This window comes from Salvelinus fontinalis, chromosome 40, assembly GCF_029448725.1.
Source record: "Salvelinus fontinalis isolate EN_2023a chromosome 40, ASM2944872v1, whole genome shotgun sequence".
Classification (NCBI taxonomy): Eukaryota; Metazoa; Chordata; class Actinopteri; order Salmoniformes; family Salmonidae; genus Salvelinus; species Salvelinus fontinalis.
This window is the reverse complement of record NC_074704.1, coordinates 23,221,711-23,365,889: the sequence shown is the minus strand read 5'-3', so window position 1 is coordinate 23,365,889 and position 144,179 is coordinate 23,221,711. Positions and strand designations below refer to the sequence as shown.

Sequence of the window (144,179 nt, the reverse complement as noted above, 5' to 3'; positions counted from 1 at the left end):
AAAAAAATACTGTTTCAATCCTGATGATAACCCCTGGTGATTAAGTGCACAAAAACAGGGTCATAATTGGGGTGTAATAGGGGCTGTCTGGCCTAGGGAATGATTTTTTTACCGAGCCGTTCCCATGCTTTGAAGTCCATCTGGGAACATAGCTGGAGGGAACAGATGCAGGCGGGCAGGAAACGGGAGCTCGCTCGCATCTCGGCTACCATCACAGCGGGACAACATTCCTTATGGAGAGGAATAGGGATAAGGGGTTGGGGTGGAGGACGAGGTGGGAATTTATCCTAGTTCCTTCCTGTGTGACAGAGAGAGCGAGAGAGTTCCAGCCCCCAAGCCAGAGAGAGAGGAATTGATGGGACTTGTGGTCATCTGTAGTCCATTTGGTGTCCATGCAAAGCTCTGGATTCAGTTAGGGGTTTGGAGTGGAGTGGAGTGGGAGTGTGAAGAAGGGAGAGAGGGAGGGGTGTGTGTGTCTTTGGTGAGAGGGGAAGGTTAAAGGAAAACTACACCCAAACTATCTTTTGGTATTTCTTTCATTAATCCATTGTTGATATAGTCCCAAAATGTTTTGCATGGCAGCAGTCAAGTTTTCAAGCTATGTAACTTTGAAAATACAGAAATCTGGCCCATATGATGCATTTTGCAACATATGATGAAAAATGCATCATACAGGACTATATCAACAATGAACGAATGAAACAAATACCCCCCCCCCCCCAAAAAAAAATGTTTTGGGGTGGAGTTTTTCTTTAATGACAGAGGCGACTTTGTATAGGGGAAATACAATGTGTGTGTGTGGGGGGCATAAGTGCTGCCCTCAGAGGCATCATCCCCTGCTCTTGTCTGGGTAGAAGTTGCCTCTAGGCACAGATCTAGGATCAGCTAATCCTCCCCGAATGTCTTATCTTTTGTGGAACCCAGGAAGAGTACCTGCTGTTTTCACAGCGGCTAATGGGGATCCTACTAAATACCAAAATACCTGAAACATTACATGCAGGGAAGCTGCCTGTAGATCAGTGTCTGAGGCAACTTAATCCAACTCCACCGTGGAAAGGAATGAAAAAAGGTACAAACTACTTAATATTCATTATATTACACATTCCGGACAAAACTCCTGGCCCTTAAACACAAATTAATAACAACATAAGCACGTAAAAACAAAGATGACAGCACATTGGACAATTGATGTCAAAAACATGACTTTATTATCTTGGATGAAATGTCCTATCAAGTACAAAAAAGGATCTCGTAAGAGTTGCCACAATCTGTTAAAAACATATAGTATTTTTCCCCAGTTATGTTTCCCCTTACATTTACTAAAAAAAATGAAATATTTTCAGCGATATGAATAAATAACAGATATTGTGATGAAGTTATTAAGAGATGTGTAGAACTGGTTGGTTCTTTAAAAAAAAGGAAAACTCTTCAAAGAGTCAACATTCCCCACCCGGTTTTAAATCAATATGCACACAATATGCAGCACTTTTAATATAAAGGGCAATTTGACCTAAATGTAGAGTCCACTATGACAAAAGACAGAGAATATCTATTGAATCTACAGGTTGGCTTAGTTGCTGGTTAAGATGGTCAAAAACAAAAGTACTAATGCTATAAAAATCTCTAAAATCTCTTTGTTTATTGACAGCCATATTATACAACATGAAATACAAAATGGTGGACGATGCATGTAAGAATATAAACTGGAGTGCATGGTTTGAAATGCAAACAGGTCAGTGAATAGGACTGACAGACAGACTTCGGTCACCTCATCTCTCAACTCAGTCCACCTCCGAAAAAGTTGTTGGCACTTCAAACCAGGGTTTCGGTTATTTCCATTTCAATTTAGGAAGTAAACTAAAATTCCAATGGAAATTTCAGTTCACTTCCAAAAGTGAAATGAAATTTACCCCAAACCCTCTTCAAACCTAAACCCCCACGCTCTTAAATCAATCTTTAAGAGATTAACTAAAAGCACCAATGACAACTCCAACCACCCCCCCCCCCCCAACAAACAGTACTGCCTCAACAGTTATTACAGAAGAGTTCCAAATATGATCAAAATGGCCAAGAGTTCCTAAAGAAATCTTCATACAAACCCCAATTTAGTATGAAGATTCTTCAACGAAGGTTGACTTCCTGATTTACTGTTCTAGATCACAACATGTTGACTTGATGCAGTGGAGAACTCAAAAGCATTTGACTTAATCCTTTATAGGGGGCCTATGAGTTAAGAGATGCATGTGATCCAACCTTCTTGACAAAACATTGGGGGAGAGAGAGGGGGGGGGGGGGGGATTGCGGTGTGGATGGTCAGTACACTTAAGTTAAATATGCCCTTTAACGGTTTTCACATTCTCCAAGTCTATCCTCAGTTATTCTCCTGTGGACGGACTTGGCGAGCTTTTCTTGTTTTCATCGGATGAATGTCTTCAATTAAAAATGTTCGAGAAGCCTCTACATGGCGAGAAATAGAGCTTGTTTTCTCAATGTCGGCTGTTGTTTCATATACACCAATATTCCCGTTTTAGGTGGTGACATAAAGAAAAAGGAAAACAGAGGTTCAACATCTGAAAAAAAAACAAGGTTTTACAAACAGGATAGCATTTCCACATTGAGACATTACATAGAAATGGTAACTTGGGACTCTCTATGGCCTGTTTGGAGGTCAGGGCACATACATCTTCAAGGTGGCACCAAGTGGGTTCACGATGATCTAGGATCAGCTCGTTCCAAACACAAGCAGCCAGACAGGTGTGTGTGTGCTATTTAGACCCATTTTGAATGAGGGATCATGAGATGAGGAAGCATAGACAGCTGGAAAATGTCAGTGGTTGTCATCCCAAATGGCACCCTATTCCCTTTATAGAGCACTACTTTTGAACCAAGACCCATATGGCTCTGGTCAAAAGTAGTGCACTATATAGGGAATAGGGTGACATTTGAGACATACAGTCTGAAATGGGAGTTGACCCCAGGGAAGGAAGAATAGCTGATACAAAAGAGATGTGAGATTAGTTAAGGAATTAACAACTTGAAGAGTCTACTGCTGCCTTGTTTCGTACTACCCTTGAACAGCCCATTAGCTTGAGTTCAGGGGGGTTTTCTCCCGCCATCCCTCCATTTCATCCACCAGATCGGAAGTGGTTTGAAGGGAAGGAACCAGGCTGTGAACTGAAAGTCTGAGCTTCCCTCCCCCTGTTTATTGTGGATGTGGTATCACCCATCATGAACACTAAGGGCTTGGATAATGGCGCCTTCCACTGCCAGTCTCTTCTCTTTCCACGGCCATAGAGGTGGTTGAGGAGCGGCGAGGGCTCATCCGGTTTGGTACCAACGCCGTTCGGCCTGAAGCACGCGTCGGCTACGATCTTCGAGGAGTGTGTGCTGGTTTTAAACAGGGGGTGTGAGTCCCACTCCCAAGTCCGACAGGTGTGGTGTGTGTGGGGACAGGTAAGAAGTAGCCTGGCTTCCCCATTGGAGTATGAGTGTTCAGGGGGGAACCACATTGGCAGCCATTTTGACAGTAAGCTTTAGAAGGAGTGCCGACTGTGTATTCTAAGAGGCTGTAGACTGCAGTTTGTTGTTATGAGACCTACAGAATGCAGAGAGAAGGGAAAACAGTTGATGTGATCGCTTGACGTGTTTTTTTTGTTGTTTTTTAATTAAAAGCTTGACAAATCACAAAATATGCATGAGGGAATACAAAAACTCTTATTGGATGCCAGTGGGGTCAGACGTTTGAGCAGAGAGCGCAGCCATGTTGGTGTAACATTAGTTTAATGTTCTAGAAGGCTGGTAAATACAGTGAGAACATACCATGTAAAACGTGGGACAGTCGAGTTCACCAGAAATGAACTGCAAAGCTACACAAAATACTATGACCTATATATCTTAGCATTTTTCTTTTGAACATATAATTCTCCTTCACAAAAGGATAAAATATGCACATAAAACAATAACATTATACATGAATAAATCAGATAAAAGACTAACTGGTAAATGTTGTTAATCTTTTTAAAATGGCCAGCTAAGAGGAGGTACAATCTTTGCACTTCATCAATACAATAAAAGTACTCCGTTAAATGAAATGATAGGTCATCTGCACACGTGGAACTGACTTGAAGGCAACATTACACGTGTGAGAAATAGGTTTCGACATTTGAGCAAAATCTAATCACAACGATGAGGTTGTCAACTAACCTTTTCGATACTTGATATTGTGCCTCACAAGTCACCAGATTGAGACATAAAACAGAAATGAACTCAACTTCCATCGAACATCTGTTGTCTGTGAAATGAATGTAAAAAAAAAAGCCCTAACAGATGTTTCCCTTGATTGCTGTTTGCGACCAACATGGCTGCCATTGTCAAATGGAGAAATGTTTTTAAAGTGTCTTTCCTTCTAAAAATACTGTAAATATACTTTCTTACAAATAGTTTGACGTTGTTTTAAAGAATTAAAAACAGCAAGGTCCAGGATAGCCTAATGTTTTTTTTTTTAGAGTGACCCCGGCACCCAGCTCAGATTCCAACTACAAGGCCAGACTTATGACATCACAATCTGTAAGAGAGGGAGAGAGAATGGATGACATAAACACATGCAGGTGGAAGCACATGACCATAAGCACACAAACACACAACGCAGGGGAGTAGGTATAGATGCAAAACGACGTGCTAAAGACAGGAGATGGGATGCTAAGGACATTGAGCATGGATTGGACATTGCTACTACACAGCTCTAAAGTGAATGCCAATAGAAAGCTGGCGCCACACGCATACACAAACAGGCTCCACACAACAGACCACAGACAGATCTGTGTGGAAGGGCTGGCGGTCTGGTGGTTCGGTGGCAGCTAAGGCCCTTCAGGTTGGACCACAACGGCAGATGAGACAGAGACTAAAGCACCACAAAACGCAAAAAAACACCTCAAAACACCAAACTTCCCAGAATCATCCTAAAGTTGGGCTTATGTCTAAAAGAAGGGGTGGGCGAGAGAGGGAGGGATAAGAGAACAGCACAAAGAAGAGGCGAGGACGGAGGAGGAGCGCAGGCGGATATGACGAAGACGGGGGGGAAAGAAGGGCGAAAAAGGGTGCGATGAGCTCAGAGTTTAAAATGTCAGAGTTGACTGACGAGGCCAAGGGAGAGGTCAGAGGTCTTACCTGCTGGCTTTGAACCCTTTGAGCTTCTGGACGAAGAAGTTCTCGAGGACCTCGGCGCACTGGTAGAACGGCGAGTCGCTGGGGTTGTAGTATCGGCAGTTGTCGAAGACTTTGGTCATGTCCGCCACGAACTCCGTCAGCCTGATGTAGTGGCGCTTCTGCAACCGCTCCTCCATCGTAGAAAGGTCTAGAAAGAAGGGAGGAAGACAAGAACACGAATCACCTCCGGAATCATCAAGTTGACTCTTCCCCGACATCCTCGCAGAGTCGCTTCAAAAGGAAATTGCAGTTTATGTGGTGTAAATGTTTGATAGATAATCAAGTATGCGTCTAAAAGCACAATACATCACTTGTACGTCAACTTGACCGTCAGAAATACTAGCTCAACGCTAGTTTCGATCCTCGATCTCCGGCTCGGGCCCTTTCAAAGTGAATTACAGGGGATGTGACCGAGCGGCCGACCCGTCGATTCTGGCAACATGATGTCACTGTTATGAAATTTGCCTTTGAAAGAAGCTGAAAGTTGACACTCAATTATCACGATAGTTAGCTAGGTAAGCTAGCAACAAGCTTGGTCCTTCATAATTCCCCACAGGGCAGCAGTGGTTTTCTCCCGTGTCGTGCCCCGGCACTCCATTTTAAACAAACATATCCGATTCTTAACCTTCCCTCACCCCCCACCCTGTCAGCAGGCCGACCCCATGCCCATATCAAAGAGGGCCTTCTTCTCAGTCATCAGACTTCATCTACAAACCCCAAACTTATGCCGACCGGACAGCCGTGGCCAGACTTGGCTTTTTCTTCTGCAGGGTGAAAAGGTTTCTTTTTTTGCGGGCGGTGGACTAGAGTTTCCAGGCCCAGGTCAAATGCACTGTAGTGTAGAAGGGGGCTACTGTAGTGTCCAAGTGTAGAAGTCTCTGGGGTTTTTCCGGCAGCTCATTAACGGTTTGTTTGTGTGGAAGTTCAAAAAGGCCCTGTTGACGCAACTCTGCCTTTTACATGGGCAGTTTGATCTGAGTTGGAGGCCTTTCCTCTCGAGCAGGGCGATGGGGTGTGTTTGTGTGTGTAACAACTTAGGAGTCCCTTGTGATGACTATTCCATTTATGACAACAGCACCTCTTTTTTTACAATGTTGAATCAATGCAAATAGGCAGAACTATCCCCCCACTCACCCATTGGTTCCTTAATGACTCCGTAGTAGTCTGGGGCGTCGTTCGGGTCCACCGGCTCCAGGAACGGCCACGCCATTTTGTGAGCCTGAGAGAGGTGGGGAGAAAGAGAGAGGAGATATTTGAGAGAAGAGAAGGAAAACAAACAAGAGGTTGAAAATGGCATTGGAAGCAGCTGGTTCAACACAGATGTGCTCCGGCTACATCCATGCCATGCGGACAGAGAGGAGGGGAAGAAGAGAGGGAAAAAAAAGGAGGAGAGAAGGAAGAGGAGGGTGGAAAAACCCCTGTAGCCAGCCAGGGCAGTTGTCCAAGTGCCGCCCAGGGGACCAGCGTACAGATCAGATAAGAGAACAGAGGAGGGCTTTGTTTCGTACCGTCCCGACGCTAGGTAGAGGGGGAACGAGGGCGAAGGGAGGAGCAAAGGAAGGGGTGACATACCTGTAAGGAACGCAGGATTCTCCTTAACCCCTCGTTATCCTTGTCGGTGAGCGGCGTGAGCACAGTCATGGCGTCCTCTGTGGACTGGCACTGCGGACACACGTACTGGTCGATGTGGTTGGCCTCGCTCTGCAGGATGCCCACGCAACGGCCGTGGTACCAGTTCTGGCAGCGGTCGCAGCCGATGTAGAACCTGAGCGGGGGCGAGGAGGAGGGTGGCAGGGGTGGGTCACGGTCATTGTGCTTGATGAACACGACCCTGGTTTCTGTTCCAAGTCCGATTGAAGAAATAGACTCTGGCGTGTCTGAATACCCATAGTTGCATTCTAAATATTAGGCATTTTGGGTACGTAAAATGAATACATTTTATAGTAAGGAACATTTCAGAAAAGCCAGGGTGATATAGACATAGTAATTTCTGGTTTCCATCGAGTAGAATTCTCTGCACACTATTGAGGGAGAGCATAGTCTTGGGAGTCCCATGTGTATAGAGGAATAGGGGATGTACTCTACCAAAATGAACGAATGGCGGGAATCAACGCAAATGTGCATTAGCTGACGCATTCTCAGTATGGATGAGCCTAGTATGCTGATACGTGTAGGAAGATTGTTTTTAGTAAACAGAACGTCTAAATAGCATGTAGTACGATTAGTACACGGTATGTCGTTTTAGTAAGTAGATGGCAACACAGATTTCAGATCGGGCCAATGTCTTTCCATAAGGAATTCAACCTCTGTTACACAGAACGACCTTCAACCTTAGACGTCAAAGGAAATATGAAACAATACAAAGTATAACAGAAACGAAACCTCAAAAGGTCAACAGATATCACCATCGAATAGGTAATATTGTACGTTTTTGCCACTGAGAACCCCATACACCACACACACTCCTGTGCACTTACTGTGCTTCGTCGTAGGGCGTTCGGCAGATGCAGTAGAGCTCCTCGGTCTTTCCCTCCTGGGCCCGCTTGCACTCGCTGCAGATGTAGTCGTCCATCTTCTTGGCCTCCTTCTCGGTGACGCCCACACACTCGCCGTGGTACCAGCTGGTGCACAGGTCACAGCCAATGTAGAACCTGGGAGAACACAGGACGTGAACGAATGCCAAATCACTACGGGGTCAAATGAGGTCATGGTTTCCAGGTACGTTTGTTAGGAATGTATCGAATGCCATCTGTGTGTTGACATAGTGTTTCAACTTCCTGGTTGAGGGCATTTCAGGAAGTTGAATAACGGAGAGTCATCAGTTAAAGTCCAAACACGCCGCAATAATTTCAGGTGAAATTGATCTTCACTTCTGTTAATGTTTGAGCTTCCTCGTAAATGGTTAATGGTATACATTTTGACTGTCTCTTCAGAGGCATTGGCGGTAGCTTACTATACATTTAACGTGCTTGAACTATATTGGCGCTCCTCAGAACGGCTTTAGACGAGGGTCACGTTTGCGGTACATAAAACGTTGGGTACTGCCCAAATGGCGCCATATTCCCTAGCGCACTACTTTTGACTGGAGCCCAATGGACACCCTAATTCGTGTATAGTGTACTGCTTTTGACCAGGGCCCTGCATAGGGAATCGGGTGCCATGCAGAGCACAGCCGGTCTCTTACTTGGACTCGTCGTAGGGCGTTCTGCAGACACAGTAGAGCTTGGTCTCCTTCTTGCTGTCTGAGGTAGTGGTGGTGATCATCTTCTTCTTCTTGGCGTTCGCCGCCGCCGCCGCGTCCCTCTCCTCCTCCCGCTTCCGCTTGTGGGCGAAGGCCGCCGGGTTGAGTTGGGACGTGTGTGTGAGGGCGTGATGCGTGTGTGCGGCGGCAGCGGCCTGGGCCCTTTCCTTGTCCCGTCGCAGCTTGGTGAGGTCCCTCCTCAGCTCATCCTGTGGAAGGAGATAAGGGTAGAGAGTGTGTGTGTAGGACATCTGTGTGCAGCTCTGCTACCATGTGTACATCGTATGTTCATGGGAGAATGCCGTGTGTGTGTGTGTGTGTGTGTGTGTCTGACCTGCGTCTCCAGCTGCAGCTCCTTGTCCAGCAGGGCTCTCTTCTTGAGGATCTCGGCCTTGAGCGTCTCCTTGTGCCGGCAGAGCAGCGACGACAGCTTGGTGGCGTTGGCCTTGGTCCTCTTCTGCTCGCCTGCTTCCTCCTTCCTCCTCTTCTTGACCGCCTGCTTCTCGTCCTTGTCGATCTTGTCCAGGATGAACTTCATCACCTGGTTGCACACAATCATCCTGGGTGGAAGGGGAGAGAGACAACATGTTAGAGGCCTTATAAGACATTATAAAGGCTCGTACATGCTTATAGCCATTTATAAAGATGAAAACCACCAGGAACACAATCATCCCGAGGGGAGCGGTGGATGGGATTTAAAAAAAATGTTGTATTTAGGTGACAATGGATTGTCTTCATTTCAGTGTTCCCATCAATGTAACAGGAGAGTTAGCTATGAAGCTCATTTTCATCCATAGTCCAGTGAAGGAATTTTAAGGACATTTGTAGTGTATATATATTTTTTTTGGGGGGGTAATTCAAATGATCAAATCTAAATGGACTTGGAAGGAAATGTAAAGTATAATGTTTCCATACATCATGAACCTTTCCATCACCCGTTGCCTCACACTACGAGACAAAACATTGCAAGCCAATCGGTAGCCATGTCACAAGGTCACATGTGACAGATGTCAAGGGTGTTTTTGTTCCCTGTGTTTACTTAGAGGTGGGGCCGGAGGGCGATGGAAAGAGAGACTAGCAATAGGAAGCCACTGCTCTCTCGCACTATTTCTCTCTCTCTCTCACACACACACACACACACACACACACACACACACACACACACACACACACACACACACACACACACACACACACACACACACACACACACACACACACACACACACGCTGGGGAGGTCAAGGTCAATCATGGTTCCCAGACTGTGTACACTGACGTGACTGACCACAAAAGAGAGAGGTGGAGGGAGACAAGACCCAAAAAATTGGCCTGCGTCCCAAATGAGCCCTGGTCAAAAGTGGTGCACTACATAGGGAACAGGGTGCCCCCTGGTCAAAAGTGGTGCACTACACAGGGAACAGGGTGCCATTTGGGATACAACCACAGTGCCCTGGCTTGCCCTGCTTCAGGACTGTAGGTCTGGTTTAAACCCAGTGAGGAGGACACAACACATGGTCTGTCTGTGGTAACCTTTCCCATGACCCAGACACGTTAAATATAACCCCTGGCTTTCTCCACAGGGAGGGAGAGGATGACACCTCCACACACACGGCGGGTCAACACAAGGTCTGATCGTCATGGCAACAGCACTAGCTAGCTCCTAGTCCCTCACCTCTGGTTCTCCTCTCTCTCGGCGGGGGATATGGGCTTCTTCTGCTTGAGGTGCTCGATCACTGCGTTCTGCTTCATCACCACCTGTCACAGAGGAGACAGAGGGGTCAGAGGTCAACTCAGGCCTCACGCGGTTGCGTCCCAAACGGCGCCCCGATTCCCTATGTAGTGCACTACTTTGGACCAGGTTCCATAGGGCTCTAGTCAAATGTAGTGCACTATATAGGGAAAAGGGTGCCATTTCAGAGGTACCCATAGTGTGTATGCACTAGACTAGGGGTGCACGCAAGCCACAAGCCACAAACGTGCTCACACACACGCACGCACGCACGCCACGCACGCACACACACTGGCGGTGGAGAACTTGGAAAATAAACAGTCGTGGGAGCAGGCTGTTTGAGAGGACTGTTTATGTGCTGATGTCAGAGATAGACCGGGCCTACTATACTGTTACACCACCTGTGTCTGGCTGGCTGCCTGAATACACACACCTCCCCATCATCCAAACACACAGACATGCGAGCAAACACACTTTTCTGATAATGACAACCCACCCTCACCTGTTTCTGGATGATGTCGCTCTGGCTGGCCGTCGCCAGCGCCTGCTCCCGCTTGGCCTCGGCCGCCAGCCTCTTCTTCTGCTGTTGCTGCTCCCTCAGCTGCTGGATCCTCTGGAGTTGCTCCTGCACGCTGGCCGTCTGGATGGCCACCACGTTCTGGATCGAACCTCCAGGCTGGGCTCCACCGACCCCGGGTTGATGGATCTGGATGGGAAGCTGGAGCTTGATCTGCTGGGGGAGAGAGCCTCCAGAGGTCCCCTGTTGGGTCTGGAGCTGAGCCAGGACCTGGACCTGTTGCTGGAGGCCCGGGACAGTGATGAGCTGGTGGGGGGATCCCTGAAGCTGAAGGGTCTGCTGGGGCCGGCCCGTGGGGGTGCCGGGGGGGTGTTTGAGGGACTTGACTTGGAGGGGGGTGGGGGATTGGATGGGCATGTGGGCCTGGGTCTGGGAGGGGAGTTGGCCCTGGGGGGTGGCAGATGGGGGGGTGCTGGTGGCCAGGGCGGCGCCGGCCTGGATGGGAGCTGCAGCCTGCTGGGCGGGCTGGGCAGGGGTCTTGGTGGTCTGGCCCGGGGCGGTGGGGGCTGAAGGGAGGAGAGGAGAAAAAGGGGATGGGCAGACCTTTAGAAGACACACAGGCTATGAATATTTTATACAGGTGAATATTTGAATGGTAAAACAATGATCTGCGAGTGTATGTGTGGCTGCTGGTAGGCTACATAACATTTGGGTACTGGGTCCTGTTCAGTTGGCACAAAACAGAATAAAACACTTTTGACATACTACCGTAACCTCTCACTGTCTGCTAGAAAACATTTCCCCCTTTTGTGTCTACTGAACACAGCCCTGCAGTGGATGATGGAGACTGTGTGTCTGTATCCGTGTCAATAGTACACACTATTATTCGCTCTTTAGACTACCTGTGGAGGTTGGGGTAGCGGCAGGGGCCATGGGGGTGAAGAGGAAGCGTTGGACATGGCCGTTGGGCATGGCCGCCTGCATGAGCTGCTGACCGGGCCCGGGGATGACCGTGACCCCCTGGGGGATGACCTGCAGCTGGCCCGTGGCCTGGCCTTGGCCCTGGATCATCACCGTCAGGCCCTGGGCCCCGCCGCCTGGCCGCTCTACTGCCTGGCTCTGCTGCTTCTGATGGAGAGGGGGGGGGGGGGGGACAGGGAGATGAGGGAGGGGTCATGCTTTTGGAGGTAATGTAGAGGTGCTACGGCAGCCTGGTCCCAGATCGGTTTGTCATGCAATATATAGCAACGACCATAGGAGTTGGCAAACTGATCTATGACCAGGCAAGGGAGCACTACTCTTTAAAAAAACAAACAGACCATGTTGAAACTAGCACATATAGATATACTAACAGGGACATGAAAATGAGTTACTCCGATATTTCCCGTTGAATAGGACTAAAATCAAAACATACTCGTTTTGAAAAGTGCAGATTTACAATACACTAGGTGGGCAGAGCAGAAACCTATTGTCCCACTGTTGCCTGACGTCAGTAGAAGGGTTATTATGGGGTAGCTGATGTTAACCTGGGTGAGCTGGGTGAGTTGTGCCAGGGTGAGTTTGACCTGGCCCTGGCCCTGTTGTACCCGCTGCTGTGGCGTCTGGGCCGTGTTGGGCTGGCCCAGGGTTTTGGGGGTGCTGCCCATCCTCTGCCCGGCCACGGTGGTGACGGGGCTGGCACCTGAGATGGCCGTGGACACGGCCTGCCCACGGATGATCTGGGTCACCACCTGCTGGCCCGCCTGACCTGGAGGAGGAAAACACACACAAATACACACATAAGTGGACACACACACAATTCCAGACACACAAACAGACCGAAAGGCAGACAGAGTCAGAACTTGCATGAACACAAGTTAGTGAAAGAGACTATTCTAACTGGCCTATCAAGCTAAAATGGAGTAGGTAAATACAAACAGCCTACCTTGCTGCACCATGAGGGGGGTTCGGAGGATGGTTTTACCCATGGCGCCTGTCTGATGGATGGGGGTGCGGATCACGGTCATCCCCGGACGGATCTGGCCTCCACCGGTGAGCACCTAGAAACACAGCCAAGATCAGAAACACTGGGACCCTTATACCATAGGGACGACACTGACTCCAGTGAGGGGTTGCTGTTAATAGTTCATGGGGAATTTTTTCAATAACGTGTCAATCACGTGTTACTGCAAATGACCTGTTTTAGAGGGATGGGGGGGGGAGTGACAAGGGGGCAGAGTGAATGTTGGTAAGGGGGAATTTGAAGATCTAGGCAGGGTTACCGTAAAGCCCTTTGTGACAACTGATGAGGGAAATAGGGCTTTATAAATAGATGTGATTGATTGACTGACAGGTGGGGAAAGATGGTCTATGGGGTGTTACCTGCTGTGGTGAGCCTGGCATGCCCGGCCTGATGTTTATGGTTGTGGTGCGAGGCTGGAACGGGGCAAAGGTCTGGGCGCCGCCAGCTTGGCTTGAAGGAATGATGCCCAGCACCTGCTTCTGAATCATACCTGGGGAGAGGAGAGGACATTATTATTACTGCGGACCCACACATACAGGATTGGTATTTATCTAATACTTGTTAAAAAAGGACCTGTAAGTAAGCATTTCACTGTTAGTCTACACTTGTTGCTTACAAAGCATGTGACAAATAAAATGTGATTTGATTTATTTCACCATAACATGAGCATTATGGACATAATCAATACTCACAATATTCAATATTCAAAATAAACTTGTGTGTTATTCTGACTTTTGATGATCAAATGCTTCACATTTAAAAGACAGAAATGAATCCACTCCAAAATTCACCAACATCTGTTAAAAACGATCATCCCTACTCTAGCTTTTCACGTTTGTCTTTTGGAAATGAAGAAAACTGAAACGTCCCCTCAAGGCTATAGCGGTTTCACTTTATCAGGTATAGAAACAAACTATCCATTCTGCACAGTTCATGATGTATCAAAACGTCACTCAATAAATGACTTGTGGACTTTGTTCCTTTCATGTTGCAACCCTCTCGGATCTGGACCACAGTAAATATTAACCCAGCAAGTAAACAACATCAAAACAATCTTCAAACGGTGTATGTTGGTTTGAATCCATCACGTATGACCCACTCATAAATGAGGTATGGATTTTCCTTGAATTCATACGTTTTTATTTTCCTCCGACAAAGCCAGTGTTTCATATTCGTTACTTTGGCCGCGCTTCAATATTTTCGAACTCACGTGGACACAGGACGGCAACCGAAAGGAAAATGCGTTTCCTCAAAAGATCTGAAATTGTTTGTCTTTTTTCCTCTCTCTTCACAATCTCCTCTCTCTGTTTTTTCTGTTGCCTTTTTTCTCTGACCACAAAACCAATCAGGTAAAGCTATACATCAATGGTTTCCCCTCTTCAAATAGTAGAGGTTAAACCAGCTACAGTAGAAGACCGGGGAGTTTCTGTTCTGGCACCGACATCAAACGCCCACTTCATAAGAGTAGCTGTTTGGAGAGTCGGTGAGCTAGCGAGCAGGCGACACAGAAAGAAAGAGGGGGGTAGAAATCCTTCCATCCTCCATCTCTCTATAGCGGGTTACCTGTCTGACGAACCAGACCTCAAGGTAAACTTGTTTTCCTGCTCCGCTTCCTTAGCACGCTCCAAAACAAACAGGCATTGAAACAGTCACGCTGGAAAAATATACTACTGCTCTTTATTACCAGCTCTCTCTCCCTTCCTGGTCGACAGGATGAAACATGGGTGTCACTAGACAGGAGCGCTGTTTGTTTGCGGAGTAATTTAGCCTATCCTCTTGAAACATGGATGTGTCTTGTGTGTGTGAGAGAGCATGTGTGTCTGTGTATATATATATATATATATCTATATATATTCAAGGAGTGTAGGCATGAGCCTGACCACCCTTTTATATAGATAATTGGAAATAGGAAAGATTTTGTGAAATATGGGAGGCAAAACCGGGTTCAGAACAAGGTCATGTTTTTGCATTGTATGAGTTTTAGTATTTTATTTAACTAGGCAAGTCAGTTAAGAACAAATTCTTATTTACAATGATGGCCTACCGGGGAACAAACTGCCTTGTTCAGGGGCAGAAGGACAGATTTTTACCTTGTCAGCTCGGCGATTCGTATTGGCCAGTAATAACGACGAAAAGGCTAAGCAGCCTTATTGAAGTAAGACAACGGTTCGGCGCAGATAAGTCTACAAGCATAAGTTCGGCATCTCCCCCTTTTAGCCACTAGAAGACTGCCTCACCTACAATCACTCACACACTAACAAACCAAGTACTAATCCAAGTCAGTCATCGTGAAGCATTAATACTTACAGATATTCAAAGGGAATTTCAATAAATTGCCATTTGGCTGAATAAACAAATGAAGGTTTGCGTCTTTAAACAGTGTTGTACACTCGTCATCAACCCACGATTAAAGGTGAAATCAAACTGGACAGTGGCTCTAAAAATATAAACCATCACCTCATCCGATGAGTCAATATTGACTTCTAAATTAGCTAGTGTGCTACTTCAAAAGACGGTCTTGGCTATGTTCTTAGACTACACAGTCTACCGTTCTGTCCCACCTAAAATAACAACGTACTATTCCATTACCATGCCGACAGGGCACAAATAGACATGATGTGCATGTGCCACTCCAGACTGAGCCACTGACTAACGGGTTGGCGCGTGGCGGGGCACCACAATGGGGCTGGCATCGAGTGGGCACCGCACCACTAGCCTGGTCAAGAGGACAGACCTTACCACAGTCTTGTGCCACATCAGGTGTTTGAGACAGTGCTTCCGTCAATAGTGGTAAGTTAGGCTAGTGGTCGGAGAAGACGGCGGTTGGTAGAGAAACATTTTGCGTTCAGTCATCCATCCTTGTCATCATGGAAAAAAAGGGAGGAATGAACGATGCATTTGAACAGCATTTAAAACAGCACCTCTCTCTCTGTTGTTCAATTTAACATTATTGTACCAGGTTGTCCCATTGAAGTCAAAATATCTGTTTTTCAAGTGAAACCTCTCTCTCGCTGTGTCTCTGGTGTGGGCACAGGGGAGTTACTGTACCTCCTTGAGTGGTTGGCACGTTGACAGTGACAATCTTGCTGTTAGCGGGCAGCGGCAGCTTGGCTGTGAGCACCTTGCCCCCCATGGACGTGCCCGTGATCTGGAAAGTCTGTCCGGCCGTCGTGGCCACCGTGCCCGGCGAGGCTACAGGGAAATATGCAAATGAGGCTCCGCTCGAGAGTCTAACAACAACCACTGCTAAACAAGCACAGCTGCCAACGCTGACTAAAACAGATTTAGGTTGTTAGGGGTCGATTCATACACCAACCACTACTACTTTCTATTTGCAAGGATTCCCTACTAAGTAAAAAATATCACGAGTATAAATAAAATCGGAACACATTTGAATGAGATTCAATGAAGTAATTCTCTTTACCAATCTACTGGCTTGTGAACAAAGAAAAGGACCTATGACCTTTGACATACCTCCACTGGGCTGCCCCTGCTTGACCCAGGAAGCAAACGACTGCTGGAAGTTCTTGTTCTGCTGGAAGGTGACGGGGGTGCCCATCTTGGTAGCCAGTACCACTTTGGTTCCGGGGGTGGCCTGGCCCGACAGGTTCACTACCTTGGGGGTGGAAGCGGGGGTGGCTGGGCTCCCCGTGGTGGTGACAGTGGTAGAGCCAGTGCCCGTTTTCTGGTCCAGACGCTTCTAGAACAAGAGAAACCGTGAAGTAATCCGGAAAACACAACAAAACATCCCTATTTTCCACACGGCTAGTGGTGCTACTCACCTTGGCCTGTTCCACCGCCTGGGCTTTCTCCTTCTCAACCCTGTGAAGACAAAAATAAATGTATCATACACAAACCACAGACAGAGCTGGAACATAACTCTTTCCCCCCAGCTATACAAAAACTATAGTAAATCAAATTTAGGGAAATTAAGCAACATTTCTTTCTTTTTTTTATTCGTCTAAGAGAGTCGAAGTGAGTTCAAAACAGAAGATAATGACCGTTGAATTTACAGTTCACTCAAGAGAATAGCATGGAGTAGGCAGTTACTATGCCCCCTAGATCTAATGCCCCCATGCCCTCTGACCTCTCGGAGAAGGCCCTGATCTCCCAGAGGTCCAGCTCCTCCTCGGCCACCCAGGACTCAATCACCACCGGCCCAGTTTCCTTTTTGGGCTCCGGCTTCTTGGGCCGCAGGTTGCTGGAGCGCAGGCCTTTCCTCTGTGGTGTGTGGGTCTCTGTATGTGTGTGGAATGGATGCAAGAGAAAGTGGGGCGGTAAGGGTGGTGCAAGAAAACAAAAGTAGAGGGGAAAGGAGAGAGAGAGAGAGAGAGAGAGAGAGAGAGAGAGAGAGAGAGAGAGAGACACAAGAATGACATAACATGGAGCAACCTTAATGAGTAAAAAACATCACCACTCTCCTCTCTTTTACATTCCATGTGGAGTTTTATTCTAGCAGGCTGCTTCTCCCTCACCTTTCGGGGTCTCGGGAGTGCCGAGGGGGCAGATGATCTTGCGGATGCAGTATTCAGAGCGGATGCCGTAGGGCCCCACGTCGCGGCGCTTGATAATCTCTGTGGTGGTGATCTCCGTCTCGGAGGTCTCTGTGGCAATGAGTGGGGATAGGGCTGGGTTGGTGTAGGATGAAGGAGGAGGAAGATGCAGAGAACAACTCCCAAGACATGACACAGTAACGACTTAATATGCTGCCATTCAATACAGTACACAGGAATGACATTCCATGGGAAAAGCCTCGGACATTTGAGTAAAAAGTCAAAAGGAGTAGCAGAGGAATAGGCTTCATAGTGGATATTTTAGGATATATACCCCACTACGTATTTATTTGGACAGTAAAACTAAAACCTTTAATTTGGCTCTATACTCCAGCATTTTGGATTTTAGTTCAAAATGATCATACGAGGCGACAGCACAGAATGTCACCTTTTGATTTGAGGGTATTTTCATACATACAGTGCCTTGAGAAAGTATTCATACCCCTTGACTTATTCCACATTTTGTTGTTACAGCCTGAATTCAAAATGGAATAAATATATATTCACATCCTTGAGCCAATACCTTGTAGAAGCACCTTTGGCAGCGATTACAGCTGTGAGTGCTTCTGGGTAAGTCTCTAAGAGCTTCCACACCTGGATTGTGAAACATTTGCCCATTACTCTTTTCAAATTACTCATGCTCTGTCAAATTGGTCGTTGTTTATTGCTAGACAACACCTTTAATGTCTTGCAATAGATTCTCAAGTAGATTTAATTCAAAACCATAACTCGGCCACTCAGGAACATTCCTCTCTAGGTTTCTTCCTAGGTTCCTGCCTTTCTAGGAAGTTTTTCTTAGCCACCGTGCTTCTACAGTCGTTGCCAAAAGTTTTGAGAATGACACAAATATAAATTTTCACAAAGTCTGCTGCCTCAGTTTGTATGATGGCAATTTGCATATACTCCAGAATGTTATGAAGAGTGATCAGATGAATTGCAATTAATTGCACAGTCCCTCTTTGCCATGCAAATGACCTGAATCCCCCAAAAAACATTTCCACTGCATTTCACCCCTGCCACAAAAGGACCAGCTGATGTCAGTGATTCTCATCCGGAAAAAAGCTTGTCCGGAGAAGACAAGGTGAGCGCTACCATCAGTCCTGTGTCATGCCAACAGTAAAGCATCCTGAGACCATTCTTGTGTGGGGTTGCTTCTCAGCCAAGGGAGTGGGCTCACTCACAATTTTGCCTAAGAATACAGCCATGAATAAAGAATGGAACCAACACATCCTCCGAGAGCAACTTCTCCCAACCATCCAGGAACAGTTTGGTGACGAACAATGCCTTTTCCAGCATGATGGAGCACCTTGCCATAAGGCAAAAGTGATAACTAAGTGGCTCGAGGAACAAAAGATCGATATTTTGGGTCCATGGCCAGGAAACTCCCCAGAACTTAATCCCATTGAGAACTTGTGGTCAATCCTCAAGAGGCGGGTGGACAAACAAAAACGCACAAATTCTGACAAACTCCAAGCATTGATTATGCAAGAATGGGCTGCCATCAGTCAGGATGTGGCCCAGAAGTTAATTGACAGCATGCCAGGGCGGATTGCAGAGGTCTTGAAAAAGAAGGGTCAACACTGCAAATATTGACTCTTTGCATCAACTTCCTGTAATTGTCAATAAAAGCCTTTGCCACTTATGAAATGCTTGTAATTATACTTCAGTATTCCATAGTAACATCTGACAATCTAAAGACACTGAGGCAGCAGTCTTTATGAAAATTAATATTTGTGTCATTCTCAAAATGTTTGGCCACGACTGTACATCTGCACTGCTTGCTGTTTGGGGTTTTAGGCTGGGTTTCTGTATAGCACTTTGTGACATTGGCTGATGTAAAAAGGGCTTTATAATTACATTTGATTGATTGATTTATTCACAGTCTTCTTGGTAAGCCAACTCCAGCGTAGATTTGGCCTTGTGTTTTAGGTTATTGTCTTGCTGAAAGGTTAATTCATCGCCCAGTGTCTGGTGGAAAGCAGACTGAACCAGATTTTGCCTGTGCTTACCTCCATTCCATAATTTTTTATCCTGAAAAAATCCCCAATACTTAACGATTATAAGCATACCCATAACATGATGCAGCTACCACTACGCTTGAAAATATGGAGTGGTACTCAGTAATGTTAACACTTTGTATTCAGGACAAAAAGTTCCTTGCTTTGCCTCATGTTTTGCAGTTTTTCTTTAGTGCCTATTTACCAAACAGGATTTACATAAAAAAAGAAACCTTTATTTAACTTGGCAAGTCATTTAAGAACAAATTCTTACTTACAATGACAGCCTACAGGGGAACGTTGGGTTAATTGCCTTGTTCAGTGGCAGAATGACAGATTTCTACCTTGTCAGCTTGGGGATTTGATCCAGCAACCTTTCGGTTACTGGCCCAATGCTCTAAACCCTAGGCTACCTGCATGTTTTGGAATACTTTTATTCTGTACAGGCTTCCTTCTTTCCACTCTGTCATTTAGGTTAGTATTTGAGTAACTACAATGTTGTTGATCCATCCTCAGTTTTCTCCTATCACAGCCATTAAACTCAGTAACTGTTTTAAAGTCCCTGTTGGCCTCATGGTGAAATCCCTTAGCAGTTCCCTTCCTCTCTGGGAACTGAGTTAGGAAGTACTCCTGTATATTTGTAGTGACTGGGTGTATTGATACACCATCCAAAGTATAATTAATAACTTCACCATGCTCAAAGGGATATTCAATGTCTTTTTTTTTTTTTACCCATCTACCAATGGGCACCGAAGACGTGGATGTCGATTAAGGCAGCCCCCAGGCACCTCTCTGATTCGGAGGGGTTGGGTTAAATGCGAAAGACACATTTCAGTTGAAGGCATTCAGTTGTACCAACTGACTAGGTATCTCCCTTTCCTTTTCCAATAGGTGCCCTTTTTTTTGCGAGACATTGGAAAATCTCCCTGGTCTTTGTGGTTGAATCTGTGTTTGAAATTCACTGCTTGACTGAGGGACCTTACAGATAATTGTATGGGGCAGAGTTGCGGTCATCTTTCAGAAATCATGTTAAACCCTATTATTGCACACAGAGAGTCCATGCAACTTATCCATGCAACTTATATTGTTAACCCCCTAGAGTCGATTGACGCGCCGGTGCGTTTATCTAAGTTACATAACAAAATAATCACTATGAAAATCCGTCAGTTTAACCCTCCTGTCGTGCTCGTTTCATGTTAATTAGTTGTGTTCCCGGTCCAAAATGACCGCCCCCATTATAGCTGATTATTAATCCATAATGATACATGTATTATCACCTAACGTTGTGTTAGATCTTTTTATCAACTTATGTTCTTGTGAACATTACAAGTTTTTGAACTTCTATTTGCTATTTATGGCCTGTAGACCTCATTGACCTGAGCTCATACAGCTCGTTTTTGAGTAAAAAAAGCATAATGTATGGATTATTTTGACTATAACAAATACTCAGATGAAATGTATTGTGCTATTTATAAAACTCATTTGAGTCAAAGTATAACAAGGACTCTCTCCTCCTCACCAGTGTCATGATCAAAGATATGATCAAGAGCCTCACATACAGTATATCGTTTGGTCATTGTGCTGCCACAGAATGAATTGTGAGCAAGGCCTCAAAAAAGCCTTATATACCAGAGCTGCGAGAAAAGTTCTATATATTATTGAAACAATGTTGCGATTGTTTGTGAGAATGCTGACAGGTGTGGTTCCAGTGGGGGAAAGATTCTATTGGGGACGGTTCCCGTGGGGGTTGCCATGGAAGCCAAGAAGGGGAGTAAGGTGTGTGTGTGTGTGCTCAAACACACATGCATGTGGGGGTCTGGGAGAGGAAGTGTGTCCATCTGAATGGGCATGTGCCTGAACTCAATTTTATACACTAATTGTAGTCGCACCCATTTATGTCTAATGACTGGTCATTTTTGACCGGGAACACCACAGGTGTACAAAAGTTAAATATAACACCCAAAATGTAATGAAAATCATCAAAATGTATTTTGTGTGTTCAGATGCCCTGTGTGGACAAAGTCATGGAACCTTATGACAATCAGATTCAATTAACTACATTTTTCAGAGAGAAAACTTGTCAATCGGTTCAATTTGACCGGGAACTCAGCAGAAAGGCAAAGCTAGAAATATCTGTTTAATTGAACTGGATGCGTCTCAATCCAGCACATCCGCCATTGTTGTACCTCCACATCGCAGGTGAAAGGTGCCAGAACTAGAGCGCTGTTTGTCAGACCATGAGACATCCAGAAAATCATTCTTCTCACGTAAACGTCTGTAGAGTCCGAACGATGTGGCCTACAATCTACTATGACCACTCTATGGAAAAGGGAGATACAGTTTTGCTATACGACCCCTACAAGTGTCAGGAGACTAGCCTGAAATCGGTACCGTAGATGTAATTTGTTTGGTAGCAAACGAACCGTTTGAGCTACAAACGAATGGGCAGCACATTTTTACTCCTGAACTTATTTAGGCTTGCAATAACAAAGGGGGTGAATACTTATTGACTCAAGACATTTCAACAATTTTTTTTGTTCAATTTGTAAAAATGTTGAAAAACATAATTTCACTTTGACATTATGGGCCAGTGACAAAAAAATCTAAAAGTAATCCATTTTAAATCCAGGCTGTAACACAACAAAATGTGGAAAAAGTCAAGGGGTGTGAATACTTTCTGAAAACACTGTATCAGTTTCACGGTTTATAAACTAAAGCACTTTATGTATATAGTCCCCCAATTAAAAGGTGTCATAAGTATTTGGACAAATGCACTCATATGTGTAGTAAAAAGTTTGGTAATTGGTCCCATATTCTTAGCACGCAATGACTATATCAAGCTTGTACACTTCCCCTGCAATGTACACTACCGTTCAAAAGTTTGGGGTCACTTAGAAATATCCTTGTTTTTGAAAGAAAAGCACATATTTTTTGTCCATAAAATTGCTCAGAAATGCAGTGTAGACATTGTTAATGTTGTTAATGACTATTGTAGCCGGAAACGGCAGATTTTTTATGGAATATCTACATAGGCGTACAGAGGCCCCTTATCAGCAACCATCACTCCTGTGTTCCAATGGCACATTGTGTTAGCTAATCCAAGTTTATCATTTTAAAAGGCTAATTGATCATTAGAAAACCCTTTTGCAATTATGTTAGCACAGCTAAAAACTGTTGTTCTGAATAAAGAAGCTGGAGCATCAGCACTTGCGGGTTTGATTACAGGCTCAAAATGGCCAGAAACAAAGAATAACAAAGAATGGAATAGCCTTCATTTCTAAGAACAAGAATAGACTGACGAGTTTCAGAAGAAAGTTCTTTGTTTCTGGCCATTTTGGCCCACAGTAGCCTCAGCATCAGACTGACCCCTGCCAGGGACTTTACTGTCCACAAATGCTGATGCTCCAGATACTCACCTAGTCTAAAGAAGGTCAGTTTTATTGCTTCTTTAAATCAGAACAACAGTTTTCAGCTGTGCTAACATAATTTCAAAAGGGTTTTCTTATGATCAGTTAGCTTTTTAATATGATAAAAACTTGGATTAGCTAACACAATGTGCCATTGGAACACAGGAGTGATGGTTGCTGATAATGGACCTCTGTAAGCCTATGTAGATATTCCATAAAAAATCTGCCGTTTCCAGCTACAATAGTCATTTACAACATTAACAATGTCTACACTGTATTTCTGATCAATTTTATGTTATTTTAATCGACAAAAAATGTGCTTTTCTTTCAAAAACAAGGACATTTCTAAGTGACACCAAACTTTTGAACGGTAGTGTATATTGGGTGGGTGGGTGTTGAGATACATGCAGAGAAAGGATGGTCTACCTGTGCGCGTCGTGCCTACAGCGGCGGAGGGCTTGACGGCCATGTCGTCCCACCTCAGACAGGCCCACAGTAGCCTCAGCATCAGACTGACCCCTGCCAGGGACTTCACTGTCTGGAGACGGTACCTGCAGAGACAGACAAATAGGTTACCACACACACAGGAGCACAAGCGCGTGCACGTACACACATGCACATATACGCACGCGCAAAGACAACTGTCTGGGGTCACCAACACACACAGCCTATGTCTGCTACCGTAAAGGTACACGGAAAAGAGCCCGTGCACACACGCACCACACTCACACAGAGCTCATAAAAATTCATAAGTCAACCCTGGCAGCTAGGTAAAATGACCGTGTTAGTTCCTTGTTGCCGAGGTTGGCTATGAACCTGACTCTTTGGTATGCTTCCACAATTGGCCATTTAAAGGTTGAACAAATGTATAAAAAAAAACACTAAAAAAAGAATTAAAAAAACACATATTGGGACAGTAAAGGAATGCGTCCCAAAAGGCACTCTAATCCCTATAGAGTGCACTACTATACCATAGGGCCCCGGTCAAAAGTAGTGCACTATATAGGGAATAGGGTGCCATTTGGGATGCACACGGGGAAAGACATTCCTCCTTGTCCAGTGTGACTGACTGACCACAGGCAGGGAAAACATCCTCGGAGTGGTTAATGCGCAACGTGAATATCCTGACACTTGCAGACCGCCAATATGATTCACGTCTAGCAGTAAAAAGGCAGTAAAAGGCGCTGGTCAAAATAGCCCGAGGTCTCTCTCTGAGAGCCACAACAGAGTCACAGGGGCCAAACCCCCTAACGGCAAACAGAAGGCATAACCAACAAATCAACAGGACAAGACGTGAATATCGTTCGCCGGAGCATTAATGCTCGAGAGGTTCCAGTTATTGTGGCGCAGTGACTGTATCGTAGCTCAGAGTTGGAGCGCAAGGCTGAAACTAACGGCAATCATAAATCAGATGGAGCACTAGAAAACTCATATATTTAAAGCTCTGAGTTTTCTCTAGCCAGGTAGTCTGGCAAAACTCAGGGCCTTAATCATATCAAATAATGCAGTTAGTTAAAGCGCTAAACCGTTGAAAACAGGGGCGCCAATGAGAAATCTTAAAAACTGTGTTCTCACCTCCATGTGATACCATAGGTGGGTCTGGGCGAGGGATAGGGCCAGATGTCCTGGGCCGGCTTGGCGTTGTAGCTGAAGATGGACACCTCACGGATGCCACCCTGCCGTGCCAGCTTCTTCAGGTCGTTGTTGGGCAGGACAAAGATGCTCTTACGCTGGCTCTTGGTAACAAACTTGCGGTAGGATGGCAAGGCGGTTCCCGAGCGCGTCTTCTTGGTGCGCGAGAACTTGAGGAGGCGAACGCGGCCCTTGGTGGAGGTCGACGAGGTCGCGATCCCCGAAACAGAGGAGGTTAAACGAGAGGACTCCTTGTGGGTGGCAAAGAGCGTTGTCTTGTACTCGGTCACCGTTTCGCTCTGGCTCTCGTCCGATTGGCTGTCGGGCGTGGGTGAGCGCATTTTGGTCACGGTGGTTTTGGTCATGGTGGCGAGCGTGGACACCGCGCTGCTCTCGGTGGTTGAGACAATGGGCGTGGGCGTTGCCCCCGAAGAGCTTGAGACCCCCACCGTTAGCCGAGACTCTGTGGATACCGTGGTGGTGGTGGTTGTTGTGGTGGTTACCTGGGTGAGTATGGTCTTACAGAGGGATCCCACCCCACTGTTGCTGCTCTCCTCCGCAGAGCGCACCGACGAGGGGGACATTTTGTTGGGCGTGGCAGCATCAGGCTTAACTTCCATGGGCTGGTTGTTGTTGAGCTGCTGGGTGGTTGTAGATCCGAGCACCTCCATGTTGTTTTCCAGCCTGGCCACCTTCACCGGGGGCTGGCAGTCCTGCACCGACACTATGACCTTGCTCTCCACCTCTACCCTTAGAGCCGGCCTTGGTTCCGTGCTGTCAGGCCCAGTCCTCTCGGCTACAGGGGCCACATTGCCGTTGAGCAAGGGCTTCAGGGGCGAGACTACTTGACCCTCTCCCTCCGCCTTGCCTAGACTGTTCACTTTGACCTCAGAGCTGTTAATGAGAGCATTGGAGGCCTCGTTTGGAGTTGGTAAAGAGTTGGTCAAGGCTTTAGCCTCCACACTGTCATTTCCATTGATCTGAGGTAGAGAGGAGGGCTGGGACCCAGTGGTGATGACCTCAGTGCTGCTCTGTCCGTTGCCCTGCCTCTCCTCGGGCCCCTTCCCGTTCTTCTCTGTGCTTTGCTGGGTGGGTTTAGGAACGGTAGCTGCACTATGGCTGCCCTCCTGGGTTATAGTGCTTGGAGGAATTGTTGTGGAGTGGGGTTTAAAAATGGCCACTTCAGGTCCTGCACCCTCGGTGGAAGCGGGCTTGTCGCTGGTAGACTCTGATGGTCTGCCAGTGTAGTGGATCCCACCTGAACTCTGAGTTTCCATTGGTTCCGCTGTGCTGCTGGGCCTTTTAAGGCCTTCCTGCCCTGAACCGGCCCCTGTGGGCCCTATAGTCCTCTCAGGGAGGTCTCCCTCCTGTTTCTGGGGGGCTATTTGGTTTTGTGTCCTAGGGAATGCTTCAGCTGCAGGCTCTTTGGCTGGGGTCGCTGTGGCTGGGTGAGGGAACCCCTCAGCGGTCTTTGAAGGGTCCGCCTGCACCTCCCCTTTGACTGACAATGGAGCAAGCGCAGGTGGCACCGAAGGGGTGCTGAACTCCAATTTCACTGTGGGACTCTGGGCCTGGGTCGGAGTTTGGGGCTGGAGTGGGGTCTGCGGCAGGGCCAGGGTGATCTTCACTGGGGTAGGTTTGGTCAGGGAGACCTGAACCCTTTGCTTCTCCTCTAGTGCGTGCTGTTTGACGCGCCGCTCCAGCAGACCGTCCAGCTTGGAGGCCTTGACCTTCTTCTTGTAGGCCACGCGCATCAGGAAGCCCTGGGCCACGTCCACCACGTCGTAGTTGAAGGGCCTTGTATTCCCCTCACCGAGCTCCTGCCTCACGCACGTCGTCTCCGTCTCGGTCCCTGGGCTGCCGCAGGTCCCTGAGAGAAAAACAAAATGGACACATAAGTTACTGGATCATTTTTCTTATCCTCTCTTGTCAGAACAATGGTGAAGAAGCTTAGTGCCCAAGTATGAAAGTATATGAGCCTCCCTTCACATTGGCATGTAGAGCAGTATATGAACTGATTGATTCAATAATACGTGTGACTGATATTGCATGTGTTTGTTAGCTTTAACTCCGCTAACTATCAACAAGGGAGTCAATGCCAGTCTATAAAAGCGCTAACCTTTTTCATCATCTTGTCCTGAGTCTGAGAGGCTAGGGTCCACCTCCATCTTGTCAGCAGCCTCCTCTGCAGCGGAGTCCTGTATCTTCACCTTCGCTGGCCCGTCACTCTCTTCTTTCTTTCCCTCCTCTGACTTTTCCTTCGTCTTCTCTCCCGACAGGCGGTCTGCTGAGGGCTCTGGGGTGGTAGTGGTGGTAGCACCCCCATCTTTCTCTACGGGTCTTCTGCTTCCCTGGGGGTCTGAAACTACAGTTGTTTTGAACAACCTTGGCCTTGGACCCAGGTCCAGCAAGTTGCATTTCTCGCCACGTCTGGCAGCTGCAGAGGAAGAAAACATACATGTTTTAGTTATCATGGCCACATTTATATTAGTAGTCAATTTCACAGGGGACGTTATCCCATGTGACTTAACAATTGAATTGCACATTTCTCACAACTTTTGGCAATTAAGAAATAAGAGGAGGTGTTTGACAGCGACGGGTACATTTGTCCACTGAATTCCTTGATTTCTTTCTAACCAAATCATAGAGATGGATAAAGATCTCTATTTGGATATATTTTGTTTTCGCATTGACATTGCCAGTGCTGTCCCAGATGCCATAAAGCCACAGATACAAAGATGAGAGCTCTATCTATCTCTATGAAGAGGACACAAACTAGAACGCTCCTGCTGACCTTCCAGCTCGGCGCGGTAGTTGGCGTTGGTGTTGCCAGGCAGCTTGGTCAGGAAGCGGTGCACATGCGTCTTGCTGATCCAACTCCAGCCGCCCCAGCCCGTCACGCGATACTCCTCTCCCTTCTGCTTCCACACCTTCACACGGGAGAGAGAGAGAGAGAGAGAGAGAGAGAGAGAGAGAGAGAGAGAGAGAGACAGAAAGAAGAAAGCGGGCAGCGGAGAGAGAAGGGTACAAAGGGAAGAAGAAAGCGGGCAGCGGAGAGAGAGGAGGAAGGGAAGAGAGAGAGAAATGAGAGGGCCAGAGGGTATTCACACCCACCATTAAGTAAACACATCTAGTAGGGCCACTATGTGAAAGTTGACACCCCCCCCCCCCCCGGAGCTCGGACACTCACACCTCATCAAAGGGCTTTTTAGCACCGTTCGCCATTCTGGGGAGGCAGGAAGTTGCAATTAAACACGTCCTGGCGATTAGGGGTGATGGTGAACGGCCCGGTCATAAATAGAGTGGTAGCGCTTCGACTTAAAAGGGCCCGGGCTCGGTCGGTAAACAAGGGCCAAATGAAAAGGGTGTATGTGTCTGTGCATGTGTAGCAGCCCTTAACTGTGTGTGTGTGGGTGTGGGTGTCTGAGTGAGTGTGTCTGTATGCGGGTGTTTGTGATTGTGTGTAATACCTGGTGCTTGATGGGGAAGGTGTACTTGACCCATGTGGCCTGCTGCATGGTCTCCTCGTCCTCCAGCTTCTTCTCCCTCTTCTTCACCTTCTCCTTCTCCTCCCGCTCCATGGACGTCATACGGTGTAGCCTGCATGGTGGCACAGAAAGGGGGACGAGAGAGAAAGGCAAACACAGTCAGTTCAAAAGCGGCTTCCTTCAATGCACTCTGGTGTGAGTGAAAGGTCTGGGCCAGCCCGGATCAAAAAGTAGAGGAGGGTAACTCCCTCGTTGCTCTTGGCAAGGCCCCATGCAACACACACACACAAATGATGCGAGCCCCTTGACTGACTCTGCACACCCGCCCTTACTATAACATAATCAAGTCTTAAGAGGAGGAGGGTTGGGGTCTTTACCCATCAGTAGAACAGGTAGCAGTGTTTCCCCTAGTGTATAAATATTGTACTACACGCCGGGGGTGGGCCATTTTATCTACTGCTGATCACCTCTGGGTAAACTGGTCTTAGTGTGAGGGACGGGAGGGGACAGAGGAGCTGCTAGAGTAGGGCGACACTATTCCAAATGGCACACTACTTTTGAATAGGATTCCATTTGGTAGAATGGACGATTATCCCATCTCCAAATTGGAAAGATCGGTTGCTTAGTGTGTCAATCATAGTTTTACTTATTTCATATTTAGTTCACTGACATAGCTATCAAGCCATTTTGCACCACACACTGTGCGTGTACACGCAGTATCAATCACAGCAGATCCTAAGGATTCAACTACGAAGAAGATTCATTTGAAAACAGCGTAATGTTACACTGCTCTATCTCTGTGTTTACATTTTCCTCTGTTAGTTTAACTTGTTCATCTTTATGAGGACAGTCTTTAACCAAACGGTAAGTGCTTTGACAAATAGCACATTTTGATCTCCTTCCATATCTGTCCAGTGGATTTGTGCCGGGCAATGGCGCCCTCGTCTGGTTGTCTTGAGAACGTGACTTTTTGGGGCCTTTTCTCTGCTGCTCAGTGTAATATGCTGCGTCACTCACTTGCATTCCATCTGTTATTGGCACGGCAGACATCTTTTCACCCCAATTTCTTTTTAATGCCGACTTCATTGGACACAAAAGTCAGCACTGTACAAGCAGTCAAAGCCAACTGTCCAAACAGGCAACTTGAAAGCTAACACTGCATCCGGGAGAACCATGTCGTACTCCCGCATCCTATTGTACCTCTGTTCGAAGTCAACGATGTAGTCCGTCATTGCAACCGAAATGTCTCTAGTAACACTGTCAAAGTTTGAATATGCCTCGTAGACACGGCCTTTCTCTTCTTTAAGAAACACAGAATCCAGTGCTCTAATCAAAGTTCCCATACCATCATCCTTATTCAAATCCTCAACAGATATTTCCAGTGCTGTATCTCTCGCTCATCCCCCGAGCGAGAATACCACCTCAAGTGCTTGCTTTGTCTTGTCCAGATTAGTAACCCGTGTCCAGATTCAAAGTTCATTTTCCAACTTTCATACGACCTGTTATCGTCGTAGCAAGGTGGCAAATTGTAGTTATTAACCATCCTCTGCTGCCAATGTTAATTCAAAATGACAACGACAAGGTGACAGTTTAACAACGTTTACTCAACCGTTTTAGCACAATACATGGCTGCCATTGCACTCAGGCCAGGTTCATCAACAAGACTCCTGCGCAGGCGCACAAATAACAGAGTGATAGCACCGTAATAACAGAAATACAGGAATACTTAAAACATTAACTTAACAGTGGTCATTTTGTTGTTTTTTTACATGCAAAAGTGAAATAGGTGTATTTATGCTGTTGCACAGATCGCTTTATATACAGTATATATTCAAAGAAACTACAGATAGTTAGAGAACTTGGCATTATATTTATGTCAGGCTACTTTGTTCACATCTCCAACCACCCATTCAGCAGCTGCCACTGGTATTCAGCACCTGCCACTGGTCTAGGGTTTGCACTTGTTCTAAGAAGTTCGACTTTGAAGAGGCTGCAGACTTGTATGATTGAATGGTATAAAGGAATTATTTGAAGTGGTAATGTAAGGATGGCATAACACGGTAAACGAGGTTCCCTTGATGACTTGATGCCAGTTTAAAGTGAAAGACGTGACTGTGTGTGTGTGTGTGCTCTGAGTCTACTCGCCTGGTGTGTCCCAGAGAGTCCTTCCAGACAGGGAGCAGGGCCACAGGTTTGATGGCACACTCCAAGATGGCCATGGCCAGGGCAAACTCCCTGGCCTTACTGCACATCTGCACCGCCTTAATCCAGTTGTTCCTGACGAAAAACAAAACAAAGCCAAAGGGAGTCAGACAATGGTGTTATCCATCATATGGGAGCATGGTGACATCAAATCATGACAGTGTGACTTTCTGTCACCTGGGACTGCTGGGGTCAGAACTGAACAAGAGCAGAGCACGCTAACTTCAATGAACATGTAAAAACAAACACGTTATCACCAAATTATGTCACAAATTAGTATCTGAATAATAGCCTGTGCCCCCTCCCCCAACGAGGAAGAGCATACAATGGTTAAACGAACACTTAACCCCGTAAGGTTGATGTCCACGCACCCTGCATAAATCCAATTAGCATAATACAACAACAGAAAAAATGAAAAACTCAGTTTACGGTAGAGTGTTTTTTTTTGTTGCATTGGATCAGTCTCAATTCACCTAATCACCTAATCGCCGCATCAGCGGCGAAAGAGCTAGAGCGGTGTTTGTCAGACCACGAGACTTCGCGAAAATCGGTCTTCTCACAAAATCGTCTGTAGCATCCAAACGGTTTGACCTACAAAACTATAGAAAGATGATTCCATTTTGCTCTACGACCCCCACAAGCATCTTTGGACCCGTCTGAAGTCGGTACAGCCGATCTACCAACTGTCCGAACAGTTTGGGCAACAACACTAATATGAGTCCTCTGTGGAAAGGTGAGACTCTCACGAACATATACATCTTTGTTGTTTTGTTCTAGGACACCCACAGGCCTCACAAGATTCGTCAGACGGTCCCCCGGTATCAGTTGAAAACATTTATGGAAGTTTAAATGGAGACTGTTTAATGCCAAAAATAAGGGGTTAAATACATGTCCCAAAAAATGTATGTTTCCTGATCTTCTATCTCTCAGATATAGGACAGACACTTGAAAACAAACTTCCATTTGATTTTTTGGGGGGACTGTCGTTCAATGTAGTGAATCTGCTATTCAACGCGTTTGTATGGGCTAATAGCAGTAAGGGAAAAATATATAATCATTCCACTTTTTTTTTTGATACTTCAAGTGGTCTTAAATAGAGGTCGACCGATTATGATTTTTCAACGCCGATACCGATTATTGAAGGACCAAAAAAGCCGATACCGATTAAATCGGCCAATTTTTATTTATTTATTTGTAATAATGACAATTACAACAATACTGAATGAACAGTTATTTTAACTTAATATAATACATCAATAAAATCAATTTAGCCTCAAATAAATAATGAAACATGTTCAATTTGGTTTAAATAATGCAAAAACAAAGTGTTGGAGAAGAAAGTAAAAGTGCAATATGTGCAATGTAAAAAAGCTAATGTTTAAGTTCCTTGCTCAGAACATGAGAACATATGAAAGCTGGTGGTTCCTTTTAACATGAGTCTTCAATATTCCCAGGTAAGAAGTTTTAGCTTGTAGTTATTATAGGACTATTTCTCTCTATACCATTTGTATTTCATATACCTTTGACTATTAGATGTCCTTGTAGGCACTTTAAGTATTGCCAGTGTATAGCTTCCGTCCCTCTCCTCGCCTCTACCTGGGCTCGAACCAGGAACACATCGACAACAGCCACCCTCGAAGCATCGTTACCCATCGCTCCACAAAAGCTGCGGCCCTTGCAGAGCAACAACTACTTCAAGGTCGCAGACCGAGTGATGTCACCGATTGAAACGCTATTAGCGCACACCCCACTAACTAGCTAGCCATTTCATATCGGTTACAAAAAAATATACTTCTGTGTATTGATTTTAAGAAAGGCATTGATGTTTATGGTTAGGTACATTTGTGCAACCATTGTGCTTTTTTCCGCAAATGCGCTTTTGTTAAATCATCCCCGTTTGGCGAAGTTGGCTGTCTTTGTTAGGAAGAAATAGTCTTCACAGTTAGCAACGAGCCAGGCGGCCCAAACTGCTGCATATACCCTGACTCTGTTGCACAGAACGCAAGAGAAGTGACACAATTTCCCTAGTTAAAAGAAATTCATGTTAGCAGGCAATAGTAACTAAATATGCAGGTTTAAAAATATATACTTGTGTATTGATTTTAAGAAAGGTGTTGATGTTTATGGTTAGGTACACATTGGTGCAACGACAGTGCTTTTCCGTGAATGCGCTTGTTAAATCACCCGTTTGGCGAAGTAGGCTGTGATTCAATGATAAATTAACAGGCACCGCATCGATTATATGCAAAGCAGGACAAGCTAGATAAACTAGTAATATCATCAACCAGGTGTAGTTAACTAGTGATTATGTTAAGATTGATTGTTTTTTATAAGATACGTTTAATGCTAGCTAGCACTTTACCTTGGCTCCCTTGCTGCACTCGTATAACAGGTAGTCAGCCTGCCACGCAGTCTCCTCGTGGAGTGCAATGTAATCGGCCACGATCGGTCTCCAAAAATGCCGATTACCGATTGATATGAAAACTTGAAATCGGCCCAAATTAATCGGCCATTCAGATTAATCGGTCAACCTCATGTCTTAAAATTCTAAACCAAATAGCTTAGTAGAACCCCCCCACCCCTGGCTTAGACTCTTATGGGTTAAAAACATTTTGATCGTATTCTTTCACAACATAAAAAAAAATCAACCAACTAGGATCTCAAAAACACACAGAGCTCACATTCCATCTGTACCTGTGTGAGGCCCAGTTGGGGTGCATGAAGGGTGCGGGCACATTGGTCTCCAGCTGGATGATGGTGAGGCGCAGCGTGGAGATGGTCAGCACTTTGGAGCCGTGGATGGAGCCGTTCCACTTGAAGTCGCCTGCCGGCGTCATGCAAAACTGGACAATAAAATACGTTTTATATGTAGAGAGCTTTTCATTACATGGGGAAATCACAAAGCACTGTACATCTAAAACAAACTTAAAAATGCTTTAAGGATCAACAATTAGAAAGATAGAAGAAAACAGCTAAAATCAGAAAAGAACAGTACTGTACAAGATACAAAGAAGACTGAAAGGTAGCATCAAAGGCTTAAAGGGATACTTCCGAGTTTTGGGCAATGAAGCACGTTATCTACATCCCTCACAGTCAGACAAACTCATGAATACCATTCTTATGTCTCTGCGTGCGGTTTGAAGAAAGTTGCTAACTAGCGCTAGCGCAATTGCTATCCTCTAGACTTCCAGTCATTGCGCTAACATTAGTTAGCATTGGCTCGGCAAACTCCCTCAAACTTCCTTTATACTGGACGCGGAGGCATAAAAGCTATCCACAAGTTAATCGGACTCTAGGGAAGTAGATAAGGGGCTTCATTGCCAAAATCTCAAAGTATCCCTTTAAACAGTTGAACTTAAAACTTATCGCAAGTGTTTATCTGTTCAAGTTTCTGTTGACTCCTTCAGGTGTGTGCAAGCTAAAGTTACCTTAAAATACGTTTTGTCTTAAAGTTTACCTTGTGCGAGAGGTGTCGCCGCTTGTCCAGGTCCTCACGGTGCTGGGGCTTGTTGAGGGCCAGCGTATTTCCGCTGTATTGGTTGTGGTAGACGCGGTACTTGCCCTCCTGGCCTAGCTTGAAGAAGTGGCTGAGTGTGCCCTTCATCACCACTTCCTTACTTGTTAGGCTGCGGGTGCTGAGACGCGACACGTCGCCTGCCGGGGTCACCACCAGCACCTGGAGTGAGGAGAGGGGGGTCAAATCAAAGGTAAATCAAATACATTATATTTTGATAACAGACGAGCGACACTTGAATTGAAATAAATGCATGATATTTTTAGAACAAAACATTTGGCCCACGATTCCGAAAAAAGTTTGGTACACCGGGCAACAACCTAAGGATAGCTAGGAATCCAACGGCTAATCAGTATTTTTTGTAGATTAATAGTGATCACCTCTTTGCCCTCCTTGTAGCCCTTGTTGGCCTCGTGAACGGCTTCTTCCACCTTCTTGCTCTTCAGCTGGCTCAGCTTACTCTCCGGGTTACGCAGGCGGGTCACCATGCGGCCGCCCGGCGTGACTGCCGACCGCTTTCCACCGGCCTCGCCGTTCACCCCCTGGTCGTCCTGGCTGTTGATAGAGGACTGAGAGGACCTGTCGGCCAGGTCGGGCTCCTCCGGGACCCTGGGGGCCTCCCTGGCAATGGTGCTGCTGTTACTGTTCTCCTCACCACTGGGATGAGGGGGCTGGCTCAGGCTGGGGACCCCCTCTCCCCTGGGAGAGCTAGACTCAGAACCTGCCTTCTCTAAAACCACAAATACATTTCAAATCATGCTTTAAAGGGATGTTATACAGCAAAATCAAAGTTTGACTGTTATTTTCAGACGTCGAAGTTAGTCATGTCGATCCAGCTACATGCCTCGACCCAAATGAGCGATAAGCACCAGGGAATCCGGAAATGATACGGTGCCTATCGTTTTCACTCATTTTGGATTGTGGCATGTAATCAAATCTATATATATTTTTTTGCCTGGGATGTGGACATCTCAAGAGAAGACCCAACCGACAGTCCCTTCAAAAGTTTAAATGACATGCAATAGTGCCCTCTAGTGTCATGAAGCAGCATGCGTGTCATTCCTGTAGTGCCCACACACAGCCTTTTACACAGCCAATAGGGGTATGATGATTCATAGTAAAAGTGATCTGGACCCATGCATTAAAGGCATGTTTTACACGCAAGGTTCAGAATCAAATGCTTTGTCTTAAAGTCATTGTGATTCACGCCAAGCTATTTGGTCTGATTGCATATCAAAGCGATTCGCTTTCAGCGTTCTTTTGGAATGAAAGAAAAGCATGTATTCAGCAGAGTTGCGACAAGCGTTCAATACCGAAGCTGAAATTCAGGTGTTCGCAAGGGATGAAAAATCCTGCCGCAAGATAAATTATTGAGGTGCTTGACAGCCAATGAAATGAGGGATGCAAGAGGGACAGCGATCAATGGTAGAGCGGTCCGACATGGGGGAGGCGGGATGTGTGGGGAGGAACAACCCAGGCACAGGAATTGAATGGAGGGGGATCATGAATGTGGTTCAAAGTTCACAGAGACACCACCCTCTTCGTACCTTCAGCCTCCTGCACGCCCTCCATGTTGGTTTTGGCCTCATCCCCAGGCTCTCGGGCCCCGGGAGGGATGTCTTGCCCCCCCATGGCAGGGCTGGGGGCCTCTGTTGCGGGGAGAGTGGGTTGTGGAGGCGGGAGATCAGGTTTACTCCCCTCAGGGATGGAGCCCTCACCAGTAGAAGGAGCCAGCTCGGCTTCAATCAGAGAGGCAGATATTCAGAGTTACGCAAACTATGCTACATGTTGAAAACATTTGAACTGCATTCTCGCTAGAACGGATTATCTTGGAACTTGTGGTGCCAAGATGGCGGCCAATAAAATCACACATTTCAGAGTTGGTCGAAGTGTATGTATCAGACTTTGTGTGGAATATGCACAACAAGCACCTCCAGCGTGTGTATATAGAAGATGCTGTATTGTAATGACACTAGTAGCCATTTTTAAAACTTGGTGTGAGGACGCTTATTACAGAGGGGTTATCAGCAGTATGGCGGAAGGCATTGTTTTAAGTTGACAAAGTGGTCTCCGATGTGTTGACAGCGCAACACAAGGGATTTCTAATTGGCTCAGAAAGAGAAGAGAGCAGTGGGAAACGGATCAATAATTAATTAGGCCTACCTACATCGCTCTATTTCAAGACACAGCAATATCAAACAGCCCGTAGAGCCTGTCGGACCACGATGTAGCAGTAGCTGTAGTTAGATGGTGTGTGTGTGTGTGTGTGTGTGTGTGTGTGTGTGGGAGTGTCTCTTACCTGTAATGGTGGTTCCCTCTTTGGTCGCCTTGTCCTTGTCCTTCTCAGCCTTACCCTCCCCTGCTCCCTCCTCCTCTCCCTTCTTCTCTAGATCATCAGTCTTCTCCTTTGTCTCTCCCCCCTCCGTCTCCTCCTCCTTCCGGAGAGTTTCCTGCGCCTCCGCCTTCTCCCTCTCCTCTGCCGCCCGGCGCTTCACCTCCTCCAGCTCCTGCTCCTGCTTGGCCCTCAGCCGGTTCAGGATCTCCTCTGGAGAAGGGCGAGGACACCGATTAATTGATTCATTTAATTGATTAGATCATTAAAATACATATTATGCATGTCAGAATGTTTAATTGTGGGAAAACTAAAAATCTTTAAAAGCGTTCAGCCAGAAATATCAAATAACTAGCAGTATATAGACTAAACACGATCAAGGACAACACAATCAAATCTGAGTCATGGTGATTAGTCAGGTTGAAATTGAAACCAGCAGGACTGCAGAAATCAAGGCACCGAGTTATGCACCTCTGAGCTACACCTTGACTGTCTCATACGGTCTGAGCATAAACTACAGTTTTATTGACTAGCCTAAAAAACAGTTCTAACTCAAGAGCATTCTTTGTATTCTTGCCAGCAAGCGATGGTGTGTGTGTAGTCAGTCAGCCTATGCATTCACTAAAGCTTTATCCCACACTAACAGAGCACGCTTAATCGATACATCTTCTGATTTGACCACGGCGCAATTCTGCCAGATGAATCAAACATTCAAACCTATGCTTGAAAGCCTGCCACTAACTGTGCTTCTCTCTGGGCTATACTATAGGAATGGCCATGTAGTCTGTCTGGGAATGAGCACATTAGCACCCAGCTGTGCTTTGAATTGAACACCACCTCAAAATGACACTCATCTGAAATGATAGCCGCATAGCGAGAACTTGTCACGGCTTATACAACTGCTCAATGTGGTAAAATAAAGAAAAGAAAAGAGCCTGTATCACAGGACCACATGGGGAATAATTGAGATCGTACTCTGTGACGAAGCAGGTTATTTCATATTTCGGGGGGGGTGACAAAGAAAAACGGGTTGTTTCAGGCATCAACGATAGTCTACTTCCTCTGTCATTTGTCGCCGGAGAGCATGTGTGTGTGTGTGGTGGAGAAGCCTTGACAGCAGCCTAAAGTGTCTTCCTAGGGGGCTCAATCTGGGATCTGTCATCGCTCTCCTGATGCCAGTGTCTTATGGTGTGTGTGTGTGTGTGAGAGAGAGAGAAAGTGTGTAAAAAGCTCTTTCAGACATAATGTGATTTCCACAGTGTGTGTGCAGGAGCGGGTCGTAAGTAGACTGACTCACTGGTGAGATGTCAAACCATTCATTCTCAAATGGGAGGCACACCAGCAGAGAACTTGATCTCAGTCTGTATCCGAGTCCATCACAAGTGTACAGTTACAGTAGCCTGGTCCCACATCTGTATATACTCTATAACAAAGTCCTACGGTCATTGCCATGTCAAACATAAACAGATCTAGGACCAGGCTATAGATACAAGTCCTAATCTAAAAAGCCTCAGCAATAGCATACATAGCCTAATAGCTGTTACAACAGCTTCCTACTATTGTTGTCACCTCGAGACCACAATCCAAGGATTGGATAGCCTTAACACCCTATCACATTCAACCGTCCCATTTGTTCTTTAAATCAGATCAGTTGTCATGAAGGAGAGGAGGAAACTGTTTGGAGCCCAGCCAAACTGGGACTGGAGAGTAAAGTTATGTCATGGAATGGCTGTACTGGTTCCTATGGCCCTTCAACATGACTGAGAAGTATTCACTTAACTGGGGGGAGGCGGAGAGAGAGAGAGCGAGCAAGAGAGATCGAGGGAGAAGTTGATATGAGAGAAAGAGGGGCAGAGAGAGAGAGGAAGAGAGCGAGCAGGATAAAGAGAGAGAGATAGAGGGGAGACCGACGGGCCAGAGGAGGAGTCATTGGCAGGCTCTCTGGTGTTAGACAATGGAGCCCCTCACTCTCAGAGCCAGGGACCTTTGGCTCAGCTGTACTTTCTTGGCTAACTTGGCTACGTATAGAAGAGAGGAGGACACCCGGCACAGCCATGTCCCTTCTCCTCTTCCATCTCCCGCTCTTTGTCACTTTTCTCTCCTCCTCTATCTCCGTCACTCTTTCTCAATTTCTTTGCTCCCCTTTCTTGACCTTTTGCCTCCATATTCTTCCACTGTTCCTCAACCCCCCCCCCCCCCCCCCCCCCCCCCAATGACAATTGACTCTCTATCTGACCCTCTCTCCCTCTTTCCATCTCTCTCTGCCTCAGATGCATTCAGTCCTGCCATCTTGGACCTCGTCCCAGTGAAGCCTGCTGGAGCAGTGCCACAGTCCACAGAGCCTACAGCCAGGCCAAGCCAGCACAGGAGGCGATAGAGGCACTTAAACACAACCAGCCAGCCAACCTGATTAGGGCCTACTTACCCAAATATGAGGGGTGTGGAAATATTTAGGATTTTGCTTTGGGAAGACATGGGTAAATCCACTATGATAATCTGACAGAGGCAGGGGGAGAGGGATAGCGGTATGATAGTCACATACATTAGTGCTGAGCGATTAGTGCCTTTTGAGGTCGTTTCGGCTCGATTATCAAAAAATAATTACGATTTTAGATTTCGGTTTCAATTATTTTTTTAAACATTAAATGCACTATGAGGGATGAATGCTATAACAACAGAGAATAAAACAATTAATAAAAGTCCCACGTTGGTAGTGACTGCCCATCACTTATTAACCATTCGTTGTTCACATTACTTTAATAAAATATTTCAGTTGTGTAGATTACATTTGTTTTATTTGACAATTCAAAGTCATCCTCTCATCTCTATAAAGCTGCTACCAATACCTGACAAAATCATTATTTTAGTAGTTCTTCAAAATAAATAAGGCATACTTTTATGACTGCTGAATACCAACTATCAATCACTTAGATCATGTATTTTCAGGTAGAGATACCACGAAGAAACTGCTCTCTATGTATCCCCTCTTGATCACTCATTCTTCCGTCTCTTCCATAGCACGGGTAACAGAAACAGACCTGACAGAAGTAGTTGTGCAATGGATTATGGTCAACGTAGTTAATTATACTTTTTTCTGCCCTAAACTATGTAGTACATTGGCCTGTTGGAAACTACAACTCCCTACTACAGCGCGCAGTTCGGGCATGATGTGATTTATCTCTGGAGAAACTGCAGCGCAATGTGCTGTAATGAATACTCAGGGAGAAAAGGGTGTAGATTCACGCGCAGAGCGCAGCAGGTGTTTATTTATTTCGACTTCGCAGAAGGCAGGAATCGTGGTCTCAGGCAGGCAATGTTCATACACAGGCAGGCAAACAGGCAGGTGAATCAAAACTAGGACAGAATGCTATAACTGGTTCTCACAAACGGAATAGGAAGAAGCTTAGTAGAGTCAAAACGAACAATACCTCACAGGGAACAAACAGAATGAACTGAACTAAATAAGGAGCTGATTAGATCAGGTGAGTAACTAACACAGGTGAAATCAATGAACAAAAATGAAAGGCAGGGCTACGTTCAAGTTCAAGAACACAAAGAAACAAAACACAAGGTTGACTAAGAAAATAAATACAGAACCTTACATGTGCACATTGAGCTCACAGAAAAAAACTGAACGAAAAAGAATTCAAAATAATTGAACTGACATGGTCAATTAGTTGTTTAAAAAAATGACCAACAACACTACCATATATGGACTACTATATCTATAGCCTTACATGATGTGCATATCCCTCCTAACATATGCAAACGTGCAGACACACACACAAACTGCTAATGTGCACAACTGGCACGAGTCATAGCTGTAAAACTCATACACACACACACCCAATACCATGGATCTGAAATGTGTGTGTGTGCTGATCAGTGCCCGCCCTCACATTACCGACTCAGAGACCGACAACATCGTGAAGTGCAGCCGTGGGCAGGAGGCAAATCGGCAGCCTCGTTGGAACCAACCGAACAGAGAAAATGATGCCGATGATGAATATCACACACATCAAGAGACAGAAAGTAGTGCACTACATTTGCCATTTTGGGACACACAAAGAGTAAGTGTTTGCTCATCTCTTAACACCATTCGTTCACCATAGGGGAATAACTGAAAGAGGAATAGAGTAGTAGACTAGAAGTTCTCTCAAAACATCTGAGCATTATCAAGAGGCAAAACCAATGACTGATGGAAACAGCCAAACAACCAATGACTGATGGAAACAGCCAAACAACCAATGACTGATGGAAACAGCCAAACAACCAATGACTGATGGAAACAGCCAAACAACCAATGACTGATGGAAACAGCCAAACAACCAATGACTGATGGAAACAGCCAAACAACCAAGGACTGATGGAAACAGCCAAACAACCAATGACTGATGGAAACAGCCAAACAACCAATGACTGATGGAAACAGCCAAACAACCAATGACTGATGGAAACAGCCAAACAACCAAGGACTGATGGAAACAGCCAAACAACTAATGACTGATGGAAACAGCCAAACAACCAATGACTGATGGAAACAGCCAAACAACTAATGACTGATGGAAACAGCCAAACAACCAATGACTGATGGAAACAGCCAAACAACCAATGACTGATGGAAACAGCCAAACAACCAATGACTGATGGAAACAGCCAAACAACCAATGACTGATGGAAACAGCCAAACAACCAATGACTGATGGAAACAGCCAAACAACCAAGGACTGATGGAAACAGCCAAACAACTAATGACTGATGGAAACAGCCAAACAACCAATGACTGATGGAAACAGCCAAACAACCAATGACTGATGGAAACAGCCAAACAACCAAGAGTCCCATGGGGCCTGGTCAAAAGTAGTGCACTACATAGGGATTCATTTAGGACACACACAAAACAGTCATTTGAAGAAAAAGCCCAAACTTACTTTACAATGGAAAAACAAATACATAACAGCTTTACCCTACCAAAATGTGCTCAAAATTCCCTGGGGTCTCAATAGATTCAATGCAAAGCTTTCACCCTTCCAATGATAGTAACACAATGATAGACTTCAAAAGGAAGGAAACAATAGGATGTGTACTATGATAGGGCATTTTTAAGTTAGTTATCTAACAGTGTACAGAGAGCTGCATTCAATAGGCACATTGTCAGTGTGTAATACCGGTAGTTTAATAGTAAATAACTACGCAAACAACTGCTAAAACATTCTTCTGAAATGACTAAATGACAATACCAGTCCTAGAATAAAATATGAAAAAACCCCAAAACTGTGTTCTAGGCCTCGTTCAGTAGGTAAACGTTGCAGAAATGTCCTTAATAGATATTTATATTCTACATGTCAGATGGATATAGGTTATGAAGAACAAACATGTCCTATCTGAACGTGTCCAACATCTCTTACCGTTGGCGGCGGTGAGGAAGCACTTGTTGACGCCGCGGGCCTTGTTGGTGAGCTCCTCGGTGATGTCCATGTACGTGTGCAGCTCGTCCCTGATCTCCTCCAGCGTGGCGTACAAGTGGGCCTCCCAGTAACTCTTGTCCAGGCAGTCAATCAGCTCAGCCAGCTGCACCTTGGTGCTGTAGTACCAGATGGTCTTGTCCTCCTGCTCGCCGTCCTCCTCACTGGCGTGGAGGAAGGGAGCGAGACAGGGGTGGAGGGTTGTGGAGAGAAAAAGAGGGAAGAGAGATAAGAGGGAGATGGAGGGGACAGGGAAAGAGAGAACATGAGAATATGGGAGACAGAGAGGGATAGAATAAGAGAGAAAGAGAGGATGGAGAAAGATCGATGTCTTTGATTAATCGATGCCATCATCAAATGACGAGCAGTTGAATGAAGAACATTTAAGCAGACACATTCTATTGTAAATTGTCCATTGTAAGGACATAGTACTGACAACTATTTAATACATGTGTCTTCTATGGTGTCAGTTTTCCTTAAAAGGGCCATTCCGCCACTTTACAAACTCATATTCATTATCTCCAGCACCATATCGGTGTCTAGATGTTTCTATGATCTGTGGTTGCAAAAATAAAAAGTCCTAAAAAAATGCTTCTCTGTGACATCCCAGGGTAGGATTAAAAGTAAGAAAAACTGATTTTCAAAACCTGCAACTAGTTTCTAGCCAGAGGGAAGCTATTTTCTTGCGCCACGACCTCATAGGGTTTGAAAATCACAGTTTTTGATCACCGTAACTTTTGATTACGTCATCGGGTAGAACGTAGAAAATGCACAGTTTTCACATACACTGTATGTAGACACTGGTACTGTGCTGGAGACAATGAAAATCAGGTTGAGAAGTGGTGGAATTGCGCTTTAAGTTTTAACATCGACTTAGCTGCAATCAAGGAAAACATGATTATAGGGAAATTAAAGTTGTAAGACCTTTGAGCACAGGCCCACATCAAATATCAACAAAATGACAAATTTGACAGTTTTGTGCACAGCACGGTCTAGGCCTGGGTCTCACTGGCCTTAGGCAGTATTCCAACAATCTAGTCAGCATCCTCTCAGGATGCAACCACCCACTCGAGACACACACATTCTCTCTCCCTCTATGGGGATGGTGAAGATCGATTATACTGCACCCGGTGAAAGACACTTTCTTGAGTGGGAGCGGCAATGAGAGAGTGAAGGCTACCTCCGAATCCCTCTGTTCAGGTGTGTGTGTGTGTACATGAGTGTGTGACACTCTCCTCTCAGGTTAAAGGAGTCTGCTACCACACCATCTGTGACTAGTGCTTAATAGCTGGCTTATATGCTATCGATTACTAACATTTGTGTGTTTGCACTGTCATTACCCTTCAAACAAGTGAGGCATTGGCCTTTCTATACCTTACCAGAGAAGCTAAACAAGTGGTGTAAGTGGCTCTGGATGAAAGCGTCTGCTAAATGACTAAAATATTAATGTAAACGTTGCAATAAAATCAATCATTGCCACCTGTCATGTAAACAAAGCTAACAGCTTGAACATGATCGCAGGTCAATTGCTCACGCTTCTCCTTCAATTTTGATTCAGGGTTATCAGTGCTTCTTAGGTGGATAACGTCGGTGCCTGATTGAAATAGACACTGTACACAGGAATAAATAAGTAACAATCACTTTTTTTTTAAAGAAAACGGCCCTTCTTCAGGACCCTGTCTTTCAACGATAATTTGTAAAAGTCCAAACAATTTCACAGATCTTCATTGTAAAGGGTTTAAACACTGTTTCCCATGCTTGTTCAATGAACCATAAACAATTAATGAACATGCACCTGTGGAACGGTCGTTAAGACACTAACAGCTTACAGATGTTAGGCAATCTGGTGTTCAACCTTCCCAAGTTCTCTCACGTCACCCCGCTCCTCCGCTCTCTCCACTGGCTTCCAGTTGAAGCTCGCATCCGCTACAAGACCATGGTGCTTGCCTACGGAGCTGTGAGGGGAACGGCACCTCAGTACCTTCAGGCTCTGATCAGGCCCTACACCCAAACAAGGGCACTGCGTTCATCCACCTCTGGCCTGCTCGCCTCCCTACCACTGAGGAAGTACAGTTCCCGCTCAGCCCAGTCAAAACTGTTCGCTGCTCTGGCACCCCAATGGTGGAACAAACTCCCTCACGACGCCAGGACAGCGGAGTCAATCACCACCTTCCGGAGACACCTGAAATCCCACCTCTTCAAGGAATACCTAGGATAGGATAAAGCAATCCTTCTGCCCCCCCCCCCCCCCCCCCCCTTAAAAGATTTAGATGCACTATTGTAAAGTGGCTGTTCCACTGGATGTCATAAGGTGAATGCACCAATTTGTAAGTCGCTCTGGATAAGAGCGTCTGCTAAATGACTTAAATGTAAATGTAAATGTAATTAAGGTCACAGTTATGAAAACTTAGGACACTAAAGTGGCCTTTCTACCGACTCTGAAAAATACCAAAAGAAAGATGCCCATGGTCCCAGCTCATCTGCGTGAACATGCCTTAGGCATGCTGCAAGGAGGCAAGATGACTGCAGATGTGGCCAGGGCAATAAATTGCAATGTCCGTATTGTGAGACGCCTAAGACAGCGCTACAGGGAGACATGACAGACAGCTGATCGTCCTCGCAGTGGCAGACCACGTGTAACAACACCTGCACAGGATCGGTGCATCTGAACATCACATCTGCGGGACAGGTACAGGATGGCAACAATAACTGCCCCAGTTACACCAGGAACGCACAATCCCTCCATCAGTACTCAGACTGTCCGCAATAGGCTGAGAGAGGCTGGACTGAGGGCTTGTAGGCCTGTTGTAAGGCAGGTCCTCACCAGACATCACCGGCAACATTGACAAGAGAAGCTGCTCTTCCTCCCTGGAAAGGCCTGTCTGCTCAAAGACCTCTGTCACAGTTAACAACTCCATTGTGGCCCCCTAACAGACTGTATAAAAAAACTCCTTCACACTCGCCACTGGCTCCCATCAGCAGTGTCCATCAAATTCAAGTCCCTGTTGCTTGCCTATAGGGTAGCAAGGCGAATCGATCCTTCATATTGCCATTATACATGCTGCTTGTCTTCTCCCCAAAAAATGTCTTCATCCTGTAGTTGACCTAAGAGCACCGTTGGAGGTGCGACAGGCTGAGATACCCAGAAGGTAAACACCAATCTGTAAAATTAATAAATCACATTTAGATCAATGTCTCTTAACCCTGTTCCAGGGGACCCAAAGGGGTGCACATTTTTGTTTTTGCCTTAGCACTACACACCTGATTGAAATCCTCAAAGCTTGATGAGTTGATCCTTTGAATCAGCTGTGTAGAGCAAGGCCAAAAACAAAAAATGTCCCCAGGACCAGGTAAAGGGTCAACCATAGTAGTACGTCACCCCTGGAGCAAATTAGGGTTAAGTGCCTTGCTCAAGGGCACGGGACAGATCTTTCACCTTGTCGGCTTGGGTATTCAAACCAGGGACACTTCAGTTACTGGCCCAACCCTCTAACCGCTAGGCTACCTAAGAAACACTGGTTTAGATAAAAGTGTCAAATACATGCCCCACATTCTTCCTCCAAAGGACCTTTCAATAGAAAGACCGGGGTAGCCATTAGCAGTTGCCTTCAGTTTAGTATCGCGGTCTTCATTTCACAGTGTGATGAAAGCGTTTTTTATGTTCCTCCTAGTGTCAGGACAGCAAACAGTTCACACAACAGCATCCTTTCAAAGACTGAGAAGGTGTCGGTAGGCAGGGACATTATAGACCAGGCCCAGTCCTGCACAACAGCCACAGGTGAGACAACAGCCCTAGCCCATCATCCCATCCCTCCACCCTATCACATAACCCCGTGTTTCCCAATCCGTTCCTCCAAGGCCCGTAGCAATAGCATATTTTGGTCCTATCACACCTGATCAAACTAATCAATTGCTTGAGAAGGGATGTCCATGGAGAGATAACATTACAGAATACTCAGATATGAATGTATTGTCTAGAACAGACATAATTATCTGCCAGGTAGAATAGGAAATTGTAATAACTATTTATTACGCTGAACAAAGATATAAATGCAACATGCAACAATTTCTAAGATTTTACTGAGTTACAGTTCATAAGGAAATCAGTCAATTGAAAGGCCCTACAGAACTGTCAAAGGGATTCCTCTCGGGGCAGTTGAAAGGCCCTAATCTATAGATGTCACATGACTGGGAATACAGACATGCATCTGTTGGTCAAAGATACCTTCAAATAAAAGGTAGGGGCGTGGATCAGAAAGCAAGTCAGTATCTGGTGTGATCACCACTCCTCTTCAATGGCTGTGTGAAGTTAATGGACATTGGTGGAAACTGGAACACACTGACGAATACGTCGATCCAGAGTATCCCAAACATGGTCAAATTGGTGACATGTCTGGTGAGTATGCAGGCTGGGACATTTTCAGCTTCCAGGAATTGTGTACAAATCCTTGCAATACGGGCCACATATTATCATGCTGAAACATACACACTGTCTGCCATTTGCCCGGTACAGTTGAAACCGGGAACTAAATCTCCCACAAGTAAAGTGTTAGTTTCATATCTCATGAGCTGAAATAAAAGATCTCAGAAATGTTCCATACCCACAAATAGCTTATTTCTATCAAATATTGTGCACAAATTTGTTTATATCCCTATTAGTGAGCATTTCTCCTTTGCCAAGATAATCCACCCACCTGACAGATGTGGCATATCAAGAAGCTGATTATTAAACAGCATGGTAATTACACAGGTGCACCTTGTGCTGGGAACAATAAAAAGGCCTCTAAAATGTGAAGTTGTGTCACACAACACAATGCAACAGTGGTCTCCAGTTTTGAGGGAGTGTGCAATTGTCATGCTAACTGCAGGAATGTCCCCCAGAGCTGTTGACAGAGAATTTAATATTACTTTCTATACCATAAGCCACCTCCAAAGTCATTTTAGAGAATTTGGCAGTACGTCCAACCGGCCTCACAACCTCAGATCATTGTAACCACGCCAGCCCAGGACCTCCACATCTGGCTTCTTCACCTGCGGGATCGTCTGAGACCAGTCACCCAAACAGCTGATGAAACTGTGGAGTATTTCTGTCTGTAACAAAGCCTTTTTGTGGGGAAAAACTCATTTTGAAATAAATAGATTAGGGCCTAATGAATTTATTTAAATTTACTGATTTCCTTATATGAACTGTAACTCATATGAACTGAACTGTAAAATTCTAGCATGTTGCGTTTATAGTCTTGTTGAGTACAATTTTGTAGTGAGTGAACGTTTGTTTGTTGTTGTCTACTTACACCACGATGCGGCGGTCCAGGAACCAGTACTTGCGGCGGTGGCGGTCATAGCCGATTGGCAGCTGGCGGATGTATGGCCGGCTCTTCTGCGCCTCCGTCACACAGTCCACCACGCCGGGCACCTTGTGTGCCACACACACCTCGCACTGCCACTCGTCCTCGGGTACCTCCACCAGCGGCGGCTTCACGCACTCCAGGTGGTAGACGGCCGAGCACGTCTCACAGCAGAGGAGGTCCCCCAGCCGATGGCACACCCTGCAGTGGTCGTCATACGCCACCACCCCCTCCGACATCAACTCTTCTCTAGCCAGGTTGGTGGCCAGGAACTGGTCCACGAGAAATTGAAGGACCTTAATTTTGCTCTCGAGGGGCTCGTAGGGGTACTCCTCGCCCTCCAGTAAAGGAAGCACCTGGCGGTACTCTGGGTCGCTCTCGCAGTAGGCGCGCACCATCTCGGGCCAGGTCATGCCGTCGATGAAGTAGAGCGTGGAGTTGACGCTGTCCTTGAGGTCGGCAGGACCAAACGTGGTGTTGGATGTGTCCTCCTCGCGCAGGATGGCCTTGAGCAGGGCGGTGTGGGTCTCAGCCAGCAGGGTGCACTGCTCCTGGCCCGCCAGTGCCGCACAAAAGTCCTCAAAGCGGAACGGCGAGAGGCGCAGGACCGAGCCGAAGTGGCGCAGCACCTCATAGACGGCCGAGATGTTGAGGAGCTGATTGGCCGGCACCAAAAGGTCCTCTGAGGACTTGGGCAGCTCCAGGGGGGGCACCTCTTTGGCCTCGAAGATGGGCGAGCGGGGCCGGTGCGGGCGTCTGCCCCTCCGGCCTGAGACAGAGAGGGATGGAGAGTGAGAGTGATATAAATTATGTAAAGAATTAAAATCAATCAAGAGAAATAAAATGGGGCCAATAAAAAAAGGCCCTTCAATACTGAGTGCTGGACTCTGAGAAACACAACAAAGACAGATGAAGAAACAAAGACAAAGCTAGATACACACCGAATGAGTCAAAGCAGGCAGCACAATTTCCATCAACCATAACAGCTGTCGATGTTTCTATCAAACAGGCAAGGCTTCTTATTTAACACATTTGAGTGTGTAACAATTTTGTTATTGTTTATTGATAACAGCTCTGTGAATGTGTGCATTACTTCCCTTGTATCAACTTTTAAGTATAGCCTATTGGTTATAACCAACTTGTATTTTTTACCCTTCCATAAATCCCACGGTGTATATCAAGTCTGGATCTAATCTATAAACAGAATTTCTCCCTTTGGAAAGAGACCTTTAGATTTACTCAGTACATTTTTAAAAAATCAAGTCTTAAAAATGTAAATAAGCTAACCTTGCACCTGGTACTCGACTATACACCGCGCAGTGGAGAACTTGGCCTTCCTTCACTCACTGGGCCAGAGTATGGGTGCTGATCTAGGGTCAGCTCCCCCTGTCCATGTAATCTTATGCATTATGATCGAAAAGGCTAAACTGATCCTAGATCAGCACTTTTTATGAATATGGGCCCGGATCAATTTCAGAATCGGAAACATGGATCCACACCCTCTGATATCAGCTGGAGTAGGTAGGTATAACAACTAACATACTGTAGTTTTAAATTAGATTTCAAACATTAGACAGGGTGTAGGCATAGACGAGGTGACATTAAAAATGACCAACAAGCACCTCTCCCCTGAGCGTGTGCCCCCAGTGAGGGCTGTGTACAAAAACCTCTGCCTTCGTTCCACCCGGGCCCTATGCACAGAGTCTCTGTGTATGTGTAAGCATGTATTTGTGACTCAGTGTGATAAAATGAGTGTGTGTGATTATAGGTCATATGAAAAGGCACATAAACCACTCTTTGCACAATTCAGCCATATTCACATCGTAAGCGAGCCTATTTGGGGTAGGAGGTTATTTGCCTAATCAGTCACTGGGGTGCAATGGAGAGAGAGGATTATGATTCAAGAAATAACAATGTGGTCTAGGCTGTACACATCTGTGCTTATGAGATGTGGGGCAAGTTATTAATAATATACAGACATTTTAGGATGAATAACATATCAATAAATCTATAATTTAATGGAAATATAATTCTGCATTGAATTACAAAATGGTTTCTTAATAATCCATAAACGGCTTGAAAATTGACTACACGAAGTCCAAAGTACATGAATGACATCAACGTCACTTACACTTATGGTTAGACATTATGCATGAACAAAACTATTGACTTCACAGTTCAACAATTATTTTTCAAAGAAGTTTGCATTTGCTCTTGCTCGTTTACATTGATAGATTGGCTTTGCTATGGTTACCGTACAATTTAGTGCGTGATATTATAATGAGTTAAAGCTGCAACAGGTAAAATTAGAGCGCCTCTTTTCAAAACAAAGGGCCTTGCGATGATGTCCTGTCAAGCTGATTTGACCACAATCTCGCAACACTTGATTTTTCTGAAGGAAAAAACGGTTTAAATTAAGGGAGGGGGATAAATTACAACTACTTGATTAAACTGCGCATTTATTGTTTACATCTACTACAGGAACTGTATAAAGGTATATTCATGCCATGCAAGGCAACGCGACAAAGTATCTATAACGCACGCGCAGTAATAAAGCAAATGGTATAAATCTTAACGTGAAATTTTGTAGCCAGATAGTGCAGCATGGCATGCTTGTTGACCCATATATGTTAACGGGTATTGCTAAATTAATGAATGGCAAGTAGCTAAATGTTTATCTTGAACTAACGCCTCGGCAAATAGTTGTATGCAAAATGGTGCAATTATGCAAATGAACAATTCCGTTTAACAATAATCACCATCGTCTAATGAGTGTTAATTTTTGACGAAAGTTGCTGATTTTTTATACCAGAAAACATGCGAGCCGACAGTAGTGTTCACTGTGCGGGAACTAGCAAACGATCACCAGAGCTCCTAAACAAAGGCCTGTTTATGAGTGCAATCTCCATTTTGAACAATGCAGCTTGCTTACCAAATGTGCTAAATAAAAACTAACACTTTGGCGTGCATTTGAAAAATGCTTCTAAATTGCAAGCAAACGTACCTGGAGTGCTTCCGTGCGTGCTATCATGGCTCCGAAAGCTGCTCTCTGTACAGTAGCTAGCATCATCCTCATCTGGTAATTCTTCCAGAAAATCGGACTCATTATCCACGGCCTCCTCTTCGTAGTCTGAGGGATTCTCGTGTAAAAGTTCGTCTTCCTCCGACCTCAAACTAATATTATCCTCTTCCTCGTCGCTATTGTCATCGTAGACCACCTTGCACAGTGGCCGTCTCCCCCTGCTGCCGCGACCGCCTCTCGAACCCCTGCCTCTTCCTCTGCCCCGCGATGTCGTCGCTGCTCCAACTTTCCTCCGGCCCCTGGACGAATGGTAGTTTTCTCTCCGATTAATTTCTGTATCACCGGTATCCACCACCGAACCTCGTCCGCGGCCACGTCCTCGGCCCCTTCCCCTACCACGGCTACCTCTCCCTCTCGAACCGCGAACTGGCCCAGGAGAAACCTGCATCTCCGCTGCCTGTTTAGGCGGCCTTCCTCTTCTCCCTCGCATTGTAGCAGATGTATTATTTTTTATTTCAATTTTAGCGCGCGACTAGTCCACGCAAACCCGAAAAAACGGGCACCCTCGGAAACCCTAACCAACGTTGCGATAGTCTCAATTAGCCCCACCAAGCCCCGGGCTCAATTTTTAGTAGAAAGTTCAAATAGAATGGCCGGCGTCCCGCTTTAGGTCGCCTGCAGTCGCCATTTTTCTTCGGATCTCTCCCTCCACTGAAAACAGACAGCAGGCCCTGTATGGAGGTCACGTGACTACTATTCTACAGTAGACGCATTTAGTTCATAAAATGTGTTATCCGTGCAAACGTGATGCCCCCACGATTGTTTATTTACGTTCACTTGTCATGTCAATTCATACAAATCAAGAAAACATGGATTTATTACAATGTAACAGCGTTGTCAATTTGCAGCTGACGTCGTCATTCTAACCAGAATGTAGGCAAGCATACGTAGTCGGACACGGGAAAGATCAGAATCATGAAACCAAGTTGTTGTTAATTAAGTCAGTTCCAGAGTTCCAGCACATATTAGGGAGAATTAAACTATATGTCAACATTTAAATCATGTATGTATTGGTAGTTGATTTGTTGCTATTATCAAATAGACTCAATTTGTAATTTTGCTAATGCAGAGTGGAGTTATTCAATAAACTTATTTTAATGGTAAAAAATACTCATAATATATTGTGTATTGCATTGGATAATTGCATGCATTTATTTAAAAAATAGGATAGTAAAAAAAATATTCAAACATTGTGTTTACTTATTGATGCACACAGCGGATATTATGAAGAGGTCATTCAACATTCTGGATCAGAACAAAGAACATCAGAATAGTTCCATCACCATGGAATGAATGATGGTGACTTAACCTACCAATGTAGCAGTTGTGGTGTAACACTGTTTCTTTTTTTGTTGCTACAATGTTTCCAAAATACCTCTCTTATGATAGGGCCTAGCTACATTATGTTAAATTACAGTCTATGGTTTATGCTCTCAAATGTAGCCTATTTAGATCAGGCATACTACTACTACGTCCTGCTCTCTGTAGATTGTCAACGCCAAGGCTTTTCTATTTAAAACAAGCACATATCTTTATTAACTCCAGCAGGCAGAAGTCTAATTATTTCGATGTTATAGCTACATTTTCAATAGAAGCAGTCAGCAAAGTGAATGGTCGTTCAAAAAGAGCTAACAGTCTTAAAAACGATAAATAGTAGCAGGTTTAACATGGGGATGAGTTAAATTGGGAGTAATTTGATGTATAAAATATCAAGTTGTCGTGGCCGAGTGGTTAAGGCGATGGACTAGAAATCCATTGGGATCTTCCCGCGCAGGTTCGAATCCTGCCGACAACGTTCTTTTTTGACGATGTGAATTGGAAGTTTCCCTCTAAAGGGTAGTACTTCTAATGCCCAAATCTTTCAACTATACATTTGTTACGCCCATTTGAATCCAATTAATGTCTTGATATTACCTACTGTCTTCATGCAAAAGGCGGTACAACACAATGGAAAAGGGAACCTCCAAGTGTTTTTAAAAAAAACTTCATTTTCTGGTTGCATGTTCCACGTAGCCTTTAGCAGTATTGCAAAAAATATTGATGTGGATATCTAAATTACATACACTACATGACCAAAAGTATGTGGACACCTTTTCGAACATCTCATTCCAAAAGCATGAGCATTAATATGGAGTTTGTCCCCCATTTGCTGCTATAACAGCCTTTACTCTTCTGAGAAGGCTTTCCACAGAGTTAGAACATTGCTGCGGTGACCTGCTTCCATTCAGCCACAAGAGCATAAGTGAGGTTGGGCACTGATGTTGGACGATTAGGCCTGGCTTGCAGTCTGCGTTCTAATTGATCCCAAAGGTGTTCGATGGAGAGGTCAGGGTGCTGCGCAGGCTAGTCAAGTTCTTCCACACCGATCTCAACAAACCATTTCTGTATGGACCTTGTTCTGTACACAGGGGCATTTTTGTGCTGAAACAGGAAAGGGCCTTCCCCAAACTGTTGCCACAAAGTTGAAAGCACAGAATAGTAGAATGTCATTGTATTCATAGACTGTTCTCTCTGCTACCGCACGGCAAGCGGTGCCGGAGCGCCAAGTCTAGGTCTAAAAGACTTCCTAACAGCTTCTACCCCCAAGCCATAAGACTCCCGAACAGCTAATCAAATGGCTTCCCTGACTTTTATGCTGTTCATTTTCTATTCAGTCACTTTAGCTCTACATATTACCTAAATTACCTCGACTAACCGGTGCCCCTACACATTGACTCTGTACTGGTACCCCCTGTGTACAGCCTCGCTATTGTTATTTTACTGCTGCTCTTTAATTATTTGTTACTATCATTTTTTACTTAACTTATTTTTTCTTAAAACTGTATTGTTGGTTAAGGGCTTGTAAGTAAGCATTTCACTGTAAGGTTGTATTTGGCACATGTGACAAATATAATTTGATTTATGGAGCTTTAAGATTTCCCTTCACTGGAACTAAGGGGCCTAGCCTGTAACCATGAAAAACAGCCCCAGACCATTATTCCTCCTCCACCAAACTTTACAATTGGCCGTTGTTGTTCCTAGATGTTTCCACTTTACAATAACAGCACTTACAGTTAACCAGGGCAGCTCTATCAGGGCATAAATTTGACAAATGGACTTGTTGGAGAGGTGGCATCTTATGACTGTGCCACGTTAAAAGTCACTGAGCTCTTCAGTAAACTCATTCTACTGCCAATGGCGATTGCATGGCTGTGGCTCTATCCCATACACCTGTCATCAGGGGCACAACTTTCACCGGGGACGGTGGGACCCACATTCTGAAATTGTATTTTTGTCCCCCCGTTTTATCATTGACCATACAGACGCCTCTGAGCGGTCGGGTAGGCTCCCCCCAACTTTTAAAATCTAACTTGCGCCCCTGCCTGTCAGCAACAGGTATGGCTGAAATAGCCAAATCCACTAATTTGAAGGGGTGTCCACAATACTTTTGTATATGGTATCATGTACCATGTCATCTTACCTTAGACATACATATAACCATTCATGATGGTACCAAGACGAGGGTCCTTTTGTGCATATGGTATTTTTAATACAAAACACTGTCATATGAATTCAGAATGGACTTTGTGAGAATGCAACACAGAATGTATCTATAGAAAACATGTGCGACACTACAATGTGATTGGGAGATGTACAGTTATTCACAGTCCAAATAGCCTTCAGGAAATACAACATTTAACCACAAGACTGTCAACCATATGGAAGGTTGAGTCCCATTTCCATTTTTAAACATGTGAGTATTTTGTATATTACTATAAAGGGACAGTATGTTCCATAGGTTAAAAATATCTATGCCATGTTGCAATATCATAGGACTATATCGTTTACATAATTCATATTAGAAAATATTTCTACTACACACGCCCTCAAGATTATAGAGACAAATACAAATCACATGGCTATAGGGACCTAGGCCTCAGCAATGCCACAGTTCAGAAAAAGAGAATCATTTGCTCTACACATCTGTGAATCTACTAGACTGACCCCAGATCTGTTTGGGCGCTGCACAGCCAACTCCTATGCTCATCGTTGAAAGCACAAGCAGATCTGGGACCAGTGTAGGCATCTACAGTAGGTAGGTATGATACAGCAGTTGAACCACGGACCTTTTGGTAGTGGACCAAATACAAAGTGGATCACAACGACGCAACTGACCAAGAGAAAAATGGGGAGAGAAGGTCAACGGCAGAGTTTAATTAGAAATAATCTGTAAATATGGTCTAAAACAGCTCAATGACTTCTATGGAGTACTGGCTGATGTCCTTCGACGGCTTCATTTTGTGGAGCTCTTGAAGGCTGCTCTCGATATTCCCCAGTTCAGAGAATAGTTTCACCTGGAATGGGTAGATGGGGATAGACGTTAAAGATGAAGTAGATGCACAAAGTAAATAGCAGTAGTGTGTCAATTTCGGCAAACAAATAAGAACGTTGAAGCGTGTGGCTAAATTCCTCAGCTGGGTTGGTCCCGTAGCTAGCACGCTTTATAAGCGTGGAGCGAACCAGTGCACATGCGCAGATACTCTGTGTGTCAGCAAAGTCTTGCATCGTGCTCATCCTAATATCGTCAGATGCTGCTCGTAGCAACGTCATAACGCTGAGTCTACCTTCAAGTTCTGACACAAAACGGCTAGCATTTATAATTGCAACACTTGTTTTTCCAGTTTGAACCACTGAAGAGTTAAACATTCCTCCCTGGGTGCCTCAACGGGTTTTTATTCTCACGGCAATAAAAACAAACAAATTACACTAGTTGTTATCAAGGGAACCATTATGGCAAAAATGGTCAAATATCATTTGGACCAAAGAGAAAGCATATACCTGGGACTTGACAAAGCTTTGGAGATTTGACAGCAATCCTTTGGCACCAGGAGCCATGACCAAGACCGTGAAATGAGCATCCAACAACAAGCACACCCAGTCAATGATCTAGAAAAGGAAATTGAGAATACACACATTAAGTTATTGCTATAAAATATAATTATATGCATTCACCTTTTGTATAACTTTCATGCTTCCATGTACCAACCTGTGTCATCGTGGGCGATCTCAAAACTAGCGTTTGTGTGAAGACGTCTTGGGAATATTTCAAATAGACAAACTGGAGGTACTGAAGAAAGAGCTAGGAGAGGAAACAGAAGGATGCAGCCATCAGTCTTTCAATGCATCCTCATAGCTAACTGCAATTCATAAATTGGTAGTAAAAAACAACAAAAAACACCATGGTATATCGCAGGATTACAGTCAATTCCAAATAAATTCAGTCAATTCAGGAAGTACACAAATATTCACATTTTACTGTCCTTCAATGAGGAAGACTGGAATTGGAATTTACTTCCTGAATCGACTTGAATGGAATTGATCCCAACGATGGCATATTGTCAAGGAGATGGGACACAGGTATCTACTCACAATAACCTGCTGAGTGTTGAGGTCCTTCAGGTGTGGGAGCAGGAAGTTGTCACTGTACGGCGTCTGCAGGACCTCATTACTATAGCAGCACAGTTAAGTTATAACACCTCCACACAGGTTTAAGAGTAATTTCTATGGACTGGTGCTGTATATTAGCGCAAGGAAAACATTATGGTGCATTGCAGCCGACTGTTGACAATGAAATGTGTCATTGTTATTTAATATTTTATCTATCCCTATTAATGAACAATTCAACAAAGCTATAGTGAGAGGATACAGTCACAGCCTTGTGTTGGTTCAATCCCTCTGACTATTGATGATTCTGTGTGTCAATGTACGTCTATCAAATACACTGTTCAATCAATAATGACATAAGCAGATATTACTGTAGTCTTGCAATGGGATAGTGTTTAGGGAAATGATTGTCCAGTCTATACAAAAGGATACAGTAGCACAGCCTTGTGTAGACCCACGGGGCAGGCCTCTAGCTGCAGTGTGGGGTTCTTTTTATCCTGGGGAGGTTTGGGCTGGTGGTTGATGTCACAGCTGTCCTCCTCAAACAGAGGCGGGCTGAAGCCGTTCTGTTGGCCCCCCCGGGCCCCCGCCGCCACCAGGCCCTCCATGAAAGACACGCTGTCCGGCTCCAGACTGACCATCTCCACGTCGCCGTCTGGCACACTTGAGGGAGAGTGACACACGGCCGTTACAACAACAATCCTGATTTCAGGCTACTTATATGAGTTGACAAACTATTGAATTGGCAGGAACAAGACTTGGAAGCATTGGAAATGGTTCAAACAAAACAAGTTCTAGAAATAAAGCACTTCAAAATAAGGATAATTTAAAAGCAATACACAGCCACAAAGAGACCGCTTGGTTTACAATGTGGTGGGAAAAAAATGCATTGTACACAATGAATAGAAACTTCAACCATCAAAAGAGAGCACAACAATTAGGCCAACAAATACATAACCAAGCTCCTGCACTGGTAGGAAACACTAGCCCGAGCTTCACCAGAATTAATCTTATTCACAACGTATAGGTTGTTACAAAAGACGCCCCCATACATTATCGAGTTAGACTGACCTGATGAAGGTTTTGAGGCAGGCACACGTGACCACCTCAGGGATGTCTGGAAAGAGCTGCAGGCAGAGCTGACACACGAAGTAGTCCTTGTGCTCCAGGGCCAGCAGCAGGAGGTCGGGACACACGCTGCAGAAAGACACACAGAACAGGTCAGAACCAAACCAAGGGACTCAACAACAGTCTGTGTGAAAATACTACAAAAAGCTTCCTTTCCTAGTATTCTTTCCTTCGTTGCTACTGATAGGTGCTGAAACTGGATAGGTACCCACCCACAATAATGTCTTCACCTATGATTTCTTGCAGTGTTCGAGACCACCTAAAGCGAGACAGACTCAAGACCAAGCCCGGAGAAAAAAGACCAAAACCGGATGGGGGGGGGGGGGAGACTTTGTCAAACCGGGAGGGCGACAAGCGGTCCGAGTCAAGCCCGAGCCACGGAAAAGTCAAATTAAAGACCATGATTGTCATTTTGTCAAATCACCACCATAATAAGAGATGTAAATGTCCAGTATTTCTGTGTTACATTTTTACATTTACATTTAAGTCATTTAGCAGACAGCGACTTACAAATTGGAAAGTTCATACATATTCATCCTGGTCCCCCCGTGGGAATTGAACCCTGGTCCCCCCGTGGGAATTGAACCCACAACCCTGGCGTTGCAAGCGCCATGCTCTACCAACTGAGCCACACGGGACCACCGTTTCAGAACAACATATAGATTCTTTATACATTCAGAATGGTTAAAAATGCATTCTGAGGGAAAATAGCCACTCTAGAAATCATCACTAACTCAAACACAGTGGGGAACAATGGGCCTTCTACACCAAAGGATATATAAAATAATTAAAACAATAATTCTAATTACATTATTATTTTCAGTGATGTTCTGATTTAATCTTCTCAGCTTTTGTTGGAATGGAAAGGTTAACACTGAAAAAAAAATAGATCCAATCATGATTTTCTTTTTTGTGGTCTCTGGGGAGATAAACCTAGCTAAGACAAACCATTGGCTAGGCCATCAAACTAGATAGAAGGCATCTACCATTCAACTGTATTAGGGGCAACATTTTGGAGTGACAGTTTAATCAACCAACCAACTTTTGACTTGTAATAGGTGGTACCGTTTTTAGAAAAACGTATGGTAACTTCTGCCTTCAAAGGCCAACCGGCCACTGCACAATACGGAGCCGTAGTTTTCCCACGGTCTAGCTAGCCATCTTTTGTGGTAGACTAGTTGCAGAGGCTGCAGCAGGGGTTATCAAAGAAGATGTTGTTCCTAATTTGTTAGCTTCTCCCTTTTCAAGAATAACTCTCAACAAGAAGTTAAGTTTCAAATTATCATCATCTGGTGAGTGGAATTGTTTTTTTAGTTTTTTTTTTTATTGCAGCTCGCTTGCTGTTAGCAATCGCTATGAAAATAACTAACGTGTGAAACATTGTTACATTTAAACTTTAGGTCGCAGGTTACTTTGTGCTAAACATGAAACGTTTATGCAATGGGGAGTAATAGTTGTACATTAGCCTGGTGGTTGTGTTTTTGTATTCTCATGATTGGGACCTACTTGCTTATTATATCCACGTTTATAGACTGCTTATCCTTTGACATCATGCTGTGTGTAAATAGGAAAGTTCTTAACGTACTTGGCTAGTTAAATACAAAAATGTGTGACTGCTGTCTTTCCATATGCCCTATGTGGTGGTAACTGGAGAATACTCACATTTTGCAAAATAAAAAAATCACAAGTGGCCTGCCAAGCGGAGGAAAATTACCCTGTGTGAAAAATCCTGTTTTCTACGTTTTTTAAATGAGTTTTCCTATATATTTTTCAGATTAGCACTATAAATCACCTTCTTTAATAGAACAAATGTGATGTTCTAGGATATTTTGTGGGGGTGGGGGATCGTGAGGAGTATATTTTGAATAATAATGTATTATTTCTCAGCTCAATCTGATTGGGTGGACCTGTGTCCACCCAGGCCCACACCTCTGATGCAAACAGGGCATGATGACAGAATTGCGCATCACAAATAGTCTACTAACCAAGACTTCAGACTAATACCTGGTTTGCATACCCATTGTTGCCTTAGTTAGCTTTCACTGGTATTTCTTACCTACCCTACCGTCTACCAATGTCATTCTTCTGAGCAGCTCCATGCCAAAACCAGTTGACAACTGTGCACTCTTGCTGCCTGCAGATGATATTCCTCTGAAACTAGGCATATTAATACATTTCACCTGCGTTGCGAAATTTTAGGCTACTTTGTGCATGATTTCTCTATTGTACTACATAACTGATAAGTCGTATGTACATCCACTACGCTACTTTGCATCAGTGGGGATTAAGGGAGTACACACAACCGCCATAAAGTGCTTATATGGCATATAGCCTCCACTACACCACTGACCCTTTAACAAAGAGCACCTCTCCTACATATGTGTTGGTATTACGGTTGTTTACATTTCAGCATCATTAATAACCTGTTCTCACACACTGAAGTCCAATAGGTTCACCACTGTACTAACCTGTCACACACTGAAGGCCTATAGGTTCATCACTGCACAAACAGGTCTATAATAGATATAAAGACTTCAGGTATTCATGTTTCCAGAAAGGAGTGTATATTTGGCCCGGCGAAGCAGTTTTATGTGCTTACTGGATAGAAGCTGATCATTCTGACTTTTTCTACTCCGCTGGTCTCAGGAAGAAATGATGAAGCTCACTGTCGGAGACCGAGTGCAAATGTATCCGACAAAGAGACACTCAAAATGTTGTCTCAAGTACTTCAACAAAGATGTCTTGCTAGATCGGTGAGGATGGAAGCAAGACACACACCCCAACTTGCATAACAAGCGGATGGCACCAACACTACTACGAGCTGACGACCCTGTTCACATTTACTTTCCATGCACCCAACATAGCCCATCATTCTGATAACCTCCCTGTCCAAAGGACCAATACTCCCGTACCGTACGAGTCAACCCAATGCCACCCTCACCTGTGGCAAAGGCACTGTGTTTGCACCAGCTGTGCCAGGGCCACGGGAGTGTAGAAGGCTGTCTCGGCCTGGCTTCGGGCCACCAGGTGGCAGGCCAGCTGGCCCACCGAGAGCTGCAGATCCTGGGCATCGCCTCTGGAGACCAGGGCCTCCACCTCCCTCTGGACCTCATCCACTGGACGAGTCTGGAGGGGTTGAGGTTGAACACAGTTAACACCTAACTTAAAATTTCCTTGAGAACAATTACATTTGATATAAATACGCTATGAAAAGGACCTGTCATTTGTCATTCACTCAATGTACAACATCAATAGCTGTTTGAGCCTACCAAAACAGAAGAGCAAAATGAATAGTTGATCTAACATACCTTGATAAGCTCCAGTACTTGGTCCACTGTGAGGGCTTGCGCTGATTGGCTCTTCCGACTCAGCTTCTGTACAAGGGAGGACCAATCAGAACAGGTGAAATTGACATTAATCCATTCTGGTGGTAAAGTACTAGGGTCAATCAATTCAGGAAGTCAGGTTAACTTACACTCTTCCTGGTCTCCACTATTTTGGTGGGCCCCTGTGGCTGATCCCCATGGAGTAGGGTGTTCCAAGAGGGCACAGCCACCGACGATTTGGACACTACAAAGCCGCAAATAACTAAACTGTTTGCTTACGATGACATTTCAAGGGATGCTATTCAGATGCAATTTCAAAACAGTCATTTACAGATTCAGTACATTAGATAGGTGAAGGAAACATATGCAATAACGTGTAAACAGGAGTGATATATCTTCATCTGAAATGGCTTCCTATTCACTACTTTTTACCAGGGACACTAGGGCTTGTATTAAAAGCAGTGCACTGTATAGGGAATAGGGTGCCATTTTAGATTCAACCAGGCACTGTCAAGGACGACAAACTCCACTCTGGTGACTGTTTTACTGAGGAAGTGCCTTGTTACCTGCGATCCCAGCGTGTCGTAGTTTCCCCAGGGCCGAGGCCAGAGAGGACTTCTGACACTCGTAGGGAATGACGGAGAGGGCCTTGCCATGAGGGACAAACAGCTTTCCCAAATAACACCAGACCTGAGGGGAAATTAAGGAACGATCATTGATATAAATAGGAGGGAAGTGGATCTTTAGTACAAGATACATAGAGTCATTTGGTTGAAGTTTGTGAGGCAAAAAAAAAAGATCACTCCAAATTCTGCATATTCCTACCTGTCCATGAATTCTTCCCACCATCTCCTTGCCAGCCTGAAGAGTCTGGAAATTAGTATTCCAGATGCAGAGGAAATCTGAAATGGAAAAAATAATAAAAAGGATCGGATGGATGTCAGCAATGTGGTGAAAGCTCCCGAGCAAACAAGGGGAAGATATCACCATGTTGTTTACACGCGTCAAATCAGAACTTTGAAAAGTACGTATCTAGGGGTTGATGCTGGATTGGGCGAATGTGTGTGAGAATCAGAATTCAATCAATTCATGAAGTAAACTAGAACTCCACATGAGGAAAATTGACATTTCTGTTTAGCTCCTGAATTGACATGGCATTGATCCAAACCCTGATATTTACCTTTGCCAGTCCTAGCGGAGGGATGGGGCACCCCCACCACAGCCACATGAGCTTCGTCCAGGGCCACTGCCGAGGCAGCTCCCAGCTCCCCCTCCCCAACGGGCAGCCTCAGGCGCAGGCTACGAGGCAGGGGCTGCACCCCCTCCAGCCCCACATAACCCTGCGCCGCCACCACACTCTGGTACACACAGCCGTTAGGGTCTGGAGAAAAGAGAGAGCGAGATAGAAGACAGAGATGCAAGTCAGGCCTTATGTCACCAGCAAATCACTGAGAGCGCAAGTTTCTCATAAAAAACTAAATGCTATCATGAGGCTGTAGCTACGATGACCAACAACTGCGTTTCATTGTTTGTTAAGTGCTTCATTGATATCGAATGCAGTACCATTTCAACAGTATTCTAGTTATCTGGGGGGGGGGAGACAACATTAAAGCTGTAATATGGAACTTTTTGGGCTACCCGATCAAATTCACATAGAAATGAGAGTTATAGATCTGTCACGCTTTTGAAAGCAAGTCAAAATGGTACATCTGTTCTATGTGCGCTATTTCTATGCTTTCTGTTCTTAAGTTTAGTTTTCCCGTCTTTTACTTCCGGTTTTGCGCACCAGTTTCAAACAGCTGAAAATACTACATTTTTGGTTATTGAAAAGATATTTCACTGCATTTGAGATGGTACATTGATTCTCTACACTATACATTGTTTTGTCACAAACTGAAAATAGGTTAACTATTAGAATTTTAACAACCAGGAAATGCCAGAACGATTTCTGCATAACGCACCTTAAAAGCTGAATGAACATTACTACTTGAACATTTCTAACACATTACTTTGGCAGGGAAGTGACGGCCGTACTCACACAGGTAGAGCAGGTTGAGGTGTTTGTCCCGGAGAGAGGCAGAGAAACTCAATGGTGCAGCTCCAGAGTCTTCTCTCTCCAGCCTATACTTCTGTAGGGTGTTGGGGTTGAGCCTCTGCACATAAAGGCAGCGCTCCCCTTTCTGTGCCGGACAACAGGGAAGCCATGTTAAACATGACATTGTGGCACAGAATTCATTCTTGCACTAAATATAGCATGTTGCAGATGGCACTGCGTTTATGCCTGCACGTGGCAGGTCATTGAGTACACGGCTATTCAGCGTACTGGTGTACCGCGAGGAAAGGATATTCTACCTGCTCTGTCGTGAAGAGGACAAAGTGCTGTTTCTCAGCCACGATGTTGGTGCTCCACCTAGGGGGTAACATGAGGACATTGTCAACTGTGTGCATCTCACACAAAAAACGATTGTTTACTCAAATGAGCCAAGTATTGACAGCAATGTGGACAGAATTATCATAGTCGCTAACTCAATGTAAATTAATATGGGTGCAAGTTTAAAAAAACAATGTACAGTTGAAGTCGTAAGTGTACATACACCTTAGCCAAATACATTTAAACTCAGTTTCACAATTCCTGTCATTTAATCCTAGTAAAAATTCCCTGTCTTAGGTCAGTTAGGATCACCACTTTATTTTAAGAATGTGAAATGTCAGAATAATAGTAGAGAATGATTTATTTCAGCTTTTATTTCTTTCATCACATTCCCAGTGGGTGTGATGAAAGATACTCAATTAGTATTTGGTAGCGTTGCCTTTAAAATGTTTAACTTGGGTCAAATGTTTTAGGTAGCCTTCCACAACCTTCCCACAATAAATTGGGTGAATTCTGGCCCATTCCTCCTGACAGAGCTGGTGTAACTGAGTCAGGTTTGTAGGCCTCCTTGCTCGCACACACTTTTTCAGTTCTGCCCCCAAATTTTCTATAGAATTGAGGTCAGTTCTTAGTAGATGTCCTAACCGACTTGCCAAAACTATAGTTTATTAACAAGAAATTTGTGGAGTGGTTGAAAAATTTGTTTTAATGCCTCCAACCTAAGTGTACGTAAACTTCCGACTTCAACTGTATATATTTTTATATCCATAGCTCCGAAAGAGAATACGCCAACCGGCCTCTATAGTGGTGGGACTAAAGCCAACCAAACCTAAGGTTACGGATCGCTAATCCAGACTAGTGTCCATTGTCTGACCTTATGACCTCCTCCTCTGATAGGACATCCTCTATGGGCTGCTGGGGGGCGGAGAGGAGGGAGTCCAGGAGTCTGACTGCCCCTCTCTGAAACAGCACCACAGGCTCTCCCCCAGGGGCAGAGTGGACCCGCCATACATCAGCAGATACCTAAGAGACATTGCAGACACAGAGCCAGTTAAGACCGATAACTGCGAGACATCGCAAAATGACCGCAAAATGACCGCAAAGCCAGAAGAAAGCCTGAGATAAAAAGGAAATGTAATTTGATTCAATTTTGGTACAATGACTTCTCACTGGCACAGTTCATGTTACTGTGCAATTTGCAGAGTATGTCACCATATTGACAAAGTCAAAGCAGAGGAGGTTGAAATTGTATGCGTGTGTGAGAGGGAGCTCATACTTACAGTTGCTTTAAATGTTTTGTCTAAACTGAGGTCTTCATCTTTCCAAACTCTGATGACCTAGTGAGTAAACATTTATTGACCATGAACAAAATGAAGACAACCACTTTATTTAAAGAATCAAGTCCAATTGTCAAGTCCAGATGTTTTAAATGTGTTCAGTTTCTATGTTTGTGGAAAGTGTCCACAAGTGTTACCTTGTTGTCGGACACCACTACATACTCCTTGGTCTGAAAGTTGAACACTGCAGGACAAGTCAACAGCTGTCCCTGTTTCACCGTCCAGCTACCCAGAGGCTTCTGGTCTGAAACCTGTCAACACAGCACCTCAGAAGTAAACAACACATGCATTTTTCAACACAAACACAATTTTTGCCATATTATTGCGGTAAGTTACGTTCATATTCAAATACAAGACTAGTGTGACTACCTTTTTTGACAGTGGCACCAACGTCAGCTAACCAAACAAACCCACGCCAAGCAGCTATCTAGTAGTACGGTTCTCATTGAAAGACCAGTACGTGTGCTAACGTCCACCTATGTGCATGTCGATTGATTCAAGTAAACCGTCTGAATACGCATATTTGTTGCTAGATAGTTGATGAACACCATTGCAATACTGGTAAGAGAGGGATCAATTGTTATATGTAGCTAGCTAATATTTTGAAACGCGTCGGATCCCCCCCACTGCAATGGACACGAGTGTGCCATCAGCTGAGCTGGTTCAACATTTTAGCCACTTATATTGGTCAACATTACCTTGTATAAAGTGACAGATCTCGTGGAATCGGTGACGACGACATGGTCACTGTCTCCATCCAGTTCAATTCCCTGAATTGGCGAATCTGAAGCATTTTGAGTTTGTACAAGTCCGCACAACGTGAATTCCTCATACAGCGCGGCCATGCTGGATGAAGAAAATGAAAATTGCAAACCTCGCGAGACTTACCCACGGCTACCATAGAGTGTTTTGCTTAAAGATGGAAAACTGCAGTAAGATCAGACAGCGCCCTCCTGTGACTAGGTTATGGTATTTCATAATGAGTTGTGGTAATGTTGTGTGGTGCCTGTAGCGGTCAGTGCCCCTGTGGGTATATACACTGCTCAAAAAAATAAAGGGAACACTAAAATAACACATCCTAGATCTGAATGAATAAAATATTCTTATTAAATACTTTTTTCTTTACATAGTTGAATGTGGTGACAACAAAATCACACAAAAATTATCAATGGAAATCAAATTTATCAACCCATGGAGGTCTGGATTTGGAGTCACACTCAAATTAAAGTGGAAAACCACACTACAGGCTGATCCAACTTTGATGTAATGTCCTTAAAACAAGTCAAAATGAGGCTCAGTAGTGTGTGTGGCCTCCACGTGCCTGTATGACCTCCCTACAACGCCTGGGCATGCTCCTGATGAGGTGGCGGATGGTCTCCTGAGGGATCTCCTCCCAGACCTGGACTAAAGCATCCGCCAACTCCTGGACAGTCTGTGGTGCAACGTGGCGTTGGTGGATGGAGCGAGACATGATGTCCCAGATGTGCTCAATTGGATTCAGGTCTGGGGAACGGGCGGGCCAGTCCATAGCATCAATGCCTTCCACTTGCAGGAACTGCTGACACACTCCAGCCACATGAGGTCTAGCATTGTCTTGCATTAGGAGGAACCCAGGGCCAACCGCACCAGCATTTGGTCTCACAAGGGGTCTGAGGATCTCATCTCGGTACCTAATGGCAGTCAGGCTACCTCTGGCGAGCCCATGGAGGGCTGTGCGGCCCCCCAAAGAAATGCCACCCCACACCATGACTGACCCACCGCCAAACCGGTCATGCTGGAGGATGTTGCAGGCAGCAGAACGTTCTCCACGGCTTCTCCAGATTCTGTCACGTCTGTCACATGTGCTCAGTGTGAACCTGCTTTCATCTGTGAAGAGCACAGTGCGCCAGTGGCGAATTTGCCAATCTTGGTGTCCTCTGGCAAATGCCAAACGTCCTGCACGGTGTTGGGCTGTAAGCACAACCCCCACCTGTGGACGTCGGGCCCTCATACCACCCTCATGGAGTCTGTTTCTGACCATTTGAGCAGAAACATGCACATTTGTGGCCTGCTGGAGGTCATTTTGCAGGGCTCTGACAGTGCTCCTCCTGCTCCTCCTTGCACAAAGGCGGAGGTAGTGGTCCTGCTGCTGGGTTGTTGCCCTCCTACGGCCTCCTCCACGTCTCCTGATGTACTGGCCTGTCTCCTGGTAGCGCCTCCATGCTCTGGACACTACGCTGACAGACACAGCAAACCTTCTTGCCACAGTTCGCATTGATGTGCCATCCTGGATGAGCTGCACTACCTGAGCCACTTGTGTGGGTTGTAGACTCCGTCTCATGCTACCACTAGAGTGAAAGCACCGCCAGCATTCAAAAGTGACCAAAACATCAGCCAGGAAGCATAGGAACTGAGAAGTGGTCTGTGGTCACCACCTGCAGAACCACTCCTTTATTGGGGGTGTCTTGCTAATTGCCTATAATTTCCACCTGTTGTCTATTCCATTTTCACAACAGCATGTGAAATTTATTGTCAATCAGTGTTGCTTCCTAAGTGGACAGTTTGATTTCACAGAAGTGTGATTGACTTGGAGTTACATTGTGTTGTTTAAGTGTTCCCTTTATTTTTTTGAGCAGTGTATATATTCAATATACACTATATATATATACAAAAGTATGTGGACACACCTATAAATTAACAGATTCGTCTATTTCAGCCACATGTATAAAGTAGAGCACACAGCCATGCAATCATAGACAAACATTGGCAGTAGAATGGCCATACTTAAGAGCTCAGTGACTATCAATGTGGCACCATCATAGGATGCCACCTTTCCAACAAGTCAGTTCATAACATTTCTGCCATTCTAGAGCTGCCCCGGTCAACTGTAAATGCTATTATTGTGAAGTGGAAATGTCTAGGCGCAACAACGGCTAACCCGCGAAGTGGTAGGCCACACAAGCTCACAGAACGGGACAGCAGAGTGCTGAAGCACTTAGCGCATAAAAATTGTCTGTCCTTGGTTGCAACACTCACGACTGAGTACCGGAGCGCCAAGTCTAGGTCCAAGAGGCTTCAAAACAGCTTCTACACCCAAGCCGTAAGACTCATGAACACCTAATCAAATGGCTACCCAGATTATTTGCATTGTCCCCCCCCCCACCCTCTTTTTTTCACCGCTGCTACTCTCTGTTATCATCTATGCAAAGTCACTTTAATAACTCTACCTACATGTACATATTACCTCAATTAACCAGTGCCGCCGCACATTGACTCTGTACCGGTACCCCCCTGTATATAGTCTCGCTATTGTTATTTTACTGCTGCTCTTTAATTGCTTGTTACTTTTATTTCTTATCCATTTCTATTAAACTGCATTTTTGGTTAGGGGCTCATAAGTAAGCATTTCACTGTAAGGTCTATACCTGCTGTATTTGGCGCATGTGACTAATAAAATTCGTTTTGATTTCCAAATTGCCTCTGGAATCAACGTCAGCACAAGAACTGTCCGTCGGGAACTTCATTAAACGGGTTTCCATGGCAGAGCAACCACACACAAGCCTAAGGTTACCATGCGCAATGCCAAGCGTCGGCTGGAGTGGTTTAAAGCTCGCCGCCATTGGACTCCAGAGCAGTGAAAACTCGTTCCCTGGAGTGATGAATCACTCTTCACCATCTGGCAGTCCGACAGACAAATCTGGGTTTGGTGGATGCCAGGAGAACGCTACCTGCCCTAATGCATAGTGCCAACTGTAAAGTTTGGTGGAGGAGGAATAATGGTCTGGGGCTGTTGTTCATGGTTCGGGCTGGGCCCCTTAGTTCCAGTGAAGGGAAATCTTAACACTACAGCATACAATGACATTCTAGACAATTCTCTGCTTCCAACTTTGTGGCAACAGTTTGGGGAAGGCCCTTTCCTGTTTCAACATGACAATGCCCCTGTGCATAAAGCGAGGTCCATACATCAATGGTTTGTCGAGATTGGTGTCGAAGAACTTGACTGGCCTGCACAGAGCCCTGACCTCAACCCTATATTACACCTTTGGGCTCAATTGGAACGCCGATTGCGAGCCAGGCCTAGTCGCCCAACATCAGTGCCCGACCTGACTAATGCTCTTGTGGCTGAATGGAAGCAAGTCCCCGCAGCGATGTTCCAACATTTATTGGAAAGCCTTCCCAGAAGAGTAGAGGCTGTTATAGCAGCAAAGGGGGGGACCAACTCCATATTAATGCCCATGATTTTGGAATGAGATGTTCGACGAGCAGGTGTCCATATACTTTTGGTCATGTAGTGTATATATCAAAATGTTCATTCCCCTTGCTCTTTATCTTTCAGTCTCTCACACACAAACCCCCATGCAATCACCCACCAACCCCTACACGCGCGCGCACATACACAAACTTTCAAAGGCACCACATCATCTGACAATCGACAACGGCAAAGTGTAGTAGCAAGTAAACTTTATTTACTACAAGAATTAAGAAAAAAGTGAAACAATAATTACAACGGAGAACCAAATATACTTCAAGGAGGGCAGTAAAAATATAACAAATATAAATCAGTGGAAGAACCCAGAGCGACTTCCAGTAGCCGAACAAGGATGGCACTTCAGATAGGGAGAGAGTAGCTCTGGTCCAGGGTGTTAGTGTGGATTGCTAACGCTCGTCCTGCTCAGGAGGCTCAGTGTCAGGAAGCAGCAGTGACAACCTGGACCAGAGCTAGGGAGACAGCGCGACAGCCTGGCAAGCCGCATCAGGAGGGACACAACAAAAGCTTGGTGCTTTTCTTAGAATGAACAGATGCCATTTGAAATACAGCAAGCCACAAAATCAAACTACAGCAGTTGTGAGAGTTCTAACAGAAAACCAACCTCCGAGTCAAGAAGCATTGTATAAATTCAAAAAGTAAACACAGTCACCCCGATAAAAAGAGAAATATATTGATTCAAATATTGTTTTTATAGATAATGTGTCATTATGTCAAAGAGCTGTAGGAAAAAGCAACCAGAACGTTGATGACGCAAATTCAAAGTAAATATTTTCACAATGAATACAATATGTTGAAAAATACGTATTTTCAAAGTACTTTCAACCAAAAAGGACATTTAAATGTATTTTGCTCATAGGGTTGTAATGTACAGCATGTAGTTAATGGTCTTTTCTCCTGTGGATTTTTCAACAGCTCGATAAAGAATACTAACAATGGGACATTGCACCTTAAAATGTTCTAGATTCAAACCAAACTTTTGTGCTCTCAAAACAAATGCAAAATGACAAGTGTAATATCAAGAGTTGGTTACTTTTCTGAGTGAAGGACAAGGTTTTATAAATAGTACACGCTTTCATTTTCTGTTCCATGCTCCACATACGTTTCATGCTCACTCAAAGTCTCCGTGAACTTATGTGGAGCATGCAACTGAAAATGAAATAGTTCACTATTTACAAAACCTAGTCCTTCACTCTGAAAAATAATATACTTGTCATTTTGCATTCGTTTTGATATAGGCTTTAGTTTACTGGCACTCAAACATGTCCCTGGATCTTTTTTATTCCTGATCGTCAATATCATTTAACACATGTATCCCACAGGAAATTTAACAGCAAAGACAAGTACAGTTTAGAATGATAGTGAGCATCTTGTGTAAAGAGGAGACATTTTGGGCTTAGACACTGTAGAATGGTCTATATTTGACAAACAAGTAGAAATGTATAACTTTGGTCCAACTAAACCCTAAAACAGAGATATAACAGTCAGTACATTTGTTAACGGCTAATTTCGTTCTCTCATCACAAAATGCAAATGCCCACATATGTAATGCAATGTGACGCCTTTAGGACAAAACAATGGTCAACAGGTACTACAAACTTCAGCTATTTCTCTCAATATCTTGTACATTTTGATGAAAATAACTAACATGAAGCTGTATTTCAAATCAATGTTTTGAAATTGCAATAAATTGAATATCAGGCTTAAAAAGGGCAAATCCACCATTTTTCAAACTCATATTCATTATCTCCAGCACCATATCGGTGTCTACATGTTTCTATGATCTGTGGTTGCAAAAATAAAAAGTCCTAAGAAAATGCTTCTCGGTGACATCACAGGGTAGGATTAAAAGTAAGAAAAACTGATTTTCAAAACCTGCAACTAGTTTCTAGCCAGAGGGAAGATATTTTCTTGCTCCGCGTCACCGCGAATGTCACCGTTTTTAAAATGGTTGATGTCATCTTATACATTTTTCTACAAAACGTAGAAATGCACCATTTTCACATGTGTAGACACTGGTATTGTGCTGGAGATAACGAAAATGAGGTAGAAAAGTGGTGGAATTGCCCTTTAACACCACAATAAAATGGGATGTTTTTTCTTTATTTTAATGTTTTGGATTTTGTATACAGACGAGACAATATAGACTTTTGCATGCAGAGGCACTGAGTAGAGAGTTGTCTTCTCAGAACATGCTCAGTTTGTCTCTGCTAAAACTCTGCTTTACTATACAACGATTACACTACAGAGCCTAGGACAACGTCACATTTGCTTTCTCCACAATTTCGCATCAACAATACATCCTGCAATTTATATACACAGATACTTCACATATGTATACATGTTTGTGAACACTTCATGCGGCATATGAGACCCCTTTATGCATCTATGTGATTGTATAAAACAGTAGCTAGGACATTACAAAGACAAACCTTCTGTCCTCAATGTTTCTTCCTCCCCCCAAAAGTTCCTGATGACTCACTGTGGAGAGGCTAGTGCAGGAAAAAAAGATGGCCGCCGCTAACGTCGTTGCTTCAAAATAACTTTGAGCCCACCAAAACTGGTACAGTACCAACATTGGCAAGCAACATTATCGGCATTCCTAAGAACACAATGCACACAACACAAAGATAATCAAGTACATAAAATAAGGCCAGGTTGAAGCAAGTGCCCTGCGCAAGCATGGAATTCCTTATCAACTCCACTGTGCTCAATGTTAACTTACAGTTGAAGTTGGAAGTTTACATACACTTAGGTTGGAATCCTTAAAACTAGTTTTTCAACCACTCCACACATTTCTTGTTAACAAACTATAGTTATGGCAAGTCGGTTAGGACATCCACTTTGTGCATGACACAGGTTAGTTTTCTAACAATTGTTTACAGACAGATTATTTCACTGTATCACAATTCAGTGGGTCAGAAGTTTACATATACTAAGTTGACTGCGCCTTGAAACAGCTTGGAAAATTCCAGAAAATTATGTCATGGCTTTAGAAGCTGCTGATAGGCTAATTGACATAATTTGAGTCAATTGGCAGTGTACCTGTGGATGTATTTTTCAAGGCCTACCATTAAACTCAGTGCCTCTTTGCTTGACATCATGGGAAAATCAAAAGAAATCAGCCAAAACCTAAAAAAAAAAATGGTAGACCTACACAAGTCTGGTTCATCCTTGGGAGCAATTTCCAACTGCCTGAAGGTACCACGTTCATCTGTACAAGTATAAACACCATGGGAACACGCAGCCATCATACCGCTCAGGAAGGAGACGTGTTCTGTCTCCTAGAGATGAACGTACTTTGGTGTGAAAAGTGCAAATCAATCCCAGAACAACAGCAAAGGACCCTGTGAAGATGCTGGAGGAAACCGGTACTAAAGTATCTATATCCACAGTAAAACAAGTCCCATATCAACATAACCTGAAAGGCTGCTGCAGGAGGGACTGGTGCACTTCACAAAACAGATGGCATCATGAGGAAGAAAAATTATGTGGATATATTGAAGCAACATCTCAAGACATCAGTCAGGAAGTTAAAGCTTGGTCACAAATGGGTCTTCCAAATGGACAATGACCCCAAGCATACTTCCAAAGTTGTGTCAAAATGGCTTAAGGACAACAAAGTCAAGGTATTGGAGTGGCCATCACAAAGCCCTGACCTAAATACTATAGAAAATTTGTGGGCAGAACTGAAAAAGCGTGTGCGAGCAAGGAGGCCTACAAACCTGAGTCAGTTACACCAGCTCTGTCAGGAGGAATGGGCCAGAATTCACCCAACCTTTTGTGGGAAGGTTGTGGAAGGCTACCCGAAATGTTTGACCCAATTTTAAACAATTTAAAGGTAATTCTACCAAATACTAATTGAGTGTATGTAAACTTCTGACCCACTGGGAATGTGATGAAAGAAATAAAAGCTGAAATAAATCACTCTACTATTCTTCTAACATTTCACATTCTTAAAATAAAGTGGTGATCCTAACTGACCTAAAACAGGGAATTTTTACCAGGATTAAATGTCAGGAATTGTGAAAAACTGAGTTTAAATGTATTTGGCTAAGGTGTATGTAAACTTCCGACTTCAACTGTACATTTACAGCATATCCCCCAAATGGCATTTTTTCCTAGACATATCTGTTCTGTTACTATACCAATTTGATTAAACTGACTGCATCACTCTCCAATGTCAAACTTGATGCCCAATATGTATTTTATCATGGCTTATCTAATGTTGTGTAAACGTTCCAAAGGTTAGTTAAGTAGACAGGCGAGTATAGATGCAGGTATAAAAATTGTTTTAAAGCAGGGAGAGAATGGTTACGTTCCCTGCCCTTCCTAAAGAGGGCTGAGGCAGAGCTCTGGAGACCTGAGACGGGATCTCTTTCTGTGGATGTACTGACCTTCCATCTGTTTCAAATGGAGTGTGGAGTGGAGAGACATGAACACACACAGATCTGGGTTCAGTTTTGAATGGTCTCTCCTCCGTCCAGGTGAAAGGTGGTGTCTTTTTAGTCAGTCAATGTAGTTACAAAAACTAACTATACTACATTACTTCTACTTCCATTTTGTTCATTTAAAAGTTGATTTATTTCAAGGTCAAAATTATATTTTAATATTTGTAGGCTGAGAATTCTATGGAAAGATGTTCATTCACTCAAGTGAACAAAACAATATTAATATCATTGTCTCTCTAATTTCATGTTGTTATGGCAACTACATTTACATTACATAAGGTTTATCAGCTGACCGGATATATATATTAAAAAAAAAGAGAATCCATTTGGCTTTTTGGCAATAACATATTTTATGACGAACACAGGGATCGCTAATTGAGGACAGCACACAAAACCCCTTGTGGATATGTTCTCTTGATGGACAGCTTGGGTGGTTTTTACAGCTGACAGGAAGCCATCCATTGAAGGCTGACAAAACAGACTTCTGTTGAGGATGTAGGAGATTGGAAACTGGTGGTTAGACCTTTGACCTCTGGAGATATGTGTAAGAAGCACTGACCTCTGGGATATGGTTAGTTGGGCCTGGAGGACTGGGCACTAGGGTGTAGAGGCTAGTCTTGCTGGGCTACTAAGACAGTGAGGTGGCAGGGCATATGGGGGAAAAGAACATCTTCCTATTCCCCCCCTAACTCAGCCTGGTCAGAGTCAGAGGAGGGCCAGGGGGAGTGATTTTGATTTGGAAGCGGCACCAGCATAGAGCCCTGGGGGACTCCACTCTGGTTCTGGGCAGCGGCGTCGGGCAGGGTGAGGGTCTCAGGTGCGGACTTCTTGCGGGCTCTGTCCTTGGGGACGGAGAGGAACTCGGGCGCGTCAGAGCAGAGGGGGGTGGTGGGGGCGCTGGCGGGGCCGGAGAGGGTGCAGGAGGACAGGGGCATCTCGCTGATGGAGATCGGCGGGGGGAAAATCCCGATCTTCTCGTTGGTGGCTTCCTGGATGGTGCGCTCATACTCTCTCACCTCATCCATCGTCATGTCTGCACGGAGAGAGAGAATGAGGGGGAGACAGCACTCCAAAGCACGCTAACGCTTCTTTCTAATCTTAGCCTGCCGTCACACTACTAGTTATGTCATAATCAAAATGACCAAACATGTTCAAATCAAAAGTAATTTTATATTTTTCTCAAGTTGTGAATATTTTTTACTTAATGTTTTCCCGATATAGAAACAACTATAAAGCTCGCAAGAACCACTTCGCATAGAAACAGAGTGATTGGTTACCTCCCGAGTCACGTCAACACGAACAACAGAGCACGTCAATATGAAACAGAACAAGAGGAAATGAAACGACACATACGCTGGCTTTGTCATGAATCTCTATGTCATCCAGTGATGGGGAGTTTGTGGAATGCTCTTGCTGCTCATGGCAAACTTTAATGTTGGTTTGTTCATGCATACTTTTCTCGTATTCCCGCACGTCATCCAAGTTCATATCTGCAAAGAAGGAAGGAAGGAGGTCGAGATGTTGGCGTCGTCCCGTTAGGAAGCTCAAGACGAAGGTAGAGGGGTTAAGTGAGGAGGGGCACGCCGTGAGTGAGTAGAGAGCGCTGGGTGGTGATTAGTGCTTTTGGGAGGGGCCGAAAGGTCGAAGTTCAAGCACAATCAATAGGAGGTGGAGAGGGCAGAGCTAGCTTCCCACGACCGAAAAGAGTTGGCGTCGAGAGGAGAAAGCTAGTCAGGCCAAAGCCGGGTTATGAAGATGAAGAAAGGGAGGGATAGAGGGAGAAGGGAAAGGAGAGGGAGAGTAAATGATCCAGAACCCTCAGAGTCAGACGTGAAGGGTTGGGAACATCACCGCAAAAAATACATTCCCAAAGAACATCATCCCAAATACGTCAGGAGGATTTGGGTGAGGGGGAATCATCCAAATAGTGCATAGGAGGGAAAGTTATATCCCCCCCCCCCAGAGGTAGAGGAGAAGGGAGAGAGTGAGTAGCAGTGTCCCATTACAGCAGTAATGGCTTGTTATGGACTTACCCTGCAGCCATGGAAAAAGCTAAGCGCTAATAAGAGTCCTGCTAGTATTACTGCTGCTGCTCTCATTGCCATGCAGTCACGACCCACATACACACAACTGTCATGATTCAACGAGTGCAATATCTTGTGTGTAATATCACCCGATATTTTCAGCAATTGCTATTCTCTTGAGGAAATTGTAGCAAATTCAGCCAGTTGTGTTCACTATAGACATCGTACAAGCCTAGATGCCAACAAGAATGAAAAATATTTCGGACTCGAGAAGAAACAGACCAGTGTACAAGGAGGGATACTGTTTGATTGAACGCCAATACAGAATTGCAGGAATTGGTTTTACAGACAAACATGGAAGGAACTGCAGTCCAGGGGCTGTCTGTGTATGACTGAAGTAGTGAGCTAGTGAACACAGATCAACCCTGGACATGACAGTACTTCTAGGGGCGATTTTCCCAGACACAGATTATGTCAATTGAGCTTGCTTCTCAGTCCAGGACTGGGCTTTGAATCTGCCCTCTAGGGTATGTGTTCTAAGTTGGGTTATTGATTTCAGAGAGGTCAGCCAGCGCGTAAGATGGAGCAGGGTTAGATGCAGTGATGGGGAATTGGATGCTGTTAACGGTTTCACATGCCTTATTTACTTCTATAACACACAATGATACAGACAGTAGATTTGAGACGGCATCAACAGTAACCACGTAGCCCCCAAAAGGAGTCAAATCTTATTGATGACATTCTAAGGAAAGAGTGACTTCATAGGTCCCAGTGTTTAACTTGGGCCATCTTCATTAGGTACAGAATAAAAACTGGAAGGGACAACCTAGTCTTGTCCAATAAGTAGCACTCATTCATTTTAACTTTCAACACATAAGAATTAATTGCCCTACTGAACACTACCCAGTGATTAGTTAGTGAGAGGACCTACCGATCCACTCATCCACCCAGGCAAAAGCCTGCCTGTGGCCTAGAAGCAGCACGTCACGCACCACCTATAGGGAGAGACAATAGAGGGGGTCAGGGAACACTGATCTCAGAGCAGTTCTACAAAAATTAACCAGCACTATCTATGGAGTAAGTGGCTGCTATTTGTGTGTGTGAGTGACCTCTGACCTTGTGTACAAACTGCTCCACGCGCGTCTGCAGGCCCCACACCTCAAACTTGACGGTGACCAGCTTGTAGGAGCACATGATGGGCTCCTGGGTGTCCCTCCAGCCCTCCTGCAGCATGCCCCTCGATGTCTTCTCTGACTTGAAGTACCGCAGGTCCTGTTGGTGTGGACACACACACATAGATCTCAGTAATTAATCCAAACCTCTGCGCCCTGAGAGAAATACATTATGGTGAAGCTACAAATAGAACGCTAACGTTAAATAGGAATCCTTGCTTCCAGAGATTTTTCCCTAATTCCCTAATTTATCATTCAACCACCGCTTACTGCATCTACTATATTCAACAGTCTAACTATACTTACACAGATGCTATATGCTAACATGCTAATTTACAACACTGAAAATTAGATATGGAAGAGGTGTATGGGGAGAGAATTAGAAGGTGATGCTAGAGTTAGCTTAGCATTATCTGGTCAGAGCTGTATTGCGCAGTGTATCGTGGGTTTACCTACAATACAAACTCAATTCGGGAATATAACTAAATTTAAACTTATTTGAATCAAATTCCAACCCAATAAAATAGTTTGGAATATTTGGATGACTAGGATACTTAGGACAAAACCAATTATAGGTCGACCGATTATGATTTTTCAATACCAATAACAATTATTGGAGGACCAAAAAAAGCCGATAACGATTAAATATATATTTGTTATAATGACAATTACAACAATACTGAATGAACAATAAAACAATTATTTTAACTTAATATAATACATAAATAAAATCTATTTAGTCTCAAATAAATAATGAAACATGCTCAATTTGGTTTAAATAATGCAAAAACACAGTGTTGGAGAAGAAAGTAAAAGTGCAATATGTGCCATGTTAAAAAGCTAACGTTTAAGTTCCTTGCTCAGAACATGAGAACATATGAAAGCTGGTGGTTCCTTTTAACATGAGTCTTCAATATTCCAGGTAAGAAGTTTTAGGTTGTAGTTATAATAGGAATTTTGACGCATTGACTATTTCTCTCTATACCATTTGTATTTCATATACCTGCGACTACTGGATGTTTTAATAGGCACTCTAGTATTGCCAGCCTAATCTCAGGAGTTGATAGGCTTGAAGTCATAAACAGCGCTGTGATTCAAGCATTGCTAAGAGCTGCTGGCAAACGCAGTAAAGTTTGAATGAATGTTTACAAGCCTGCTGCTGCCTACCACCGCTCAGTCAGACTGCTCTATCAAATCATAGACTTAATTATAATATAATAAACACAGAAATATGAGCCTTTGGTCATTAATATGGTCAAATCCGGAAACTATAATTTCGAAAACAAAACGTTTATTCTTTCAGTGAAATACAGAACCGTTCCGTATTTTATCTAACGGGTGGCATCCATAATTCTAAATATACCTGTTACATTGCACAACCTTCAATGTTATGTCAGAATTACGTATAATTCTGGCAAATTAGTTGCAACGAGCCAGGCGGCCCAAACTGTTGCATATACCTTGACTCTGCGTGCAATAAACACAAGAGAAGTGACACAATTTCCCTAGTTAATATTGCCTGCTAACATGAATTTCTTTTAACTAAATATGCAGGTTGAAAAAAAATATACTTCTATGTATTGATTTTAAGAAAGGCATTGATGTTTATGGTTAGGTACAGTTGAAGTTGGAAGTTTACATACACTTAGGTTGGAGTCATTAAAACTCGTTTTTCAACCACTCCAAAAATTTCATGTTAAAAAACTACAGTTATGGCAAGTCGGTTAGGACATCTGTTACGTTCCCCAGTTTCTGTGTTGTAGCTTTTGTATTTGAGTGTGTGTGTTTAAAGAGATAGCTTCCTGAGTTCGACTCAATGGCTAATTGGAGAGCTGACCCCGCCCCCTCGTCAAGAAGCAGCTGACTCTAATTACTATTGCCACCTGAAGATATAAAAGCCAGTGTTCTGTGAGTGAATGTGAGTGTGAGTGTGAGTGTGAGTGTGAGTGTGAGTGTGAGTGTGAGTGTGAGTGTGAGTGTGAGTGTGAGTGTGAGTGTGAGAGTGAGAGTGAGAGTGAGAGTGAGAGTGAGTGTGAGTGTGAGTGTGAGTGTGAGTGAGAGAGAAAATGCACTGTGTTAGTTGTTGTTGGTAGCAGAAGTTTACATACACTAAGTTGACTGCCTTTTTAAACAGCTTGGAAAATTCCAGAAAATTCCATCTGAAGACATCAGTCAGGAAGTTAAAGCTTAGTCGCAAATGGGTCTGCCAAATGGAAAGTGACCCCAAGTATACTTCCAAAGTTGTGGCAAAATGGCTTAAGGACAACAAAGTCAAGGTATTAGAGTGGCCATCACAAAGCCCTGAGCTCAATCCTATAGAAAACTGAAAAAGCGTGAGCAGAGGCCTACAAATGTGACTCAGTTACACCAGCTCTGTCAGGAGGAATGGACCAAAATTCACCCAACTTATTGTGGGAAGCTTGTGGAAGGCGACCCGAAACGTTTGACCCAAGTTAACCAATTTAAAGGCAATGCTACCAAATACTAATTGAGTGTATGTAAACTTCTGACCCACTGGGAATGTGATGAAAGAAATAAAAGCTGAAATAAATAATTCTCTACTATTATTCTGACATTTCACATTCTTAAAATAAATCGGTGATCCTAACTGACCTAAGACAGGGAATTTTGACTAGGATTAAATGTCAGGAATTGTGAAACTGAGTTTAAATGTATTTGGCTAAGGTGTATGTAAAACCTCCGACTTCAACTGTACATTCGTGCTATGATTGTGCTTTCTTCACGAATGCGCTTTTGTTAAAACATCACCCGTTTGGCGAAGTAGGCTGTGATCCGATGATAAATTATCAGGCACTGCATTGATTATATGCAACGCAGGACAAGCTAGTTAACCTAGTAATATCAACCATGTGTAGTTAACTCGTGAAGATTGATTGTTTTTTTAAAATAAAAAGGTAAGTTTAACACTAGTTAGCAACTTACCTTGGCTCCTTGCTGCACTCGCGTAACACGTGGTCAGCCTGCCACGCCGTTTCCTCGTGGAATGCAATGTAATCGGTGTCCAAAAAAGCTGATTACCGATTGTCATGAAAATTTAAAAAATCGGCCCTAATTAAAATCGGCCATGCCGATTAATCGTCGACCACTAAAACCAATAGACTGAAATGGTGTCCGTCTGTCGTATCACTGTATCTTTGAGTATTACTGAGTATCGGTAAATGTCCTTGTATCCACTGTCATTGTTATGTCTGAATCATGTTGCTGGTTCTATTTTCAGACTAATAATAAGACTCCAAGTACCAGTGTTTGACTACAGAGAGACAGCCTGCCTCGGCTGCAATAACCCCTAATAACCCCTAATAATAACCCCCCCCCCCGATTACCTCTAATGAAACCACACACACAGACAGACTCACCTCAGACTCTTTATAGTATCTCTCAGGGATCTCGTCGTAGGCGATATCCACAAAACACACTTCCCTTTCCTGGTCTTTATTGTCACTGTCTGAGAAGATCTGAAAATAGACAAAAATTCCCAGGAGGTACAGTTAGTTATCTATGGCTTCGGGCATCAACAATATCCTCTTCGCAAAACTACACAGCTCACTGATGTTGATTGTGCCTCCCAAATCTCCATGGTTATCATTCGAGGCCCTGTTTGTTATTTGACGGAAGCTAGTCATTGTCCATTCTATTTCAGCCAGTGGTCAGAATATCCACGGGGTCAGATATTTGATTTATCATTGCCCATATTCACTAAGCATCTCATAGTGCTGATCCAGGAACAGTTTAGCCTTTTAGATCATTATGAATAAGATTACATGGACGGGGGGGGGGGGGGGGGGGGGGGGGGGGGGGGGGGTGATCCTAGATCAGCACTCCTACTCTGAGACACTTGATCCATACAGGCCCTGATCTTAGATCTTTGATTATGGACCTCTTAAACTGAGCTGCTCCACTAGGCTACTGCAGGGACACGTCGTTGTGCAACGCAGCCAGAAGGGAGAGCTCTAAGCTTGCTGTTGATTGACGTCCACTATACAGTATTCTCACTGTCATTATCTCCAGTTCGACAGACAGACAGACAGACAGAGACAGACAGAGACAGACAGAGACAGACAGAGACAGACAGAGACAGAGACAGAGATTTACATTACATTTAAGTCATTTAGCAGACGCTCTTATCCAGAGCGACTTACAAATTGGTGCATTCACCTTATGACATCCAGTGGAACAGCCACTTTACAACAGTGCATCTAAATCTTTTAAGGGGGGGGGGGGGGTCTAACCAGGGGCAAAAATCTGATATCAACCTTGGAGGGGACAATTACATGAAATTTTCTCAGGATCAATTCCTGAGGGGGACACCAAAAGTAGTGCTGTAACACATAGACTATGTTGTAATATGTTAAATGTATATTGAGGGACCATAATCACTACTACTGGATAATTGTTAGGTACAGTAGTTAACTGAAGGGTTGTCCCAACTTGTTTAAATCATTATAATACTACTAATAATAATAGTTATAGCAATGTTCCTTATCAGTGCAGTGTTCCTCTCTCTTGAAACGTTTGCAAGAGTTTGCGGTTCTATAAATTGTGGGTGTGGCTGATATGGTTTTGTGTCATCACTGAGGTAACTGGACGATGCTGTGCCACTGTCCCCTATACTGGTGCTGCTGGCAACAAGGGTGACACCTGGTCCTGCCGTGGCTGTGACACTGTCCTCAAGTCTCTCTCCTTGGATCTTTCCCTTTCACCACCCTCACTGACTCACAGTCTGTCTACTAGAAAAGAAATAAGGTGTTTGCTGTACTCCTAACTACCGGTACCCAAAACTACACAATTAATCACAACAGCAATACCATTGCCTTAAACAAATCTTGGTTCAGTCACCAGTTTAAATTGAGAGTGGGGGTATTCATGGCATTTTCCAATTATGTCCCTATTTTACAAATCAAAAAAATTGAGAACCTTTCATAATGTTGCCAAACAAAGACTCAACAAACTTACCTGAGACTCCCTGTCTCTGCCAGTCTGTCCCTGCATATCTGTCCCCAGCTCTGCTGTCTGTGTGCCATCTGTTGCCTGCTCTGCCTAATGACATCATTGTGAAATATTTCCATTAGCATTTCACTTCTTTCTTATGAACATTTTATCAACTGGTCTTTGAGATATTAGGCTACTAGAGTTCTTACTTTGCGTTTTGGTGTACTGAAAAATACTCTGATGTCCGTCTTTTTACTTTTTTCTGACATTTTTTTACCTGGCTGGCTGGCTGACCGGTCTAGCTGCACACACACATTTACACAACACATGCTGCAACGTTTTGAAATTTTAACATAGTTTGTTTCATATTGGCAGGCTTCCAACAATAGCTGAATTTGCAAAGCTAGCGAGCACCAATTCCGTTTCTGTGGTGTTTGCTATAATCTTTGCTACCTGGTTAAAGGTGAAAAAAATAAAAAATTCACTAGCGACAATTTAGCTTTTGCAACGAGACCATTAAATATATTTAAGACAATGGTATAAGAGAGTGTAGTTTTGTTCAGTTTGGACTTCAGTTTATTGCTAACCTTATCACACGGACTTTGAAGCACTACAGCTGCATGCTAATCTTGGAATAAACTGACGATAGCAAATATTCCATCTTTGACGACGCCACATAAATGGAATAGGTACTAGCTAGCTTGATAGTTAATGTTTGCTTTAGTTTGCGCGCTAGCTCTGCAAATTCAGCTAGTGTGTGAACCCTGCAACATGAAAAAAATATATACATTGCTAAAGCGCGATTGACTGGATTACCTCACGTCAGTTACGTACATTGAGTGCCTTTCGGACAGTAGATACGAACCCTCTATTACCTTGCCAGCTAAAGAACTGGCAGTGGATCAAATCATTGTGAGGCAAAGGGCGGGGGGGTCGCAATCTTGTGAAATTTAAAAACGCGCTATTAAGTGTCTATAATCAGCACAAGTGCTTTCATTGCGTATTATTAATATTATTGAAATTACATAGTTATGTTTACAGTGATATATTGGGGGGGACAAATCATATTTTCCCCAGGATGGGGGGGTCGTGTCCCCCCCGTCCCCCCTGGGATTTCCGCCTATGGGTCTAACAGACAGACAGAGACAGACAGACAGACAGAGCGAGCCACAGGGAAAAGATGGAAACACAGCATTAACCATGCTCTGTTTCCATCTTAGGAGCTAGAGGTGTGTGTGTGAGAGAGCTAGGCTCGGTTATCGAGAGGAATACTCCAGTACGCTAGGCCTCAGGGGATGAGTGATCGAATGCTCAGACAGGGCAGCGTGCAACATTTCAAAGTGTGTTTCAACGTCTATGTTCCACATCAATGCTTCCAGCTAACGGCGGATGTATTGAAGTTGCATGGATAAATAGTGCATGAATGTCAAGAACTAACATTATATATATATATTTTTTTAAGAGTTTCACACCAGTGATCACAACCTAAGAGAGATATGTAGGCTTCATGCTCGTAGCTGTGGGTGGGTATTGTAGCTACGGATGAATATTGTATGCCTTGCTGCCTAACATGATTATGAATAGGAGTCCAGCGAGAAGAACGTGGCTGTGATGGTGCCACATTTATAATATATTTGTACCTTATTGAGGTATAATAACTACATAAAGAAACCTGTCAAATGATGTATGACTTAACGTAAATGAAATATCATATTTGGCAATATGATCAGAAGATTGTTTTGGTTCAGCTGACGTGCTGTATTTGGACTAGTCTCCAATGCCAAAACTTCAAGATGCTCTATGGGTTGGTAAAGTGTGCCACCACCCCCCTCCCCTGGGCCAGACACACGTTTCTTCAATCGATACTGTGGACTGAGGTGTGGACTCTGACCACTGCCTGGTTGCCCTCAGTGACTTATAGCAGGGTGTGAAGCTGCAGTGCTGTGCTGAATGTCAGGAGGTGTGAGGTTCAGTGAGACGAGAGACGTGGACATGCACATTTGCGCTCCCTTTCAATACATCTCCCTGTCGTCTTTCTCTCCTTTCCATCTTCTTGTCCATCTCGGTTCTCTTTATCGCTCTCATCTTCCTTTCTTCTCTCCATATCTCTTCCTTCCTCTCCCTTCCTCTCTTCCTTCCTCTCCCTTCCTCACCTCCCTCACCTCTCTCTCCCTTCCTCACCTCTCTCCCTTCCTCACCTCTCTCTCCCTTCCTCACCTCTCTCTCCCTTCCTCACCTCTCTCTCCCTTCCTCACCTCTCTCTCCCTTCCTCACCTCTCTCTCCCTTCCTCACCTCTCTCTCCCTTCCTCACCTCTCTCTCCCTTCCTCACCTCTCTCTCCCTTCCTCACCTCTCTCTCCCTTCCTCACCTCTCTCCCTCCAAGGGGCCCTTCTGCCACAAGATGTGTGAAAGAGTCCTGCTGGCACATTGTGGGTGACATGCCATCATAGATAAGTGCAACCAAGGGACAAAGAGAAGAGGGAGTAGAAAGAGGAAGAACGTGTAATAAATAATGAGGGGAGAGAGGAGGAACGTCAGGAAGAGGGGGAACGTCAGGTAGAGGGGGAACGTCAGGTAGAGGGGGAACGTCAGGTAGAGGGGGAACGTCAGGTAGAGGGGGAACGTCAGGTAGAGGGGGAACGTCAGGTAGAGGGAGAACGTCAGGAAGAGGGAGAACGTCAGGAAGAGGGAGAACGTCAGGAAGAGGGGGAACGTCAGGTAGAGGGAGAACGTCAGGAAGAGGGAGAACGTCAGGAAGAGGGAGAACGTCAGGAAGAGGGAGAACGTCAGGAAGAGGGAGAACGTCAGGAAGAGGGAGAAAGGACAAGGGCGGTGGAGGGAAGAAAGAGTGTGCAAGAATGAATGAAAACGAGCAAGTAAGAGGGAGAGAAAGAAACTATGAAACTGTCTAATGGTGAAGTCTCAAGGAGAGAGAGAGAGAGAGAGAGAGATAGATAATGACAACCATAAACCGTTAGGAACAGTATTTAAGCAGTGGCTCTTCTCCAAGCCTAACAGCAGCCCTGCCCTGTCACGGTCTGCTACCTGATACGACAGTGGAATTATCAATCACATCCTCTAACCACACCCTCCATTCATTCATTCAGACAGAATATGCAGTCCGCTCACACACAAACACTACTTCATTCACACACTGTCATTCACACAGACGCACTGTCATTCACACATGCATGGATGTACACACAGGCACGCACACAAACACAAATTAAATCCAAACAGACATTCAACCCCTTCTCTGTCAGGAAATAGGACTGTGAGCGTGAAAACACATTTTTACAACCTGACATTATCTTTCATAACACCGTGAGCACAGAAGCACAGGGCTGCATATTATTTCACAACGTACAGTATCTTGGCAGAGAAGATTCTGAAATTTGGACCAGACTATACAGTGTTGATGCAGAGCTTGTGCTGGCCAGCCCTGAAGCTGCGTTGTCCGTGGAAAGAATCACATGGGAGCTTTTTAGTGGAACTTGTGCCTGCAAACACATACGCGTGTCGGCATGTGTCTGTACGCGACACTAAATGTGTACTTGATATGTGCGTGTGTGTGTGATATGACTCCAAGTGTGTATGCGTGTGTGTGTGTGTGTGTGTGTACGCACAGAGACACTGGCCAGCAGTTGTTAGAGAAGAGAGGTAGGCTGGGGTCGGATTACAGATGTAGAGACCAGAGTGTCTGCCTTTTACATTCAGTCTGCCTAACATCCTCTCCTTTACATTCAGTCGGATATAACATCCTCTCCTTTACATTCAGTCGGATATAACATCCTCTCCTTTACATTCAGTCGGATATAACATCCTCTCCTTTACATTCAGTCGGATATAACATCCTCTCCTTTACATTCAGTCTGATATAACATCCTCTCCTTTACATTCAGTCTGCCTAACATCCTCTCCTTTACATTCAGTCGGATATAACATCCTCTCCTTTACATTGTCGGATATAACATCCTCTCCTTTACATTGTCGGATATAACATCCTCTCCTTTACATTCAGTCGGATATAACATCCTCTCCTTTACATTCAGTCGGATATAACATCCTCTCCTTTACATTCAGTCGGATATAACATCCTCTCCTTTACATTCAGTCGGATATAACATCCTCTCCTTTACATTCAGTCGGATATAACATCCTCTCCTTTACATTCAGTCGGATATAACATCCTCTCCTTTACATTCAGTCGGATATAACATCCTCTCCTTTACATTCAGTCGGATATAACATCCTCTCCTTTACATTCAGTCGGATATAACATCCTTTCCTTTACATTCAGTCGGATATAACATCCTCTCCTTTACATTCAGTCGGATATAACATCCTCTCCTTTACATTCAGTCGGATATAACATCCTCTCCTTTACATTCAGTCGGATATAACATCCTCTCCTTTACATTCAGTCGGATATAACATCCTCTCCTTTACATTCAGTCGGATATAACATCCTCTCCTTTACATTCAGTCGGATATAACATCCTCTCCTTTACATTCAGTCGGATATAACATCCTCTCCTTTACATTCAGTCGGATATAACATCCTCTCCTTTACATTCAGTCGGATATAACATCCTCTCCTTTACATTCAGTCGGATATAACATCCTCTCCTTTACATTCAGTCGGATATAACATCCTCTCCTTTACATTCAGTCGGATATAACATCCTCTCCTTTACATTCAGTCGGATATAGCATCCTCTCCTTTACATTCAGTCTGATATAACATCCGCTCCTTTACATTCAGTCGGATATAACATCCTCTCCTTTACATTCAGTCTGCCTAACATCCTCTCCTTTACATTCAGTCGGATATAACATCCTCTCCTTTACATTCAGTCGGATATAACATCCTCTCCTTTACATTCAGTCGGATATAACATCCTCTCCTTTACATTCAGTCGGATATAACATCCTCTCCTTTACATTCAGTCGGATATAACATCCTCTCCTTTACATTCAGTCGGATATAACATCCTCTCCTTTACATTCAGTCGGATATAACATCCTCTCCTTTACATTCAGTCGGATATAACATCCTCTCCTTTACATTCAGTCGGATATAGCATCCTCTCCTTTACATTCAGTCGGATATAACATCCTCTCCTTTACATTCAGTCGGATATAACATCCTCTCCTTTACATTCAGTCGGATATAACATCCTCTCCTTTACATTCAGTCTGCCTAACATCCTCTCCTTTACATTCAGTCGGATATAACATCCTCTCCTTTACATTCAGTCGGATATAACATCCTCTCCTTTACATTCAGTCGGATATAACATCCTCTCCTTTACATTCAGTCGGATATAACATCCTCTCCTTTACATTCAGTCGGATATAACATCCTCTCCTTTACATTCAGTCTGATATAACATCCTCTCCTTTACATTCAGTCTGATATAACATCCTCTCCTTTACATTCAGTCGGATATAACATCCTCTCCTTTACATTCAGTCGGATATAACATCCTCTCCTTTACATTCAGTCGGATATAACATCCTCTCCTTTACATTCAGTCTGATATAACATCCTCTCCTTTACATTCAGTCGGATATAACATCCTCTCCTTTACATTCAGTCGGATATAACATCCTCTCCTTTACATTCAGTCGGATATAACATCCTCTCCTTTACATTCAGTCGGATATAACATCCTCTCCTTTACATTCAGTCGGATATAACATCCTCTCCTTTACATTTAGTCTGCCTAACATCCTCTCCTTTACATTCAGTCGGATATAACATCCTCTCCTTTACATTCAGTCTGCCTAACATCCTCTCCTTTACATTCAGTCGGATATAACATCCTCTCCTTTACATTCAGTCGGATATAACATCCTCTCCTTTACATTCAGTCGGATATAACATCCTCTCCTTTACATTCAGTCGGATATAACATCCTCTCCTTTACATTCAGTCGGATATAACATCCTCTCCTTTACATTCAGTCGGATATAACATCCTCTCCTTTACATTCAGTCTGCCTAACATCCTCTCCTTTACATTCAGTCTGATATAACATCCTCTCCTTTACATTCAGTCGGATATAACATCCTCTCCTTTACATTCAGTCGGATATAACATCCTCTCCTTTACATTCAGTCGGATATAACATCCTCTCCTTTACATTCAGTCTGATATATCATCCTCTCCTTTACATTCAGTCTGATATATCATCCTCTCCTTTACATTCAGTCTGATATATCATCCTCTCCTTTACATTCAGTCGGATATAACATCCTCTCCTTTACATTCAGTCGGATATAACATCCTCTCCTTTACATTCAGTCTGATATATCATCCTCTCCTTTACATTCAGTCGGATATAACATCCTCTCCTTTACATTCAGTCTGCCTAACATCCTCTCCTTTACATTCAGTCGGATATAACATCCTCTCCTTTACATTCAGTCGGATATAACATCCTCTCCTTTACATTCAGTCGGATATAACATCCTCTCCTTTACATTCAGTCTGATATAGCATCCTCTCTTTTCACATCTGCAGGACTTTCACTAACATTGTCTGGCCATGATAAATGACCAGACAGGTTGATGCCCGTCTACTCTCTCACGACATTAAGAGTGGATTTTTCTAAGACCAAGACTGAAATTCTCCTTACACACACACTTCATCCTAACATACTATTATGCTAACATAATAGCAGAGATATTATTCTGTAGAGAAACGAGTTTGTGAATTGGTAGAGAGACAAGGCCAGAGTATAAATTAAATGGCCTCTTCAATTAGCAGAACTGCACTTGGCAGACACTGAGGGGCCAGAAGGCCCCTATTATGGAATTACTTTATCATACTGAAGGTCTCAAAGCAACACACACACACACACACACACACACACACACACACACACACACACGGTCTTTACTCACGTTGTCATTGCTGCCTTTGTTGTCCTCGTATTTCGTCTCTATGTGAATGGAGAACTTGGGCAAGAAAGAACACTGCGAAACAAAAACAGAAAAAATGTCTCAGGCGAGCTATTTGAAAATGGTGGAAAAACAACATCTTTCACCTGAAAATTGGTGTTTAGTTTTATAATGGTTTGTGTGTCAGAGACATTTAGTCTCTAGACTTCTTGTACCAATATCCCCACCAACTGATGCGTTTGGTTCTTTGTTCAGAAAAGGGGAGATGAATGTATAGGAGTATGCTCGTGTCGGAGTGGTCTGTGTGTGGTGTGCATGTACCCCCCTCCTATGACTCACACACAGCCTTTTATTGAGCCTGAAACGGGCTCGGTCACTGTCAGAGCCATGTCTCCCCTTCATCCCCCGTTTCCCCTCCATCCTCTTCTCGCTGCTGCTCTCTTCCTCTCTATATTAAGCCATATGACTCATTGGTGGTGGCATTTATCACTTTCGGAGAATTTCAAAATGCCACAGCTCAAAGGCTTTAGACAGTATGTAACAGGTGGCAGCGGCAGGTTTCCAAGACTGGCATCAATCTTAAACCCTTTTCAGACAAAAAACACTGCTACAGTCATGTTTTATAATGGGTTGAGACGAATGTTTGTCGTTAACGCCTTCCTGTGAACTACCAGTGTATAAAGCATTATTTGTATGTATTATGGATCCCCATTGGCTGCTCTTCCTGGGCTACAGCAAAATGAAGGCAGTTATACAATATTAAATCATTAGAGAATTCACAACACACTAAGTGTGTGCCCTCAGGCCCATACTCCACTACCACATATCTGCAACACAAAATCCATGTGTACGTGTGTATAGTGCGTTTGTTATCATGTGTGTCTGTGCCTATGTTTGTGTTGCGTCACAGTCCCCCCTGTTCCATAAGGTGTGTTTGTATCTGTTTTCTACTGCTTGCATCAGTCATTATGACTCCTATCACATTATAAGACTTGCTATAAGCATCTATAACAGCTTATAGTTGTATAGAGTCATGTACTAAAATCTCTCAACCAAGAACATTTGGAATCAACATCTATAGCAAACCCACGCCACACAAATAGTGGATACCTAAACCTCAAAAAGATATGGACATGTGAAAATACGTTACTCTACGCAGAAATCACTCCACCATTTCCTGGTTGCTAAACTTCCAATAGTTAGCCTAATTTCAGTTTATGTGACAAAACAAGCACCGCTACTTAGACTTGCTTTCAATGATAGTGACAGATCTATAACTCACATTTCTATGTGAATTTGGTCGGGTCGCCCAAAAAGTGACATATTGCAGCTTTAAAGGCATTTAATACCAAGTAAATAGTATTTAAGAAAGCTCTGGAGAAAAGTATTTAAAGAAAGCTCTGGAGAAAAGTATTTAAAGAAAGCTCTGGAGAAAAGTATTTAAAGAAAGCTCTGGAGAAAAGTATTTAAAGAAAGCTCTGGAGAAAAGTATTTAAAGAAAGCTCTGGAGAAAAGTATTTAAAGAAAGCTCTGGAGAAAAGTATTTAAAGAAAGCTCTGGAGAAAAGTATTTAAAGAAAGCTCTGGAGAAAAGTATTTAAAGAAAGCTCTGGAGAAAAGTATTTAAAGAAAGCTCTGGCAGCAAGTAAATGGACATCATTTGACACCTTAAGGGCAACTGAATCCTCAGGGCAGTAAAAATGTATGACGCTTCTCGTGAGTGAAACGAGGGTATGGATGCGTCTTTATCTCTGGAGAGCACATGCCTAACTACAGACATACATTCATCACCATGAAGAGAGCTGTAATTCAGAAGAGACACACGGAAATGCACAAGCGTGAACACACAGTGCGCTAAGCTGTTGCTATGGACACCCATACGCAATGTCTCAATAGGGGAAAGCTTCAACCTAACAAAGTCACATACATTTCATACAAATCCAAAACAACACAACCCAAGCCTTCTATATACACATATCCCAAAACACTGACTCCATATGTAACGTCTAGCTAAAACAACCAGTGAAGCAGAAGAAAATGGTTAGAGAGAGAGCTGGGGCGTTCTTCCCTGGTCCTTCCACGTTGCTGCATTGAATGCGCCCGGACACCCTGCGCGTTACTGAACTGCGGTGGCTCTCTTCACAGCTGATCAATAAAAAGGAAGAGATACTTACAGTGTACTCTAGAGAGAGGCAGGCGCAGAGGGACGCGTGGGAGCAGAGGGGAGAAAACACACCACAGTTAGGGCTTCAATGACGCAGCAACACGGTAGCAACGCAGACAGGGTTACGATGTGACACAAGAAACAACGCAGCTTACACATCCGGGAACGCTGCTGAACATTTTCCATTGTCTTTTGAACAAACTTTTCTGGGAAATGATGCTGACCCGACGTTCTAATAACGTTACGAGACTAATAGTCTGACGTGTTATTTCAAAACCAAATGGGAAACAGACAGAAACGTTGCCAGAATGTTCTCGCAACTTTATTAGAACGTTTTTTTTGGGGGGGGGGGGTAGCTGTGTGCACACTACAGTATAAGTTGACTCAGCTAGCCTGGCCATGCTATGAGCTCAGTGCCACAGTAACTAGATTAGGTTGAGGTTAGCCTGGTGCATTTCCGCTAGGGTTACGGTCGATACGTGGTCAGAGTTCATTTCTGACCTAACACAAGCATTAGTGGTGCATGGATCCTGGTTCTACAATAAGACGTCGGTGTGAGCGTGTGTGTGTGTGTGTGTGTGTGTGTGTGTGTGTGTGTGTGTGTGTGTGTGTGTGTGTGTGTGTGTGTGAGCGTGCGCTCACCTGTGATGGTATAGGGATAATAGTTCCAGGCCTTCTCTGTTACGTAGAAGATGTTGGGCACCACTGCTCGAGCCCAGCTGGGCAATTTACTAGAGAGATAGAGAGAGAGGGAGGGAGAGAGAGAGGGGCGCAGAGAGAGAGAGAGAGAGAGAGAGAGAAAGAAAGAGAGATGGAGAGAGAGAGATGGAGAGAGGGAGAAAGAGAGAGAAAGAGAGAGAGAGAAAGAAAGAGACAAAAGAGAGAGAGAGAGAGAGAGAGAGAGAGAAAAAGAGAGAGAGAGAGCGAGAGAAGAAAGAGATACATCATGTCTGATTAATTGGCGCCATCAGCATTTCTAAAGTTCGAGTGGTTCTTCTTCCTTCCTTGTTTCTCTCTCAAGGTGAGTGGGCGTGTTAAAAAGCCCCGGCCATAGAAGGCAGTTAAAAAAGAAGCTTGAAAATGAAACTAAGAACATTGAAAAAGATGACGAGAGACAGCAGCACTTACCAGAGCCGTCACAACACTGCCTCAATGGGTTTTTTATTTGTATTACAACGGCAAGGTTTTGGGGGAGAGGTTGAGCTCTATTTTACACGCAGGTGCACCGAAACACACACGCCTTGGCAGAGAAAGCTGAAGGGGACATTCACTCAAAGGCTCTAGTGAGTGTAACAGTGACATATAAAAGGTGTGTGTGTCCGCGTTGTGGCATAGAGATTGGTGTGTGTGTGTGTGTGTCCGCGTTGTGGCATAGAGATTGGTGTGTGTGTGTGTGTGTGTCCGCGTTGTGGCATAGAGATTGGTGTGTGTGTGTGTGTAAGCCTCCAATCTCTAATAAAAGCTTTAGAAATGCTATTTTCTTTGATCACACATTGATAAAGAAGCTACATGACTGAGCGCGTGGCGACAGCTGATATAAAAAGAAACGGAAACGCCAAAGAAATGTTGACAGGCCGACTATTCACAGCCTGTCCCCCAAAAGCAAATGACTGTCACTCCAGCTGCTCAACGTCTCTCATTCTTCTTTTAAAACAATCCATCATGCCCGTCCACACATTGGCACGTCACACTGCACCGCCAAGCTCTGAAAGCGGTGGCAAGGTTTCTCTATCCCCACATCCCACACCTCACCCATTCCTACAGTATTTAAAGACTCTGGCAGGGAAACCAGTCATTTGCGCTTAAGTTCTGAAAGTGTGTGTGTGTGTGTGTCCGCAAAGTAGACCCACTCACTTCATTCCATCACAAAATGAACTATCCGAGTCGATGTGTAACGAAGACCATTGAAATAATGAATTCCTAATTTATGTTTAAGTTAAGAGGTTTTTCAAGCCAGAACAATGATCTAGCGAATCAGAAAGGTGATTGAGTGCTGGGGACCAATGACGCAAAGCCCACTGGCTTCAATTTCCTGCTTGCTTAGGAATATTAGGGCCAATGTATTTCTATTAAATAAATCATATCTGTCCTGTTCTGTTGTGATGCATGAGACATAACTGGCCCGAAACTAAATGTCTATTACATTTAGAATGTTCTTCTCATCTTATTCTCAATTATTTCCCATGACATTTATGTTTTCGCGACAGAAAGGCCTTGGTTTGCACAGAAGGTTGAGAAGAGCTGGCGGAGTCCGTGTGTCTTGGAGTGGTCTCGTCCTCCCACGTTCTCCTCTCTCTCCCTCCCTCCCTCCTTACATAAGGCAGACACCTGGTTCACTATGCCTGAGATGGATGTTTATGGAGAGGGTGCACTTGTAGTAGTCAACATGGACACACACACAGACGGCTGAAGGCACCCATCTGCTGTGAAGAACTAGAGCAGCGGGGAGTGTGTTTAAGAGGTGGTAGGGGCTTAGGTAACTGTAGCCGTGGTTGCACAACGAGTGGCGAGTTAACATATGCACACACACACACAGTGTCCCTGCTGTTGCTCAATCTCACTAGATAATTCCCTTGTCGTCATACTGTGTCCTCTGATGAACTGTGTCACCATTAGGACATTACTTCACGGGTTCACATCTTCTCTTACAATAATGAATGGTGAAGGTTTTCCTCCTGGGAATTGGGTAGTGACAAATTGTTATGATAGTAACACTGTAGTCTATAGCCAGTCCTTATTCAAACTATACATGATGTATTCCATGACAGATCCAAGCAGGACGGACTGTCATAAGACCTGACCCAGGATGTGTCGTTTTGAAGAGCCTGCTGCAGGCTTTTTGGTCATGTTCAAATATGTCTCCTTCTGAATATGCATGTATCTCTCTCTTGCTCTCCCTCCCTCCCATTCGCTCTCTCCCGTGTGTCCCTCTGTTCCCCTCCTTCCCCCTCTCTCTCACTCTTTCTCTCTCTACGATGAGCGGTACGGCAGGGCAGACCCTGGTGACTCAGCACCTTTAGGTCCCGGGCATCCCGACCGCTGACACATGTATTTGTGATGAAATCTAACGCTCCCTGTCCCTCTCTCTATCCGTAGATCTTGCCGACTTAGGAAGTTTCTGTCCTTGTATGCTCAGCGATGCGCTGGGAGAGGTCACGCACGCACACACACACACACACACACACACACACACACACACACACACACACACACACACACACACACACACACACTGCTGAGAGCCAAGAAGTGAAGGGCGAGTATTGTGTGTTACACAGCTGTGAGGGCTAAGTAACTCGGGGCAATGCAACAGCAGCAGTCTGTCACGCGAAGCCTCGAGTGTGTGAGGAACAACACTGTCAGCATTCCAAATGGCACCCTATTCCCTACATAGTGCCCTAAACCTATAGATGCCCCCCCCCCCCCCCTGGGATTTATTGTCAGTAGAACAGCAGCATCTTGTTTTGGTGTACAACCATTGACCACAGATCTCAGATTGTACCTTCAACACGGGTGGATGATGGTCACTCACCTGTTGAGGTAGACGCGTTTCTCCGTGAACTGACCCTGACCGTGGGCGGGGTCCTCAAACGGTTCATTCTGCACCACCTCCACCCCTTCGCCACGGTCACTCTGCTCATGGCTGTGCTTGCTGATCATATATAGCTGACCAATCCTGTACTGGAGAGATCAGAGGGAGACAATGTTTAGGGTACGACCGCAACACGAACACGTTCAGTTTAACAAATGAATTTAATACAGCTGATCTAGTCCTGTAACGGAGGAAAACCGAGAGGTGGACCCGACCGCAACACGAACATTAACAACCATGAATAGGAAGAACACGTATGAATTCTTACAAAGTGACTTCAGAAAGTATTCACACCCCTGGACTTTTTCCACATTTCGTTGTGTTGCAAAGTGGGATTAAAATGGATGTAATTGTCATTTCTTTGTCAAAGATCTACACAAAATATTGTGTAATGTAAAAAAAATAACACTAAAAATGTAAATAAACACTTGTTTACTTAATTGTTTTGGTCTATTGTATTATTGACTGTATGTTTGTTATTCCATGTGTAACTCTGTGTTGTTGTTTGTGTCACACTGCTTTGCTTTATCTTGGCCAGGTCGCAGTTGTAAATGAGAACTAGTTCTCAACTGGCCTACCTGGGTAAATAAAGGTGAAATATATATATATATTTTTAAATTAGATAAGTATTCAACCAGAGTCAACACGTGAGAATCACCTTCGGTAGCGATTACAGCTGTGTCTGAGTAAGTCTGTGAGACCTTTACAAACCTGGATTGTACAATATTTGCCCAGGATCATTTTTTTAAGTATTCAAGCTCTGTTAAGTTGGTCGTTGATCATTTCTAAACAGCCATTTTCAAGTCTCGCCATAGATTTTCACGCCGATTTAAATCAAAACTCTAACTAGGCCACTCAAACATTCTTGGTAAGCAACTCCAGTGTATTATTTGGCCTTGTGTTTTAGGTTATTGTCCTGCTGAAAGGTGGATTTGTCTGGAGGAAACAGAGAGGGACCAGACCAGAGATGGGTTAGCTTATGCCAGCAGCATGAACATGTTCAGCAACAGAATCAAAAAATAAAAGAGTTCAACCGACAACCACACAGCAATGCAAAAGGGAACCACACAGCAATGCAAAAGGGAACCACACAGCAATGCAAAAGGGAACCACACAGCAATGCAAAAGGGAACCACACAGCAATGCAAAAGGGAACCACACAGCAATGCAAAAGGGAACCACACAGCAATGCAAAAGGGAACCACACAGCAATGCAAAAGGGAACCACACAGCAATGCAAAAGGGAACCACACAGCAATGCAAAAGGGAACAACACAGATAATCATCTCCAATGACACGTCAACACCAGATAAACAACAGATTCTTTTTTTTGTGAGCCTCATCTGTCACAAATGCTTTATTAAAACAGTTGAGTTTGAGGTAGATTTAATTTCACCCTTCAGGATGTCACCGCCAACATTTGGAAGTCATTGTTTTTCAGGGCTCTTGCCCTTTCCTTTGAAGACGACTAGAAAGAACGACCACCAGTGAAGTGCTTCTGAGACTTCCTGACCAATCTATTGAGGCTTTGATCATTCAAAGTTAATCCACAAAGACTGGCTTTTGATCAGAGTTAAGCTGCTGTCCCAGAGCAAGAGACAAAGGATGGAAAGAGAAAGGGGGGGGGGGGGGCACAGCGAGAGAGAGAAAGAGAGATGGTGAGGGAGGGGAGGGTGGGGCTGGGAAAGGAGTGGAAAGATACAGAGGGGGCAGGGAGGTTGGAAGAAGAGGGAATGGGTTAGAAAGACAGAGAGGAAAGATAAAGAGGCAGAGAGGATTGAGAAAAAGAGCCAGCAGAGAGAGAGGATGAACGTACAACCAGGATAGGCAGAGCGAGAAGATGAACGTACAACCAGGATAGGCAGAGAGAGAGGATGAACGTACAACCAGGATAGGCAGAGAGAGAGAGGATGAACGTACAACCAGGATAGGCAGAGAGAGAGGATGAACGTACAACCAGGATAGGCAGAGAGAGAGAGGATGAACGTACAACCAGGATAGGCAGAGAGAGAGAGGATGAACGTACAACCAGGATAGGCAGAGAGAGAGAGGATGAACGTACAACCAGGATAGGCAGAGAGAGAGAGGATGAACGTACAACCAGGATAGGCAGAGAGAGAGAGGATGAACGTACAACCAGGATAGGCAGAGAGAGAGAGGATGAACGTACAACCAGGATAGGCAGAGAGAGAGGATGATAAATGGAGGGAAATGGAGATAAGAGAACATTATCCAGGAGAGCGAGGGAGAAGCTGGAGAGCGGTAGCACGAGAAAAAGAGGGCGAGAGGTAGAGGACACGCTGCGATGATACTGAACGACGCTAATCCTCTTATCCGTGGCCAGCTGAGAACAAGTGAAGCCCTCCACTCATCCCCTGCTGAGTCACTCCTCTACCGCATCTCTCTCGCCACTCATCCTCCACACATGACCTGCCAGGCTGCTGCTAAGTAAAGCTTTGGAGAAGAGGAGAGGAAGAGGGGAAAAGGGAAGAGGAGATGGGGAGTGCAGTGGAAGGGGGGGTTGAGGCTTCTAACTTTTCCATCAGCCTTGGCGCTTAAGGTGTTTTAAGTGACTTCAGAGGAAACTGAAGGATTGACCCCAAAAGCCCAAAATGGTGTCAAGGATCACCAAGGGTCCTCGAGTGTCACAGTTTTCAGGATGCATAGGCAGCACGCACACACACACTGCCCAATAACGTTCATCTGAAAGTTTGTCACATTGCAGTAGAGGCCACTTTGTCCAGCTCTTTAAACTACAACCACTTCCCACCCTCCATTCCGTGACCTCTACGGTCAGCTGGTGTCTCCTTTAACCTTACAAAAATTGGAAACTGCACCGGAATGACTCACTCCAGTCCTCACCAGCCGGAACCCCTAGGTCTCCCAGGGGCTATGGAGAGTGAGCTTGTGTCAGAAATGGATGCCTCAGCACAAAAGTGCACTCAGGAACCACCTACAGTAGCAAATTGCTGCACATTGCAGCCCGAGACGCAATCAATTATTAAGACCGGTGTCGCCCGCGTGGGTGAGACTTGTCACAGACAGGGTGGATGGGGGACACTGCAATGTCATCATCCAGGGCCGGGAGTGTCCCTTTGGGGGGGTGGGGAGCAGGAAAGCAGTCCTGGCTGGATGTCTAACAGGAACACAGAGAATCCTCCGAGAGAACGTCCATCTTAATGAGTGGATTGACACACTCGTGTGGCTTTAGCTCAATCCCCTCTTTCTGCCGATATAAAGTCTGAGTTTATTCCATAACATGGAGCTTGTGAAAGCGGTCTTTTTCTACACCTGAGAGGACGCGGACAAGAAAATCGTCACGTAATTGGCTGCAAAACGCAAACCATGTGAGCTACAAACTAGTAGTCGTCACCACCATCGAAAGGGGAGACTATCACGAACATGAGTGTGTGGGTTGTTCTGCTTTGCGACGCACACAAGCATCATGGGAGTCCTCTGAAGGTAATCCATTACCGGGCTGTAAAAATGGCAAAAAGTGAATAGGGGGTCAAATGTGCCACAAATAACGTGCCCAAATATGGGTAAAAAAATGTAACATAAGAAAACTCAGGGATTGTATCTCTCAGATATAGGACAGACACTTCAAAACCTTATTCCTTATGATTTATTTTTGGATTGTCTGTTTTAGCCATGTACAAAAATGTGCTATATTCAATCCGCTTCTATGGGCTATAGTAGTAAACGGTTCATCCGATATGAATGGAAATACGCCTCAAATGAACGTTTTCACAACAAAAGATATTTCATTAAAAACTGTTGACAGCCCCTCTCTCTGTGTTCTCAAGAAAGGAATGAAGGAGAGAGGGGAGGAGATGGAAACACATGGTGGTGAGATAGTCTGCAGCTAAAAGGTCATGCGTCAGCCTATTAATTATGAGAATATAATGCGCTATTACTTAGGCTATTCAAAATCAAATACAAATCCACTATACTTGTAGGCTAACTATGTAAGCCGCCCTGCACAATCAGTGAACCAACAGCATCGCCTAGGCCTCTCCGTTTACTCCCAGACTCAGGAATTAAAAGTTTGGAGCGTAGAATAAGGTAACCAGTCCATCCAGTATGCATATTAATACAGTCGACACTCAGAGTCGATTACTAGAATTCGTTGACATTTTGGAGTATAGGCTAACCCAATGATATACCAATGACATCTTAAATCAGTGTTTTTAAAAATGTTTTTCTGCCGTGCGTAACGTGGTAGGCTATGTATTGTATAATGGCACAATCAAATCAAAGTTTATTTGTCACGTGCGCCGAATAAAACAGGTGTAGGCCTTACAGTGAAATGCTTACTTACAGGCTCTAACCAATAGTGCAGAAAAGGTATTAGGTGAATAGGTAGGTAAAGACATAAAAGTAAAAAGAAAGGCTACATACAGTAGCGAGGCTATAAAAGTAGCGAGGCTACATACAGACACCGGTTAGTCAGGCTGATTGAGGTAGTATATACATGTTAAAGTGACTGCATATATGATGAACAGAGAGTAGCAGTAGCGTAAAAAAGGGGTTGGCAGGTGGTGGGTGGCGGGACACAATGCAGATAGCCCGGTTAGCCAATGTGCGGGAGCACTGGTTGGTCGGCCCAATTGAGGTAGTATGTATAGTTAAAGTGACTATGCATATATGATAAACAGAGTAGCAGCAATGTAAAAAGAGGGGGTTGGGGGGGGCGGGGGCGGGGGCACACAATGCAAATAGTCCGGGTGGCCATTTGATTACCTGTTCAGGAGTCTTATGGCTTGGGGGTAAAAACTGTTGAGAAGCCTTGTTGTCTTAGACTTGGCACTCTGGTACCGCTTGCCGTGCAGTAGCAGAGAGAACAGTCTATGACTGGGGTCTTTGACAATTTGTAGGGCCTTCCTCTGACACCGCCTGGTATAGAGGTCCTGGATGGCAGAAAGCTTAGCCCCTGTGATGTACTGGGCCGTACGCACTACCCTCTGTAGTGCCTTGCGGTCAGAGGCCGAGCAATTGCCATACCAGGCAGTGATGCAAACAATCATTATTTTAATTATTTTTTTTTGGGGGGGGGGGGGGGCTTGTGCTCATATAAGTCTATAAGTGTGCATAAGCTCTAATATGCATATTTTGAATGAATCATCACCTTAGAAAGCGCTGTCCATTTCATTGTATTAGGCTTTGAAACAACATCCACAACGACCATGTTTCCCACTCACTTTCAACCTGTTGAACTTCTCTTCAAATTGATCACAGTGAGGTGAGTTTTAAAAGCACATTCTGTTTTGATGATACTTATTTGATGTGATTTTCCATTTCATTTGCATTGACGTCAGAGTGGTTAGAAGGACAAAAGAGCCTCGAGTACCAGCCCATCAGTGACCTGATGATCATTAGCAAGTTGGGTACTACTAACACATGTCCAGAGTGCATAAGAGGAGACAACCGTGACTCAACGGTCATGTGGACTTTTACTAGTCAGAACTCATGATGACTACCAGTGTGGCGCTAACATGGTCACCGCAACAGCCCTAGTGACAATCTTTGTTGACGAGGGGCAGCGGTTTCAAAATATAGAGAGGGAGAATACAGTATCTTGTATTGGTTGAATGAGCCGTTGTCCATGTTCTCATTTGAAACAGTGATGAGGGGGATCCATGTTGAACCAGAGGAGGCTGGTGGGAGAGATGTAGTAGGACAGGCTGGAACGGAATAGACGGAAAGGTGTCAAAAACATAAAACACATGGCTTCCATATGTTTGATACCGCTGCTGCGATATCTCCGCCCACCAGCCACCACTGGTTTGAATTAGTAACTGAGAAAAGCAGTAGTGTTCGCAGGCTAGTTGGAAATGTTTGCAGGACAAACAACGTTTGGCACTGATCGTTTGAATATCGTCCTTCGGTCTGTAACTAAAAATGGAGCGCTTCAACAGTCCACAGAATTTGCGTTAAAACATACGCTACTTGATCAAACCCACGTAATCTAGTAGGCGTCCCAAATGGCAACCTATTTCCTATAGTGTACCCCTATGGGCCCTGGTCACAAGTAGTGCATAATATAGGGAATAGGTGGGCATTTGGAACGCACACCCTAGTTGCTTTGGCAGTCTTAGGAGATGTAAAGAAGATAAGATGAATCAAAGCTTCAATAAGCAGAAGAGCCCCAACCAACAACCCTGGCCTGCTTATGCAATTTGCCTGATGACAATGCAACTGACAGCACGGGCCCCGTAAGTCTCTGTCACTGAACAACAGCTTCATCAATACTGCTACAGATTAGAATGCTGCTGCTCGGGTCAACACCATGGATTCAGAAAACAACCGGCGTGGCAATATCTCTAGGCCTAGATCATACCTCGGTATAGATGGGGTGTTAGTAGACTTCAGGTTATGTTCAGGGTGACCTGACCAGGAAAAACGATGGGATCGGGTTATGGAGTATGACGTTAGCCTACGGGCTAACCAGGAGTGTTCCTGACAATGTGACTTGACCAGGAAAAGCTGCCCGGTCGTGTGGCCTATACTACTTCTCAGACAACCACAGCCCGAGTAGACAGAGATATGAATAAACAAAAGCGGTATTTTTCCTTCAAAATTTCCCCATGGGGACAATAAAGTCAGTAAGTAAGTATAAAGCCGCAACAATCGATGGTGGCCATTATAGTGCCCTATTCCTATTATAGTGCTCTATTCCCATTATCTGGTCAAAAGTAGTGCACTACATAGCGAATAGGGGGCCATTTGGGACGCAACCTATCAGAATTCCCCCTGGTGATTATGTACGGTCGATGCGGCACGCTTCGCCAAGGAAGCGATTTATGGTGAGCCCGGAGGCAGACAAAGTGGTGCATATATCATTGTACAAGCCCCTCCATCCCTTCGCCTGGGTCGGAGAGAGGGAAATGAGAGGCTGGGGGCGATAAAAGAGGGAGGGGAGAGTGGAGGAATTCTACCCGGAGATTATCTCCGCCCGTTATTCTATTTGGACGTTGCTCATCAAACACACAGGGCCTCCAGCTCTAAAGCTTCTTCACAAATAGACGTGCTAAAAGCGGGGTAGCCGGCGAGCGCTAGCTGCATTGTTTTTAATAATTGGGTATGGAAACGGACGCTTGGCCCAGAGCCAAACGCTTCTTCATGCCCGTTTCTGAATCTAATGAAAAAAAGTTAAACACTGACAGATTCATTTTGGGCCTCAAGATGAACGGGAGACTTGGTGCACTAATATGTTTAAACACCACCAACAGCTGTAAGGCACACTTGTGATGCATCTCGAATAGCCTACACAAGAAGGCTATAAAGAGTCACTAGTGTCATTGTTGACATGGCAAATAATGTTGCAAAAGACGGCGTCTTACAGTTGCTGAATACTAATGAATATTTTTTAAATTAATATGCATCTGTTTCTGTGTGTATATTGCCAAAAGTCACGGAAAGCACTGGGAGACTAGCCTACAAAGTAGGCGATCAGTGAACCTTCTTTCCACTAACCTAATTATCCGACACTACCTACACGTCAACGCTAATAGCTACGCTAATTGCGCTGTTCCACCTCGTGAACCAGATGAGTGTCGACCCCCAAGGAGCTCCATAGCAACCCTGGGAAGAATCCATTACCGCGACCACTGCGCCCTGGCAGGTAGCAAAAAATACACGCTCCCAACCAGAGAATGGCTTAGACAAAAGAGAGAGAATGTCAAAAGAAATCTCTCCCCTGCCCCAAAGGCAGACTGTTCATATGAATTAGCGTCTTCCTAATTTCTGTTTCCCCATTTCTCTAGTTCTCTCATCTCCATGAAGGCTTGAACGGGTCTCTGTCGGCAGAGGGAGAGCAGCAGAGACACAGTGAGAGGAAGGAAATTCCAGGTGCAGCGTACACTCCAAAAAGGTAGGCATCAGAACCAGTTCAATCCCTGTATTCTCTTTCAGAGTAGTCTAATACTGCCAAGAGGTAATCTACAAACAATGTACGGCTCATTTTATTCTCTATGGGCCTCTTAAACCCCCCTCCAATAGACAACAATGAAACCTGCCAACAATTAAACTGATGGATTAGCTAAACCTTAAAATGGGAGACACCATAAGAGGAGATAGGCTACATGATTAGATCAGATAGCCTGTAACAGCCTACCTCCACTGAAAAAAAGAAGGCATGGTAAGTATATAGCTGGCTCATAACACCAGCCTGATCGAGATCTGTTCTCAGCTCTCACTGCAGAGGGTGCGACAGTGGCAGAGCACACACATCTATACACTCTCACAGGTTGGAACAATACACACAAGCACCCCCCCCCAACACACTCCCCCTCAATACACACGCTATATATCATTCTGACCACAGAGATCATCACGCCGGCGTGGCTTGCTGCATCGAACACCCATTATTCCATGTGGAGAATGTCTGGCTAGGATTACACTGATAGTCCCTTTACGACATGCAATACAGTAACCCCCCCCCACACACACACACACACACACACACACACACACACACACACACACACACACCTTCCACCCTCCGCTTCCAGATACTGCTGTCTCAGCTATGGCGCCATCACTCCCTCGCAGCCTCATTCACTCAGCTGGGAAATATATTCCATACACTTCCACAATGATGTGCACATTTAATCAATTGTGCAGCGCGCAGGGGTACTGCTCTCTCAAGATAAAATTATCCCTGTGCGCTTCTGAGTCAATAGGTGCAGGGGGGTCAATTAGTGTGTGTGTGTGTGTGTGTGTGTGTGTGTAAATCAGGGTATCATCAGTGTGATAGCATGGTCGGTAGGGAGGGGGCTATGAGCCAGATGAAGGCTTGATTATGTTTGTGGGGAAGTGAGTGAGTGAGTGAGTGAGTGAGTGAGTGAGCATCCATGTTTGAAGTGAGCATTTAGCATGTATTACCTGTAGTTCTCTTCATATGTATTTACAGTATACCCGGCTCTGAAGTCTGTCTCAACAGATGCGTCACAGAAGGTGGATTGACATCATTATACAGCAGTGTCACTGAATGCTATAATGACTCCACTACCCATAATTCATCCCTCTGGCTCAGCAGGCCAATGGCCAACAGTGTCCTTTCCAGACATGCTTCCTGTTCTTCGACATGGTTATTTATATGGGTTAGCCCACCAGATGGACACACAAACACGCCAACACACAAACAAACATCCTTTCTGACACCCAATACATCCACTTTGGTCAGGCCTTACCCACAGTCCTTGAAATTGACTAAAGCTGATACCCCCAGTAAGACGGAGGATAGAAGTGGAGGGGGGGCCAGACTGTGGTCTTGTCTGGGCTGCTCAGGATCCGGCCCGGGCCTAGGCCCTGACACTTTCCACACGCTTAATTGGCCTAAATCTGATTAAGTGGCAAGCATCCCAGCTGAGTCGCGCGCCCAGAACACATATCATCACCGTAATCACTATTCATCGTCACAGCGTTGACGATTCGTCATCATACGTGCGCCCAGGGGACGCCGGCGGCTGAGGCCGGCCCTGAGTCAGCGGAGAGGGGCATTCTGGGATGGATGACTTCCTGTGACGAAGGCCATGGTCATTCTAATGGGATGATGGAAGAGGGGAAGAGATGGAGGGATGGAATTATGTAGTTGAGAGAGAAGACAGCGCAAAACAAAGATTGTAAAAACTCCATCTATCCTCCATCCATCAAACCACCACAGCCTCCACTTAGATATAAACCTACTGCTGCATTAGACAAGCACCCTGTGAAGGGAGATTACTATGTACGTGAATGACAGGAGGGAAGGTGAGGATACAGCCAGGCCCCCCATCACGGGATACGTTTCAAATGGCACCCTATTCCCATTAGTGCCCTATTCCTATTAGAGTGCCCTATTCCTATTATAGTGCTCTATTCCCATTAGAGATATGGTCAAAAGTAGTGCACTACATAGCGAATAGGGGGCCATTTGGGACGGAACCTCCACAGATCAGAAGCATATCTCAGCAGTGGCGGGTCGACCTTGAGGAGACGGTCACGGTGAGCGTATATGAATTGCAAATTCACGCCCACAGCTGTTGAGGCCGGTGGGTTGGGCGCACAGGAGCAGTGTGAAGAGCAATCTGAAACGTGCCGCCTCGCTGCGGGAGAGGCCCTGACATATGCACTCAGTCTATTCTCTTTGTCTTGGATGTGTGTTGAGAGGTGGGGAGAGAGACAGTGTGTGTGTGTGTGTGTGTGTGTGTGTGTGTGTGTGTGTGTGTGTGTGTGTGTGTGTGTGTGTGTGTGTGTGTGTGTCAGAAAGTGTCTTGCTGTGCGTGTGTATGTCTTCCTCTAATGGTCTTTTTCATTCATTGGTTAACACACAACTCCTTCGTTCCGCCTCAGAACACACACGTCCACATGATCACGCCTATTTGTCACAACAAAGTCTAAATCAATACCTCAGTGTGGTTTTACCTCAGTGCTTTAGATTTGAAAGCAGTCAATTACCCCTAATGCACCTCTCTGACAGGACAGTGTTCAACCTCCACCATTTCTCTCTTTGTACTTTTGTCCTCACATTTGTTCACTGTTTATTGATATTTCAGAACCGTTTCATGAAGAGCAAATGCATACTCTCCATTCCTCTCTTTTGAAACTGTCAGGCGTTGGGAATCTTAAGAGACATATTTTTAAAAATTTAGAAAATTAAAAATACATTTTTTTTTTAAATCGACCTAATTGCAAGGCTGAGTAGACGTCTCAACATCCAATTATGCTTGTGTTCGTGAGCTGACATCCTCATAAAAGCCTTAACGTTACCCTTTAAAAAAAAGGGCAGACAGGAAAAGACACTGGGGCACATTTTGTTGTAACACCGTCACGCAAAACTTAATTACACACACCGTCACACAAGTTGACACACCCAGGGTGAGGAACAAGAATTTAGGAGGGTTGTCAAAATTATTCAGAACCTCTCGAAAGATTAACCGACATGAAAAGAGAGGCCTACATTTGTGCTGGGTTGAAGTTTAATAACACAGGAGGGGAGTGAGGGAAGCAGGAGAAAGAAGGAGAGCTGAGCCCAGAGCACATTAAAGGAAGAAATAGAACTGGGGGTGGAGAGAAACCGGAGGAGGTGGATACACTGCAATAAAATCCCATCACTCTTAGAGACAGAGAAAGGGAGAGAGAGAGAGAGACTTGGGTGGAGGGCCGGAAGGGGTGAGGGAGAGAACGAGAGGGAGCAGAAATGAAAGCGAGAACAAGAGAGAGATGATGAGAATGAGTGAGAGAGAGTGAGAGAACGAGAGAGAGAAAGAACAAGAGAGTAATGGTCTGGGGGAGGGAGCTGGCCCTGGGACTGTAAATCCCCAGAAACTTGAGAGGAGGTAAACAAAGCATTAGCCGCCCTGCTCTTCTCCTGCTCTCTCCTCTCGTGACATCCATCCATTACACACAGCAGGACGATGGGGCACTACTTGTACAGTAACCCTACCTGTACAGTAACCCTACCTGTACAGTAACCCTACCTGTACAGTAACCCTAACTTAACTGTAATACTGCACATACACATCAATAAACTTTCGACATTAAGTGCCATTAATATAATATTATTTAATTCATATAATATAGACTTTTTGGGTATATTTGAATACACTTACATCCTAATGTCTATCCCGTGCAACAACAAATGAAACGTTGCTACAAAACATTACTTATTTGGGAGGATGAAAAACACATGAACCTAGTTGGCGGCGGCAACCTCGGCACGAACCTATGGCGGTGACCTCAGCACGAACCAAAACCTGCGGGCTCTCCTTCACTGCAGCCAACGTGAGTAAAACATTTAAACGTGTTAACCCACGCAAGGGCTGCCGGCTCCAGCAGCGTCCTCAGAGCACGCGCAGACCAGCTGGCTGGTGTGTTTACAGACATATTCAATCTCTCCTTATCCCAGTCTGCTGTCCTCACATGCTTCAAGAGGGCCACCATTGTTCCTGTTCCCAAGAAAGCTAAGGTAACTGAGTTAAATGACTATCGCCCCATAGCACTCACTTCTGTCATCATGAAGTGCTTTGAGAGACTAGTCAAGGATCATATCACCTCCACCTTACCTGTCACCCTAGACCCACTCCAATTTGCATACCGCCCCAATAGGTCCACAGACGATGCAATCACAATCACACTGCACACTGCCCTAACCCATCTGGACAAGAGGAATACCTATGTAAGAATGCTGGCCATTGACTACAGCTCAGCATTTAACACCATAGTACCCTCCAAACTCGTCATTAAGCTCGAGACCCTGGGTCTCGACACCGCCCTGTGCAACTGGGTCCTGGACTTTGACGGGCCACCCCCAGGTGGTGAAAGTAGGAAACAACATCTCCACCCCGCTGAGCCACAACACTGGGGCCCCACAAGGGTGTGTTCTCAGCCCTCTCCTGTACTCCCTGTTCACCCACGACTGCGTGGCCATACACACCTCCAAGTCAATCATCAAGTTTGCAGATGACACAACAGTGGTAGGCCTGATTACCAACAACAACGAGACGGCCTACAGGGAGGAGGTGAGGGCCCTCGGAGTGTGGTGTCTGGAAAATAACCTCACACTCAATGTCAACAAAACAAAGGAGATGATCGTGGATTTCAGGAAACAGCAGAGGGAGCACCCCCCTATCCACATCGATGGGACAGTAGTGGAGAAGGTGGAACGTTTTAAGTTCCTCGGCGTACACAACACGGACAAACTGAAATGGTCCACCCACACATACAGCGTTGTGAAGAAGGTGCAACAGCGCCTCTTCAACCTCAGGAGGCTGAAGAAATTTGGCTTGTCACCTAAAACACTCCCAAACGTTTACAGATGCACAATCGTGAGCATCCTGTCGGGCTGTATCACCGCCTGGTACGGCAACTGCTCCACCCACAACCGTAAGGCTCTTCAGAGGGTAGTGAGGTCTGCACAACGCATCACCGGAGACAAACTACCTGCCCTACAGGACACCTACAGCACCCGATGTCACAGGGAGGCCAAAAAGATCATCAAGGACAACAACCACCTGAGCCACTGCCTGTTCACCCCGCTATCATCCAGAAGGCGAGGCCAGTACAGGTGCATCAAAACTGGGACCGAGAGACTGAAAAACAGCTTCTATCTCAAGGCCATCCGACTGTTAAATAGCCATCACTAACATCGAGTGGCTGCTGCCAACATAGTGACTCAAATCTCTAGCCACTTTAATAATGAACAATTGGATGTAATAAATGTATCACTAGTCACTTTAAACAATGCCACTTTATATAATGTTTACATACCCTACATTACTCATCTCATATGTATATACTGCACTCTATACCATCTACTGCATCTTGCCTATGCTGTCCGGCCATCACTCATCCATATATTTATATGTACATATTCTTATACATTCCTTTACACTTGTGTGTATAAGGTAGTTGTTGTGAAATTGTTAGATATTACTGCATGGTCGGAACTAGAAGCACAAGCATTTCGCTACACTCGCATTAACACCTGGTAACCATGTGTATGTGACAAATACAATTTGATTTGAACCTATGGCGGTGACCTCAGCATGAACCTGGGAGCTAAGCCAGACTAAAGGCAACAGGGTCACAAAATTGTTGTTTACTATGCTGCAGGGAGACTTAATCATTGTGGAAGTTGGAATATTTTGAAGGTACAACTGTCATGCACACAACTCTTCTTATTTAGTAATAGAATTAAACTCTAAGGGCTGGGTTCCCGGAACCAGATTAGACTAAGACTGGTCCTGAACTAAAAAGCAAACTCAATTGCGATTCTCCCTTGAGCCTGCTTTTGAATCCAGGATAGATCTGTTTCCACGAAACCGGACTGAAATACTCTGCATTAGGCAACGGGTGAATTAACTAAATAAGTAGCTAAGGCTTTGAAAATATATTACCATCGTTACGCTGGGGCGGCAGCGTAGCCTAGTGGTTAGAGCGTTGGACTAGTAACCGGAAGGTTGCAAGTTCAAATCCCCGAACTGACAAGGTACAAATCTGTCGTTCTGCCCCTGAACAGGCAGTTAACCCACTGTTCCTAGGCCGTCATTGAAAATAAGAATTTGTTCTTAACTGACTTGCCTAGTTAAATAAAGGTATAAAAAAAAAAAAGTATGTTCTTATTCATTCTGCAAAATCATTGCCATTTGTTTGGTAAAAACAGTAGGATAAATACACATGTAGGTAGAGACCATTCCATTCTCCTTTTCGTTCTCGTTTTCTTTTAAAAGAGCTTTGTCACAACGGACCAGTCAGTCAAAGCATCTTGCAGTCGGATCAGGTAGCACATAGCCACACACACAATGAAGTCCAATGATGTCATTGACAATGAAATCCAATAAAAAGGTCCAAATAGAATCAGTGAATTTATTAAACGGAAAGGACATTCTGTTTGTTCGATTTTCTACTCAATGCCACAAACGCTGCTAACCCCATTTACTTTAGTGAAAGGTAGTAGCATAACGTTCCTGTCGCCCGCTGCCTCGGCGCCTTAAAAAAAAAACGGTTGATTTACGAGGATACTGCTCCGGTCGCTTAGTGGGACACAAAGTCCCATTAAAAGCCATAAAGCATTGAGGACCAGCGTGTCCACTGTGTCACAGGGACACTCCGACACCTGCTGTTTTGGGATTACACTAGACAAGGCTGCCCCATCTTCTCAGTCTCACTTCCCTTTCCTCCACTGTCTTTCACTCCCTCTTCAACGTTCACTTTTCATTCAAACCTATTCGCGGTCTCTTTTTCCTTCTCTTGTCCTACTGGTTCTTAAATTTGCTTTTTCTCTCCTCTTCCACTCTCTCCATTCTCTCACTATCCCCTCTTCCTCCTTCACAGTTCATTCATTCGGATTTCTCTGCCACTCATATTCTCTCCTTATTGCCTCCTCTCTTCTCCTCCACTCTCTCCCCTCACATGTAGTCTCATTCTCAGCCTCACATCCATTCCCTCTTTCTTTTTCAGACACTCTTTCTCTCTAGTTTGCTCCTCTGGCAATTGTCATTCGGGGAGCTCATTTTATTCTCTCATCATGGAGGATAATGGCAGCTGAATAGCAGCTCTGTGTTCCCCAGTGGAGAGAGGGGGACAGTGGGACCCTCACGTGGTGAGGCTCCTGTTTCACACCTGAGACCCACCCATCTGTCCTCGATAGAGAGAAAAACATGGTTTGTGTGTGTGTGTGTGAGAGAGAAAGAGCGTAATAGCGTATGCATGTGTGTGTGCGCGTTTTAGTGTGTACTGTAAAGTGGTTTATATGTGTATATGCGTACATAGCACTTTGCCCACAGGGTTTAAGCCATACCTTGAAATCACATTTACTGTGCGCCACTGAAAACATAGTGTGATAGGGGCCTGGACACCACAACATAAAGGAAACATCGTGATAGGGGCTTGGACACCACAACATAAAGGAAACATCGTGATAGGGGCTTGGACACCATAACATAAAGGAAACATCGTGATAGGGGCTTGGACACCACAACATAAAGGAAACATCGTGATAGGGGCTTGGACACCATAACATAAAGGAAACATCGTGATAGTGGCTTGGACACCACAACATAAGGGAAACATCGTGATAGGGGCCTGGACACCACAACATAAAGGAAACATCGTGATAGTGGCTTGGACACCACAACATAAGGGAAACATCGTGATAGGGGCTTGGACACCACAACATAAAGGAAACATCGTGATAGGGGCTTGGACACCATAACATAAGGGAAACATGATAGGGGCTTGGACACCATAACATAAAGGAAACATGATAGGAGCTTGGACACCATAACATAAGGGAAACATGATGTGTTGTGGTGTCCAAGCCCCTAATGGAAACATGATAGGGGCTTGGACACCACAACACAATGGAAACATGATAGGGGCTTGGACACCACAACATAAGGGAAACATGATAGGGGCTTGGACACCACAACACAATGGAAACATGATAGGGGCTTGGACACCACAACACAATGGAAACATGATAGGGGCTTGGACACCACAACACAATGGAAACATGATAGGGGCTTGGACACCACAACACAATGGAAACATGATAGGGGCTTGGACACCACAACACAATGGAAACATGATAGGGGCTTGGACACCACAACACAATGGAAACATGATAGGGGCTTGGACACCACAACACAATGGAAACATGATAGGGGCTTGGACACCACAACACAATGGAAACATGATAGGGGCTTGGACACCACAACACAATGGAAACATGATAGGGGCTTGGACACCACAACACAAGGGAAACATGATAGGGGCTTGGACACCACAACACAAGGGAAACATGATAGGGGCTTGGACACCACAACATAAGGGAAACATGATAGGGGCTTGGACACCACAACATAAGGGAAACATGATAGGGGCTTGGACACCACAACATAAGGGAAACATGATAGGGGCTTGGACACCACAACACAATGGAAACATGATAGGGGCTTGGACACCACAACATAAGGGAAACATGATAGGGGCTTGGACACCACAACATAAGGGAAACATGATAGGGGCTTGGACACCACAACATAAGGGAAACATGATAGGGGCTTGGACACCACAACATAAGGGAAACATGCGAGTCTTTTCAAGAGCGGGCTAAAGGTGGTGAAGTACATAGATGCAAGGTGAGATAAACGAATACTTCCTGACATGTTCTCTCTCGCTTTCGCTCTCTCTGTTGTGAGAGTGGAAATATAGAGCCGAACAAACAAGTGAACAAACTGCTATTTTAACTCCCCTGTGTGTCACTGTGGTCAGAGCTAAGCATTCCCCGCTGTTATTGGGTTCAGAGGTGTCACCAATGAGGCCGTGGAAACGTTAGCACGAACAGCCACAGAAAACAGTGCTGAAAAGTACACCACGACAGCAACCTGAGTGTTGTGCCAAATTCATGCCGCTTTACGGAATTCATTTGACATCAGCCACACACTAAGTACCATAAGGCGGTAAAGAAACAGTGACGACATACTGCAAGAGATCTTGTCAAATCATGGGTCTCACTTTGCACCCACAGAGTTCCACCACTTTCTCTTGTTCCCCTGCCCCTTTATCCTTAACTCTCCCTCCCCCACCCTTTCTTTCTCTGTAGCTGCCCCCCCCCCCCACCACCATCTGTAGCTCCCTCTCTCCCCCTCCCTCTCTCCCCCCTCTCTGTCGCTGCCTCTCTCTCCCTCTTCTCTCTCTCTCTCTCTCTCTCTCTCGCACACACACACACACACACACACACACACTTCTTGAACTGTTTCCGTTAGGTTTGCCAGTACTCTACAGACGGAGACGTCAGAAACATCACAATCCGCAGCGTCCCATAACATCACTCTGGCCTTCATTTAGGGGGCTGCATGCCAAACGGCAACCTTTCTCCAACACAGTGCACTACTTTTGACCAAAACCCTATGGGCCCTGGTCAAAAGTAGTGCACTATATAGGGAATAGGGTGATATTTGGGACGCAGGCTTAAGTGGCTGGTGGGGAGGGAGCATCTCTAAAGAACTCTGTCCGCTGAAGATTTACGCTAACCCTGAGTGCTGGCGAATGGAAAAACATTATGTAATGTGGAGAATGGCATATTTAGCGAAGATTTTCACATTGGGAACGTCCCTACATGGTGGAGAAGAATCATCCTCAACACTAAAGACTGTTTATACTGCGCGGGTGTGTGGGTGTGCGTGTTTGACTTTGAATGAGAATGTGCGTTTATGAGGCCGTGTAAGAGTCTGTGTGTGTATGCATGTCTTCGCCAGTGTGTGTGTGTGTGTGTGTGTGTGTGTGTCAGTGATATAAATTGTGTATGCATAAGTATAAGGGAAAGGTCAATGAAGGCAGGTTTGATGGAAATCCCCAAGGGTGTGCTTGTGTGTGTGTGTGTGTGTGTGTGTGTGTGTGTGACTGAAAGGGCTGTATTAATCAAGGAGAGGTCAGGGGCTGGTGCTATTTTTAGCCTGGAGGGCCACGTCTAACTCTCTCTCCATCGTAAGATGGCAAGGACAGTCACAAGACTCCCTCTACACACGGACAGGAATATGAATTCCGTCACACACACGCATAAGCACATGCACTAAGTCCTATGCACAAATTCTCTCTCTCACACACACCTCCACACTCCTGTCTCCTCTCCCACGACCCGCTCGGTCTTACCCTATAAGGCGTTGTAGGTCTACAATACAGACAGGTGTGGTGGCAGAGAACACGCCAGCTACGGTCAACGCTCTTGACCGTGACCATAAACGACCCTACCAATACAACTCTCTCCAGTACCGTGATATATGGCCTGTTGACATTAACGTCTCCCAACGTGATCCCCACCCAGCAGACATGGTCTATGGTCGTAACATTACAGTAAATTGCAATTGCCGTCCCAGGTACATGAATGTACAAAATGTATTAAACGTACTGTAAATGTTTACCTAGCTACTAATGATTGATCCAATAATTACATGGCAATTTGTGTTTTTATACCTTTCATTAAACATTTACACATAGTATACTCATTCTTTTACTAGCGAGCTGTGCATATTACATGCAAGCGACTACACACGTGTAAAACGTGGAAGCAACGTGTCCATTACAAGAGTTCAACAGGTTTCTCAACAAATGATCAAGTCTAAGGGCGCTTAGCCTACGTTCCTCTTACGTCGTGTAATCGCCTAATGAACGCAACCTTTTTCAAATCTTCTTTGATGTACAAACACAGCATTCACATACACCCAATAACACTTTTTTTCCCCTGCAAATTTTTTTTTTTTAAAGAAAGAAAAGATTTGGTATTGTGTAAATGGGCCGTTTCAGATAGCTCCACATTGAACTCAGTCAGAGTGACTGTTGGTTACTCCTATATGTCTCTTTAAAGATTCATTTTTATATTTAACCTTAATTTAACTACGCAAGTCAGTTAAGAAAAAAATTCTTATTTACAAATGACGGCCTACCCCGGACAAACCCTAACGACGCTGGGCTATGGGACTCCCAATCACGGACGGTTGTGATACAGCCTGGATTCGAACCAGGGTCTGGAGTGATGCCTCTTGCGCTGAGATGCAGTGCCTTTAGACCGCTGTGCCACTCGGGAGCCCTTTCCTGTGTGTATGGTGTCTGTATGGCAACATGATTAGCCAGCGATAACTCGCCTTGTGTCTCTAAATGATACTAAGAGATATATGACACATGAGAAATGGCTCAGGCATGCACCTTGGGATTCTTAACGTATTCGCGCGTGAGTTCAAAATATCTCTAACAGTCACCACCCCCGCTTGAGTTTTTTTTTATGAGTGGGATGTCAGAATGCACTCACTGTTCTAAAATGGGATTGTTACGCAACAGGACATTTAGCCTATAGATAATTAGCAGGCAGCGCGGTTTATGTTCCAACAGTTTGAATTGAGGAGTGTTCCGCCTCCTCATTAATTCACATAGAAGTAGACCATTTCACTGTTGCAGATAATTTGTTTGAGGCTTTACTGAGCCGGACCAACTTCTCTCTTCGAGGAGAGCCCAAGCACTTCCCCAGTGTTTCCGCAGGTCAAGTATGCAGTCTTGCACAAATGTTTTCAAAATGGCACATTTTCTGGCTGGCGCTTACATTGCCTTCATTGTTATTTTCCTTACAAATAGCTAATAACTTTGGAAAAATATGTGCGTTCCTATCAAAGTAAGTGCCTTATTATCTGTATATCATGTCGTCGTTTCTACTGTAGCATGGAACATAATATATTTACTGTTTTATTCACGTTTTCAAGTGCTGGTGACAAATAATGCATGCCGATACTTTAAAAAAAAGTTGATTACTCTACAATAAAAAATAAATAAAAAAAGACAGCAATACAAACATTGAAATTCATTGTACTGTTGAATAGGATGGCCAATTTAGAGGACAATACAAAACTAAATCCTATTAGGTGGTACATGTATACGAAGACAGCATATAGTCATTACAAGCAGTGTAGTTAAACCCAAAATAAATATTGAGTGGAGTACAGCACAGAGTAACAGCAGATCATCAACTTAGTTATGAAGCGGGACTAGACCAGTATCGGCTGCCATATTCTGTAAAACATTGGACTTCTATCGAAACTTTCCCATATGTGTTACATTCCCTAAATCCCGTAACCACATTTCAAAAAGGTAGGTACAGTCTCCAATTTCCAAAATTACTATGAGCCTTTTAGCTAATAGAGTACAAAGAGAGACAGCCTTCCCTTCCTGGTTAATCCCATCAACTGTATTAATCCCATCAACTGTACCAAACAGAGCGATCAATGGGTCTGGGGCTAGAACTCTATCAAAGGCCTTAGATAAGTAACCAAAAATGAGAGCCCAGTAAGCATGTAACTTAGGGAATGTCCAGATTAAGTGGGTCAACGTCCCCTCATCCTGCTTGCACCTCTCACACAGTGGTGAGGTGTCCGGGAATATTTTATGCAGTTTCACTTTTGAGTAGTGTAACCTGTGTATCACCTTAAACTGTACAAGGTTGTGTCTGGCATTCACTGAACTGTGGTTTATATTCCTGAGAGCTTCTACCCAGTCCTCATCTGAGATTTCTGAACCAAGTTCTTGTTCCCAAGCCCTTTTAATAGGGTCTGTGGATACCTCTATGTGGGCCTGTAGAACATCATACATACTAGAGACCGACCCTTTTGAATGGGGTTTGTCAAGGATCAGGCTATCTAATGTAGGAGTATTTGGTTTAATGCCATACTGTGGGATATGTGTCCTTAAGAAATTCCTGATTTGGAGTCATCTGAAAAAATGTGTTGTTGGCATGTTAAACTTAGCTTCATTTCAACAATTACAGGGTAACTGATCATCAATGTATAAGTTACCAATTGTTGTGAGTCCCTTCTCCCTCCACTGTGAAAACACCATATCATCCAATGCAGGGTGGAAAGTAAGATTCAGGCAAATCGGGCTGTCAGTGGGTGTGTTAAGAAAATACCTAATCTGTTTCCAGATCCTAAGCGTATGACAAATGACTGGATTAGAGTCATAAGTGGCTTTTTTCACATATGATGGGCTATTAACAAGTGCAGGGAGTGAGGAACGTTGACAGGAGGCCTGCTCAATCAAAAGCCATGAAGGCATATCATTCTGTCTCATCGCAGGTAAACTTTCCCTCCAGAAAGACACAATGTTCAGATTAGCAGCCCAATAATACAGTTTGAAGTGAGGAAGGCCAAAACCCCCCTCTATCTTGTACTTGCATAAATGCTTCTTTGAAATTCTGGCTGCCTTGTTACCCCATAAAAACTTAATTACTATTGAATCCAGTTTCTTAAAATAGCTTTGTGGTATGAAATTGGGTAGACATTGGAAGAGGTAAAGAAACCTGGGTAGGACAACCATTTTAATAGCGTTTATACTATTAAAGGAGATAAGCAGAGTTTTCCAAAAATCTATATTTTGTTTAAGCTGATACATTTATTTCCAAATTCACTTTCAATAGCTGAAAAAGTTCTTGTCACTACAATGACAAGGCTTGTGAACTTGACCATCACTGTTCTAAATGGAGTAGATTGCAGAAATTGCATATCCACAGGCAGTGATATTGGCATCAATTCGCATTTTTTTGTCAGTTTATCTTGTAACCAGAGAAGGAGCCGAATGTATTTATCAAGTTAATTAAGGGGGGGGGGGGGGGGGGGGGGGATACGTTTTAGGCTTGGACAAAAACAAAAAGAACATCATCTGCATATTGGGAAAGTTTGTGCTGCGTGTATTTTATTTTAACCGGAGATATATCCGCACATGCACGAATACGAGTAGCAAGGGGGTCCATGGCTATAGCGAAGAGAGCAGGCGAAATAGGGCACCCCCGTCGGCAGCCCTTGAACAGGCGGAATGACTGCGACATTTCCTGATTGGCTACCACGGACGCCACTGGGTGTGCATAAATAATTCTTATCCAATTAATAAATTCCTTTCCAATCCCGAAATGCTCCAGAACCGACATCATATACTTCCATTCAATCCGATCAAACGCCTTCTCTGCGTCAAGAGCAATTACCACTGCCTCAATTTTATGATCATGATACATTACGTTGAAAATGCGTCTCAAATTGTAGTATATATGTCGGCCCGGGATAAAACCTGTCTGGTCAGGGTGTATGATGTCAGAAATATATTTTTTCAATCGGTTTGCCAATATCTTTGTCAGCACCTTATTTTCTATGGGGAGTAACGACACGGGGCGATAAGACGACATATCCATGGAATCTATATATTTTTTTTCAAGATCAGTGCCATTGTAGCCTCATACAGTGTTTGCGGGAGTTTGGCATTTTCTTTGGAATGTTTAAACATTCGCAACATAAGTGAAGCTAGACTGGCGCAGTACTTATTATAGAATTCTAGTACATATCCATCGGGCCCATGCGCCTTGCTGTTTGGAAATTGTACTATCGCTGTGTTAATTTCCTCTAAAGTTATCCCAGTATCGAGTGCAGCAGCTGCCCCCGTCTAGTTTAGGACGTTCACATTCAGTGAGAAAGCGTTCGATAGTTTGTTGATCAGTAGCATCGCATTTTGATTGATATAGCTCTGAGTAAAACTGCGCAAAGCATTTATTAATATCCTGCGGATCTGTTACTATTTTACCCTTCTTGTCTTATATTTTGTGAATAGCTCTAGATGCCTGCCTTTGCGGTCTTGCTAATCATTTATGTGGTTTGCATTCCGATTCTTGCATAGATTGTAATGGACACATATGATGTGAGTAAAATACTTTCTTGAACTGTGTGTGGTGCCGTGTTTGTTGACAGTATGAAATGCATCCTGGGTGTCACGTAAATGTATGTCAGAACAAAGATGTTATAACAACATGAGGTGAAGGGATGGTTTGAGAGTAAACTTCTGGAATTGAATGATAGTAGAAGACACACTCCCTTCAACATGCATACCGCAAACAGACCAAACTCCTCTGGTCTCTTCTTATGTTCGGCTGACGCGGAAAAATATACATGATTGCGCACACAAACTATCTATCATCGCATTACATTCGATTTTTAGAAAGTGCTTTACTCAATTATCTCGATCAATGGTGAGCTCGCCCGTGATGTGATGAATTGTAAATAGTAATTGCTAGTATGTCTAATGTAGCCTACATTTTCCTGTTTTGATAATGGTGTTATGTCGTCTCTACTTCTGTGAATATCTGAACACTGCATCTAACAATTAACTGGTCACATTCAGAACATAACGTTGCAAGGACTGTGTTTGTGCAAAAATGTTTGTGACAAAAGTGTAGCCAGCTCAAACGGGACTGTTGCGTGAATCGAAACTGGACATTCTAAATAAGCGTTCTAATCACACCGGTTTGAACGTACTCTGCAGGGACCACTGTGGAATGATCACACCCGTGGTTGGTACGTGTGAAACGGTTAAAGGGATTCTTTGTTTTTGGCAATGAGTCCCTTTATCTACTTCCCCAGAGTCCGATTAACTCGTGGATACAATTTTTATGTCTCTGCATTCAGTTTGAAGGAAGTTGCTAACTAGCGCTAGCGCCATTGCTGCAGATACTCGTAGACTTTCAGTCATTGTGCTAACGCTAGTAAGCGTTGGCTTGCGAAATTGGCTCCAACTTCCATCATACTGGACACAGATACATAAACATGGTATCCAACTCTGGGGAAGTAGATAAAAGGTCTCATTGCCAAAATCCTGAAGTATCCCTGTAATAGATAGACGTACGGATGTGAAATGGCTAGCTAGTTAGCGGTGGTGCGCGCGAATAGCCTTTCAATCGGTGATGTCACGTGCTCTGAGACCTTGAAGTTGTGGTTTCCCTTGCAGTTCCACCCCTTGGCTTTTGTGGAGCGATGGGTAACGATGCTTCGTGGGTGACTGTTGTTGATGTGTGCAGAGTGTCCCTGGTTCGCGCCCGGGTCGTTACATGTGTCTCCGTTGTTGGGTGTACCACTGATGCTGGAACGCCACAGAACTCATTCATTCTTGCTGAGTCACTCTTATGTTCTAGCGGTGTTGCTCTAGACTGTCTGTCTCCCTTTCTCCATCCTTTATTTCTCTCCTCCTTTCCCTTACTTACTCTCCCTCTCTCTGCATTTCCCCCTCACCCACTATTTCACTGTCTCACTTCATCCCACTACATGCAGTACCTTCTTCCCTGCCTCTCATTTTCACTCTCTCCCTTCTCCCCCTCCCATCTCCAAACCCCTGCAGTGACCTTTTATACTGTACCCTGAGCAGTGCTTTTCTTCTATTAACATAACTTTGCATTGGATGAGCAAAACGAAGCTAGTCGTCTTAATTAACACTGCTCCGGATAGACATTCCTATAGTCACAATCCTGACCATCGGCAGGGAAAATCTTAAACCTGACATTAGGTCTAAGGGCTTGTTCAAAATAGGTCTTCTTATCCTAATGCATCAAAAAGTGCCCCGTTTTTCTTAAGTGCCTCCGACATTCCCTACAGATGTGCCAGGAATGCCAGCAGTTTCCATTCGCTGAGAATGGGGAAACCGTTAAGGAAAAAACAGAAATAGGTGAGGTCTTACGAGGGGCACTGGGTCAGAGGGCAAGAGTTCACCTCCCCATCTGGGAACTCAACTCTGAGAAGAACAGAGACAGAACAAATATGGCAACTTTCACGTCACTGGAACATTCTTCCCTTGGGAAGAACATTAAAAAGTCAATCACGGGTATTTTTTGCCGTAACCTCTTTAGCGTTCTATGGTTTTAGATGTCTAGATTCCATATAGTCTGAAATCCCCTTTTCAATCAAAATGTGGTAACGAGAAACATAAAAAAGGGGTTTGGTAGGCTGGAATTTGGTCACTGGAGTGACCGTTGTCATGGGGACAGAACAATTACCCCTTCTCAAGGGTTGCCAACAAGATCAGAGTGTCCGAGCAGAAAACCAGTGCTACTTTAAGTGCAATTGAAACAGACCCTGAATACACAAGTGACACAAAAGGGACACTTAGAACTGTTCCGAGTTCATAACGGTTCCGATGGACTCACCGGTGATCCTAAGAACTGGTCTGAGATCAATAAATGGGTGTCACGTTTAAGCCTGTCCCTCATCGCAGGTAATTTGCCAATTAGTGCATATGGACGTCAATAAATGAATCCCTGGAGTACACTGTTATTCATGCAGAGAGGAAATTGAGTCCTAGGCTTTTCAGGGTAAACAATCAATAGCAACAATCCAAACAACAAAATAAGCCACCGGCCTAGATAAAGAGGATCCATACGGTTTGAATGCAATCGTCAATAGCCACATCTGACCAAAAACACAGGGCAGAAATATGACACTGAAAAAAATATATAAAACGTTTTGTGCCCCGACTGAAAAATAGTGCCTTATTCACCTCTGCTTCGACAACAGACAGAGAAAGAAAGAGAGAAATAGAGAGTTCCTCAGCCGAAAAGGACAACAAACACACGAAAGGTATGAAATATCGCACAAATTGAGTTTTCTAAAGTGAGACAACAATCAAGTTCCTTTTACCAAATCGACCACTTGTGTGAATTTAAGTGATGGCAAATTGATACAATGACTTCAGTGCTGGAGACAGATGAGGGATGCGATAGACATCCAGTGTCATCTCATTTCAGGGCCCATTACCTTGCACAGCTCATCATCAAACAATACCAATATTCACATTCAGCTCCGCACACCCACACATAAACATGCACAGGCATACATGCAAGCACGCACAGACACACACAGCGCTAGAACCATACACCCCATCAGCCAGCAAATTAGTGACAGTTAGCATGTTAAGAATGCCAGGCAGCTGGATTCCCTTGTGACGTTCCTCATGTGCTCTCTCAGTCAGTTTCAGTCACATGCATTCTGTGGGCCACCCAGTCTGTGCAACTGGCCAGCTGCAGAGCCAGAATGGCTGGGGAGAGGAGTTGGTTCGTGGAGTAATACTACTCTTTCAGCTCGACCTGCACCAATCGATACACCACCTCAGCCTCAATCAGAGTTGCCATAAGGAGCCTGGAGTAGAGGAGACTATGGTGGTAGAATGTTCAGGCCTCTGATGAATTTGGAACAGGCGGTGTGTGTGTGTGTAATGTATGTGTGTGTCACGGTCAACATTGCAGATGAGCGAGATGTAAGACCTTGCTCTCACAGTCACACACAGTATCAGCGCACGTGCAGGGGTTTCATGCCACAGGACCAAAACAGCAGAGAAGTTTAGCCTCAACACTCTTAGTTGTGGAAATTCACCCACTATGCCGTTTTACTTTCTGCATCTACGTCAAATCGCTGAGTCTACCTTTAATACGCATGTGTGAATTATTATTATTATTTTTTTTTTTGCATATCCCACTCTCCCTGAGACACCCTCGGAGAGTGGGGTCGCGACCCTGAACCAATTAGGGTTAAGTGCCTTGCTCAAGGACACAGAGCATTCGAACGAACCACCTTGCATGCTTACATGACGTGTGTTTTCTCCTAGGACATCAGTAGCCTCATTGATTTTGGCCCTGGTCTCAGTTAACATGTTAGTATATCCACTATGGGGCATGTAACACTGTGTAGGAGGCCTGACAGTGAGCCTAGTCACAATTTATTGTATTCAATTGGGTCGGGATGGGTATCATTTAGGCTTTCAGTGTGTGTGTGCAGTAACATTTGGGTAGGATTGAGTGTGTGTAGGGTGTATTTTGTACACAGATCCCTCAGCTGTCCAGAGTGAAAACTGATGCGAGATCCTCAACAATCTCCGCTGTTTCCTCTTGAGCAGACTGGCCACACAGCATGACTGACACAAGTGGACCATTCACTCTGAAAACGGTATTGTACAGCTTCCTCTCCAGGTCTCCTTTCCTCCATGACCAATGATCTGAAACCACTGATTCTCTCATCTCTAGCTCAATCCCCCTCTTCCTCTCCTTCTTCCTCCTCACAGATCCGTGGAGTTCCATTCTCACACAGCCATTTTCATTCACCTTCACAGTGTGTGTGTGTGTGTGTGGGTGTGTGTGTATATTTTGGCCTTGCCTGTGACTGAATCTAACCCATATTAACCTCGTAGCCAGGCGGTCCACTGCCCTGCATGCAGTACATCACTGGGGCCCGAGCTCCCTGCCATCCATGACCTCTATATGAGGTGGTGTGAAAATTGTTAAAGACTCCAGCCACCCAAGCCATAGACTGTTCTCTCTGCTTCCGCATGGCAAGCGGTGCCGGATCTACAAGTCTGACACCAACAGGCTCCTGAACAGCTTCTATCCCCAAGCCATAAGACTGCTAAATAGCGAACAAAATGGCTACACGGACTATCTGCACTGACCCTTCTATTTAATTTCAGATTTTTGCGCTGACTCTATGCACACTCATTTACAATCCATCTTTAATTAATTTTTTGACCTTTATTTAACTAGGCAAGTCAGTTAAGAAAAAAAATATTATTTACAATGACGGCCTACCTCGGCCAAACCTGGACGCCGTCGTATGGGACTCCCAATCACGACCAGATGTGATTCAGCCTGGATTCGAACCAGGGACTAGTCACACCTCTTGCACTGAGATGCAGTGCCTTAGAATGCTGCGCCACTCGGGAGCCTATATACGCTGCTGCTGTATACGCTGCTGCTGTTGATCAAATATCCTGATGCCTAGTCACCTTATCCCTATACATATCTAACCCTACCACTCCAGTATCCCCCTGCACATTGTAAATATTCTAAACATGGTATTGGCACGGAACCTAAACCTCTCCTTCTCTGACCCTAAACCTGCCCCTAAATCTGACCCTGTATACAGCCTACTTACGTTCTAATGTTCTTCTTAAGTTTGTGACCAACTTTTTATTTTGTTTTGTCATTTTTCTTTTTCAGGTACAGAAACAATCAAATAAATGCATACAAAGATACCGACACCGACGCGCCCCCCCCCCCCCCCCCCCCACCCCACCACCAAAAAAAAGCACGCATGCATCCCACCCTTTCCCATCCCACCCGGCAACCGAGATTGCTTATAAGTCTCCCTTTCACCCATCCATCTCCTCAGTCTCTCTTTAGAAGCCTAGAACAGAGCGCTGTGCCACACAAACATTTTAATGAAGTATTTTTTCCTCCCTCTCAGACGCAGCTTGTGTGTGTGTGGGCGCAAGCAACCGTTTGCATGTGTGTGAGGGAAGGAGTGTAAGAAGTGAAAGAAAGAAACGGATAGAGAGAAAAATAAAGTACACGTCCAGAGAGAGAGAGGAAACCATAACATAACGGCCAAAGACAGAAAGAAAGAGGGAGGAAATGGAAGATATAAAGAGAGAGAAAGTCATTTGAAGGCCTGGGTGGACTGCAAAAGTCTAACCCTCAACTATTCCCATCAGCTCTGTATATCTCAGAGCAACTATACAATGTTAGTCACATAGTTTGTTTCCTTCACAGGTTGTACCTTCTAACTGTAACCCACAGCTTTATAAAACATTTCCTGTCGCTCTACAGATAAATGAAATTCTATTTTCTGTATGACAAGCACCACACATACACGGCAGCAGCCGCACTCGTCTCCCCGGGTTAACGTCACGATTCAGTTTCCTTTCCTGTTGGCGATGACCAGAAACACCGGTGAACAAATGCTGCGTCGTGACCCACTACGGCTCAGAGCTGCCACGGTGTTCTAAATAATACGTCTGTCTGTCGTATGCTGCACATGGTGAACTGAAGTACAGTACTAGACATGACTCATTCCTCGCTTGCTTTTGGGTTGTTTTATATAAGATGCTTACAAGACATTAGTATACATTTCCAAAAAAAGGTATTTTAACATGAATAACAGTCCGTGCTGCACAGGGCGTGTACGCTCTTCAGAATCGCAATTCAGGTTACAGGAAACAAAATAAATGATAAATAAAATGTGCACTGAGATCAAATGCCTATCTTGGCCAGGACGCTCTTGAAAAAGAGATTTAAAATCTCAAATGAGCGATTCCTGGTTAAATAAAATATGAAAATATCAGCTTTGTCTCCATGGCTTTTGAGAGAGAGACAGAGAGACACAGCGAGAGACGGAGAGAGTCTACCCTCTATGTACTTCTGAATGACTAGCACCGTGCTTCGAGCCCCTCCACCTGAGCCAGCTAGCTGTGTTTGGGGTACAAGCACCGTACAGCCTAGTCACCTGCCCTTTACCCCTCTACTGTGGACCATCTAAACATGAAAGTCCAACCTCTGCCCCTGCTGTGTTGACAGACCAAATAAGACTGAAAGGGCTTCTGTCTATTGCTCAACGGCAGCGAGAATGTTTCCAAAAGACTCCAGACGAGAGCTACCGTTAAGCCAACGCAAAACAGATACTCTGAAAAGGACAGGCAGCAAGCAGGTCAAGTAAGTGGATGTAGTGAAAACTATTTCAAAAGTGTTTATGAAACACAATTGCCCGACTCCGCTTTCAAGACTCTGGTTTGATGCATTTTACCAAAACAACACGCGCCTTAGTGAGCACTGACCTTGAAATATGTACTTTTGTTAGATTCTATTCAAAACAACAACCGCCGCAGGCGACTGCAACTCTAAACAGCCGCCCACGCAACAAACACACACACACACACACACACACACACACACACACACACGTCATGATTTCCACCCTCATCTAAATGAGGCTACTTTCACAAACACGCCACAAGCCCGCTGGCATCACCACGCCAGGATGCTGTCATCGCCCTCTCGGATAAAACAAGGGATCAACCGGAGGGGAGGAAAGTCTGTTTACCATAAGCCCAAGTACACTGGACCCATTTCCCTGGCATACTTCTAGACAAGTAAACAATAGAAACAGACCGCTGGCTCCAGTTTAGCCTCCTGGATATTTGTAGGCTGTTTTAGACACGCTGTGTAGTGCTGCAGGGTGGGTTCACCCGCAATCGCTAATAACCCATCCGCCACTGCCCGACTAGATGTGTGATGAAGTCAACATCTGAGGACCGCACCCGGCCCTAAATGTACCGTTTCCCTTTTTTTCCTCTCTCGAACATTTATTGAGCAATGACGTTTATCTTCGACATTTATTCATTTAATATTTAGGCCTATTGGAACAGTAGCCTAAACGTTTTGCTGAGACAAAAACATGATCAAACAATAGCCTAAATTGACACCGTGCGCAAGTTTTTGTGAAAATAAAGTCTAACAAGCGTCTAAATCGCATGCTTTTGTGAAAAATGCACTGTACAATTAGGCTACTTTGTCCTTGAACATTCGATTTAACAATGACGTTTTTCTTAAGCATTTGGGCCTTTTCACTTGAAAAGGCTTATTGAACAGAGCAAGCGGGCTCTGGTCCTCCAAACTGACACATTTCCACAAGGACATGTTCAGTGTTTTGCTGAAACGAAACATGTGAAACAGTAAACGGACCTCTTTTAGGCAGACTGCCCGTGTTGGCTAGTAGCCTAACGCAGCATATGGAAAAAAAATCGGATGCAAAAAAAAAAGGCATAGAAAATGAATAGAATATAACAAAGTTTAGAAAATCAAACTACCCACTGTCCAGCTATGAGGGTATGATTGTCTACTTTTGTCTTCCTTTCTTTTGCGTCACAGAGTAGCGTCCACTGTGTCAGGTTTCAGTCGACCCGCGTACAGTCAGGCCCTAACGTTTAGGCTTACGCACTAAGGGCAGATAAAGAGAAAGCGATGCATGAAAAAATGTCTTATTCTTTTGGCTACGTTGAGGTTTTTCTTTCGTTATGTTTATTTCAACCCGTCCGCCACCCGCCAGCCCTTCATCCCCACAATATTTCATTATCCTAAACCCGCCCGCCCCGCGGATATAACCGCGGCCACTTCGGGTTATGAGTCAACTCGCGCATCACTATCGCTGTGGCGTGTGTCAATGATGTATTACTGCTGGATATAAAAGGTCAATGTTTATTTAGGACGAAAAACATACATTTACAGCTTCTTAGATCCAGCACATTCCCAACTTCAGAGCTACCTGGGTTTACAGTGGAGAAGAAAAAAGTAATTTGAAAACAAAATGGCAACCATACTGAGAAAGGAAGTAAGAAAAAGTTACCACTAACACAGGGCCAGATATTTTTTTTCATCCACCCAAAGTGTAAGGGTAAGCTAAAGTGGGTGAGACAGAGGCAGACAGATGTTTAAAGCAGTCTGCACATGTGCCCGCTGCTGATTTTCCATGATGGAGAGCCAATTCAGTGCTTTATGATGTGTCATAAAGCTAAAACAAATAGAGCTTCAAAAGGAGGCTAGCCATGCTGCGCTAGCACAAACAGATAGGCTATATGGGAGTTCTGTTTGATGGCCAGATTTGAAACAAAGCTGCATGACCACTTATGTTTGCCTAATGATTGATGTTAAAGCCTCGAGCGTGAAAACAAACAGACAATGGTACTATCATTTTAAAAGGTAGACTCGTGACTTTACCACGAGCAGCACCGCAGATATTGTGACGAGCAAGATGCAAGACTACGTTCTCACACAGTATCTGCGCACAGGACCAAAACAGCAGAGAAGTTTAGCCTCGCGCTTCAACGCTCTTAGTTGTTGCGAAAATTCACCCACTGTGCCGTTTACTTTGTGCACCTACATCATATCGCTGAACCGTTGATATAGCACTGAATGGTGAATAAAGTCATGGGACCACAGTAAATTCTTACCACTCCCACCATTGTAAGCAACCAACTAGTATCCAAAAAACGACATGGTCTGGCGTTCACTCAATATGAGGTGTGTCAACAATAACATCGCCTGCTAACCGTTTCAAAGACTTGCTCGCAAACCTGTTCATCGTTAAGAACAGGCCAACTGTACCCTTCACTCTGAAATTGAGCCTATAAGCCAAGAGATACAGAGTACGTGGACTTCTGAGGTAGAGGTAAGTCTGGCCTTGGTGTTGCTCGTCCGTGTACGTTGTGTCGATGGTGTTTTACATGGCCTTGGTCGTCTAGTCCTTATTTAATGCGCTACATTTGACCAGAGCCTTAGTGGGCCCTAGTTCAAAAGTAGCGCACTATTTACACGGAATAGGGTGCCATTTGGAACGTAGACCTGGTTCCCTTCCCAGTGGTAAACAAGGTGACAGGAGAGGCCTGGTTACAGTTACAGTAGCTGTTGTAGGGCCTTCGGCCAACAATAATGGAAAGTATTAAAGAGTGGAATGAATGGGCACACAGACAAACACACACACACAGGCAGACAAACACACGCAGACACACACATACAGGCAGGCAGACACACACATACAGACAGGCAGACACACACATACAGGCAGGCAGACACACACATACAGGCAGGCAGGCAGGCAGACACACAGATACAGGCAGGCAGGCAGGCAGACACACACACAGGCAGGCAGGCAGACACACACACAGGCAGGCAGGCAGACACACACACAGGCAGGCAGGCAGACACACACACAGGCAGGCAGGCAGACACACACATACAGGCAGACACACACACACACATACAGGCAGACACACACACACACATACAGGCAGACACACACACATACAGGCAGACACACACACATGCAGGCAGACACACACACATGCAGGCACACACACACACATGCAGGCACACACACATGCAGGCACACACAGGCACACACACACACACGCAGGCAGACTCCACCTTCAGTGTATCCTCCCCTATTTGTTCACCATCAGCAACAACAAACTCCCTTTGGAACAGCCAAGTCACGCAGTAGAGGAGCACAAAAACTAAGTCCACTAGTAACATAAGGCTCTCCTCACAGCTCCAGTTCCCACTTCCTAAACTGGGGCTTGCGTCATCGATCGCAAACACAGAGCCAAATGTGCTTCACACATCTTGACCGGGTAAGGGACAGACGCACATACACACAAATCCAAGAACACACACACACCCTAAGTGTGCAGGCATGCACACACACACCCTAAGTGTGCAGGCATGCACACACACACCCTAAGTGTGCAGGCATGCACACACACACCCTAAGTGTGCAGGCATGCATACACACACCCTAAGTGTGCAGGCATGCACACACACACCCTAAGTGTGCAGGCATGCACACACACACCCTAAGTGTGCAGGCATGCACACACACGTTTTCTACATTAGGTTAAGTCTACGCAAACAACAGCTGGGCCTTACACAAACTGACCGCGTTGGCATTTAAAAGGCGAGGGATTCACAATTCACGCATTCAGTCACGCCAGTCAAATATCCTCTGGCCCTCACAAAAATTCCCCTTCAACTCAAACCAGCCAAAAAACACACAGAAACCCTCCAAGTACGCACACACGGCTCAAAGGGCTTTTTGGAGAGAAAAAAAGATATAACTTTCAGTCCAGTCTCGTTTGTCTCTGACGTCAAAACCCAAACTGAACCACATGAGAGGAACGCCCCACGCTTGTCCACAATCCCTGTGTGTGTGTGTGTGTGTGTGTGTGTGTGTGTGTGTGTGTGTGTGTGTGTGTGTGTGTGTGTGTGTGTGTGTGTGTGTGTGTGTGTGTGTGTGTGTGTGTGTGCGCGAGAGAGCATGTGTTTCTTGGACGGGCTCGTGAGTGATGGCGTCACGGCGTTCGCAGGGGAAGGAAGCGGGGGAAGAGTCTGTTTGGAGAGCAAGCCAGCTCTTATTAATTACCAAGCAAAACATTCCTGGCTTGGAAACAGGCCAGGGAGAGAAGAACCCGGCAGTTATGAAGTCAACAGTCAAAACCCTGAGCTCTCTCTCTCTCTGAGCTTTCTTTGTCAGTCAGTCTCTCCGTCTCCATTTGAGCTGGTCTGGATGCGCTTTGTGGGTTTTTGTAACGCTCTTAGAGCTTTTGCGACCTTTCTCTCGCTCTCTCTCTTTCCCTCAGTCTCTCACACTCAATTTAATATACTTCATTGACATGAAAGGTGAAACGCTCCCTCTCCCACTCTCAATCGCCTCTCCCGGTCTCCCTCTCTCGTTTCCTCTGACAGCAACAACTTCCAAGAACAAGACGGGGACAGACAGAACAGAACAGACAGGAAGTCAGGACTGATAAATCGGAGATGGGCAAAGTTGAGGATGAGTTCAAAGGAGCCAGCACAAACACACAGAAAACACACGCTACGACAGAGACAATAGGAGAGTGTAGTGAATATTGACAAAGGATGAGATCCTCTAAAGCAGGCCATTGATCATAGGGGATGTTTTCTATAGTGCCGACTCATGAGTTTTATTTGCCAGGTTTAAATAGACACACATCCCAGACACACAGGCATACTGCAGAACACAGAGACATGGGCATTGATGCTTGGTAGATCAGAGTCCATAAAAAGTGTTTACATGTGAACCATAAGGATTATACACAAGGATCAGACCAGGGTAATCTTCTACCTACTCTTCTGCAGAGTGCCTAATGGCTGAGATCCATTGGGGATATCTAGCAGCCACACAAAATGAAGAGGAGAGTGGGTGGGTTAGCTCCCCTGTACATGCCAAATGGGTGTGGGGGCTCAGTTGGAGGGCTGAGGGTGTTGGTGGGCTCCACAGCTGTGTACCCAATGCCACCTTGCAACCCCTATTAAGAGGGAGTGAAGTGGGCAGGGGGAGATGTGTCCCAGCTCCTCCATTGGATCATAATTACAGCCCTGTGTGTGTGTGTGTGTGTGTTCGTGCGTGCGTGTGTCTGACAATGGAAGCAGGTGTGTCCGTGCATGTATGTGCGTGCCTGTGTGTGCACCCACTGCCCACACACACTTGCCACAAAGCAGGTGGGGGGTTGATGATGATGATGATGGGGTGGTGGCGAGACCCAGCTGACATCTGCAGCACGGAGAGAGAGTCTGGGAGGGAGGCTAGCTAGCCTCTCACTGAGGTAGTCACGACAACGCTCACACAGTGGAGAGCTGGGCTGTGATCAAGCAGAAGGGGGAGGGGTCAACACCCCCAGAGCATGCTGTGCAGAGCCAAGGGCTTTGTCAGGATTCACCTAGCGATCATGATTTGGGGCTGTACAAATGTTTGATGTATTAGAATAATTGATTATGCTTATGTTATATTAATAAAAGGGGAGGGGTTATAAGACCCCTCCCTCCTTACATTTATAGGGTCCTAGACTACAGATGAACAATATATATTCATTATAGAGTTTTAGAATTGTTCCACAAATGTTTTCTCATTCACTCACTCAATGTGTGATGAAGACAGAACTCTGCAGGGGAGCGTGGGAGATAAGAGACTACTCAGACATTCCACAGTAAATCTACTTTGGGGAGGGGACAATTATTGCCATGCTTTTAGATAGAGTTTCAGTGTTTATGTTTGTATCGCCATGGATGCAGGGTTTCGGTCTCGGGAGTAAAAAGGTAATGGCGTAGTCAGTGACATCACTAAGGCGGGACGTCGGTTTAATAAAACCACTGGAGACCGTTTGTTTGATGCGGAACTTACTCAGAAACATGCGTGCTATGTTCCTGATTGTCATCTTCTGTCTGCAATTGCATTAATAAAGGTTTTTGAATGATTTATTTGAAGATGTTGTCATAATGCTAATTTCACCAATGAACCAATGACTGACAAGGAAGGACGTAAGGAACGAACCCCTAACAGCTTTAAATACCAGCGTCTCCCAGCAGGGAATAAATTGTCCAAAAACTATACATTTGGGGGTCAGAGAGCACCGGGAAACCGCACCGAATAATCAATGTTTGATAAGTCATCATGTTGTGTCAATACAATGGTATATCAAGACTAGTTTATTAGATCACATTCTGGTGGGGAATTCCATTAAATGTGATCATTTAATTCCCACGGAGGAATTAAACCCGCATCCGTCAGCCCAGCACTTGTCATATAATAACATATATTAGGCTGCATCACATCCAGCTGTGACTTGGAGTCCCATAGGGCGGTGCACAATTGGCGCAGTGTCGTCCGGGTTAGGGTTTGGCCGGGGTTAGGCCGTCGTTGTAAATAAGAATTTTTCTAAACTGACAATGCCTAGTTATATGAAACAATTAAAAAGCTGAGCCGTGGAACTAAATGAAATATTACCACTACGTTTTTAAAATGTTTAGCTTTATTTCCAAAACACAATTCAACACAATTCCAATCACTTTTTTGTCTTTTAATAAATGTAAACATCTTTTAAGACAGGTATTAAGACCTAACAAACACTCAACATGTTAAAAGTGTTTTTAGAAAGTACAAAGTGTTTGTTAGGTAATAATACCTGTGTTGAATTGTTAAAAGTGGCCCTGTTGTTGCCTCATATCCCAGAGATAATGCCTTGCATTACACCTGGGAAGAAAACACTTACAACCAAGCCCAAGGCAAACATTCGGACTATATTAGCACACACCGCTACAAGGATGCATTTTCATGCTAGGTTTAAGACCTCATATGTAAGCTTATAGAGACCCTAAATGATTTATAGAACAATCTTAAATATTTTTGGGGACTCAGCTTCCTTGCCACTTTTCCCATATGGTTTGATCCTTCACTGACTCCGTGAAATTATTAACTCTTGCAAAATATTTGGTCAAATGATACATTTTGTGTATGTATTCCTAGAAACAAGGGAGGCTCAACTCCCCCCCTCTCCCCTACAATGTGTGTTCGTTGCTGCCTATGCATCCATCCTCTATGAGCCAACAAGGATCCACCAAACCCAAACAAGCGTGACCACATAAGACACAGTCCGCCCTCTTCTTCTTCGTTAGAACACGCACACTCACGCAAAGTTATTAATGTCTCTGAAATGCCAGCTGTACACGGACCAATTCCTGGAAACATTCGCCCAAGGCCACTTTTTTTTGGCTTCATTACCATGGGAACTTGATTACCAAGCCTTTCAAGGAAATGACATCGTTCCGTTCCATTTCAAAGCTAAGCCACCAGAAAGTAACTGCCTCAGTCAATACTTGAGACAATTAGGTACCACTTTACAGAAAAGGCAGCCTTTATTAAGGTTTTGTAAAGACTTTGACATGGCACTAACACACATCCTTGAACCAATCATGGTCTTGATATATTAAAATCACACAAACCACTCTCGATAGAAGACTGATCTCCTCTCCAGGGGGTGTAGTTGTACATCAAGCTGCCTCATGCTACAGAAACAGGAGATATGCTCCGGTCCTATGGGCCGTTCTGGCTCGGACGAGTCTACCTTTCATCTCATTTTGCTCAAATGAACGGCATACCTGCTTTTAAGCGAACAGCTAAAGCAACACCTCACGGCACAACGCCTCTCCCCTATTTCACCTTGATAGTTTGTGTACATGTATTGACGTGTAGGCCACGCGTGCCATTGTTAAATGTGTGTCGTTCTGTCCTTGTCGATTGATGTTCTGTATTAGGTCCTGCTTCATGGTTTGTGTGGACCCCAGGACGAGCAGCTGCTGCTTTCGCAACAGCTAATGGGGATCCTAATAAAAGGGGAGGATCACCGCTGAGTTGAAAGTTAACCTTTCTTAGCGATACCTCTACCCCCCTCTTCTGAATAAATTAACAGGCCCTGCTCCCTCTCCGCTCAGTCAATAAATCTTAGCAGGCGTTTTCACTCCCTAATCCTCTGAATCACACTCCCAATCAGACCAGGATTCAACAGAGTCAGCTAGAGAGGACATGGGCTGACAAGCATGAAAACACACACACTATGCAGTGACCCTGGCCATGGAGTAATTAAGATAAGACTAACAGTCTATTAGCTCCATTTGATTAGGCTGACAGGACGGATGTAGGAAAGAGGAGGATGTTAACGTTCCTAAGTTACAATCCATTTGTTTTCCTAAAGCTAACAGAATGAACCACAGCTAAGTTAATGGGATAGTCCACTCCAAAATCCAAGTTTGACAAAACGTGTCCATACCTTAAAAAGGTGGGTATTTAGTCCATGTCCCAGCTATATATATATATATATATATATATATATATATATATATATATATATATATATATATATATATATATATATATATATATATATATATATATATATATATATATATATGTCTCAATCTCAAATGAATGGGAAAGATAGGGACTGTCTAATGTAATCATTTTAGCCAGTGCCATTCATTTCCAATTCTCCTTCCAGTCTGTATCAAATGTCATTCCAAGCGTCAATCACAGCTACCGAGATCTCGATCAGTGCTTTGCCCTGTGACCTTGTGAGTGAATCTAAGCCAAACACTTGGCAGTGTAGCGAAATACATCAATCTTTACGTCGAACAAATCAGGACATTCATAAGCTGACCAATGGAAATATTTACACTGACAAACTACCCCCAGAGCCAACAAACATCCAAGCACATCAAATGCTAATGTCCTCAAAAGTTGTTAAACAACCGAGCTCCGGGCGGCTTTGTAGCGGCGGCGCTAAATAAAATGTACCACTGCTGTGACGCTAATTGCTACACGGTAGGTGGGTGAGAGTGAGGGTAAAAGGCAGAACTTTTTGCCTTTTGATGTTATTATAAGACTCAATTTGGCTTGATTTCTCTGTAGGAAGCCTGAGTGAAAAGCATAAGTGGGAGTGGTCCCCTGTAGCTCCCATCTGTTCAGACAGCTAGCGCGCATTCTTTTATTATTATTTTAGATGGTTTGAAGATATACACAGTCCCAATTCATCGTCTTTTTAGCTAATGAGGTAACGATTTCTAGTCCTAACCAACCTCAGGCATTTGTTTTGTGACAAGTAGCCTATATTTTGGACCGGAAGCATTTTTAACTAAACATTCACTGTTAAAATGTTATATATATATACATTTAAAAAAAGGATTAGATGTGGCATGAATGCATTTCATTCCAGACTTCCATCATGGCCTACTTGCAGTAGCAGTTGAGGGTGGAGTAAGACATTAAGACATGACACCAGCTAATATCTACTACTCTGCTGTCACAGACATTAGGGACTGGGTAAAGATGCGGTGCACACACACACACACACACACACACACACTGCTATGGTTCGCTGGCCCCTGCTGGGATGGGAGGCAGTGGCACTAACAGGCTCCTATACACGCCCTCCTATCAGGAGAGGGGTCCAGGACACGGCAACGACTCCAGCCAACCAGGGACTTGGGATTGCAGTGGCGACGTCCATTTTACCCATCAGCCTCAGGGGTACTGTGGGATTACAGTCGCTTGAAAGGAATGAAAGTGGAACTGGAAATGCAAGGACTTTTCTAGGAAGGGTAGGAAATCATGGAGCTAGGAGTATGATATTATCGCTAACATCCCGTAGAGCAAACAAACTGATGAAGCGAATAAAATAAAAAACAAATGAAATCGTACTGTTTTATTTTAAAAAGCACACATTCACATTGAGCAATCATGAAACTGGATAGCATATGGGGTATTTGGGGATATTGACAAATACATATATATATTTTTTTAAACAAATGTATATTTTGTACAACGCGATTCGAAGGAGCCAAAAACCTCTTTATGTGAACAATAATCGACCCATAAGTAACATTCTTCTCGTCCATGATCCCACCTGGTACAGTGTTGGTATGGACATCACTCTAGTTAGTCAAACTGTATCCAAGTCTCCCCACTGGAGAGTAGAGCTCCCTACTAAATCCTGACCTTTAGGGAACGCAAGACTATTAAATATCTCATTTGAAAGTTAGCCCTGAAATGGTCTTAAATGATAAACTGTGTAATCCTACTTCTATTCAGGGAATGGGAAACGGCCGATGGTTGCCATGGAGACGGTGATGATGGTAACAGATCCAGGCGACATAGACAGTAGCTATCTATAGCCCGTCTGTCTGTGGTGTGGGTTGAGCTACTGTTGCTGTCCAAATGCATATCACCTACATATTGGTTTGAAGCAGATCAGAGTAGCAAGATGTGTGTGTGTGTGTGTGTGTGTGTCTCTCTGAAAACGGCCCAAATCGCACCCTTTTCCATATATAGTTCACTACTTTTGACCAGGGCCCAAACCTGAACAGGCACACACACACACACACGCGCATGTGAACACACACACACACACGCATGTGAACACACACAAGTAAACACATACCAACGGCACACGCGCACACACACTGTCTCAGAGTCCATGAGAGCTGTTAACATCACACTAGCAGAGTGCAGAGAAACATTCTCACATTATGCTTCAATGGCCACTCTGCCAGACCCATCTGCTGCTCGAGAGGCCAGACGATGTTGTTTACAGCCGATCTGGGGCCTGTGAATACGTGACTACGTCAAACATCTCCCACCCTCCAGACTTTTTTCTCACAGCTGTAGCATAGGTTGTGCCCTCCGCAAACAACGTGATAACTGTAAAAGACTGGAATAAATATATATTGAATGTATTAACAGAAATGACCGTAACTAAACAAACATTGTAGATTAGAAATTAAATGTACTACTGGTGATATGGAATGGGGAATTGATAAGACACTAACAATCAAACAATTCACACAGTGAAGTTATGAAAGAGTGAATGTGCCAAAATTGGCGGGAGAGAGCGCATTCTGGAGCGAGAGAGAGATGCATTGTGCATAACAGCCACACTCCCCTTCTTCTTGGACTGTGCGATGTGCGCGGGTGAGTCTCGGCCTCCTCAATGGATTGGTTCACTCAGAAGGGTGTGAATCAGACAGGTGTCTCGTGTGATCTTTTTTTAATTCTTTATTCATCTTGGTCGACCAACAGTCTATCGACCAAACAATCCACCAGTCGACTAAATGGGGTCGGCCCTAAAAAGAAAAGCAGAGAAAGACAGAGAGAAAAGCAGAGAAAGACCGGGAGAAAAGCAGAGAAATGAGCGAGAAGAGAGATCGAAAACAAGAAAGAAAACGAGAGAACAGGCAAAACGGAAGCTCCAAATGAACTCATCAAGACAAAGGGCCCATCCCTCCTGTCCAAAATGCTCGTTGAAGATGTGGCTGTAATTACACTGCCAATGGCTACCGGTTGGGGACAACATTTCTCAGAATGAGGACATGTTTATACATGTATTGTCTTCTCATATTCTATTCATTTCAATCCCAAAGCAACGGATTCAGCCTGTGTGTGTGTGTGTGTGTGTGTGTGTGCCTGTGTGTGTCTGTGTTTACTTGTTCAGTTCCCAGCTCCCCTATAAACTCTTCTCAATAATTCATAATGGAAAGTTGGTGGTTAAAATTCAGCATGGTGCACACATAATAAAATTGGCCATGGTATGGCCCATTTAAAATTACAAGGAAATCAGGTGGCTAGTCAAAGTGGACTGTGATTTAAGGTCAAATAAAATATCAACTTGGTTGACTGCTTGATTGTCTTCAGTCGATTCAAGAGTGCTGAATTATGAATGATTTGATGTTTGTATTGGGGTTGATAATAAAGTCATTTTTAAATGAAAGTCTGAAAACGGAAGGCTGCTGGAGTGAAATGGAGACCTGTAATGGATACGCTAAAGACAGACCACAGCTACTGTAGGATGAATGGGCAGAGTAGGGAAACGCTAAAGACAGACCACAGCTACTGTAGGATGAATGGGCAGAGTAGGGAAACGCTAAAGACGGACCACAGCTACTGTAGGATGAATGGGCAGAGTAGGGAAACGCTAAAGACCGACCACAGCTACTGTAGGATGAATGGGCAGAGTAGGGAAACTCTAAAGACAGACCACAGCTACTGTAGGATGAATGGGCAGAGTAGAGAAACCACAAGAATGTGCATCTGTGAGAATCAAATAAAAAAAATTGTCACATGCACAGAATAGAACAGGTTTTCATTACAGGGAAACGTTTACTTACAAGCCCTTAACCAACAACGCAGTTAAGAAAAAGTGTCAAGAAAGTATTTACTAGATAAACTGAAGTACATACATACGTGATAGTGTGTGTGTGAGTGTGAGTGTGATCTCTCTCCAGTTAATTGAAATGGCTTCTGTCCAAGGAAGAGAGAGTGACTGTCAGCAATGTGTGACGATCACCCTGGAATGGCCTTACGGAATAGCCTTCCGCAGGCTACGCGCGCGCGTACACACACACACACACACACACACACACACACACACACACACACAAGGGAATGAGAGGAGGCCTCATCCGTGGATAACAGTCTATCAAAAGCCATGATGGTACTTCTGCTGGAGGAGCAAATAGCATCTTATCAAATCACAACACTGTCATGAACACCAGATGACAACTGTGTCTTGCACCGATCCACCCATGGAAAATGTTAGGTCCATTTCCTCATCATCAACACAACATTGAATATCCACAATGAACTATTAAAATTGACAATTTCAAACCAGGCGCTGCGTGTGTCAAGCATCTCAGAGTAGGAGTGCTGATCTATTCTATTCTAGTCCGCTATGATATGACAACTTGAGTTTGAACAAATAAAATCTCTTTTGGCTATTGAAGTGAAGTGGATCAACACCAGGAAACAGAATGACATCATGGGTCCTTGATTTGTACTCAACAGAAATACATAATTTTGAATGTCATTCTCTTCATGGTGATGTATCCTAATTATGTACACAAAAAGGTAGAAAAATGCAATATCCTCCTTATTCTATTGAGCTCTGACCCAAACAAGACCAAATGTGGTTGGTCCAGACTGGACCAAATCTGCACCAATCATAGACATCTATGTTTCATATGTTTAGACTTCACAGAAGAGCACAGTGGAGTACAGGACTGCACAGCCCAGTACAGAGGGAGGCAGGTAGCCAAACGATTAGAGAGCAGAGCCAGCAACCGGAGGGTGTCCGGTTCAAATCCAAGATGCCATTGTGCCCTTGAGCAAGGCACTTATCCCCCCACAACAACATCTCTCCAGGCACCCAGTGAGGCAGCCTCCCCACACCTCTACAAAACTACTCTACTGTACTCTGTACTACTGCAAACATGGTTTGTGACTACTATGATTTCTCCATTGTGGCTAATTCAATTGCAGTCATTCTGTTACACATTTTTCAGTCACTATTACCGATTTGGAGTGATGCGTTTTAAAACACTTAATAATTCATAAACAACATTTTTATCAGTACAAAACACTATAATTAATGGGTACTTCTGTTAAGTCTGTGAACTTTCATCATCCTCCCTCATGAGGGAGAGGGATTAGAAAACAGAATGACAAGACACTAGGCAATATTTCTTAAAAAGTTACAGAAAGCAAACAATTTCTGCAAAATTAAATATAAAATGTTGATATTAGTCTGCCTTCAATATTGAGTTTTGATGTATTTCTATACTGAACAAAAATATATACACATGAGCTGAAATAAAAAAATCCCAGAAATGTTCCATAGGCACAAATAGCTCAGATTTTGTCCACAAATCCCTGTTAGTGGGCATTTCTCCTTTGCCAAGATAATTCATCCACCTTATAGGTCTGGCATATCAAGAAGCTGATTAGACAGCATGATCACTACACCGGTGCACCTTGTGCTGGGGACAATAAAAAGCTACTCTAAAATCTTCAGTTTTGTCACACAACACAATGCCACAAATGTCTCAAGTTATTGGGGAGCATGCAATTGGCATGCTGACTGCAGTAACGTCCAACAGAGAATTTAATGTTAATTTCTCTACCATAAGCCACCTCCAACATCATTTTAGAGAATTTGGCAGTACACCCAACCCGCGTCACAATCGCAGACCAATCAGAATCACTGATTGGCTGGGCCTGGTTCCCCTGTGGGTGGACCTGGCTCCCAAGTGGGTGGACCTATGCCCTCCCAGGACCACCCATGGCTGCACACCTGCCCAGTCATGTGTAATCCATAGATTAAAGGCCTAATGTATGCATTTCAATTGACTGATTTCCTTTTATGAACTGCAACTCAGTAAAATATTTTAAATTGTTGCTTTCATATTTTTTGTTCTGTATAATACCTTAAAAACCATATACTAGAATAAGTCTTAAGACCCCTTTTCCATCTGTGAGCAGAAATCAAAGCCTTTGCTTATTCCAAATTTTCAGGAACGAAAATGGTTGAAAAATGTAGACTTCTAGCTTTCATTTGACACCAAATTTGATATGCTCCTATAAACGTGTTGGTGCTCATGGATCCTTTAACATGGAAAAGACCATCAGTTTTCCTACTCTGAGACGCTTGATACACACAGCTTCAGGACACACTCCCAAAAACAAGCGAGAAAGACAGACAACCTATTTTGAGTATTAAGGTAATTTGGTTCTTACACTTCTCAACATGCTTGACAACACCTTGTGATGCTCGCAATATCCCTATTCTCATTTTACCCGGCCAGTGAACACCCACGGGATTAGTATTTTTCTAGTTTGTGCCGTAAACCGACGACAGCCATGAAAGAGACTGACTTCCATTTCAATACGATGCCTCTCTATCTGCCCCCTCTCCCCCTCTGACTCTCTGGAGCGGCAACATCGCAGCAAGATGTGAAATTAACTCCCGGCGTTATGGAAACAGGGTTGGGGGATCTAACAATTGCAAGCCATCGAGTTAAAGAGCCTTTAAAGGAAGTTTAACACAGTCTTTACAGAAACTTGCTGTGGAGGGAGACTCATCATGATGAGGCAACGTAACTACTTTCCAGACATTAACAACCCCCCCCATGGGCCTCATTGGACAAAGTAGTCCCTTGAGGTAACTGTATAAAAATACTGTATGCCTACAATACACCCCTTTTTAATTTGTAATGTTCAGTAACATTGCACCAATGGAACACATGACACCTGTTTCACATTACCGCAACTGTTGGTGGCTAGTTACAAGCACAGGGATGATTGGCAATGCCTAGGGGAGTAGTATTCTACGCCAGGCGGGAACAAGACAGCAATCAGGAAAAAGCAGCAGCTTGCCGAGAGGGAGGCTAAATCCCAATTCAGACGGCAGATAAAGGAGCGGCTGATTAAATCAACGTAGACAGCAGATGGGGCACGGAGAGCAGCGTTTGACACACCGTATGGGAGCTAGCTGAAATCCTCCTGTTAATTTCAGGGGACGTTAGTTCAAATTAAGCCAGGGTCATGTTCATTAGGGCATACCGTAGCGGGAATGTATTGGTTCCGTTGGCTCTGATGGTTGGACCATAGTGCTAGCAACTGAAGTTGAGGTTTGATTCCCACATGGGCCACATACTTACTGAATGTTTGAACTGTAAATCCCTTTCATAAATAACTGTGAATGATGATTCATCAGAAGACAAGCTAACACATGTGGATGATGTTTGATCACACATCCCTACCCACAACACTGACAGAGTGAGTGATTGTGTGCGTGTGCCACTAAAGCGGTAAGGTAGATGACCTCTCAAAAGGGACACTCGAGAATTTCATCAACGTTACCATGAACTTCGCTAATTGACTTTTTGATAGGCCCAGATGCTTTCTCCGTCACTGTTCTGGGAACATCACCATTCATCAACTAACACAACATACACAAAAACAAATGAGCTTCTATCATCCACTTCTATAGAGTACATTCCCTGTGATGGCTAGCAGCCATCCATATTCAAATTCAACACATACTCCACTACCTGATATAACGTTCTCTGCCAGAGAGTGCGATGGCTCAGTGATAAAGGGTGTAGAAATAGACAGTTGTTACAAAATTGGGCTTCACCCACTTCAACTCACACAGAATAAGAGCTTATGTCCCAAAACCAGAAAAAATGAATTGGATTCTATTTTTCTTTGCAATGAACACCATCCACAACCGTAGGACTATAAGCTTTTACGTCAGACCAGCGTTATACGTCAGACCAGCGTTATAATCCCCCCAGTTATAGCCGAAGCTGGAAAGCGGAGAAATTTAAAGCGCGGCAAAACGTATTTCATTTAGATTTTTTTCCAAAAGGGATAGAGAAAACCCGCATCTCAGTTTTTTTTTTTTTTTTTTTTAAACCTTCACAAAGGGAAAGTTAACAGGCTGCTATGAGGTCACCCGGTGTGTTTGAACGGTTCACTGTGGATGCATCGCAAATGACTTCCTATTCCCTAAACCGTTTGGGATGCATAGAAAACACGTTTCTGGTGTAGGCGGAAGTTGACCCTAGACACTGCTCTGAGGTCAGTTCATCTGATTTCCTGATGATTCAAATTACTGGGTTGGAGAAACCTTAGCGACACCTTATTGTGAATTTTCCAAAATGCCTAAGGTCATACACGCATTAATATCACTCACATATCTGCAACATTAGTAAGTATTGAGTAATGGTGGAAATTAGGCATGTTGCCCTAGGTAAGAATGACGAATCATCACCCTTTTAAATCTGTAGGACCTAGATGGGAGAAGTGACATCTTGAGAGATAGTCCATTGGTCTGTTTCCTCTGAAATGAATTACTGTTCCATCCTCTGACTGGAATAAACAGGCGTGGTGGCTGATAAATTACTATGGGAAATGGCAAAGCATGAAGTTAACTGCCTAGAATATTAGCCAAGATCAATTTAGCATTTCCTCCCTACTGGTTAAGGTTAGAATTTGGGGTGGGTAAGCTGATCCAAGATCTGTGCCTAAGGATGACAGGATCTGATTGGTGTGGGTGGAACAAGGTGACTTCGTCAAGTGAAGATATACAGCGGGGGATAAGATAGGAGTTGAGGTTCACAGAACTTTTCTTATACGTTATCCAAACATTTTCAACCCACAGTAGTAACACATGAACGTACATGCTTCCGTGAATTGAAACATGCTGTAAAAACAAGTTGTAAAATTCCACAGTAATAATTTGCCACATTTCCAGAGTTACCATCTGCACTACGCTGAGGTAACATGTCACTAGAGGCCGGAGCCAGGCCAATCACTTCCCAGAAAGAGACCATGCAAAGAGAGGGGTGACCTCGTATGTCCCCATTACCACACACACTTCATTAAGCCAGTGGCCCTAGGGTTTTCAGACAAAACAGACTTGGCCAGAGAAGATATCTGGCCTGAGAACACTTCCTCCCCCGGTCAGGAAGCAGCCATTCATGTTATCAGAGACATGGACGACTCCCAACTCAATGCGTTGTCATGATAAGCTCGATTTGTTTGAATGAGAGAAGGAAAGAAAGCAATCTTCCCGACGACAAGTCAATGTCAGAACTGAATGCTAGCGACAATGGGTGTGGACACGCGTTGTTGACAACGTTATGTGCCCTTCCAATGACTCCTTCACATGTGTTGACTCTGACAAGAAACCTTCAATAGACAAAAATATCTCTCTTTATATTCTCTGCCCTTACATACCATAGTTCACTAGAGGCTCAAGGTTTAATTGAGCCACACACAAAGTTCAGAAGCAATTATAAAAAATGTGTGACTTCCTTACATCTTACAGTTGTGCTGCTCCGTGTCCTAATGGCCTATTAGGAATAGGTACTCCTTCATACGTTGAGTGCCTTTAAGTGACGCGATTTTGCATGTTAGTCAGTAAGCTATTAGTGTCTGATGTGAGAAATAGATCATCGAAGAGAAAACACACAAATGCATCTTTTTAATCACTTTGGGGACAAAATAAACTATTCTGTCACTGTCTTCACTTTGACCATACTCTCGGTCAAAATGACTGACTGGGTGCTGAGTTGAACCCACGCTGGAAGACAAAAAGTGTTGCTTAATGCCAAACAGAGAAACTGAGCCCTCAGTCAATGACCCGATGAACCTCTCCCTCTGTTACGAAACTGCTGATACCAAATAAAGCGTTTTGGCTGACGCTCGTTATTAAATGTTGAGGGAGTTTATGGAAAGTACATGTTTTTATGTGCCGTGTTCAATTGGGTTGAAATTCAGAGAAGACCAGAGCAGTGTTCTAAGACAACCGAGCAACACTCATGCATTTCTAATGGACAATGTCGCAAGGACGAAGGCAGGAGGAATGCAGAAATGCAATCAACATGAGTGACAACACCATATGGTGTTATTACCATAATTTACATTGAAGACGTCACGGGCATGACAGCTATGCAGGCCTAGAACTATATTATCTAGGCAACGGTGTGAGATGGAGGACAAACTGACTGATCAGAGAAGAATGATTCCCCCTTTTCACCGAGAACTACAAGCATGCACAGATGACTGGCTGAGAATTAAGTGATTCTTAGGGGAGGTGCTGCTCATTCCTTTGAATAAAGATGAGCGTTGTGGACTCAACTGTGCTCAAGCAGGAGCAGAATTATGCTAGAGCAACCTAAAACAGCATTAGGACTACAAAATAGTCCACAAATTATAGAAACATATTATTAAGAAAGTTAATAACAGTGGCCTATACGATTATGGTGCAATATTACTGTGTCATCATTATTGATTCATTGATTTGAATTCACCATACACTAATAGGATATACGCTAAACGGTAGTTACAACAGCCCCATCCAGTGGTATCGTCTCAAAGCCATTGATAAGTAACAGTAGCCCAGTGACCTCTACCAGGGGTGTCAAACTCATTCCACGGAGGGCCTTGTGTCTGCAGGTTTTTGGTCTTTCCTTTCAATAAAGCCCTAGACAACCAGGTGTGGGGAGTTCCTAACTAATTAGTGATGTTAATTCATCAATCAAGTACAAGGGTGGAGCGAAAACCCGCAGACACTCGGCCCTCCGTGGAATGAGTTTGACACCTGTGCTCTAGACTCATATACTATTTAATATAAAGTTCGAGTCAATTGCCTCTAACTTTCTGAAAACATAAGTGGGTGTTTATTTGTTCATCGCAGATTATAAGTGTTGAATTTACTTCCGGTCTATCGTTTTTCTTCAATTTAGTCTAATGAGCAGATCTGGTGTGTGTGTTCATCACACATGGCACCTATGACATATGAACATGGCATTTACTTTCAAATAGAGTGACAAGTGAGGCTATGGGTGGATAGGTTAGGCTGGCTTACTGCAAGACAAACATATATTATCTAAAATGTTACATCCACCCAGCCCTTCCTATCTGTCCCTCTTCTCGCACGAGAAAGTTAGCTGAAAGTTAAGTTGAATGTTGTTTGACAAATTTAAACATCGAACAATGGAAATGATAACTACCTGCTACAATTCTACACACACATTTGTATACACTTACCTCCTCAACAGTCAGCGGCATGCATATCCTGTACTCCTTGAGCAACATCTTATTTGATACGTCTCTTCTTGTTTTACAATGTAGCCTGTCTAACAAGTTATGACCGCCAAAGCTTTAGCTAATAAAAACGCAGGATTTGGCAATGCATGTGGATTGCCTTGAAAACAGATGACCACTGTGAGTTGTCTTGTCTCATCGGAACGAATGGAATTTTCACTAGGAATTCCTCACAAGCAGCGTTAAAGAACTTAAAGAACTAGCCTCTCCTTTTTTTAAATTCCGGACAGGACGTAGGTAAAGAAAAGCATAACACCGTAACGTTACCTAACTAGGAAATGCCCTCAGCGAAATACATGAAATTCGATTGAAAATCGGCCAAACAGATGTTGCTTTCAAACGTGGGCGGTAACAAAACGGCCAGATTACTTTAACTGCAGCTTTCTCAAAACAGAAATAAATAAATACGAGGTTTATTTAATTTTTAAAAAAGCGAGTCAGGTCCGTCCTTGCGAAGGCTAATTGGCTCAAATGTGCTCTTCCTCACGCTTCTGTGTTCCTGCACATACGAGTCTTCTTTACACAGGCTTAGCTTTATGTCGCGGTGTCCTCTCTTAGGATGTGAAAAAATGCAAGCAAACGCTACGAGCTCTTCCTTTGGCTGTAGTTTCTCACTCGGTGCGACGACGAGCTACTTTGTTGCTGCCACGGAAACATGCAGCCAGCACAAACTACGCGGGCAGGAAACATGAAGCGTGAAAGTAAGCACATCAGAGTTCACGCTCCCTTTCATTGTCACTGGTTCTATTCAAATGTGAACTATTCTCTTCCCTAGAAAGTGTTTGAAACCACGTTAAAAGATTGGGCTACACGAGTCGACTGCAGCCTGCTGAGTAGTCTGTTATTTTACCTTGGCCTAAATAACGGTTTTTGAAGACTGTGTCCATCATCCATCCAATCAAATGTTATTGGTCAAATACACACGGTTAGCAGATATTAATGCGAGTGTAGCGAAATGCTTGTGCTTCTGGTTCCGACAGTGCAGTAATATCTAACAAGTAATCTAACAGTAACCCAACAACTACCTAATACACACAAATCTAAAAGGGGTGAATGAGAATATGTACATATGGGGGAAAAAATGGATGAGCGATGGCGGACCGGCATAGGCAAGGTGCAATAGATGGTATAAAATACAGTATATTATATGAGAAATGTCAGATATGTAAACATGATTAAAGTGGCTCTATTTAAATTGGCATTGTTTAAAGTGACTAGTGACTGCCTGTTCATAGCTCTTTGCCCTGACTTGGCCATAACAGTGTTATAGGTCTTATGACAGAGATGTAGGACTACAACAAAAAAACAGATCTAGAAATGCATTTCTTAAAAACCAAGGTCTAATTGGAATTAAATAAATAATAATAAACCGACACAAATCGTTTACTTAGCCTGCAGACTATTCTCTTTTTTGTCTATAATGTTCTCTCTCTCGATATGCAATCTGGTTTCCGCTCAGGTTATGGATGTGTCCCTGAAACCTTAAAGGTCCTCAATGATGTCACCAATGTCCTTGATTCTAAGCAATGTTGTGCTGCCATTTTTATTTATTGACTCTGCCAAAGCTTTTGATACGGTAAACCATTCCATTCTTGTGGGCCGGCTAAGGTGTATTGGTGTCGCTGAGGGGTCTTTGGCATGGTTTGCTAACTACGTCTCTCAAAGAGTGCAGTGTATGTCTCAGCCACTGGCTGTCACCAAGGGTGTACCCTACTGACAGGCAGTAGGCCCCAAGCTCTCTCATCCATTTATATGCAGATGATACAGTCTTATACTCACCTGGCCCCTCCCTCGATTTAGTCTTAAACGCTCTACAACAAAGCTTTCTTAGTATCCAACAAGCTTTCTCTGCCCTTAACCTTGTTCTGAACATCTCCAAAACAAAGGTCATGTGGTTTGGTAAGAAGAATGCCCCTCTCCCCACAGGTATTATTACTACCTCTGAGGGTTTAGAGCTTGAGCTAGTCGCCTCATACAAGTACTTGGGAGTATGACTAGACGGTACACTGTCCTTCTCTCAGCACATATCAAAGCTGCAGGCTTAAGTTAAATCTAGACTTGGTTTCCTCTATCGTAATCGTTCCTTTTTTCACCCCAGCTGCCAAACTAACCCTGATTCAGATGACCATCCTACCCATGCTAGATTACGGAGACGTAATTTATAGATCGGCAGGTAAGGGTGCTCTCGAGTGACTAGATGCTCTTTACCATTCGCCCATCAGATTTGCCCCCAATGCTCCTTATAGGACACATCACTGCACTCTATACTCTTCTGTAAACTGTATACCCATCACAAGACGCACTGGTTGATGCTTATTTATAAATCCCTGTTAGGCCTCACTCCCCCCTGTCTAAAATATCTACTGGAGCCCTCATCCTCCACATATAACACTCGTTCTGCCAGTCACATTCTGTTAAATGTCCCC

At 44.3% G+C, this 144,179-nt stretch overlaps 3 protein-coding genes and 1 non-coding gene across 13 annotated transcripts; 1 reads left to right on the top strand and 3 right to left on the bottom strand.

The window, feature by feature from the left end:
• Positions 1–1,185: 1,185 nt before the first annotated feature.
• LOC129839764 (nucleosome-remodeling factor subunit BPTF-like) lies at positions 1,186–50,553 on the bottom strand. Of its 5 annotated transcripts, XR_008757068.1 has the most exons (33): positions 49,638–50,553; positions 46,580–47,402; positions 41,229–41,449; positions 35,788–36,033; positions 35,036–35,227; positions 33,869–34,218; positions 33,432–33,650; positions 32,669–32,817; positions 29,918–30,049; positions 27,755–27,884; positions 27,079–27,214; positions 26,404–26,721; positions 24,228–26,154; positions 23,079–23,203; positions 17,171–17,323; positions 16,783–16,933; positions 16,478–16,517; positions 16,170–16,395; positions 15,744–15,887; positions 13,055–13,185; positions 12,618–12,732; positions 12,220–12,440; positions 11,596–11,821; positions 10,679–11,259; positions 10,120–10,202; positions 8,781–9,006; positions 8,390–8,655; positions 7,683–7,856; positions 6,778–6,970; positions 6,340–6,424; positions 5,167–5,353; positions 4,204–4,564; positions 1,186–3,595 (listed from the first exon to the last, which is right to left on the bottom strand). XR_008757068.1 is itself a non-coding variant. In XM_055907402.1 (32 exons), the coding sequence occupies exons 1-32, from the start codon at positions 50,143–50,145 to the stop codon at positions 3,559–3,561; spliced, it is 8,715 nt and encodes a 2,904-aa protein (XP_055763377.1). In that variant the 5' UTR covers positions 50,146–50,553; the 3' UTR covers positions 1,186–3,558. The 5 variants fall into 5 exon arrangements, 4 of the variants coding, with proteins under 4 accessions (XP_055763377.1, XP_055763378.1, XP_055763379.1 ...); XM_055907402.1 differs by lacking the exon at positions 4,204–4,564; XM_055907403.1 differs by lacking the exon at positions 4,204–4,564 and having other exon boundaries at positions 16,170–16,392.
• Positions 50,554–51,428: 875 nt separating this feature from the next.
• Positions 51,429–51,510, top strand: trnas-aga (transfer RNA serine (anticodon AGA)). Its single transcript has one exon. It is a non-coding gene; the product is annotated as a tRNA-Ser (tRNA).
• A 1,709-nt stretch (positions 51,511–53,219) lies between these two features.
• LOC129839466 (nucleolar protein 11-like) lies at positions 53,220–64,170 on the bottom strand. The gene is made up of 18 exons (XM_055906946.1): positions 64,000–64,170; positions 63,439–63,552; positions 63,245–63,301; positions 62,839–62,987; positions 61,946–62,003; positions 61,632–61,773; positions 60,774–60,974; positions 60,419–60,495; positions 60,160–60,283; positions 59,743–59,837; positions 59,576–59,641; positions 59,209–59,393; positions 56,211–56,336; positions 55,572–55,802; positions 55,125–55,203; positions 54,742–54,834; positions 54,534–54,641; positions 53,220–54,049 (listed from the first exon to the last, which is right to left on the bottom strand). Exons 1-18 carry the CDS (start codon positions 64,144–64,146, stop codon positions 53,936–53,938), a joined length of 2,166 nt encoding a protein of 721 aa, XP_055762921.1. The 5' UTR covers positions 64,147–64,170; the 3' UTR covers positions 53,220–53,935.
• Positions 64,171–67,724: 3,554 nt separating this feature from the next.
• Positions 67,725–142,742, bottom strand: LOC129839435 (cytoplasmic phosphatidylinositol transfer protein 1-like). 6 transcript variants are annotated; one of them, XM_055906894.1, is made up of 11 exons: positions 141,697–142,742; positions 92,750–92,898; positions 89,860–89,948; positions 89,228–89,235; positions 87,058–87,129; positions 80,169–80,252; positions 78,572–78,670; positions 75,139–75,294; positions 74,954–75,017; positions 73,352–73,488; positions 72,939–73,031 (listed from the first exon to the last, which is right to left on the bottom strand). In XM_055906894.1, the coding sequence occupies exons 1-11, from the start codon at positions 141,742–141,744 to the stop codon at positions 73,026–73,028; spliced, it is 912 nt and encodes a 303-aa protein (XP_055762869.1). In that variant the 5' UTR covers positions 141,745–142,742; the 3' UTR covers positions 72,939–73,025. The 6 variants fall into 6 exon arrangements, with proteins under 6 accessions (XP_055762866.1, XP_055762865.1, XP_055762867.1 ...); XM_055906891.1 differs by lacking the exon at positions 73,352–73,488 and having other exon boundaries at positions 67,725–73,031; positions 92,750–92,893; positions 141,697–142,739; XM_055906890.1 differs by lacking the exon at positions 73,352–73,488 and having other exon boundaries at positions 67,725–73,031; positions 141,697–142,732.
• Positions 142,743–144,179: the final 1,437 nt, after the last annotated feature.

Bases quoted from the DNA above. Each gene is read 5' to 3' on its own strand.
- LOC129839764 (XM_055907402.1), bottom strand. From the start codon at position 50,145: ATGCGAGGGAGAAGAGGAAGGCCGCCTAAACAGGCAGCGGAGATGCAG. The intron at 16,396-16,477 runs GTGAGTAGCACC...CTCTTGTTCTAG, and splicing joins AGGCGGTGGAACAGGCCAAG to AAGCGTCTGGACCAGAAAAC. The intron at 7,857-8,389 runs GTAAGAGACCGG...GTGTTCTCCCAG, and splicing joins ACGCCCTACGACGAGTCCAA to GTTCTACATTGGCTGTGACC.
- LOC129839466 (XM_055906946.1), bottom strand. From the start codon at position 64,146: ATGGCCGCGCTGTATGAGGAATTCACGTTGTGCGGACTTGTACAAACT. The intron at 60,496-60,773 runs GTAAATATCAGG...TTTCCATTTCAG, and splicing joins CTCCGCTAGGACTGGCAAAG to ATTTCCTCTGCATCTGGAAT. The intron at 55,204-55,571 runs GTATCCTTTTGT...GTGCTGCTATAG, and splicing joins CTACACAAGGCTGTGCTACT to TAATGAGGTCCTGCAGACGC.
- LOC129839435 (XM_055906890.1), bottom strand. From the start codon at position 141,744: ATGTTGCTCAAGGAGTACAGGATATGCATGCCGCTGACTGTTGAGGAG. The intron at 75,295-78,571 runs GTGAGTCTGTCT...CCACACCAACAG, and splicing joins GATACTATAAAGAGTCTGAG to GACCTGCGGTACTTCAAGTC. The intron at 73,032-74,953 runs GTAGGTCCTCTC...CTCTCCGTGCAG, and splicing joins CTGGGTGGATGAGTGGATCG to ACATGACGATGGATGAGGTG.